The sequence below is a fragment of the Sturnira hondurensis genome, unplaced genomic scaffold, assembly GCF_014824575.4.
Source record: "Sturnira hondurensis isolate 20B ecotype Veracruz unplaced genomic scaffold, ASM1482457v3 Scaffold0004136, whole genome shotgun sequence".
Lineage (NCBI taxonomy): Eukaryota > Metazoa > Chordata > Mammalia > Chiroptera > Phyllostomidae > Sturnira > Sturnira hondurensis.
Window position 1 is genome coordinate 31,398,989 of NW_028076767.1, and position 142,132 is coordinate 31,541,120.

Genomic DNA, 142,132 nt, shown 5'->3' on the forward strand with positions numbered 1-142,132 from the left:
CAAGGTTACACAGCAAAGAAGTGGCCCAGCCTGTATGTGAGTCTGGGCCTGGCTAAGGCGATTCCTCCGCTTTTAGGGAACCTTTTCAGGTGAGATCCCCAGAAGGGTCTGGACCAGAGATGGCCGCCCTGGTAGCTGTCCAGGACTCAGACCCTTTCAGAGCCCCCAACCACGCCGTCCCGCCTGGCCTTCGCCTCAGGTCCCAACTGGTACAGGGGCTAATGGCCCTGCCTTTTCCAAGCCGTTGTGAGGATTCCCTCCTTCCCCTCTCCCTCCCTCCATCTTTCCTAACACAGATTTCGATGCTTCCTGACATTGTACAGACATCACCGTTTATGAAACCCCTCCTCCTCTTCTGGAGGTTATTTTTGCTCCATTGTGCTAAAGAGAAAACCCAGGGGCACAGAGAGATGAAATGACTCACCCAAGGCAGCGACATGATCAGAATTCGAGACCAGACATGTGTACCTCAAAGTGGCCCCTGTCGGGGTCCCCGTAGGAACCCAAAGAGCCACCCAGTTGAGTCACTTGATTCGAGTTTAATAAAGGGGTTATTTCCAAGGGGGTGGAGAGGGTTTAGCGACCCACAAAGGAGAAGGCTGTCCCTCGGGGCTGCTGCGAGCGCAGCTACTATCAGCCACAAGGGTGAGAAGAGGGAGAAGCTACTGGCATCAGGAGACCGAGAGAGAGCCCCCGAGAGCAGCTGTGACCTTCAGCGGGGGACACAGCTGGTCTGAGATGATCCTGCCGAGGAGAAGCTGGGAATAAACACCCCAACGTCTCCCTCCGCCTTCCTGCATGCTCCCCGGGGGCCAGGCCCACCTGGAGGCCAGCGGACGAGGGGGGTCCTTGACAGGATCCCTGAAGGCCAGCCTCCCAGGACAGAGTGGGGAGAAAGGTAGGAAGAGGACGTGGGACGAAAACCACACGCTCTCCAGGCAAAGTGAACGCTCTTTCCCTTTTATCAGCCTCCTCTCGCCCAGCGCGGCAGGCTCTGTAGCCTCTGCCAGCAAGGCCCCTAACGAGGATGCAAGCCATTCTGGGTAGGTCATGGTGCAGAACCAAACAAGCCCAATTCTCAAGATTTCAAACCGGGTAAGAAGCTCACGGCCTGCAGCCTTGCCACTTGGTTTTGGAACACAGCCACAAGCGTTCGTGTCTGCCTTGTCCATGGCTTCTCCCCTGTTACAGCGGCAGGGCCGAGTGGCTATGGCAAGCCCACGATATTCATTATTGGCCAAGAAAGTTTGCCAACCCCTGGCTTAAGAAAACACAAAGGTTTGTTTTTCGGCCGTGTTACACAGCCATCTCCAGTTGGCGGGGTCCCTGCTCGGCAGCATCCTCAGTCAGTCGCCCACCTGGTGAGCCCACCCGTCTCCAGGTCTTTGTCTAAAGCACGTCCTACGGCCAGCCTAACTTCAAGGGGGCAGGAAAGTACAACCCTCCCAGGCGCCCTACACGGTGAGAACCAGAAGTAGGCGGTGGGCAGCATCCCTGACCACCGCCTGTGAGCGCAGCCAGCGGTGGTGAGAGGCGAAGGAGTGAGGCTGCCATGGTTCCCGGCAAACCTCGCCCGACTTCCCACTGGGCGCAGGGCTAGGCCCAGCAGGATCCAGTCCAGGTGGAGAAACTGGAGAGATCAGGCACCCCAGCCTTGCCCCCCTTTTTTATAGCGCCTATGGAAACAGGGGCAGAAAGGTCTTGACCCCAGAGAGTCCCTGGGACCTTGTGTGAGGACTCAGCCTTGAATTGTGTGTGTGTGTGTGTGTGTGTGTGTGTGTGCAGGGATGGGGTGGTGATAGCTTCCCAGGAGCTTCCTTCTCTCCCTGTCACAGACCAGAAGCTGGCCCAGAACCTAAGGGATCATGGCTCTGCTGCTGGCTTTACGACCAATCACCTTCCAGCTGCATGGATGGGACACTGTCCCTCTGAGCCTCCATTTTCCAGTGTATGACAGTCTCCTCGCCGTGTGATTCTCAGGATGCGTCCTGGGACCAGCAGCACCAGCACTGCAGGGAACTGATTAGAAACGTGAATTCTCAGGCTCCGCCCCCATCCAGTGAATGGAAACTCTGGCCTGAGGCCCAGCATTGCTGCTTTTAACCGGTCTCTCAGGTGAGTCTACCATTCTTTCAAGTGTGAGAACCGCTGATAACAAATGAAACTTAAACCATGGAGATGTGTAAAGCCCCAGCACACACCTGCTTCTCCTGCAGCCTTCTCCATCTCCGTAAACGACAACTTCATTCTTGCTCAAGCCAAAAAGCCTGGAGTCATCCCGGGTCAGGGCTCCGCTTCCGAACTCTGCGTTCTAAAATGTCCTGGAAGGTGCCCCGTCCTCACCACCCCCTCCCCTCCCGAGGCCCAGCCTCCATCCTGGGGCAGATGCTTCCATCTGCAACAGCTTCCCAGTCCGCCTTCCTGCCCTCGCTCCCCATGGCAGCTCCTCACCCCAGCAGCCGAGAGGATTCTCTTAAAAATGAAATCAGATTATTCCACTCCCCTGCTCAGAACCTCCGATGGTTCCCATCTCACTCTGAAGAAAATCCTGCAGGGCCCTGCTAGGCCAGGCTCCCACTGACTCTCCACCTCCTCCCGCCAACACGCCCCCCTCGCTCCCCCTGCTCCAGCCACATCCACCTGCCCCCTGTTCCTCCAGCATGCCAGGCACGTGCCCTGCCCAGATCGGGGCTCCAGCTGTTTCCTCTGCCCCAGCCCTTCTCAGGATATCCTGGCTCCTGCCCTCACCTCCTGTAGATAGCATTCAAATGTGTCCCCTCCACCTGCTTTGTTTTTCTCAGTAGCACTTACCGCCACCTGACATATATCTTCATTGTTTCTCTGTTTATCATCTGTCTCCCCACTCGGACCTGAGGGCCCTGAGGCTGGGGACTGCCTGCTTTGTGTACCTGATGCCTGGAAGATTGCCTGGCACTTGGTAGAATCTCAATGAATTTTGTCGAGTGATTAAAGAAAGAATTAAAAAAAAAACCCAACCAGTAAGTAAATGCTGGTTTCCCTCCCTGCCACTTCTGTCAATGACTTCGCCAGTGCAGGGCCCTGGCTACAGCCGGCACAAGGCCAGCCCCCACCCTGGGCACTCGCAAGAGTTAGCGCACACAGGGACTCCTTGGGATTAAGGACTGGGCCCCTGGGTGCAGCTCTGGGATCAGCAGGACTGCATTCAGCCCCTGTTTAGCTCTGTGACCTTGGGTGAATGGCATCACCTCTCTGATCTCCGATTTCTCACCTCTAAATTGGGGGTGATGATAATAACATGCACCCCGTACCTTACAGGGCTGCTGCAAGGGGAGGCAAGGTGTGCGTGAAGGGCACGGCACTAGCGCCTACTAAGCACTCGATAAATAGGGATTACCATTATGACCGTTCTGACCGTTTGGGCTCTCTTCTGCCCAAATACCCAATGATCTGGAGTATTAGGGCAGCAGGCAGGATTATCTCCCATCCAAGTACTAACCAGGCCCGACCCTGCTTAGCTTCCGAGATCAGACGAGATCGGGCGCGTTCAGGGTGGTATGGCTGTAGACAAGGCAGGATTATCAAGAGAATTAACGGGGCTTCTTGGAAAGGAGACCTGGATTTCAATGCCAGCAGCTGCCATCTTGCTACGGGACTTTGTGCAAGTCATTGGCCCTCTCTGGGCTTCCACTTCTCCATCCGAGCGGTGGGGGAGGGGGTGTTGAGGGAGGCAGTCTCCACCGTCCTCGCAGCAGACTCCCATGTCTGTCCAGAGAGCCAAGCCCACGCTCCCCCAACACCCCCTGCAGCCCACACCACGCAGTCCTGGGGCCAAGGGGGCCGGCTCGGCTGCATGCTGCCTCCTCCCACTGTCATCCGAGGCTCCGCAGGGAGGGTCGAGAGGATCCCCGAGCGGGGCGTGACGCGGTTCTAGGTTGGATCTGACAGCGCGGAGCCCAGGCCAACCTGGAGTTCTTCCTCTGGGAGCTGCGTGCCTTGAAGGTGGGGCACTCAATCTCTGGTGCCTTGGTGTCCTTCTCTGTAAAGTGGGAATAANGGGGCCGGCTCGGCTGCATGCTGCCTCCTCCCACTGTCCTCCGAGGCTCCGCAGGGAGGGTCCAGAGGAGCCCCGAGCGGGGCGTGACGCGGTTCTAGGTTGGATCTGACAGCGCGGAGCCCAGGCCAACCTGGAGTTCTTCCTCTGGGAGCTGCGTGCCTTGAAGGTGGGGCACTCAATCTCTGGTGCCTTGGTGTCCTTCTCTGTAAAGTGGGAATAATTATAACTGCTGAGGATGAAAGCTATGAGCGAAATGTTTAGACAATGCTTGGCATAAAATAACCTCTATTATTACTATTAGCTGTTATTGTTACTGGCAGTCACAGAGAGTCTTTGGACCAGGCACCATGCTTAGAATTTTCTAACTTTGATTCAATTCTCACAAAATCCCATGACATTTTGTCTCCATTTTAGAGGTGAACGAGTTTGGCTCAGAGATGTAAGCCACTTGCCCAAGGTCTCTCAAGTTCAGTCCTGTCCTCTTGCCACACTGTTCCCCTCCGCTCTTTGTCTCACTGTTGGGGAAACTGAGGCTCAGAGAGCTGGATCCCAGGCTCGAATCCCGATGGGTCTTTCACAGGTGTCCTCCCGGATCCAGGCAACGTGGAGCCTGGGGGCAGTGCTCCCTCACTCCCGATCAGAGAAGGACACTGAGGCTCGGGACAAAAAGGCACTCTCCCAGGGCACTCCCGTGGGGCAGAAAAGGGACCTGCACCTGGCTGCCCACCGGACGGATGGTGAGGTCTGTGCAGGTAGAGACCCTAGCACCACCCGGGAAAGCGGGCCCTTGCTTCAGCCCTGTTCCTTCTCCCCCTCCTCTGCTGCTTTATGACCTGTTTTATGAGCATGGCCTGGCGGCTTCTGTGTTTCCATGGGAACCAGCCAGCGCGAGCTCCTGGCAGCTTGATCTGGGATTGGCAATTCTGAGTCAGGAGCCAATCCTGAGGGGCAGTGGGGGGGTCCAAGTGTTGGGATCTATGGGTCCCTGGGGAGGCATGGTGCCCACCTACCCCTCTGCTCTACTTCATCTCCCAGGCACTGAGGAGCTCAGTGCCCTCGCAGCGGCGAGCTCCCAGGGCTGCTGGAGCCTGGAGAGGCTGGAGCTGACTGGGAACTAAGACGGGTCACCCAGTGGGGGCTCGGAAAGCCAACAGAGAAGGAGGGGTGGACTGATACACTCAGACACTCAGGAACCATAGAGATGCAAGAACGGATCCGAAGGGCCTCACAATGGTCTACGGAGACGTACAGGTGCACACAGAGAAACAAAGGCATGCGCACAGTAGCTCAGGGAAAATATACACTCACAGAAATCCAGAGGGACGCCTGGGTGCCTGGAGACACCCAGAGGACACCCAGACTCATGCAGACGCAGGAAGGGACATACAGATGTATGCTCCCCACCAGCTGTGTGACCCAGGCACGGGGAGGACCCAGCCAGGGTCCTCTCCGAGACCCAACCTCTCTGAGACCCAGCGCATCATCTGTTAGAGAGGCATCTCAACGTCCAGCTTGTGAAGACAGAAGGGGGTGAAGGGAAATGCCTGTAAGTGCTTAGAGGCCCTCGTTCATCCACTCAGTAATACGTATTGAGAACCTCTGAGCTGCGAGAAGCGAGCCAGTGGGGACCTACTCTCAGGAAGCTCACAGTCTCGTCCTGGAGATAATATACAAACGCATAAACAAAGCAAGTCGAAATTGTGAGACCTGCCACAAAGTCTAGAAAACAAAATAACAGTGACTTGTAGAGAATCAGTAGTCAGGGAAGGCTTCTCAGAGGAGGCACTGTTAGCCTGCAATGGGCCTGATGAAGCTCACCATGGAAAGGTGTTCCAGGCAGGAACAGTGAGTGCAAAGGCCCTGAGGTCGGAGAGGGGCTCCATGTGTCCAAGGAGCACCAAGAAGATCAGTGTGGCTATAGCAAAAGGAGAGGGGTCAGCGAGGAAGTCAAGGCTAACTGGGGTCCAGATCAGCGGGGCCCTGTAGGCCACATTGTGGACTGTGGGTTTCACGACACAGGAGATGGGGCCCACTATAGAGTTTGCCTCGGGGGATGACCTGGTCAGAATTGCACTTGAATAAGCTCACTTTGGCCACTGGTAGGAGACTGCCTGGGTGGGGGGGCGGGACCACAGATGGGGAGGGCAGGCCGGGCACTGTGGCAGCATCCTGGGGAGGAGCGACTGAAGCCTGGGGTAATGTGGTGGCAATGGTGGTGGGGAGAGATGGCCCATGAATGGGCGCATCCAACGCACTTCTGTTCCTGCACCGTGCCAGGCGCCGTCCTGGGCTCTGAAAATATGGCAGCAAGCGGGACAGGCAGAAAGCCCTGTCCCCATACAGGGGTGTCCACCCTGTGGCCCCCAGGCGGATGCAGCCCAGGATGGCTGTGCATGCAGCCCAACACAAAATCATAAATTTACTTAAAACATTATGAGACTTTTTTTGTGATTATGTGTCATAACATATGCAATGTGTGGCCAAGACAACTCTTCTCTTTCCAGTGTGGCGCAGAGACACCAAAAGGTTGGACACCCCCTGAAGATGAAAGAGGAAGACAAATGAGTAAATAAATTACAGTGGAATAGTCAGTGCGTGATGAGTGGCCATGAGGGCTATGGAGAAAAACGAAGCTGGGGAGGTGGGTGGGGAGAGGTCGGGGCAGGGGGTGGGGGGCGGACAAGGTGGTTTACAGTTTTAAATGTCAAGGAAAGACTTCTCAGACAGGTTGACATTTGAGCAAAGATCTTAAGGAGATGTAGGAGTGAAATTGAGGGCAGAGAGTTGCAGGGAGCAGAAATAGCAAGTGCAAAGGCCCTGAGGCAGGATCATACCCTTATGTTTGAGGAAAACAAGGAGGTCCCTGAGACTGCGGGGAAGTAACATGTGGAGGCAGATCACATGAGGAAGGTAGCGAAGGAAGAGAAAGGCGGTGGCGAATGGTGACAGGAGATCAGGGGACCTGGACACCTACAGGACGAAGGGAAGCCAGTGGTGGGATGAGGGTGGGGCAAGAGCTCAGGTCAATCTTGGCCCCAGTCTCCATTTGCCCAAAGCGCCCTGGCCCAAGGGAACAGAATCTCTTCCTTTTATCCTCCAAACCTTCATCGGTCAAAAAGTGGAAGAAACTGCGGGGAGGATGTCCCCAGGAATGGAAGGCCACAGAAATTGTGCCCTTCCCCCTACCCTGGCCCAGCTCAGTAGGGCCTCTCACAGTGGCTCTGCCGGAACTCCCTCAGCCATCAGGATGGGAAGGGGTTCGTGGGGGAAGGGGTGGCAGCCGGAGCGTCAGAGTCAGGAGGCCTGTGTGAGCCCGCCTCTAGTGCTTTCTTACAATCTGGCTTGGGCAGGTCACCCCTGGCCCACTTGCTGGTGGCCTGACCATATCCCCCTCCCCGGGATACCAGGATGGAGTGGCAGTGTGTACATTCAGCACCTGACCCGTAGCTCAGGGAATGCCTGTGGCCCTCATTCAGCTCCCCCAGCAGATATCTTAAGGTGGACTGGTCTCATGGGGTCTGGGAAGGCACAGAATGGGATGCACAGCCAGCAGTGGCTGGTGTCCGGGCTCCTAATCCTGACTAGAGACACCCCAGCCTTGACGCAGGCAGCAGGCGGTCCCCAGAGTGAGCCCCCTAAGCTGCCAGTGAGCAGAATGGATTTCCCGGGCGGCAGGTGGTTAATTAGAGAGCTGCCTCCCATCGCTCGCCAGGTCCCCGGATGCCCTGGGTTGGATTTCAGGCTCCTTGGTAGTCTCTTGGCACAGCCAGGCAGTGCTTCTCTGGCTGTGAGCTCCCCAGCTGCCCAACCCTGCCTGGCAAGAGCAGGAGACAGGAGAGGGGCTCAGGGCTGTGGTCCATACCCTCCTCAGCCTCCATCTTCCCCATGTCATCCCCATTCGTAAGCCCCAAGGCAGACCCTGGATTCAAGGCAGCTGGCTGAGATGCCCTCCCTCTCGGCCTCATTCCTGTCTGTCCAAAGGGGACATCCACCTTGCCGCACCTGACTCCCAGAGCTGGGATGAGGGGGGTTAAAGAGTGGAGGCTAAATGCCCTGAATCATTCAAGAGACAGGCGGGCCACAGTGTAAGTGAGGTAGAGTGCCATGTGGCCGCCTGCCGAGGGACCCCCTCCCCAGGCAGCCCCGGGACAGGTCAGAGGACGACCCTGGGATCAGCCATCCTTCTGGGTATGAATCCCAAAGAACCAGAAGCAGGATCTCAAACAGATAGTCATACGCAGTGCCCACAGCAGCATTATTTACAAACAGCCAAGAGGTGGAAGCCCCTTAGTGTCCACCGATGGACGAACAGATTTAAAAAAGTGATCCATACATACCAGGGAATTATTATTCAGCCTGAAAAAGAAAGGACATTCTGACACAGATGATACTGGAGGCCATTATGCTAAGTGAAATAAGCAAGTCACAAAAAGACAAATACTGTATGGTTCCACTTGCCTGACATATTCGGCGTTGTCGAATCCATAGTGACAGGAAGTAGAATGGGGGTTGCCAGGGGCTGGGGAGAGGAGAGCGAGGAGTTACTGTTTCATGAGTACAGAGCTTCAGGTTTTCAAGATGAAAGAGTTCTGGGAATGGATGGCAGGGATGGTTGCACAATAATGCGAATGGATTTGATGCCACTGACCTTATACTTAAAAATGGTTAAAATGATAGATTTTATGTTATGAATATTTCACCACCATAAAAAAAAATGGCATGCACACAATACCCACTAGATCGAGCAACATCTTCCGGTGGCTCACAGCAGCCCTCACGGCCCTGCAACGCCCCCACCCCGCCTCTCTGGCCAGCTACCCCTCCCCTCACTCACTCCACTCCCGCCCCACCGGCTTCCTTGCTCTTTTTCTGACCCACTGATTTCATGTCAGCCTTAGGGCCTTTGCACCCGCTGTCCCTTCTGCCAGGAAGGCTCTGCCCCAGATTTCTACAAGGTTTATTCCTCCTCATCCTCCAGTTCTTGGGTCAAATGTTGCCTCGGTAGAAGCACCCCCTGAGCAACTGGAATAGCAACCCGAGCCCCACCCCTCTCGTTCTTTACCCCCTTACCTGAATGTATGTCTCCTTACAGCGTGTGTCCTCACCCGAAATAACACTGACACTTACCTGCTGTCCACTTCACTGGAATGTCAACTCCAGGTGGGAGAACCTCAGCTCTGCACTCCCTACAACAACGCCTGGCACGTACACCGCTTGCTAAACAGTTGTTGCCTGAATGGAGGAGGGTCCCATTCATGCGCAGTGTCTGTTGATGACGGGCACGTTTCGTTCTGCCTGTGCACATGGAACATACAGGAAAGGCCTGGAAACACGCCCGCCAGGCACACAGCAGTGACCCACCGGCAGCGTGGGCAGGAGGAGCCGAGGGCAGTGGCTGGCAAGGGAACTCCCAGGGTTTGCGTCACACGTCAGGCACTGTGTGCGACTTCCAGCGCAGAGTGTAGTCGTGTGGGATCTGCAGAGCCCAAAGCAACTCCGGGGTAGCGATGCCATGTCCCTGTAGTGAGGGTCCCATGGGATGTGCTCACCCAACCTTCCCCACAGCCCCTCCGGAGGGGACTGTGACTACCACCCCTGTGTCGCTATGAAGCTGACTCTCTACTCCCAGAGAGTAACTGACTTCCTGCTCCCTGCCAAGTACAGCTCTGGGCTTGGGGCACCACAGAGAAGCAACTACCCCAGCTCCACGGAGCTTCCTTCCACCTTAGGGGAGATTAGGAAACAGGTAAATGGGACTTGTCTGTGGGGGAAGAACCCCGGGTCGGTGTAACAGAGAGGTGAGACTGGCACAGGGAGAGGGGGAGGCGAGCGGAGGAGGGATGGCAACTGAAGTAGGGAGGCAAGAACAGCTCCAGCTGGGAGGGTGACATTTCAGCAAGGATCCGAAGGAGGTGAGGCAGGTAGAGAGCCTGTGGATCCAGACAGGCTGAGGAACAGGCAAAGCCCCTGAGGCGTGTGGGAGCACCAGCCAGGAGACCCCTGAGGCCCGGGGCAGGCTCTACGGGGAGGGAGGCTCAGAAAGGTGAAGCCACTTGCTCCGAAGGAGGAGGGCAGCCGAGCACTACCTTGGGCCTGTGCAGTTGTCAGACCTGTTTACCACAAAGGGCTTGAAGCTGTCCCCTGGGGAGGAAAGCCTATGGTTTGAGCACGGGTCAGGTGCCAGACAAATGCAACAAGTATATTTCAAAATCGCACGGGTGAATCCCCCAGCATCCTGGGACTGCCGCTGCGAAAGAGAGAGAGGAGGAGCCTGGGAGAAGTCAGCCTTTCCACAAGAACCCCCCGTGATTGCTGCTTTCCATTGGTGTGTGTTAACGGGGTGGGGGTGAGGACCCAGGCACACGAGCACACAGCCCTGTGCTCCCAGCCCTGAGGCGTGTCCGCCTGAGTGCATGTGCTCCCCTGTGGCTGTGTGGAGTCCTGGGTTAGGCAGTGGTTCCCTTAGGCTTCCAGCTTGGGGGAAATGTGTGTGCGCCCTTGCCTTGCCCTTGGGAGTATTCCTGCACCCAGGACAGGTTCCCTGATCATCCGGGGGCAAGTGTCTGTGTCCACACTCTTAACTTTGACAGTGTGTCATTGTGTATATGTGCCGTGGATGTGTTCCATGGCTAAGAGCTCGGCTCCTGCAGCATGCCTCACTGGGCCGGGATCCAGGTTTTGCCACCCAGCTGGTATGACCTTGGGCAAGGGACCTGACCCCTTTCTGCCCGACTTTCCCCATCCGTACAATGAGGATAATAATAAGGCCTACCTTGTAGGGTTGCTGTGAGAAGCAAGTAAATTCATACATGTGAAGTGTTGGAATGAATGTGCCTGGCCACGTTGTAAGCAACGTGTGAGCTGTGACTGTGTTAGCACTCTGTCTGCATGTCTGTCTGTGTGTCTGTCTGTAAAGGCAAATCAGTCTCAGCCCTGCATTTGCAGGGCTCGGCCTCCTCTCTGGCAGATGAGAACTAACATGCTGACGGGGGTGGGGGCGGGGAAGGGCTGGCAGGAAGGGGCTCCCACCACGGCCTGGCCAGCTGGACTTTTCACAGCCCAGTGACTCTGACCCTCGGAGCAGCCAAGCGGCCAGACCGGCAGGCAAGTGAGTGACCCCTCCCCTGGGCCCCCCGGGGCCTGTGCTGGAGCGGTCTCCAGCCCTGGCCACAGTGACTGGGTTCACGTGGCTGATGCCCCTCGAACTGGGGGGAATCTCCGAAAGCAGAGTCAGGTCTGAACCACCTGTGTCCCACACCACAGCATTGACTCTTAGTGACAGCTGACACTTCCGGGGGGCCGGTGGGTGAAGTGTCAGGCCCTGGTCAGCACTCATACAAGGTCTAACTCCATGAATCCTCACATTGGTTTTCTGAAGCAAGTCCTCCCATTATTCCCACTTTGCAGGTGGGGAAACTGAGGCACAGACTATGGATGGCTTACTTAAGTCACACAGCTGGTCAGTGGGGAGACCAGAATTCTAACCTGGTTGTCTGGCTCCAGAAGCTGCAATCTCATTCCGTGCCTCCTTCACTGAGTTAAACATACTGAGTTAAATTGACCGAATCAGTGTATGTTAGACGAGTGAATCAATGGACAAGAGACCGAAGAACAAGCTTCGAGGTGGAAAAAGGAGGCTGAGGAAAAAATGACGCGTGATTCTGGCAGAGCGGGGGACCAGCTTGGTGCCCTGTGGGGGAGCCCTGGGGAGGGGAGAGGAAGGTGGAGGGGGCCAGATGGTGGGGGTCTGCAGGGCCACGCAGAGGGGCTTGCATCCGAGCTGACTCCACTCTTCAGAGACCTGGCCCCACGGAGGTGCCATGGGGACAGGCCACCTGGATCCCTCTTTGTGGATAAATTGGTGAGCTGAGCCCTGGTCTCTGGGACAGCTCATGGCTGCAGGTGGATTCGCAGGTCTGGTTAAAACAGAAGTTCTGCAGCCAGTCCAGGGTTGAGGCCATGGTGCCCTGGGGGCAAGTCACCTCCTGTCATTGAGCCTCCCGTTTCTCATCCACATCTACCTGTGGGAGAGACAGGCCTCATTAGTTTAATGCACCACACGTATTACTTAACTAGTGACCATCTGCTCTCAGACAAGGAATTTAAAAGAACTGAAATAAATCCATGGAAGGACACAGTGGAAAAGGTGGACACCATGCGTAAACAGATAGGGAGTTGAGGAAGAGAAAAGGAGACTATTTAAAACAAAGAACGAAAAAGGACTGACTGGAAATGCTAGAACTGTCCTGCAGAAGAAAAATAAGATATCAGAGGGAAAGAATTCTTTTGATGAGATTCTGAGCGGACTGGCCCCAAGAGAGGGCAGCGAGCTTGGTGAAGAACTCTTCCAAACTGAAAAGAGAGAATGAGAATAAAAATTCCCGGCACAGGCTTCCTAGATTTGTGAAGGTGGTTGAAGCCCGGTGCCAGACACACGATGCTCAATGGCATCATCGCGCCTTTCACATTTAACAAATATGTATCAGGCTCCTGATACGCGCCCGACAGGGTTCCCGGCACTGAGCCGGGTGTCCCTGGGTGCTGCGGGCTGAGGGCAGAGGCCTTCAGCGACACCAGCATAAAAAGCACTCGTGAATCCAGATACTGGCTGGGGTTCAGCAAAATCTCTCTAGAGTCTTAAATTTATATTTTCACCAGGGATCAAAACAGCAAAGGTCCTTGCCCTGAAGGAGCACACGCCTAAGGGGAAAGTCAGGCGAATAAATAAGTAAAACATAGAGTATGTTAGGTGGTAACATGTCCTTTTGAAAAACAGCACCGGAGAGAGTCAGGAAAAGTAGAGGTGACAGATACAATTGGAGATAGGGAGGCCTCCGTCAGAAGGTGAGATTTCGGCAGGGACCTAAAGGAGGCACCGCAGGGAATGATGTGATGATCCAGGAGCATATTCTAGGGAAAACGAACAGCTGGAGTAGAGGTCCTGGGGTCTGTCTGGGTGCCCACAGCCAGTTAGTGGGAAATCTAGAAGGCCGGGTCTGGAGAGACGCATTCGCACAAAACTACCCCAGAAGACAGGCAGCACCACTCAGGACCAGCGCCCTGAGTCACCGCCTCCCCCCCGACCAGCTGGGACTCTCTGGCTACACTGGGCTTCCTGGAATTGACTTCGGACCGAACTCCAATGATCACTTGTGCCCGATTTATTTGACGTTAGGCCTCCTTCATGAGGAAACTCACAGACCATTTGAGGGAAACTTTGGGGAACTGAAACTTTCACCCTCTCTCGACTTTTCTCCCATCTCTGGACACATTAATGTAGGTTCCATCTCAGGCCCAAAGCCAACCTTTAGAGCACAGGGGTGAGGCTTGACAGTACTTCCCAGTGATGTCCCCTGTCCCATGATAAAATGATTCTGGGGATAAGATGTTCTGGAAATGAAGCTTCACATTATACATATCAGCATATAAAAGAATTCACCCAAGAAAAAAAATCATCAAACTTCACGTAATCCAGTTCTTCAAATTTATTTAACCACGCAATCATTTGTTCACAGCACCTATTTGCATCTCTGCCTGTTACAGTCAATCAAGCTAGTTTGTAACAGGTTAGCTTTGGGGACTGAAAGTCTGGCAGTCATGAGCGCCTCAGATCGAGTTAGAGCAAGGCTTCAGCTCTATGGGGAATTCCCCCCGGAATTTTATTTCTTCCTCTGGGTATTTGTCAGTTTCATTCTCAGTCTGGCTACTTTCCTGGCAACAAAGTAGCTGCAGTAGTTTTGGCCATCACATCTGAGTGCCCACTGCACAGAGAAAGAGGAACCTTCTCTTCTCCATTGTGGACTGGATGCCCTGGCCTTATTTTTACTATTTCTTCATCCCTGAGCCAATCGCTGGGCAAGAGGAATGGGCATTGGCCAATGACAACCCATTCTGGGCATGAAAATTGTAGCATCTTCCACAAGGCTTATGGTAATATCCTCCTTAGTAACACTCATTCTACCTACCAGGACCCCATTTTTCTCTGCTAAGAAAACCTTGATTTGTTCCCATGGCACTGGTCATCCACTGATCTCTAGGAGGCTCAGCCCTGCCTGAGTTGTGGGGGGTAAACCTCAATTGGTCCAAACATCATATAACCCAACTCCTCCTCACTAACTATTGGCTCAAAAATGGCTGTATGTTGATTCTGGCAAATGAGATGCAAGCAAAAATCTGCCGGGTGGGGCTTCTAGGGAAACTTTTGCCTTTCTGATTTAAAAAACAAACCTAGCTGGCATGATGTTTTGCCTACTTACCATTCTTTTGTATTTAAGCCTAGAATAAAGACTTGATACCTGGAGGCGTGGCAGCCATCTTGGGACCAAGAGGCAACAATTGTCAAAAACAGGCCATTGGGCCAGAAACCACAGAGCAGAAAGGTGGAGCCCGAGGTCCAGACAGCATGGTTGGGCAGCCACCCGTACCCTGGACCGCTGTGTTAAGTAAAAAATTAGAAATTCATATTCGTTTAAGTCAAAGGCATTCCTAACATAAAACCAACAAATGCAACTTTTTTTATTTTTTCTTTTTCTGTAAACTAGGAGCATAGAGACAGCCTTGGAAGCACAGCTCAAGTTTCACTGAATTCCACATTCTTTCTTAAACACAACTTGCCTCAGGCAATGTCTGTGCACAAGCAGATCAGCGCAGCCTTTGCATCCAGTCCAGCGGTGGGTTGAGTGTTCCCTCTGTCGAGTGAGGAGCCAGGAGACCCAGAGCAGCAGGCCACGGAAGACAGCCACTGCCTCACCTGCACCATTGCAGGGTGTCCCTGGGTGCTGCGGGCTGAGGCAGAGGCCTTCAGCGACACCAGCCTAAAAAGCACTCTTGAATCCAGATATTGGCTGGGGTTCAGCAAAATCTATCTAGAGCCTTAAATTTATATTTTCCCTTTTCATCCCAGTCACTTCACTTTTGGAATACCTCCTGAAAAATAATCGCCCCCCCCGCCCCCTCCCCAAAAGAAACTGGACAAATCTAAATGCCCTCCAACAGGGGAATGATTAAGAAACTATTTGATGAAATATTACATGGACATAACAATTGATGTTTACATAGTTTGTAGTAGCAAAGGGGGATATTCAAAATACTTGCTGATGAGAAAGCCAGCTGCAACGTTTTATATATGTATGGTATGATCTCAATGATATAAAACCCGCAAAAACCAGGAGAGAAATACACTAAAATGTTAACAGTGATTGTGCCTGTTTGGGGTTGTCATGGGCATTTGGGGGGGTAAATTTTTCCTGCTGTTCTATATTTTTCCATTTTGCCTATATGTTCTGCTTTTGCAAGCAGAAAGAACAAAATTGACTTTTCTTTTTAAAGCTTTCAGGACCCTCCACTGTGTGAGATCATTGCTGTCCTCTCCCCTCCAGTAAAGCAGATAATCAAGGGCTTCCTGGAGCAACTGACCCCCTTCAGCGTGGAGCCAAAAGCAAAACAGCTTCCAAACCTGGCATGTTTGATTAATAGCTTGAAATTCTTTCAACAGGCAGGAGTGGTGGGGAAAGGGGAAGATCAACACCCTATTTTTAAATGGTGACGTGAGCTCACAGGAACTAAAGGCAAGAAGAGGTACTTCCCATTCCAGGCCTTATGCAAATCTATGCAAATGAATCACGCTCTGTGGCTAAGCGAGAATTCTGGGTCTGAGCTCCCACCTGGGTTCCTACCTGGATCCCTGGGTCTCACGGAGCTGAGCTGAGAAAGGAGGCAGGAGAGGAAGGAGTAGGAATGGCCATCAGTCACTGAGTACCTACTAAGTGTCCAGCTTGCAAAGCAGTTTCACCGCCTGCAGCTTTTCTGACCATCGCCACACCCACAGGTGTGGGTAAGAAGATCACCCCACTGTGTAGGTGGGTCAAATGGAGGTCAGAGGGAAAAATGACCTTCTTTAGATCACAAAGGGATGGGCCAGCTCCCAGTCTGGTGCTTGGGACCAGAGTAGACCACCCTGGAGTTCAAGGGAAGGGTGCTTCTCTCTGGTGGGCCAGTCCACGGTGAGAGCAGAGAAGAGGAGAGACAAGAGGTAAAGGCTTCTGGGGCCCGTGAAGCACAAAGGTCCAGAACCCCTGGGTGCCAGGCCAGTAGACATCCGGGTGGGGTGCACGCTCAGACGCTGGGCCTCACCTGGCGTTTGCACTCCTCATGTCCTCTGCCCAGAACAACCTCCCCGTAGTCGCCTACTGGCTCTCTAACTCCCCGGGCAGCTTTCTCTTCCAAAGTCATTTTATGAGAAGGGCCTCAGCTGACTTTTCTACCTAATAGAGCCTGAAACCTCCCAGCCCCAACATCTCTACCCACTCTGCTTGGTTTCTCCTCATAGCACTTACCACCTCTCTGACTTACTATGCAGCAAGTCCTCACTTAATGATGTTGGTAGGTTCTTGCAAACTGTGACTTGAAGCAAAATGACGTACAACGGAACCGATTTTACCCCAGGCTGATGGATAAAAACAAGAGTTAAGATCCTATAGCATATTTCTGGTCACAAAAGCATCACCAAAATTCTGAAAAGAGACTTTTAATATTAAACACTGAAATAAGTGTGAGTTGCATAGACATTTAAAAAAGATTAATAAACACAAGTCAGATGATTTTTTAAGTTTCTTAAGTATTTATTTGCAAAGCAACATAAACACTGTGTTCTTCTATGAGTGGAAGTGAGTAATAAATCGTTTTTTTTTAAAGCTACAAAGAAACCATCTTAGTTGCAATGTTAAAACTTTATTTTTTAAAATATTTTATTTATTTATTTTCAGAGAGCTGGGAGAGGGAGGGAGAAAGAGAGGGAGAGAAACATCAATGTGTGGTTGCCTCTTGCAAACCCCTAACTGGGGGCCCAGCCCACAACCCAGGCATGTGCCCTAACTGGGAATCAAACTGGCAACCCTTTGGTTCACAGGCCCATGCTCAGTCCGCTGAGCTATACCAGCCAGGACACAATGTCAAAATTTTAAATGGCAGTATTTATAATTATATTTTAGTTTTGTTTGTATTTTTTAATTTTTCTTATTTATTGTTTATGCTATTACAGCTATTCCCTATTTTTCTCCCTTTCCCCGGCTCTACCCAACCCCACACTCTCCCCTCCCTAGATTAGTCCCCAGATTGTTGTCCCTGTCCATGGGTTATGCAAGATGATAACAATTTTCCAACCCACTTTAATTCCAGGTCAGAACCTCAGGAGGCCAGAGGCTGTCCCGGCAGCTCAGGGTGCAAGGCAGGAACCCACGCTGCACAGGACAGCCTTCCACCACAGGCCCACTCGCACACACCAGAGAAGCTACAGGCTGTGAAACTGGATCTCTCATCACAGGCCAATCCCCTCACGTGCACCCTTTTGGGACGTGGGAGGAAACCCGAGTGCCCAGAGAAACCCACGCAGACACGAGGGAAACACGCAGGCTCCACACAGACAGTGGCTCCGGCTGGCAAGCAATTTTTCTTCCTCCTCAACGTTATAACAAAACAACTCTGAACACAACAGCGTCAGCCTGGGACCTTTACAGATGTATGTGCTTAAGCCACGAAAGTGTGCCCCGTGAGAGGCGGAAGTTCAGCTTTTGAGTCCACCCTGTGTCTCTAACACCAGGGACAGACCTGCTGTTCAAGACACATGTAGCAAATGAATTAAGGAGTCTCAGCTCCCCGGGGACCTAGTTACACAGCCTGGGACCGTGACCCAACAACAGTAATAACACCTCCATTAAGGGTACATTACTGTAACAACCCACATTTCTGAGCACGAATTCCACACCGACGTCCTCATTTCAGCCCCACACCCACCATCCAAGGCAGGAGATGTAATTACTCCCGTTGGATAGAGACTGAGGGTCTGACAGCTCAGGTGAAGCCTCCAGAACCAGAGGGGGGGGTGACCAGCAGAGCCAGGTCTTGAGTCAAGCGTGTGTGGTTCTAGAACGTACTTCCCCGCCCACCACATGGTGCTCTAGGTGGATCCCCCGCAGTGAGAGAGAGCAGGTGTTGCATCTGCATTATTTATGCCTGCATTCCCCGCATCTGGCAAGGCATAAACTGCCCTGCATGGGTATTAGCAAAAATAAATCCGGGGTTCTCAGAGTACGGCCCTGGACCGGCGGCGGCAGCAGCAGCATTAGGAACGTGTTGGAAATGCTCATTTCTGGGTCCCACTGAAGACCTACTGAATCACACGAAAGTGTGCCAAGAGTGTGAGAACCAAGAGGGTGAATGAGCAGACACCCCCAGACTATTGCCTCATCCGTAAAGCAGGGTGATGGCCCAGGGGAGTGATGGTGAGAGTAAAGCGAGACCCAGCCAGGGCCAGCAGGGGTTTAAGCTCTCCTTCCACAAGCCACTGGAGGAAGAAAAGTTTCAGCTCCAATTTCAGGCCTTTGATTTGAGCCTCATCTGGCCCAGTAGATGCCAGCTTGTCAGAGGGAGCTGGGAGCCAGGAGTGATGGAGCTGGAGCAGAAGGATCTATTATTAATTAGCATGTAACATTGATTAAGAACCCATAGGGCACCTCAGCTGCGAGGAGCCCGAGTGAGCCTCCATTCTTGCCTGGAGGGGAAAGTGATTAGCAACATTATGAAAGGAAATATTCATCCTGTAGCAGCCCTGGGCAAACACCTCCAGGGCTGGGAAAATTTTCTCTCCCAGGGGTCTCTCCTTCAGGAGCAGGGCAGCTGCCTTCACAGCCTGGGGCAGGCTTCTCCTGGCAGGAGGGTAGACCAGCTGCCTTCTGACCTGTCTGCAGGCATGGGGTGGATGGGCAGCCAGCACGCACTGGGTCCTCTGGCCAGGCTGAGGTGGCCAGAGATGCCCTCGGTCGGCCTTTGGAGATAGCAGTTCAAAGTGCTGGGAACTTTTCCGGTTTTTTGAGAGATAGAAGCAAACTAGATTGAATGTGTCAAGTCTCCAAATTTTTAAATATGCATAAGACGTTCTGGGTTGGCAACTTTTTTAGCTACTCAGATGCCTTTGTCACATTTAATCCTCTCAACAATCCCATCTCCATCTTCTGGTTCAGCGGTTTTCAACCGGTGTGCCGAGAGTTTCCAAAACATGCGATGCCTGTCATTTAGTCCGGGGTGTTGACTTCTTTTCCCTTCGATTGTCAAATCAAAAAAATGACAGCAGCCAACAAAACAACAGCCGTCCATTGCAAATGAATCCAAATTATACCTATTGCTTTGTCAGATCAGCAGAAAATGTAACGTGCTTTTTGGCGTGCCGCTGAATTTTAGTAATTAGTTTATGTGTGCCATGAGGTGAAAAATGTTGACAGTGGATGAAGAAACTGGGGTTCCGAGTGGTCACTTGTGCAGCGAGTCGATGGAGTAGCAGGGGTGGGAGCTTCCTGGGTCCTGGCCTTCCTCACTGGACCACCCCTGTGTCCTGCCTCTTATGTTCCCCAAGCATCCAAAAATATCCCAGAAGGTCTGCGATGATTGCCTATCCAGGCTATTCCCCTCAGACCCAGTCAGACTACACATCTGGGTGTTTGGATTTGAGCACCTGGTCACCCTACCTGTGCTGTGGCCCTAAAGGTAATTCTCTGCTCCTCCTAGAACCAAGTACCCACGAGCCAGCTTCCCCCCGGCCTGCTTCTGACCTCTGACCTTACATTTCCTGACCAATCCCTCTCACTGTGCACCTTGGAACTTGAGTCTTTTCTGCCACTGACCAGCCTTGAGCTTCAGGTAAGACCCCACTCTTCTCTGGAGCTCTGTTTCTTCTCCACCCCAAAGAGGACGGTTTGGGCCCACGAACCAAGGTCCTGACCTCATTGGTTCTGTGATCAAGCCACCGACCAAGTCATTCCTCAACTCCAGAGCAAGAAGATGGACTTGGTAGGTGATGATGATATAACATTGTTTTAATGCTACCTGTGCACCAAGCACTTGATACGGATTCTCCCATTTAATCCTCACACCAACCCTGGGAAGGAGGTGATCCTGTAAGTGCCCTTTCATAGCAGATGAAATTAAAGCTCCCCTTGGAAGTGATAGGCACACATGGAGCCGCCACTCTGATGCCCACCCCACGTCTCCTCCTGGGGCCCCCAAACATGAGGCTTAGGGGCGCCTTCTAAATTCCTCCATCTGTAAGCCAGGCCACACCAGGTCCCTGCAGGCTGAGCAGGCTGCCGTGTTTCCCAGGAAACCATCTTGAGCCCTGTGGACTTATTAAGGAGTCCACAAACTCGGAGAAGATTTTTTCACAATGGTAGAGCTGACCACAGATCCCCAGAGAGGTGGTAAGCTTCCCAGCCCTGCAGGTGTGCAAGCTCATGCCAGACAATAAAGTCAGGAGAATTTTGTAGCGGGGATTCCAACGCCAGATGGGGACACAGAAAGGATGAGCTAAATCAGTGGCTCTCTGGGAGAAAACAGCCGTGACGAGCCAGGCCACCTGGGTTCAAATCCCGTTATCTTTGCTGTGTGACCCTGGGCAAGTTAGTAAACCTTTCCTTTGCTCCACATCCTTGCCTCTACTACAGACCTAGTCACGGGACCCACCTCACGGCCTTGCTATTGGGTTATGCGGGTCGATATGTGCAAAGCATTTATCAGAGTGCCTGGCACGCGGTAAGTCTGGGAAGCCTTAGCTGTCACTTTCAACCTTTTCCTTCAACTTCAGGAGTCCTAACTTCCAAACGAAACTTCACTGGGTGCCCATGCAAAAAAGTAGATCGGAGAGAAGCTGCCACCTGAGCAGGCTGGGGGCTGGGGGCACTGTTCTGTTAGATCTGCCCCCTTCCCACCGTGGCCTCAACACCACATCACAGGTCTGTGGGGCTGACGACTGCTGGCCCTGCACCCAGGAGGCTCAGACACGCGCCCTGCCATCAGAATCCAGGCTGCTCCGGCCGCTCAGAATGATGGCATCCAGCAGCCACATTTGCCAGTTGGGGAAACCGAGACCTGGAGAGGAGTGGGGGCTTGCTGAAGGCACGAGCCAGTGAAGGAACGAGTTCCTCCGGTCACAGAGGAGCCCGGAAAGCCACCTCCTTGCTCCCTCCTCCCACGGTGTGAAGCTGGCTTCAGGCCTCAGCTGTGGCTGCTGGGAAGGCAGCAGGAGGAAGTAACATTTAGAGAAGGAAAGAGCGTGGTGGGAGCCAAGATCAAGTGTGGCAAGAGGAGAGGAGCTGGAGGCTGGAGGCGGGGCTCGGCAGCTGAGGCCTCCCAGAGACAGAGGGGGCTCCATGCAGCACCGCCAAGCCCGGGGCAGGGGACCTGGAATCAGCAGACCTAGAAGAGCCCCCAAATTTGCCTCAATGTGCCCCCCGGGACCCTGCTACCCTCTCTAATGAGGTGCACTTGCAGGGAAGGTACGGTCACAGGCTGCCTGAGGGGTGATGTCAGAGAGGACTCTGTCTGAGTTCCATCAGGGGAGGCCTGTGGAGACCATCAGATTCCAGACCCTCGGTATACAGAGGGGAGGCCAGCCCAGAGAGCGGCAGAGGCTTATCCCAAGTTACACAGCAGGTTTGGACAGGGCTGAGACCACCCCTCAGACGTCTGGGGTCTCGTTTGTTTGTGTTTGGTTTTGGTTCTTTAAACCTCAGCTGAGGATACATGTATTGATTTTAAAGAGAGAGGAAGGAAAAGAGAGACGGAGAGGGAGAGAGAGAAATACCAATGTGAGAGAGAAACATCAATCGATGGCCTCCTGTGTGCGTCCTGACCAGGGATCGAACCTGCAGCCTAGGTATGTGCTCTGACTGGGGGTGGAACCTCAACCTTTTGGTGCCCAGGAGGATGCTCCAACCAGCTGAGCCACCCAGGGCAGAGCCTCACTGTTTTCGGTGGCATCAAAGCCTCACCTTAGTCACCACAGTTGTATTAGTAACAACAATGATTTCAGGGGGGTTTGGATGCTTGCTGTAGGGCAGGCACAGTTCTAAGTCTTCCTAAAACAACCCAATGGGCAAGGACCATGATCCCCATTCTACAGGTGAGGGCACTGAGGCATATCAAGGTTCCAGAAGCAGCTTGGGGTCACATGGCTGGTGCGTGGTGGAGTGGGATTGCACAGCTCCCACCGTGATTACAAGTCTGCCAGGGGAAGAGGACCTTCGTTCCGGAAGCTCACGCGTTAGAGGGACTTCAGGGTTACAGGAACCAGAGTAGAGCTGTTGAAACCACGTGCGGGCAGCTGCTTTCCGTATGGCCAATAGTTCCTGTCACACTAGCCAAAAAATAAATAAATATGTAAATAATTTTCCCAGCTTCCTTTTTGGTTAGGAGTAGAACAAGACACTGATCTGGCCAATGAGATCTAGGTAAAAATCCCAGAAACATCATTCTCCACAATTAAAAAGCCCTTTTCATTGTACTAATCCCTTCCCCTTCTTCCTACATGAAACGTGAAACAAAGATGCAATGCCTGAGAACAAGCAGTTATTTTGGAACCATGAGGCACCTGGAATGAGGACAAAGGGCTAATTGCTAAAGATGGCAAATATATTGGCAAGCAGAACTGGGTCCCCAATAGCATCAGCGAGAGCCGTGTTGGACCTGGTGGCCTGCCTACCCTGGATTTCTTGCTGCATAAGACGGTAAGTACCAGGCAGGCTGTGCCTCAATGGGAAGATTTCTGTTATCTGCAGCTGAGTGCATTTCCACCTTTCCTAACGGTGGGAGCTAGGTGAGGCCCAAGGACTGCCTGTCCCCATGCGGGATCTCACTGTGTCCAGGGGCCACACTCCTCCCTTCCCCTCTCCCCCAATGCACCAGCATCAGACCTCTGCCTCAATCAGGGCTCAGAAAAGGCTACTGGGTAATTGCCCCTTGGGCCACATTGTCACCAGCCAATCAGACCAATCAATCTGAACCCATCTGAGAATTGTAAGGAATGAATGGTGGGGGAGTGTCTTACCCCAAACTCACCTACCATGAAAATTCCAGGTTCCAAGTATCCAACAAATTAAACGCCCAGGCGCCACATTCGGTGTGACCCACAATTACTGAACGAACCCATCATTCATGTGACTGTTAAACAAATATTTATTGAGAGCATGCCAAGTTCCAGTTGCTCACAGAGGAACAAAGCCAGCACAGTCCCTGGGGGCACGGGCAAGCCATAACCAAGCGAATGACGATTTCTCTTAGTGCCAGCCCTTGCCTTTCCAAGGCGCTTCATGGTCACATCACCTAACTCTATCCGCCTGTCACCCTGCAAAGCAGGCACCATTTTCCCATTCTACAGAAGAAACAAAGACACCAAATGGAAACTAAGAAGGGATCTCCCAAGGCAGCCAGCCGTGTCTAAGAAGCCTCGAGACTGGGTTGGTCTGGCTACATTGTCGCCCCTGAGGCATGGTATCTGTCTGCTAGAACAATCTAATCAGGCCCCTTTGCCACAGGGGTCTGTTGCTCTAGGCCCCTCAGAAACAGTCCTCAGGAACACCAGCCTCAGCCCAAAAAGAGAGTCGGGCTGGGATGCGGTTTTGCCAGCTACACAGCAGCACCCTCCTCCAGCTGTTGGCACCCGGTGGTCCTTTAATTATTCAGCCCCCCGCTGAACACACAGACCAGGGCTTCAGCCATGCTTTTTGGAGCTCCCCCGTGAGACAGCCTGGGTAATGAGTCCAGACCTGTCGAGAAGTTTGGAATCTTTCTACCCACAAAATGTTCCCTGGGCCTCCCACGCCGGCCCTGTCCCCGCAGCGGCAGATGACAATGAGCCAGGGTGCTTCGGCGATGCCAGGTGCCAGGCTGGGTGTGCAATTGCTTTCCATCCCATTCACCCCAAGGTCAACCAGACACAGAGCTAAGCAGAGTGTTAGGCAAGTTTTGAGGGTTGGGGATGGGTGGGGGAGGGGCGGTCATTTCCTCCCGGTGAGAGGCAGTGAGTCAGAGAAGGCACGGGACAGGAAGAAGGTCTCTCTTTTTAACATGGACAGGGACAAATGGACCTTGGTTTAAACCTTGGCTTTTTCACCTGCTATGCACCTGTGTCCTTGAACAAATCACTTGCTCTTTCTTGTCAAGCATCTTGAATATAAACTGGAGATTTATTCATCTCACGTGTGTGTATTGGGCCCCTAATCTGCACCAGAAACAGGGGACCCAGTGTGGAAATAATGGAGGAGTCCCTGCTCTCACAGTGGGGCTTTTAAAAAATCAGAATCAATGTATCCAAAGCATTGTGTCCTTTATGTAATAAGGGCTCGATACGTGGTTGCTATCATTGCTTTTGTTATTACAAGAGAGTTTAGGCTTTGTACCTACAATTATTTTCTATCATCCATTCTGTATTAGCATTTCTACCACAGCAGATAAGAATCCCCCCGAGACACACACGCACAAACACACATGCCGGCCATTTGGAGGGAATTTATGTCTTCCTTCAGAGTTGCCTTTGACATTCATTTCTTCTAGTCTGTGAGTTTGTCGCATTCATTACCCCCGAATCCTAACCTACCCTGACTCATCTTAACCTAGACTAGCATTCAGCAGGATCCAATAAATGGTCTTCATCTATTCACTCATTCTTTTACTCACTCACTAGACAAACACTTACTAAGTGCTAACCCCTGCCAGGACCTCCTGTGACCAAGACAGATGAAGTCCCTGCCCTCGTGGAGTTTCCATCCTAGAGGGGAAGATAGACTGAAGGTCCAAGGTATAAGGAGGGCTAGAAGAGATGGAGGCAGGAAGGTCTTTTCAGATCGGCTTCGATGAGGCAGTGACATGTGAGCAGAGACCTGGGTGAGTGGGGTGGGAAAAGGAGCCTCGTGACCTTCTGGGGAGAGAGTGTTCCAGGCAGAGGGAACAGTAGGTGCAAAACTCGGAGGCCGGGAATGTTGACGAAGGAAGGGAGCCCAGGGGGCAGCCTGTGCTGGGTCCCCAACCTGCCCCGAGGGGAAGCGAGGCAGAAGCGTAAATGTAGGCACCAGTGATTGCTGGCAACTCCCTTAGGCTCACTTAGACTCCTAGAATAGGGGCCAGAGGGGTTTTCCCGGGCCCTTACCCCTGAAGAGTTGGGAAAACAGGGACCAGAGAAGGAAGTGGGTTTCCCAAGGTCACATAGCCAGCAATGGCTGAACTGGACTGATTCCACACCTACCCCCTCCAGACTGTGTTGTCTCCACGAAACTACGCATTGTCTTTCTGGGTGTCAGATAAAGGAGTCCAGGAAGATCCCAGGAGACCCAGAGGGCCACACAGGATCAGAGACAGACTGGAGAGAGAAAAACGCCCAGTCTCCCTCCTCCCTCCGCTGCGCTTGTCCTCATGCGAGAGAACCACGGAAGGGAGAGAGCTGCTCTCATCCTGGCTCTGCAACTGGGAACCATGGTTACGGCTGCCTTTTGATTGGCAGGGGGTCCAAAACGCCTTGGAGCCACCCCTACTTCCTAGAGGTTGTTTCAGAAGCAGGGGACAAGGGCCAGGGGACAAGTTGGAGTCACCAGCAACCCTGAGCTACCACCAGTTCACCTTCCCCTCCCGAGCCAATCAACCGGGCACCCTTGCACCACCGCGAAATCCTTTTTAGAGCTCCGAATTAAAAATAAATTTGCAAGCACATAACCAGATGTTACATGGAGAAAAGATAAATAACTCAGCCTGTCAAGGAACTGCCTCATCTCAGTCAACCCTCTCTCTTTCACAAGGTTTTAATTTTTAATTTCACAGCGGTAACTATAGCAACCTGCAAAAATAATATATTCCAAAGCAAAACAACTTTCTTGGCTCTGGCCCGGCGTCTCCATGTTCCCTCCTTGCCTTCTCTCTTCCAGCTTCCCGCAGGTTTGTGCCCAGAGTTGACGAACGCTCTCAGCTTTGAACGCCCTCATTCATTAAGTAATTAATTCATTCATACACGAGTGTCTCTTGCCACCCAAATGCGCACCACTCCTAAATTCCTGGTGCAGGGTGGGACCGTGGGTTCGGAATTGTGAGGGACTTCAGGTGATTTTTTGTTGATTTGGTTCCTAAGTTTTGAACAGATAGGAGCAAGAGTTTGGCTAGCAAGGGACACCTGTATGCGTTAGAAGTCTAATTTGTCCCCGGGACAGTGCTGGGCATTGGGCTGAGAGCCAAAGAGGACTGAACCAACTTTCAATGAGTCCACAGCCCTGTGGGAAAGATGTATAAATAGATCATTATAGTAAGATAAGACGAGCCTTGTACAAAAGGGCTGAGTAATGTATGAATGAAACACAGAAGAAGGGGAGGGTTGTCAAAGCTAGAGTGGTCTAGGAAGGCTTCAGAGAGGAGGTGACTTTTGAGGTGGGTTTTGCGGAATAAGTAGAAGTTTTTTTGAATGATCAAGATAGAAAAGGACATGCCAGGCAGGAGGAACAGCAAGTGCAAAGGGAGAAACACAAGGAACAGGTCAGTAGGGCCCAGCACAGGGCGAGGGTTGTGCCTCGGTGGGGTGCTGGGGACAGGTCAGTGGAGCAGAGCCACACAGAGCCTGGAAGGCTACGCTAAGGACTCTGACAGCAAGAGAACATCAGCAAAGCCACGGAGTGGACGAGACATATTTCAAAAAGTGACTCTGAAGTGTGGGGAATGGATTGGAGGGGAGAATGGAGACACAGCCTGCGGGGAACGCAGCTGGGAGAGGCCTGAAGTGAGCGATGACAGAGGGGAAGTTTGGGTTCCCTGAGAAACAGACCATGAGCCCAGGATTCAAGCTTCTGTAGGAGGCGATCCCAAGAAGCACTGACGGGGGGGTGGGGGCGGGGTGGGAGGGGTGGGCGGGGAGCGAGACAGGGAAGGGACGGAAGCCGATGGGTGGTTATCAGGCAACCGAAGCGGAGCCCTGCTGCGGAGTCCTGGGAGCCAGCGCCCCAGAGTCGTGCCCCCTGAGGGCAAAGGAGCTGGGGGGTTAAGTGCCAATTTCTGTAGCAATTGGTGGACGGCTGCTTCCCAGAGGCCTCGGTTCCCTGGCACTTGTGACCTCATGCAGGCTTGGGAGCAGAGCGGGCTCCGCTGGCCAGAGAAGGTCTCCACGCAGACTCGTGAGCTGGCAGAGGACGCAGGGCCGCTGTGCCCTGAAATAGGAAAAAAAAGGCCACCGGGATGTGAGTGGCTGGTCAATACCATCTGCCTAGAGAAGTTCTAGAAGATAGTGCATGAACATAACAGAAGACCCTGGTATCCGGATGGACGGGCAGACTCACTGGCACGTACAGCCTCGTACAGGGGACAGGGCGATAGGACCCAAGTAAGGATGGATCCAGGCTGGCTCAGGCTGGCCAAATGGGCACTGACCAGACACTGGTGGACCCCAGCACAGCCCCCAGGGCCCCCCCCAGGGTGGGCCAGACCTTCTTTTCTAATGGGGAGTCCTGTCCTATGGCAGAGAGTTGTCCCCTCAGCTCCTGAGTCCAAGTGGAAAAGGTAAAAAAACGTGCCAAGTGGAATAATGCGTGCACGAGGGTGTGCTCACACACAGGTGTGGCCTGGAGCTATGACCTTGGGCAGGTGACTTGCCCTCCCCAGCCACAGTTTCCTCATCTGCAGTAACATGTGGTTCATAAAAGTGCCTGCTGCTGCGTGGCTTGGTGCGAGAACGTAATTAGAAGACGCACTCACCTGAAGCCTAAAAGTCACCTAGCAACTATTTTACCTGTTGTTTTCGACAGTGTTTTTTGAGCACAGTGCCTAGGCTAGGCCCCAAGGACAGAATGGTCATCAGACGCAGTTCCTGCCTCTGCCCTCGGGCCGCCCACAGCCCGTGGGCGTGCTGGAGTGCTTTCTACAGAATGCTAAAGAGAGCAGAATAGAAATTGTGCATAAAGCCTGTTTCTAATTTTGTTTAACCACACACACTCGCAAAGGCCCAAGGGATGTACACCAACATGCAATGAGAGTTAACACTAGACGGTGGAATTAAAGGTGCCTTATGTTTTAACAATTCTCTTTTGTCTTTTTTTCTTTTGAAATTTCATAGTAGTTTGTATTATTTGAAGAGCCATTTTCCGAAAAACAAAGGGAAACAAGTATACTTCTATCTCTGACTCCCTGCTTCTCACAGATTCCTCCTGTTTTCCCAGGAAGCCAAAGTTCCCTCCCCCCTGTTTGAGGGTGCTCATTGGTACTTCCCAGGGTCCCAGGGCATCGCTTCTGGGAAGGGGGTGGGGGCCCTCCATCAGAGCAGCGATCCCCAACTGACTGGTGGATCTGTGAGTGGAGAGGGGAGTTGCGTTCCCTGTGGCCACCTGGGAGCACGTGCTCTGCCCCTGGTGTCTGAGGACAGTGGTCAGGGCTGGCTCACACACCTGTCCCCAGAGAGGTGAGCCTCCCCAGTTCTGAGGGCCAGACCCAGCGGTTGCCTCTGCCTGTGTTTTCTACACAGCTTTGTCTCCACGCTGCATTTGTTCTTTATCTCTTGCCTCTTTGAGCTCCTTCTACTGTTTCTGAACTGAAGTGGGGGAGAAGAAAAATCATGTTGAAATCACAAGGTCCATACCTCCATCCCAGAAATAGACTATTAATACAGATATCAACCACTGATTTTTTCCCATTTCCCATCTCCTTTGACATTTAGAATGGTGTGACAGGCCCAGTGCTCTTGGAACATTCTGGTGAGGTCCCTGTAGCAGACGTGACAGCATTATCTGGGTCCTGTTGTGTGAAATGGCCCCTCCCCAGCACCAGGTGGGCTTCCCGAGGCTTCCATCAAGACCACCCAAACAAGAACCAAAGTACTTTCCTCGGATGGGTGTAAGGACATGCATGTGGATGTATAATTTGGAGAAAAAAAGAAGCCTTCTCTCCTGCCGGCTTGCTGGTCTTGGGATACCGGAGGCTGGGTTTGCCTGTTGGTGACCATCTTCCTCACTACACATTGAGAGCCGGTTTCCAGCATAAAGCCCGGAAGAAAGGATGACTTTGTCTTGTCCCTCTGCTCAGCCATTCCTGAATGCACCTTCCCTGATGGGAACCAACACACACCCTTTATTTTTGAGTGAGTCCAAGTTGGGTTTTCGCTCATTGGAGCCGAAGGATCCCTGGCCAGCACACAGGGGTCGCTAAGGGTCAGAAGTGGGGCCACCCCAATTCTCATCCCCCCAAGCACCCTCATCGTTTAGGAAAACTGTCTCTCCAGCCCTGACCGGTTGTGGCTCAGTCGGTTGGGTGACATCCCGCCAAGTGAAAGGTCGCTGGTTAGATTCCCGGCCAGGGCACATGTTCAGGTGGCGGGTTCAGCCCCAGTCAGGGCAAGTACAACACGCAACCAATCAGTCTTTCTCTCTCTCGTTGATGTTCTCCCCCTCTCTTCCCCTTGCTCTATAAATAAATAAATATATAAATAAAATAATGAAAATAAATAAATAAAATTTAAGAAAGCTGTCTCTCCCCTATTGAAAATATCTGGACGAATTTCTGGGTGCCAACACTACTCCCTTCCTCACTCTTATGTCACTGTCTGGATCCCCGATACCCCAGGTGAGATGGCTCCAAGTCCCTTCAAAGCCTGTGGAACCTCCCACATGGTCCTCCATGCCCCACCCTCCCTCCGCTCTGCAGGGGGATCACCAGGCCCAGAAAGTAACCCAGACCCCTGAGGATGTCGGAGCCGCTGGATGGAAGGGCCTGGATCTCTGAGTGACCGTGAGGCGTTGCTCCAAGCAGGACTGTGACTCGGTGACAAATAAACATAATTGCGCGGAGCCTCTGCGATTCGGGGTGTGTTTGCGATGGCAGTGGGCCTGCCCTGCACAGTAAGGCAGCACTTGGGAGGGCCACCCAGGAGCCACGATCCCGCAGGAATCTCAGGGCTTTTCACCGCAGTACAAGCCTATCCTGAGCTCCTCTTGCTTTAGTCTGCAATTCTGCCCTCAGTTGCCTCTTTTCTCATCCGTCCATCTTCTTCACCTGGTCCATACAGTCCCCAAGAGCCAAGTCCTTATCTGTCTTCTTCTTCTATGTGGTGTCCCTGGTGTCTAGTTTAATGCCAGGAACATAAAAGGGCTCCAAAAATATTAATTCATTGGCTTTGCAAAATGGCCAGATGGATAAAACTGTTCTGAGGCTTAAGGGAGGTTCTGACTGTGATGCTGCAGGGCACACAGTAGGTCCTCAGCAAATAGCTGCAGAATAAAAAGGAGCTAGATGAAGACACCTGAGGGCCACGATAGGATGTCAGAGGGAGGGCAGATTTCAGCCCAGACCCGTCCTACCCCAAAGCCTCCGGAATCGGTTTTCTCCGGTCCCTGGTCGGCCGCAAATGGTGGTTCCAGTTCCGGGGGGAGTGTTTCTCAAAGGGAGGCCTTCCCCAGCAGGTTTGGGTGTTTCTGGGGAAGAGGTGACGCCACCTCAGGAAATCACATTCTGAAGGCTTCTGCTGTGGAAGTGGACTCCTCACCCTGGCCTCGGTGTGGAGGTGAGCGTGGGGTGCTAGCAGGCTTCTGGGGTGAGGCTTCTCTCCCACAGTTTGAAACCTCATCGCTGGAAAGGGTAACTCCTTGCATCCAGGTCTTTTGCTGGAGACAGGCTTCAGGTATTTAGTCCAAGACTTCTAGGTTAATGTCCAAACCGCACACCTGGGCTTGGAGTGGGCGGGGAGTTGTCCAAGCAGCATGTGTAGGAGCTGGTTGCTTGAGCCAAGTCCTGGCTCCAGGTAAGTATGAAACTTTGGACTATGGTCTTCGCTCATCTGAGCCTTGGTTTTCTCATGGATAAAGTGGGGCAATAGCTCTGATTTGTGCGGCTCAGTGGGTTGGGTGCTGCCCTGCAAGGCGAAAGGTCGCTGGTTTCATTCTCAGTCAGGGGGTTGCCTGGGTTTCGGGTTTGGTCCCCTGGCGGGTGTGCACAAGGGGCAACTGACGGGTGTTTCTCTGTCACATTGATGTGTCTCTCCCTCTCTTTCTCCCTCCCTTCTCCTCTCTCTAAGAATGAATAAATAAATAAAATCTTTTTTTTTAAGTGAAAGCAGGATGGTAGCAGCAGCCAAAGTAGAAGGTTGTTGGGAAGATTAAGTGAGTTAATACAAGTGAGAGTTGTGACCGCGGGGCCTTTCTCCAGCGGGTGGCGGGCAGTGTGCTCCGTGTCCTGACTCCTGTGAGCGTGCAGACCAGTCGAAAGCTCTGATGTTCATTAGCCCTGAGACTGCATTATGCTGCATTTTACATGACTGGGTCTCTGGGACTCCGCTTACTATGTCCCTGCAGCTGGGCAGTGAGTCCTTCCTTCCTGCAGGGAAGTTGAGCAGCTATGATGCCCTTAATTTGCTGCGTGGCCTTGGGTGAGCCTGCTTCCTTCTCTGGGCCTCAATGTTCTACCAGCAAAACCGAGAAAATGGCTTGCAGAGGGATGATGATGATGATGAAATGAGATCATTGTTTATATTTGTATTCACTCAACAATTGCTTTTATTGAGCACCTGCTATGCACCAGGAACTGTGCTAGGCTCTGGGGATGTAGCAGTGAACAAAGCAGGTAAGATCCCAGACCTGGGGGAGCTGACAGCACAGGGGCAGCCACACGCTAAACAAATTAGTAAAATACAGTGTCTCCTCTCGGTTATTGGTAAGTGCTGTGAGAAAGGAACAAGTAAATCAAGAAAAAGGGATAGGGAGTAAGGGGGGTACAATTTAAAATTGGGTGGGCAGGAAAAGGCTTCCCTAAAATAGGTGAGGAGCCGCAGAGAGGTTGCGGAGAAGAGCTTTGCAGGCAGAAGGGCCACCGCAAGAGGGCCCGACAGGTTCCAGAACGCACGGCTGGAGCCACGAGAGCGAGCGAGGGGAACCTGGCTGCGTTAGGCCAGAGGAGCAGCAGGGGTCAGCGGGGCAGAGCCTCACAGGCCCCTCTAAGGACTTTGGCTTTTCTCTGCAAACATCAGAGAGCCACAGGAGCGTTCTGAGCAGAGGAGGGCATGGCCTCACTTTCATTCTCCCGACAGAGGGTAACCCAGTGACAAGATAAGACCAGCGTTGCCTCAGCTCTGCGGATGGCTCGGAGGGGCTCATGGGCCCTCAGTCCTTGATAGAGGACTGATCACGCCACCTTCCAGCTGGCACTCCCCACTCCCAGGCCCGAGGCTCTCGTCTCCATTCCCTCTGCCTGGGTTTCCATCTTGATTGTTGCCTGTCCCCTGGTCTAGTCCATACCCCACCTCCACTGGGGAGTCAGCCAGAGCCTTAAATGCCGCTTATCCCCCCCTACCTGGGCAACTAAGAAGCAGGATCAATGGACCGGCCTTGGTGCCCAAGTACCAGGTTCAAAGCCTCCCAGCTTAGAATCCCTGTGCCTCAAGTCCTTCATCTATAAAACAGGGGTAACGATAGCAGACTCACCCTCACATAGTGAGCAGAGTCCCCATGATCCAGTCATGTGAAATGCAGCACAGTGACATCACAGAGCTAACGGACATCAGAGCTCTGGCCAAGCTGCACTGTCCCGAGAGTAGAGACACAAACTCGCACCGCCCACAGCCTCCGGAGAATGGCTCAGAGGCCACGAGCTCGTTTCCTGTCCTTCCCAGACCACTTCCCAGTCAACTCAAGACCATCCACGTTTCACAACAGGTGCTGGACCAAGGTCGGCTGCCCATGCCCACCCGCCTGTGGGCAGGGGTAACAAGTCTGCACAGGAAGCATCCTGGGAGTGCGCCCGGCGTGTTCCGTGACTGCCAGCTGCTGCCGGAACACCCACCACGTGGGCAGGACCTCCTTCTTCCTCTGCTGGCCCCCAGCCTGTGAGAAGGATGCAGGTAATGACCATGTTCACGTGTTCCACCCATGGTTGGTATACAGCAAGGGCTGGATAAACGCAACAGAAAACAGGAATAGAGGTGTGTATCCTGCTAGTATCGCCCCCTGAGTGTGTGACCTGGGGTGAGTCACTCTACTTCTCTGAGCCTCTCTCTGTCCCCTCACCTGTAAAATGGAAGGACTTGTTCTTGGCAGGTGGATGGGCTGTCCCTGCACTCCCATGTCTCAGCGGGGTCCTCACTCAGACCCCTGAAGGGTACCTGCAGGGGCCCGGTGGACACAGCAGTGCCCATGGAGCCATGGCGGCATCTGGGCAGAGCTGACTTGGGTCATGAGCTGTGGTGAGTGACAGGTGGAGGGCTCCCAGCAAGACCTGGTTGGCTCTCAAGGGCCTGGGCCTGTGGCAGCAGGTGGGGCACGAGTGGAGCCGTTGCTTCTGCTCCATCAATGATTCTGTGTTCGGTAGGTTTGCCCTGGGCTCAGAGAGGGGCAGGATTCCCTCATCCCCATTTAGGGCAAAGAGAGCCCCAAGAAACCCATCATTCTTGAGGGCTTCTGTATGACCCCTGGACTCCTAAGTGCTTCCTGTCAGGTGTTACTGAGCACTCACTGGCACCAGTTATTGTTCTGTGCACATCTCGTGTTCCATCTCAGATGAGGCCCCTTGGTAACCCTTTGAGATGGGTCTTATTAGCATCTCCAATTTATAGGGGTCAGAAAAGCTCCAAACTGAGGTTCAGAAAAGCTAAGTAGCTTGCCCAGAGTCACACAGAAAGTAAGCAATGGAGACAAAATTTGGACCCAGGTCTGAGCCCCTGTTCTGTCTGCCTAGTGGGGTAGTAAAAGCAACAGGCCCCCAGGCTGCGGCTCCTGGGCCTCCAGGTCTCCAGGTGGAGGCCCGGCTCTGACCTGAGCTGTTGGGGGCTGTGCTTGGAGCTGAAGCCTGACTCCCACCTGGGTTCTCCTCTCTCCACAGCAGCTTTTCACTTAAGAGGCAGCCTAGCCTGCTGATGAGAGCCATCACCTCTCCCAAAGCTGGGCGCTAGGGCTCGAAGCCTGGCTTTGCCCGTTGTTCTCCACGCCTCAGTTTCCTCACCCAGAAAATGGGAGCATAGGACCCAAGCCATCAGGCTGCTGTGAGGAGCAAGTGAGGGGTCGTGGATGGAGGGCCAGGCAGTCATAGTCAGCCATGCGCCCTCCGGTCCTACCAGGCTGCCCCTTCTCTTAGTTCTGTGGACTTTCCCCGTGTGTCTCTTTCTGCCATTTCTCTCTCTCTTGCTCTTTGCCTTCTCTTCTGAGGCATATCTGTCTTGCTTTGAAAAGCTTCTCTTTGTCACTTTCCCCTCTTTCTTGCTCCCTTCTGGGTCCTAAATCCTGGCTCTACGTTCGTGTGCTGCACGCACTTAAGCAAAGGGCAGAGCAGCTGTCCCGACAGTGGACACCCTCAAACTCTGCTCTCTAGAATATTCTACTGGGGAGCTCACCAAATGCAGATTCCTGGCCCCACTGCAGAGACCCTGAGCCCACGGTCCAGGGGAGGGTCAGGGCAGCTGCCGTTTAACCGGCGCCCTGTCCCTACCTCCCAGGTGAAATGCATTGGCTCTTGCACTAAACTTTGAGAATCACGGCACTTCCCTCAGTTTCTGCATCTGTACAATGGGAGCAAACAGAACCCGCCTTCAAGGTTATAAAGATAAAATGAAATGATTTGTCTAGAAAACAGTGCAGGTGTCTTCATTTTTTTTCCTGTCTTGAGTTTTGTACAGTTGGTCTCTGCCTTCCGCCCCCTTTTCTCTTTCTGGTGTTTACTCATTTCTTTTTCTCACTGCTCTCCCCACCCTCCACCTGGAAGTGAACCCAACCTCAGAGTCAGAAGCAGTGAAACACAGTGGCCCTTGGGTAAGGCCTGTGGGCCCCAAGGTGGACCAAACAGCCTGTCACCTCCTCCTGGCCCCAAACCCAGCTGTCCCCGGAGTCAGAGCATCTCCCGCACCTGCAGCCCCACAGTAGCAAAGCCCAGAGAAGATGGGATCCGCTGTGCAGGAATGGCCCTGCTGCTATGGAAACCAGCGCTTAGAAACGGCTCAGAGCTGATCCATTTGGGGGAGAAGGCTGGCCTTGGGGGAGGGGGAGAGGCCAAACTCTGCACCTTAAACTTTGCCCTCCCATTACCACCCTGTGAGGCTGGGCAAGTCACTTAACCTCTCTGAGCCCTCTCTCCCTCACCAGCCTGGGAGCAGCAGCCCCCATTAGCAGTGGGTAATAACGACCGCCAATGACTGAACACCACGCTGAGGCTTTCAGGCCTGAAGACACAGCAAATTGCCATTTGCTTTCATTACTGCGAGCTCGAAATATTCTAGTGCCAGCTTGCTGTGCGACCCCGTGCCACCTGAAGGTCACCAAATGATTTCCATGATAGAATTCCCCCTTGAAGAGGCGTGGGGTCCACTCTGAGTCACCCACAAACACACAAACACACCAGCCACTGAGCTAAGCTGCCCAGACACCCCCTGACCCCACTGAGACAGCCTGCCCTGAGGTTCCTCTGTGAGGAAGGGAAGGAGAAGTGAGCAGAGGTCTGGCTGATCACTCCAGCCGCAGCTGCCACCGCAGAGCCAGCAAACAGAGAACTTCTCTGGGCTCCTCGTGCCTTCGGACCTAAATCTGGGCTCATCAGCTGGAGTTTTGAGGCCCCCAGCACCAGCCTGGAAGGCTCCCCGGAAAAGGCCTGCCCTGCCCCCTGCTCCACGACATCATCTCTCAACTTGGTCCACGTGAGGGAGTGAAAACTGCCTGCCACCCACCCTTTCAGGGGCATCAGGCAAAGGCTTTACCTTCCCAGTGCCTCAGCTTCCTCATTCACTGAGACACGATCGTCCACCCCGAGGCCCTAGCGCCCTCCCACACACCCCCCAGTGAAGGGCAAGCTGCGGTCTCGTGGCTGTCTGGCTGTGCCCTTTCCCGTCTCCTGTCTTTGCTCACGCACTTTCCTCTCCCTGGAGTCTGCACCCACACGTTCCCCAGAACTCTCTGGGATCACCCGAGCCCCACCCCTCCTCACTATTCAGTGACATTCCCCAGAGGACACTGGGACATGCCCAAGATCACCAGAGGAGTGTGTGGCTGCAGAGCCTGGGTTAGAACCCCTGCCTCGGGGGCGGGAACGCGGAGGCCAGCTGCTGCAAAGAGCATCACACAGTCGTTCAGCCAGCCGGGCGTCTGTTTGTTTGTTTTCCCAACAAGCGCTTATTACACCCCAGGCAGGCTGCGTGGTGCTGGGGACCCAGCCATGAACAAGGCCAGACGAGAACGCGAGCACACAGCCCAGAGAAGCAGACAGATGCTAAACAAGTAATTATAAGCATGATGGATGCCACAGAGGAAAAGCAGGGAGAGCCCTGGGAGGGGACAGGAGGGGCTGCCACTGTCTCCCATGTGAACAGGTTTTGTAGCAGATTTGCCCCAGGAGGTGCTCCCCCTGCCCCTTGCATCAGGAGAACCCCCTCGGGAGGCTGGTTCAGCCCGCCGGCCTGCAGACCACCAGGACACGTCCCTGGGGAAGGCTGCTCTGAGGTGTGAGGGCCACGAATTTAGAGGCCTGGGAGGGAGGGAGGGAAATGTCTTCTGATCGCCCACCATGTTCTGAGTTCTTGCCAGGCCTCCGAGGTAGAGAGAGAATTAGCCCCAGGTCTCAGGTGAGCAAGCCAAGGCTCAGAAACACCCAGGGCCTACTGAGTGCAGGGCAGGCCTCCAAATCTCCAGGGAACGTTCCCCCCAGAAGGGTCAGCTCGAAGGTGCCCGGCACACAGCCCCACTGGATGTGAAATGGAAAATGGATAGTCAGCACCCAGAGAGCCCATTGTAAGGTGCTGCCTGTGCTTCCCAACAGAGCCTCGTGGTAGCACAGCAACAAGAGGCTCTGGCATCAGAACGAAGGGTGTCCAGCCTGGTGCCTCCGTGTATCAGCTGTGTGGCCTCCAGAAAGCTGTCTAACCTCTCTGAGCTCAGTCCCCATCTATAAGACGGGGATAATAGTGGGTTGGGAGGAGCCTCATCCCTCCAGCCTTGAGGCCTCCCCTCTCCACCCCTCCCTGCCCACCACACTGGCCTCCAGGCACCCGTCCTCTCCCTGCTCAGCAGCTTTGCACAAGCTGTTCCCTCCACTGAACCCTTTTCCTCCAGACACCCACATGTCTCTCCCCCTTCTCTGCACCCTTTGCGTCTCTGCTCGGATATCACCTTTTCAGAGAGACCACTATCCCCACACAACTAGGGCCTGCACCGTCACCTGTGTCCTCTCATGCTGTTTTATTTTGCTCTCTCACACTATCTCCAGCTTGTACTGCCCCCTCCCTGCACAGAACAGAGGTTGCCCATGGCTGAGGCTTTGTTTTGTTTTCCCAACCAAGGCACTTGACGAGGGCCACTCAGGCGCACAGGCCTCTGTATCCCTGGGGCTATGCAATTCCCGGGCAGCCCGGTGGAGGCATTTGTGGGGGGCTGGTTTGCAGCATTCAGATGCCGAGGCTTAGGCAGAGTGTACATGCTGCTGCTCTGCAAACCTGCTCAGGCCTCCTCCTTGGCCCCAGCTAAGACTCTGGAGGGCGGGGCAGTGAATGGCCCTGGCCCCTCCCCTAGCGCCCAGGAACTGACAAGCAGTGGGAAACCAGACCCAGGCTTGGCAGAGGCTTGGAAGGGGCTCAGTGCCGAGGGGCAAGTCCCTGCCAACCTCTCTCCCCCAAACAGCAACTGATTGTCCCAGCAACTCCCAAGTCCCCCGAAAGACCTCCCAGTGGCTACTGTCTCACAGGGACGCCTGATCTCAAAGGGGCCAGCCGCCTGGCTGCTTCCGGCCACGACAGGGCATGGTGGTCCCAGCCTCGAAGGAGGTCCTGGGACTTCCGGGCCTGTTGGGAACTCACAGCAGGGCGCTTGGCGGAGAGCAGGCGAGGACAGATCCCAGGGGCCGCCTGTCCTCTTAGCATTTGTATGCAGGTGCTGGCCCCGAACATGAGCTGGAATCCATCACCAGAAAATAAAACACTCAGGGACAGCAGCCTCAGAAGACAAACGGCGTCAGGCTGCGGGGAGCAGCCAGCCTTGCGTGCTGAACGGTCTCTATGTCTCACTCTGGGGGCGTCTCCAAATGGGGACTTGTGCAGCGCCCCCAACAGGGAACTTAGGAGATCTCCACATCACAGAGAGGGGGAAGGGGCACAGAGAAGGGAAGCCGTTTGCCCAGGAAATGGAAGTCAGTGTTAGAACCCGGGCCCCCTGGCTGCAGAGGCAGGGCCTGGACTGCTCTGCCACAGCCCGAACCTCCCTGCTGGGGCAGCGGATGAGGGTGTGTGGGGCTGATCACTGGAATCACGTTTCCATGGCAAAGGCCTCCTTTATGGCTCCCAAGAGCGGTGAGTGCGGGTCTGGCCTCAGACCACCTGAATGTAAATGGGATGCGGAGATTTTGCAAGAAAGCTCATTTCCCAGGCCCACACTGGACAGCTGGGGCTAATCTGCCTTTTCATAAGATCCTGGTTGATTCTGATACTCAACCTGAGTTTCAGAACCACTGGCTTAGAGACAACTGTCATCTAGTCAGAAGTAGCGTTTTCTTAGGCAAACAGACCTTCAGAAGAGCTTCCTGCAACTCTTCACATGTTCACATCTGTGGGATCCGGATGTGACGAGAAGAGCTAGTGTTCTTTGAGCATTTGCTTCGTGCTCATTTTATCCTCAGAACCGCCCCACAGAGGAGTTAATAGGATTATTTGCCCATTTCACAGATGAGAAAGCTGAGGCATACAGAGATTAAGTTCTCTGTACAAGGCTGCACCGCTTGAAAGGGGCAGAAGCAGGATTTGAACCTGGCTTCCCTGAGGTGGAGATTTCATAGCCTGTCTGCCTTACTGCTGAGCTCAAATTGGGCTCTTATCTCTACCTACCCAGCCCTCCCACCCCACCCTCATCCTGGTAACCCAAAGTCTAACGGGAAAGGAAGAACAATGCACCGGTCACGAACTCCCTGGGATCATTCACAAAAGGAGGGGCATGCCTGGGCTGCGGTGGACACAAGAAAGGGACCCTGCACCCAGAAGGGGGAGCTAGTCAGGAAAGTCTCCTTGGAGGAGGCCCCTGAAGTGGGGCTCTGACAATGCAAAGGAGTTTGCCAGGCAAACACCTGGAGGCACATTCAGAGAATTGTCACGTGACAGCCACATGGGGCTGGGGGAACACTTGGTGGCTTAGAAAGGCCTTTGACATCCTGGCTTAGGAGTCAGACTGCAGGACGGCGCAGGTGCCGCTGAAAAACGAAGGACTCGGTCTTTCCATTCGGGTAGCCCAACCTGTGCCCTGGGAAGGCTGGCTTGGAGGCAGAGAGACTGGAGGCAGGAAGAGCCACCGTCTGGGGGCAGGTGCAGCTGAGCTAGGACAGCAACAGTGAGAACAGGGGCAGACAGGACCGATGGGAGGAAAGCCCAGGAGAGGCCGGATGGACTGAGGCCAGGTGGCTGTGCAGGTGAAGGCAGAGGGAGGCAGGCCAAGGGTGTGTGAAAGATCCGGAAACTACCAGGACGAAGGCCCCCAAAAGGAGGAGAGAGCAGGTGGGGGTGATGGCGAGTTTCTTCACAGGCACTTTGGCTCAGGGGGCCCGTGGAGCATGCAGAGGGGTGTCCAGGAAGAAGTCGGAGAGACTTGAAGGGAGGTCATGAGGCAGTCTGAGGACCGATGAGGTCACCTGCTAAGAGGTGAAGTGGCACGGGAAGGGTCCCCAGGTTGTAGCCTCCCAGCCTGTGCCCACACCACGTGTCCCGCCTTGACCACACCTCCCCCCTGTCTACTGTCAGGTCTTTAGACCCATTCGGTCCTCAACTGGGAGGGGCGGAGCCTCTCGTCTTGCCATCAGAGGCTCGCACAATCACTTAGGGGAAGTCCGTCCCATCCCTGAGTGACCTCAGCACCTTCTGTGGGCCCTGCACAAGCTTAAGATACTATATGTGAACTAGACCAGGTGAGTTTGGCAGTGTGGGGTCATGGGAGGAAGGCTCTCAAGGGGGCAAGCTCTGGGGCTCTCCACCGCACCCCCACACCCACCTTCCTTGGCTCCCTGCCAAGGGCACAGGGTCCCCCTCACACCAGTGTGGCTGTGAGCAAACACCACTCGTGTTTTCTCATCTTCACCCGTAAATAGAGACCCTAATATGTCGTTAATACAGCGACAGGGTCTAAAGCAGGAGTGTCAAACTCATTTTCACTGGGGGCCACACCAGCCTCGCAGTTGCCTTCAAAGGGCTGAATGTAATTTTAGGACTGTATAAATGTAACTACCCCTTAACAGTTAAATGAGAGCTCAGCACTGCCACCAGGTAGAAACAAGGTGGAGGGCCGGATTCGGCCTGCAGGCCTTGTGTTTGCCACCTGTGGAGGGATCTCGTGGACGAAGCCCTGAAGAACGGTGGAGAGTGGGTCAGGCCCTGGTGAGCACATCCAGACTTCACTGGACCCCCATTTGAGGGCCACACAGATTTCCATCCCCAAGGCTGCAGGATAGGGGTCAAAATTGAATGTAATCCTGCCAAAATTAAATATGCAAAAGGCCTGAACACAGCGGGCCTTGCTGTAAGCTGGCTGGACCAAGCATTGGCTCCCTCCTGGGCCTGAGCACCGCTGGGACTGATTGCTGGTGCAGGCGGTTGGCGGTTTGGGGGTTGGGGAGGGTGCCCTGGCCTGGTCCGGGCTGGAGAGCAGGAGAATGCCAGGTCTCGGGGAGATCTGAGCTGTAGGCTGGCACTGGCAACAAAAGGTATTTGCATCAGATAATGGGTAGTGTCTTGCTATTTCATTAACTCGTGTAGCAATGGACTGCCGCAGAGAGAAGGAAGATTTGGAAACCCACAGGGCGGCGGGGCTGAGATTGCTCAACAGCAACCAGACTGAGGGCTTCCAGGGGCCTCAGTGGCCTGGACAGGAGCTGTACAGAGGTGGAGGAGTGCAGGTGAAGCTTCACCCTAGATCCTCAGCCCCCAGCCTGAAGGCAGGAGACACAACTGGGAATGGAATCAAGCAGCACATGCCCGGCTGGCACCATACCAGCACTCACAGGAAGCACTCAGGAAGAGGAAGCCCAGAGGCCCAGGTTGGACTTGACCAGCAGGTCGAAGACGGGAAGGAGGCCAGTGTGGCTGCGGCGGAGTAGGCAGTGAGGATGGTACGACCTCAGGACAGAGAGCATCTGAGGGACCCGCCAGAGAGAGCAGAGGCAGCTGTAGGGTTTGTTTGCCTTTTAAACACCATAGCATCCCATGGAAGTTCAAAAGCAGGGGAGGAGCATGAGTTGATTTAGATTGTTCAGAGGCCTCCCAGCTGCTGGTGGGGGTGAATGGCAGGGGCCAGGTATGAGCGGGAGAACTGAGGGGGGCTAGAGCAGGGTCCCATACAGGGGGTGGTCAGTGAGGGTCATACGGGGGGAGGTAGGAAGAGGCAAATGGGCTAGAACTGGGTTTTAAAGGTGCTGTTGGCAGGACTTGAGGATGGATGGGGGGTGAGGCAAAAGGAGGAGACTCGGATTACTGGGATTACATGAGATTATATGTATGTGGATAAAGGGGTTTATTTGGTATGGCATCTTGCACATGCTCATAAATACTGCCGATAAGAGCCCAGCGTTCCAAGCCAAGGCCAGTCTTCCATCAGGATCAGCCCTGCAGGTCGTGCAGGGTGGTGTTTCTGGTCTCGGTTTCTTGGGCTGGACCAGGTGGCCCCTGTTCAGTGGGTGCAGGACAGCATGGCATTTGGCAGGGACTTGCCCAGTGGCGCTGGGCTTGTTCGGAACAGAGCAAGACCTAGAAACCAAGTCTCCTGACGCTGGAAAACCCCTCCGGGACCTGAAAAGTCTGATTTCCCAGGCGGGAGTTGCATCAGCACCTTCCCCCAGCATCCGCTGAGGAACTGGCTCTTCAGGCTGTTTCCTTCAGCGGCGCTGTGGGTCCGACCCCGTGGCCTTTGCACTTGTTCTCTTCCTGAACCTTCCCAAGACTGCTCCTCACCCTGCCGCGCCAGCAGCCCTGCAGAGGTCGGCCTGCGGGATTTCCCAGCATTGGGCAGCAGCCTGGGCAATCCTGAGGGTCAGGTCGTTGCTATTGCCTCATCCCCTTCCACAGTTGACTTGGAAGGACTCCCAGCCCCACGGCCGCCAGCACGCCCTCTGCGGCACCACAAGTGCCCATGGAAACTGGCCCTGGCTCCTGGGGGCTGAGGCACACAGGATAGATCCACCTTTCCTGCTGGGACACAGCCCAGGCGGAATCCCCCTTTCTTCCCTCTTGCCTGGTTTGGACGTGAGTCAGGCAAGGTCTCATTGACTTTTTCCTCTCTGCTCCTCCCCAGCCCACAGAGGCAAAAGCAGGCAGAGCAGCACGTGGGGTGGCAGGAGGTGGGGGTGGAGCCAGCTGGAGCCAACGCCCAACTGCCGTGTGGGTAAGGCCATCCAGGAGCCTCAAGCCCATGGGTATTCCTTCCTCCTTCCCTGAGGCTCCAGCCTTCTCCTGGCCCCAGAATCAGATAAAGTCTTTATACTTAACCCTCGTGTGGTCCCTGCCTCACTCACGGCCAAGTTCAGACAAGAGGCAATCAGGGGCTTAAGTGGCTGCCAGAAAAGGCTAGCTGCCTGGTTATTAAATATTAAGAGGCAAGAGCCTGGGAACGTATAATTGCAAATGAGACTTCGAAGCAGATGTTGGCAACAGCTTGGACCAGCGTTCACAGTTGGGACCAACAGGGGATTTCAAGTCCCCAAGCCAGACTGCTGGCAACAGCCCCGCATTTGCGGGGCACCTGCTGAGTATCAGACTCTGAACTGGATGCTGCAGGTACAAAGACGGACCACACATGTTCTCAGCCTCAGTGGGTGTTCCGGGTCTGGTAAAGAAGACAGACCAATCAAGCAGAGGTCCATGGCCTAGGGCGGCACGTTCTGGGCTGCAGGTGATCCTCGGGGTGGTGTGGGCCCCAGGGAAGCCCCTGTCAGGGAGTGGGTAGTGAAGGCTTCCCAGGGGAAATTTCAATGGACATTTATTGAGTACCTACTGTGTGCCAAACATTACTGTAGATTCTGGGAAATAAAGTATGTACTAAGTCAGAGACTTTCTCGCATGGCATTTAGTTGAGCGGGAGCTTGCATTGCGCTGACAGACAGGAGTTTGCACCACAAAGAAAAGGCAGAGGGGAGAAGCTCCTGCACAGGTCTGGAGGCATGAAACGTGAGATGTCCTGAAGGTGAGTGGCAAGTTCAGTGTGGCTGGTGGAGCGTGAGAGCTGGGGGGCGGGGCAGGAGGGATGGCAGTCTAGGCCTGAAAAGCTGCCTGGATTAAGAATTTGAGTGAGTCCTGACCAAGATCAGAGTGCAGTGGAGTGACCTCCCTCATTGAGAATCCATGGCTCCCAAGACCCCTGGGATAGAACTAGTCTGGCCTTTTAATCCATCACCCTGAGAATCTTTGAGAGGAAGAAGACACCCCTGATGGACATCCTGAGAGAGGCGGCTGCCTGGTAACCCTGGCCACCCACCCCACCCACCCTACCCACCCCACCCCAAGCTGTGATGGCCCCACAGGAGCCCCGCCCCTTGGCTCTCCTCACACCTGCAGCCTGTTATGCAAGTGGCTGAAAACATATCCTGGGGACATAGGCACCTTCATCTCAGTCTCTGCAGAAGGTAACGGGTGATTTGAGAGCCTGGACCACTCAGGATACAAGTTCTTGCCAAGGGAAGATTCCAGGTCATCCCCAGGTCAACATCCCAGCTGACTGCGCCCCCTCCACCGGCCACTGCCCTGCCCAAGCCAGCAGGGTGGACAGAATGAACTTCCAAGGCCATTCCCTGGTCACGATTCTACACAAAGAAAAGCAAGAGAAAGGGGAGGAAGAGAACAATGTTTGAAAATGCTAAGACCACAGGATTTTTGAGTCCTTGGAGATGGTTCTAGGAACCTAGAGTTGCATGGAGTTGAGATTCTAGAATTCTCTAGACCTAAAATTCTAGGATGCTAGAATTCTGTGATTCTAAGACTAGCTTGACTGGGGAATGAAAACATCGTAGCCATCACATTCTCTTACTAAAATTCATGCCTCCGGAGAGAACCCCACACCTTAACTCCAAAGCCAAGCAGGCTTGTTTTCCCCTTTCTGCCTCTAAATTGTCGTCTCAATTCTCAGTGTCTGCTCCTCTACACACCCCTCCACAAGCCCTCCTCCAAGCCTGACAGCCACACATTTGCCATCTGCATATAACCCGGTGATTAGCACAGCCAAGCAGGAGAGGAGGGGTGTGGAGCTCTTGCTGCCCGCCAGTAAGACAGCCTGAAGTCGACCAGGCTGCAAGGAGTCACCCCCAGCTCCCTGAAAGGGCTGAGCAGGGAAGGAGGCCAGTGTGCACACTCATGCACACACACACACCTGGTGAAACACACAAAGAAAGATTCCAGGCACACTCATACAAAGACACAGAGAGACACACACACCACACACGGACATCTGCAGACAGCATGTGCTCACATACATGCAAACAAACCAAACAGATACAGACAGACACATGACCCCACAGTGACACAGCCCCACACACACAGATACACAAAGACCCAGAGAAAGACATGCACCACTCACATGCACAGCACATGTGGGTATTTGTCATGCAACACACCCACACATCTATAGAGAACAAGCCACACAGAGAAACACAGTGGCACACACAGACCCTGGTGCAAACACGGGTCAACAAACCCAAGTAAGCAGGTGCGTGTTTATTACAGACACCAACACACTCCCGGGACGTCGGAGCACCCTCCAAACAAGAATTGTGGGAAAGTCACCCTCCTCATTTCCCTCTCATTCCTCTGCCACCTGCACTCATTTACGGGACATTATTGAAGGCCTACTATGCACACAGCCCGGCTTCGGGCCCTTGGGACATCCCAGAGCTGTGACACAGTGGAGTGGGGAGGAGCAGCTCAGTTCGGCCACGGCCGCACAGGGGCAGCTGGAACACCTGTAGGCAGTACATTCGGAAAGCCATGCCCTGAGTTGTATAAAAGGAATTGTCCAGAAGGGTAGTGAGCTCCCTGTTGCTCGAGGCAGTTCAGCGTAACAGAGAGGTCCACACATCAGATGGGAGAGGGGGTGCTGGGGGCACTGAAGGCCCTTAAAAGCTGGTCCAGCTCTAATATTCTCTTTCTATCAGTTCCACTGGGCTTTAAAATCATGATCTTCAGAATTTTTTAAATCATATTCCCTACCAGTAAAAACATTTTAAACATGAACCCTACTGTATGTTTATTTGTTTATTTGTAAGTGCATCATATACTTTTTGGACTAATATGTACTTCATAGCCAGAAACCAGAAACAAAAATAGAAAATCTTGAAATAATGTGATGAAAATACATAGACTGCTACCTTAAAGGACAGGGAGAATTGGAATGTGAGTGATGCAGCATTTGTTGAGTACTGCTGTGTGCCAGACTTCTGATGATTATTATTTCTTGAATTTTCAAAATAGCCCTGAAAAGAGCTGTTGTTTTTGTTTTTTGGTTTTTGTTTTTCCTTTTTACAGATAAAGCACTGAAGCACAGAGAAGCCACTCAGCCGGTAGTGGGCAGGGCTGGAATTTGGACCCAGCTGCTCTGGGATCCCAAGGCTCCACCCTGAGGCTCCTGTCTCAAAGGGAAGGGGTGGGGCTGGCAAGGGGGCGGGGAAGACCCATTCTGCTGCTGTAAGCAACAGTTGGGCAGCTGAAGTTCCAGCCCTCAGCTGAGTGGGAGGGACTGCAAAATTTGTCAGGAGCCTCAGATGACATCCCAAAGGTTTTGGGCTGAAACCAAGCAACAGATTGGATTCTCGGGCCACAGGCACAGCTGGGCAAGACACACACCTTGCTTGCTACTGAGAGTGTGGTCCATGTGGCGAATGCCAGCAGCTTTACCTGGGAGTTTGTTACAAAGTCAGAACCTCAGGCCCCACCCAGACCTGTTACACTAAGTCAGAATTTACATTTGATTATGTGAAATCCATCTGCTCTGTGATCTATGCCGTTGGGATGACTGGGAGCAAGCCAACATTGGTCATTCTGGGGCTTCTTATCTCCGTTTGCGCAGTTTCAGAGTCACAGAGGGTCCAGGAAAATGTGAGGCAGCTTCCGGGAGCAAGCCAACATTGGTCATTCTGGGGCTTTTTATCTCCGTTTGCGCAGTTTCAGAGTCACAGAGCGTCCAGGAAAATGTGAGGCAGCTTCCGGGAGCCTGTCTACACGGTCCTTCCTCTAGCTCCTGGGCCCATCTTGCTTCAAGGAAAAGCCAAAGGCCTCACTTTGGCCCTGAGGCCATGAGGGCTGTGCTGGGCTTCCTGTCCCTGCTCGCTCCACCCCACCCCCGCCTCCCCTCTCTCTCTCTGCTCGAGTCTCCCAGATGCCCCTGCTGTCTTTGAACTTGCCACCCCAGGATCTTTGCACTAGTTGTTCCTGTCACCAATATTCCCATGGCTCCCCTTCACCCTGTCTTCAGGACATACCATTCGCTGAGCAAGACCTTCCCTGCCACCTGCAAAGGAGAGAAGCACCCTGCACTGCCCCACCCCCACCACTCTCTGTCCCTCCCCCTACTTCCTTTTTCTCCGCAGCTATGGTTGTCTACAGAGCGAGCAAGTGTTTCATAATTCATGTGACTATTTTTCCAGCTCTCTCACTAGAATGTGAATGCCGCCAGCACCCAGAACAGCCCCAGCCCATAGTAGGTGCTCAATATCTGTCAACTGAATGCATGCTATGCCTACTGTCCCACCCAAGGCACTCGCTGGTGCAGCAGCGCTGTGGGGCTGTGGGGCCTGTGATGACACAGAGGACTTGGAACCTGGGTCTGCCTTCCTGGGACACCACTTGGCCTGCCCTGAGGTCATGCCCCCCACCCCCCAAGTCCCACTGAGGGAGGGACGGTACCTTCATCAGCCTTGGACCCTCCAGTTTTTCCAACATGTTCTGCCTCTCCCCCAGTCTCTCCCAAGTCTGCATGGCCATTCTTTTGGTTTTAGACTTTACCAAAATCCAAGGCAGCCTTATTATGGGCCAAAATCTCCACAGTGCCATTTACGAAGCCCAGTCACTTGCTTGAAACTGGGGAGAAGAAACTCTAGGAGGACAAGCACAGACTAACACGTTCTAATCCAGCCCATCACACTTCTGGGTGGTGGGTATTGGGGCCTCCCCGTTTTCCTCGGTCTCTTATCCATTCTAGGGATCAGTCACTGCTTTCTTGGCTGGACAGGTAACATGATCCAGTGAAAGCGCAAACTCCAAAGGTCACAGGTGTGAACCACCTCATGCCCCAGGCACTGGGGGTGAGGTGGGCAGTGCAGGGAGAAGGGTAGATTGAGGGTAAGGAGGAGAATAAGGGTTTTGGTATCAAAAGATCTGGGGTCACCCCCCTTGCTTGCCACTGTCCCAATATGTTGCCCAGGCAGTCAGTGTCCCCCTATCACGGAGCTTATGTTTGCTCCTCTGTACCAAGGAGTGGACATGAATGGCATGTCCCAGCCTGGCCCCAGCCAGGTAAGGCCAGCATCCAGCCCAGTCTTCACACAGCAGGCTGAGAGGCTCCAGAGAGGTAAGAGGCCAAAGAGTTCTGGAAACGAGCTCTGGAGGGACCTCCAATCCCTCTTTCCTCCTTGCTCCAGGGGGCGATGGCGCTGCAGAGGCCCGTCTGACCACAGTGCCCTGAGACCACAGCTCCCGCTCCTCAGAGGCTGGGAGCAGAGAAAGTGGTGTGTGTTTCTTTGGCTTTCCCTGAGAGCAAGGCCAGCGGCTGCCCAGGGACCGAAACTTCCCCTCAGGAACAGGAATGAGGCCAACTGGAGCCCGGGCCGCCCTGCCTGGGAAGGAAACCTGAGTTCAATGAGGGCAGCTATTCCTCCAGGAAACCCAGGCCAGGCTGGGCCATCAGGGCAGAGGGGCCCGCATGTTCGGTGGTGCCGCCCACACCTCGTGGACAGAGCTGCTCACTCGGGCTCCTCTTTCTACTCGTTTACTTGACTCCCTGTTCTGGGTGGGCGCTGCTCCAGATTCTAGAGAACTAGGACCTTGCATGGAGCTCACATCTGAGCAGGGGAACAGCCATAGCCCCCCAAAGTATATCGTATTTACATGCCATCAAAAAAAATAAACTGGGGCCCTGGCTGGCATAACTCAGTGGATTGAGCGCGGGCCTGCGAACCCCAGGATCGCGGTTCGATTCCCAGTCAGGGCACATGCCTGGGTTGCTGGCCAGTTCCCAGCAGGGGACTCAGGAGAGGCAACCATACATTGATACTTCTTTCCTTCTCTCCTTCCCTTCCCCTCTAAAGATAAATAAATAAAATCTTTAAAAAAATAAAATAGACTGGGGTAAGGGGATCAGAAATGATGGGACACTTTTAGATAGTGATCGGGACAAGCTTCTCCAAGGAAGGGACAGAACAAACCAGGCAGCCAGCGGGGAAGAGAGGATTCTGGGCACAGGGAGCAGCAAGTGCAAAGGCCCTGCGGAGGGTGCCTGCTGGGCACGTTCAAGGAATGGAGTGAGCCAGGGAAAGGGGGAGGCAAGGTCAGCGGGGTGGGATCACAGGGGGCTTTGTGGGCCACATTGAGAGCTTAGGCTTTTATTCTAAGAGACGAGAGGCAAGGTTATTGGGAGGTTTAGGCGGAAGGAAGGACGAGATGGAGAGTCCAGTGAGGAGGTAACTGCACCAGTCCAGGTGAGACACGGAGGCGGGTGGGGCCAGAGGGTGATACAGGTGGTAAGGAGTGGTCAGAGTTCGAGTTTATTTTGAAGGCAAAGTCAACATGATTGGCTGGCAGCACTGTGATTTGAGGGGAAGAGAGAGGACTCGAGGGCGACACCAAGGGATTCTGCCGGAGCAACTGCTTGAGTGGGACTGAGATGGAGAAGACAGGACGGAGGCAGGCTCCAACCACGCTTCTCAGCTGCTGTCTGCTGCTTCCGTCCATCTGTCTGTCTCCCCCACCCCTGTCCCCCTCACCCTTTTTATCTGTTACTTCTGCCCTCGGCCTGTGTTTGGATGAGGACTGGAGGCCTAAGCCACCCAAGATCACACAGCTAGTGACGGGTGCGGCCTGGAGTCGCTCGCACAGCTCTCAGCCACTGGGCTCTGGTGTCCCATCACCACTGGAGAGAGCTAGACTCATCTGTTCATTCATTCACCGGATCCTTCCACACCTCAGCAGGCCCGGGGGAAATCATCAAGCCAGGCGTTGGGTGGTGAGGGGGACCCGGAGAGGTGCCCGAGGCTCATGGAAGTCAGAAAGTACAGAAGCTGGGAGCAGGGGCTGAGGAATGAGGATGCCTGGATTTGAAGCCTAACTCTGCAGCTCTCAAGATGTATGCTCTTGCACAAGTCCCTTAGCCTCTCTGTCCCTCAGTTTTCTCATCTGTTAAATGGGGATAAAAAAGTATGTCCATGTAAGAGAGGGAGTGAAAAGCATGAGAAATCCACTAAAATCCTTCAGGCTCGGGACTTAATCAGCACTCCTACATTTTTTGCTACAATTAATATTGTTATTGTGCAGAATCAGCACTTGAACCCAGGTCTCCCAGTGGATGCTGAGGCAATCAGCTCTCTGTCCTTGTACCACTGCCTGGCAGGGGCCCACCACCCAGGGCTGTGGGGGGAGGCTCGGCTCTGCACAGCTGGGCTCAGCTCCTTGCAGAGCAGATCCCCGGAGCCCCAGAACAGTGTTTAGGGCCTGACAGCGTGGTCCCACCTCTGACGAGCTCTGAGAGCTTCTTGATAGCCTGACGAGTCACTTAGTGGCTGACTTCCCCAGGAAAGCATTCATTACAGCATGGCTCCCCTGGGCCCCCGCTCTGTGATCTGCCAGAGCCCCTCAGCTTCAGGGCACTGTCTGCTGTCTCTGAGCCAGTGCTGTCACCCCCTTTGCTTCACCTGGCAGGGGGAGGACAGAAAACAGAGGGAGAGACTGACCCACCCGCAGCAACCCTGGGGCTGGGCTCCTGAACCACGCCCACCAGTCTATCCAGCGGTTCTCCACGCGAGAGCCCCAGAGCACCAGCATCAGCATCACCTGGGAACCTATTAGAAAAGCAGGATTTCGGACCTTACCGCAGACCTGCTGAGCCAGTAATCCTGGGGGTGGGGCCCTAGGATCCGTGTTTAACGAATCCCTCTAGGTGGCACTGATGCCTGCTCACTTGGGGACCCCGCAGGTCTGAGTCCTGTGCAGCTATGGTGGCCAGAGAGGAAGGAAGCGAGGGAACGTGCTGTGAAGAGGTGATTATAAAGGGAGGTGCACTGAACCACAGGCTCAGACAGATCAAGCCACCTTCGAATCCAGGCTCTGCTGATGTCTTAGCGTGTGCCGTGGGGAAGGTCACTTTTTAAATTAATGCATATTTATGGAAACCTACTCTTGACTGTTGAAGGCCCTGGGGCCGCCCTGCTGGGAGCAAACAATGGCAATAGCCAGCCGTTATTCCTATATTCACTCATTTAACCCTTACAAGAAGGCTTTAGGTACGGTTCTACCAATACCCAAATCTGGACGGGCGAGGCACACAGATGGACGCAGCGGCCTGTCCCACTGCTGAGTTGAGGCTGGGCTGCGGTTTAGCCGTGGATGTGTTTTCAGAGCCGGGCGCTGGGCCTCGGGGCCACACTGAGCTGCGACTGGTTAAGGAGACGGACAAAATGCAGCAGCCACACACCCTGGCAGGCCATGGACACGCAGTGAAGACAGACTAACGTGAGGAAGGGGATACAGGGCATTGGGGTGGGGCTCTCGGGTGACTTTTCTGTGGATGCTGGACCAGGAGAACGAGGGCCAGGCCCCTTCCTGGGGCAGGTGAAACTGCCTCGTGCTGGGGCGGCACAGGGGCGGCTGCTTTAACAGGGTGGTCTGGCAAGGCCTGTCTGAGGAGGTGACCTGCCAGCTGAGGCCTCGCTCTGAAGTTTTCTTACCCGTAAAATGAATCATTAGCATCCCCTCCCAGGTGTAAGGTGCATATGTCACACAAACATGTCTAGGAAGCATAGTAGATGCTGAACAGACAGGAACTATTGTTGACCGAAGAACTGACTTCCAACCCTAACTGGCTGGGCCCCTCCCTGGCTGTGTGTCCCCAGCAACTCACTCTGTCACGTTGAAATCTGGTGTCTGCAGCTATAGAATGGCTGGCGCAAGGCCTGGAGATAACCCACAGAAAGGTCAGAGAACAGAGCAGGGCACAGTCAGGGCCCTCCCACCTCCTGCGCCCACCCGGCTTTCTCTCCAGCCGTCAGCGGCTCCTCTCCGGGGCTGTCGCTTCCCTGGTCCAGGCCGCCCAGGAGTCCTTGCTGTTTTTATTTTTATTGTTCTGGCTCCAAAGCTGAGGCCTCTCACTCCAAATGGTTCCTCTTGCCCAGAAAAATAGGTCATTGGCAGCTCCAGCCTCCTGACAGGCCCCACACAAAGGCGGCCTGGAGGGCTGACTGCTGACGCCAGCCCAGGGTTACGGGAAGTCAGGGGCAGAGCCTGTGCAGGGCGGGTGCCAGGCAGAGCCGGGTCCCTGCAGGTTCCCGCATGCCCTGGCAGAGCGGCCCTGGTCGAGTCTCTTTCTCCCTCTGGCCTTGTTCTCCAGCTCTGGGGACACACTGGCATTGCCGAGGCTGCAGTGAGACGATGCATGTAGAAGGGCCTGGCACACGCACACAGGAGCACCATCACCCCACCTGCAGGGGCAAACTCCAGATACGCTCCGCTGCGGGTGCATTCACACCTGCGCCAGTACTGCCCCCGGGACCAGGGAGACCGGGTTGTTCCCATCTCACAGATGAAGAGACTGAGGCTCTAGAAAAAGTTTTCCCTGAGTCGCGTAAGTCAAATTGGTGGAGTCCTGGTTTCAGTACCTCCGGTGCTCCCCTCCTCCTGCGCATTCCAGTGTTCTTTCCAAAAGGGAAGGGACACGATCTGACTTTTATAAAAAGGTCCCTTTGGCTGCTGAGTGAAGAATACGCGGAGGAAGGGGAGGGCAAAACTGAAAAGAGGGTTCCCAGGTGGGAGTTGGTGGAGGCCTAGACCAGAGCAGTAGCAGCCAGGGAGGTGCTAAGAAGTGCTTTGGTTCCGGATGTGCAGGGAAGGCCCAACCAGTGAGATGTGCTGCTGACAGATGGCACCGGGGAGTGACAGAGAAGAGTCAGAGCAACGCGGGCATGGAGCCGCTTCTGGCCTCCCAATGGGGATCGTTCAGGTAGTCACTCAAATACCACCTCCTCGGAGGCCTTCACTGACCCCCTTCCCTCTCATTGGCCCTCCTGGGCCCCTCCCCTGTGTTATTTCCCCTTAGAGCTTTATCCCCCATCTGGCAGACCACACAGTTAACTTGTTATGGGAATTAACCAGAATGTCAGTTCCTTGGGGCGGGAGTTTTTGTCTGTGTTTTCCCATCTGTGGCATTCCCAGTGCCTAGCACAGAGCCCAGCACCCAGTAGATGTGTGATTAGCACGGCTGAGTGCACGGAGGAATTGGACAGGTAAGAGGCAATTCCGTTTTAATCCAGGGCAGCCCAGAAGGCCTCCTGTGGGGGCAGCTGACTCACCTCAATTATCTGCCATAACCTCACTGTGAGACCTCGAATAAATTGTCCGCCAGCCTCAGGATACCCGGCTGCCCACTGGGCTCAGTGACCCCCCCAGCCCTGATGCTTGGCCAGGGGTGACTTTTCTATGGACGCTGGATCAAGAGGACAAGGCCTAGGCCTCCTCCTGGGGCAGATGAAATGACACCACCCTAGTGTTGGAAGCCTTGCCGGGAGCCTTTGCTGGAGGTGCTGTATATAAATAGCAGGTGGTTCAATTATTATCCTTCCCTAATCCGCAGTTTCCTAATCCAGGCCAGGTGTGTGTGTGTGTGTGTGTGTGTGTGTGTGTGTCTGGGGAATGGTGACTGGTGAGACCTCTCTCTGGAAGCTCAGGGCCAGGAGCTGCCTCATCTCTGAACTTCATCAGTGGCCCCTGCCCCCATTCCCACCCCAGAAGGATTCCAGTGATGGATTTTCCCAGGAGTCTCAGCTGGTCACCTCCATGGTCTCTACCAGATGTGTCCTGAAGAGGCAGAGACTCCCGACCTCCCACTTCTGCTACTAGGAGGACCCCAGAACAGCCTTTTCCCAGGCACCCTCGTTCCATGTCCACTACCTGTAGCCCACTCTCCACCTGCAGCCAGATTGGCCTCTTAAACACATGGCCCAGACCACAGGCTCTCCCCCTAAACCCCAGTGATTTCCTATCTGCAGAATGAATGCATTTTTCACTAAGGCCTGCAAGGCCACCAGCTAGACCACCCTTCCCCATCCTCCACTCATTGCCCTCCGGCCAAACTGGCCCCAGGGCCTTTATCTGTGCTGTCTTCTCTTTCTAGAACAGCAAATCCCCAAACCCCCAGCTTGCTGCCCCTTCTTGTGATTCAGCCCCCAGCTTCTGGGGAAGGCCTTACTCTTATCTAAATGAGCACATCCTTCTCATTTTCTGAGCTCAATCTTCTGTTGTTCACTAATTATTTCTACTTTTCTACGTATCTGTCTCTCCCATAGAATGTAAATGCCTCATAGACCGGGACATTGCATGGGACCCTACTGTTTCTCTCATACCCACAGAAAAAAATACCCTTGCACTTCAAATACTGCCCAGAACCCTCTGGGCTCCCAAAGACTGTTGTCAAATGCTTTACTTACTGATCAGATGCTATGTAGCACTTGGGACATATTGGGCACCCTTTAAAGTGTTGTACAAATATTAATTCATCCAATCCTCACACTAGCCTTTTTAGGTTGACACCCAAGTTGGCCTCATTTCAGGTGAGAAAGCTGAAGCACAGAGAGGGTACAGTATTTTCCCAAATCTTCACAGCTCATAAGAGGTAGCTGGCAGGATTTCAACCTGGGGGAGTCTAGTTCATGCTCTTAAAACTCTATTCTATCCCTGGCTGGTGTAGCTCAGTGGATTGAGCGCGGGCCTGTGAACCAGACAATCGAGGTTCAATTCCCAGTCAGGGCACATGCCTGGGTTGCAGGTCAGTTCTCTGCAGGGGCCAGTTCCCAGCAGGGGATGCACGAGAAGCAACCATACATTGATGGTTCTCTTCCTCTCTCCTTCCCTTCCCCTCTAAAGATAAATAAATGAATGTTTTTTTAAAAAAAACCTCTATTCTGCCTATCTCCCTCTTAGCACAAGACCAGGTACGGGACGGGGAGGCTGAGACGGGAATGGGGGTTGTCACTGCAAAGGTCTTTACTTAGCCTGGGAATCAGGAACTCAAACTCGGTTTCTGCCCATGGCCTTAGACAAGTCCACTTCCTTTCTGGTCAGGACTGTCTTTTGTCGCTTCATTCAATACCATTTACCGAAACAGCCTTGCCTCGCAAAGTTGGTCATTGCTTTTTTCCAAGCCCCAAACCCTCCAATTAGCAGCGGGGCTTGGACTCCTTTCCCTCTCACGGTCCAGAGCCGCCTCAGCCAGGTGACCAGCACTCCCACTTCCTATCACTGACCTGACTGCTCCAGGGAAACACAGCTTAACTCCAAGGAAAGAGGAAAAGAAGGAGGGGGAGTGAGAGGGTGAGGGGGTCTGGGGAGGGGACAGAAAGACAGAGACACGGAGAGATACTGAGGCTCTGCCCTCTCCATCTCCAGGCCACTTGCCTCTGTTCCCCTTTTGCCCTCCTGTTCTTGTTGCCAGTCATTTCCTGGAGCCCACGACTTCAAGTCGCCTCTCTCCTCTATCCCCTGAATCTGCCACCCCTGACAGGTAGGCACCTGGCAGAGAGAGCCCACCTCCCCAGGGGAGTGGGGACCCTTCCCCTCCATTTCTCTGGCCACAGCCTCCCTCCTCGCTTTCTCCGCCCTGCGCCTCTTTTCCAGGCGGCACTGAAGTCCTTCCTACACACACGCTATTTTTGTACCATCACTCTCTCTTTCCTCCCCCCTTTCCCTTACATCCACTTACTTCCTCCTTCTCCTTCACCTAGGCCCAGCTCTGAAAGAATCGGAGACCCTCTGGCCCAAGCCCACCTCCTCCAGGGGCCTTCCGCTTTGGGGCACAGGGGCAGGGCCACTGGGGGAGGGGCAAAGCAGACACCCTCGTGCCCCCTCCACACCCCCACTCCTTCGCCGCCTCCAGCCTCTCGCCAGAGGGAAGCGGGCACTGGCCCCGGCGGGAGTCTGGAGGTAGGGGCTGTCGGCCGCAACTTCCCCAGTCCACCTTAAGAGGACGGTGCAGCCAGCTCGCGGCGCCGACCTTAGAAAAACAAGTTTGCGCAAAGTGGAGCCGGGGGCCCGGCCGTGGGCAGCCCCGGCGGTGCTTCCACGCAGCCTTTCAGCCCTCGCTGGCGACGCAGGTCCGAGCCGGACTAGCAGTGGGAGGGGAACTGGAGAGGGGGCAGTTCGGGGCGGGTGACAGCCGCGCGGGCTTCTGAACTGGCACATTGTTGGAGGCGGAGGCTGGTCTAGTCCCGAGCCCGAGCCAGGTTCGCCGGCGGCAGGGGCTGGCGGGCCGCCTCCCGGGGCTGCTGCCGGGGACCCGGGCGGGGGTGGGCGCCGCGGCGCAGGCGAGGGGCGACGCCGGCCTCCCAGCCGGGCGCACGACACCGGCGCACGTACCCCCCCACCCGGGGCGCGCTGCAGGCGGGCGCTCGCCGAGAGGGTGCCGCCGCGGCCGGAGCCCCGGGGCCCCCGCGCGGGCAGGAGGAAGGAGGGGGACCGGGAGAAGGGAGCGGGGCCGCGGCCGGGCGGGCGGGGACCACGGCCGGGACTGCGGCCCGGAGCTGGGCGAGCCGAGGGCGCCGCGAGGAGTCCGGGCGGGGCAGGTGGGTAGCGGCGGGGGCGGCTGGTCGAGCTGCCCTGGACCCTGGCTCGAGAGCCTCCTCTCTCCCGCGCTGCCTGTCTCTATCTGCGCGCCGCCTCGCTCACTCCTCTCTCTCTCTCTCTCTCTCTCTCCCCCCCCCCGTCTCCCCCCTCCCCCGACTCTTCTCTCGCATTCTCCCTCTCCCTCGCCTCCCTGGGTCTCTGGCTCTCTGCCTGGCTACCTCGGCTCGGGTCTGTTTCCCTCTCCTGTCGCCTCTTTCTGGCCACCCCGAGCTTGCTTTCTCCCGCGCTCGGGGTCTGTCAGTCTCTCGATCTCTCCCGTGGGGTGGTGGTGGGGTGGCCCCGAAAATCGCGGCGGTGAGGGCGGCCCCTAAGCAGCTTCAGGCGCCCATTCCGGGGAGGGAGGGGGAAGCCCGGCCGCGAGGGGAGGGGGGCGGGGAGGGAGAGGACGAGGGGGGCTTAGTCATTTCCCCGCTCCAGCCCGCGCCCGCCCGAGCGCGCACTCACGGCCGCTCTCCTCCTCGCTCCGCAGCCGCGGCCCATGGAGCTCGCCGGCCGGGACCCCGGCCGCCTCGGGCCGCTGCTCTTCCTGTGGCTGATCGCTGCGTCCTGCACCTGGGCAGGTAAGCACCCCTCCACCCGTCCCCCACCGCTCCTTCCCCCCCAACTGTGGGCTCAGGCCTCTCAGACCGTCCCTGGGAGCCACCCGGCTGTCAACACTAATAAGGGTAGAGATGCCTGTAACCAGGGTTACAGATTCGAAAACTGAGGCCAGGAGAGGGCCAGCCACTTGTCCAAGGTCACACAGCCAAGGATGGAACCCAGTGTCCCCCCATTCTGACTGTGTGCCACTGTGCTGGGCACTGGGACATACCCAGATGAGTTGCTTCACCTGGCCCCTGCCCATCTGGGAGGGGGAGACAGGCCGTCAGCAGCCCTGGCTTCCTTAAGAGCTTGTCTCTCAGAACTGAGGCTTTCCACAGGTTTGCTTTCAGGGTCTGAGGGAAGGGGGTAGGGGCAGAGGTCTTCCAGGTATTGAATTGCCTGGGATGGGACAGAAACAGGCTCTTGCAATTAGGAAAGGGTGAGCATTCCCTCCGGTGGGCCGAGTGAGTCAGTGTTAGTGTGTGTGTGTGTATCCGGGAGAAAGAAGAAGGCCGTTGTAACCCAGGGGTGAGCTGCTGCGACCAACAGATCCTGATATGACAACACGGTGGATTGTCCCTGTGGTTACCAAAGCCTCTCCCTGATAGCCCTCCTCCTTGCTGCTCACCCCCCACACCACACATCTTCCTGCCTTCCCCAGGCTGCCAGGCAGCTCCCTGCCGTTCAGGGGTCCGTGGGGCTATTACCTGTGGCTCTGAGCCTGTCTTGTTGTTGGCCTACATCAAACACCTGGCTGCCTCCCGCAGGCAGGCTCTGAAGGCTGGCATGTGTTCACCAAGGGGTGAGGTCACCATTCAGGAGTTCTGCTTCTTAAAGAGGTTTTGCAAAACCACCCGTCTCCTGGGAGAGTGAGGGGAACAAGAAATGGCATTAAAGAGTACGCTGGGGGAGAAGAAATGGGGATCTTGATTTTTGGCTTCTTGAAGCTGTTTTGGCTTCTTGAAGCTGTGCTGTTGGCAGAGGGGGTCTCTGCACCTCCCTCCCTTGAGGAAAGAGGCAAAGATGAGCTCAGTATCCGCCTCCCCCCTTTTGCATTTGCCTGGAGACTGGTAACCATCTGAAAGCAGTGAGGAAGGGAGGACTGGCACAGAGTGGGTGGAGGGAGCAGTGGGGGTAAACAGCTGCTCCTCTCTGCCCTGCAGTCTCCCCTGGACCCTGGGATCCACGTAGGCATCCCCACCTCCACCCCAGGGTCTTTCGATTACAGTTGGGTCCTTGCTGGGCGGAAGGAAGCATTGGTATATTTCATATCCCTGGTGAGTGGCATCTCTGATCTGCTCCTTCCTGCCTGAGCCAGCCGTGCACACCCTGCAAAGTCCCAGTCCCTGCCCTGCCGTCCTTCCTGGCCTGGAAATGCACGAGCATCTCTCACGCGTGTTTCATGTTCCTAAAGCAGAGAACTGGGCCCAAGTTAATTGCTAAATGTCTGCTCCAGACCCTTCTCCGACTAGGACCCTGTGGCTCAGTTTCTGGCAAATGAGTGGTAACACAGCCGCAGCTGGTTAACAAGTGTTTAGGTGGCCAGCCTGTCTTTCCCAGGGCACTGGCTGGGAACACCACCACCCTTCCTTCTTGTGAGAGAATCTCTCCCTTTCGTCTATAAAAACAATCTATAAAATGGTAAAGATTAGGCCATAAAACTTCCGTTCCAATCCATCCAGCATCAACAGCCTGAAAAAGTGGGAGCAGCAGAGGGGCCAAGATTAACTTTGAAATAAATAAATCTTAGGGGGTGAGAATAAATTTCTTGGCTGAGGGTGGTGAGGAAGGGATGGCACGTCACTCTCCCAGCTGAGGCCCCAACAGCCTTCACTCCGTGCTCTGCGGGATCCTGGTCACACTCAGGGTGCTGGCCCAAAATTCACCTGGTTTGGTTGAAGGGTAGGGAGGGCTTCAGGCCCCTTCCTCAGTTGATCTAAGAGTGAAATATGACAAAACGGAATGGAGGGGCAGGACAGAAGGACAGAAAGGTAGAAGGAGGCAGCTGCACAATTTTCTAAGAAAATGGATTTGTTTGGGTAAGAAACTCAAATGTCAGGTTTAGGAAGGCGGCTCTGCATTGAATGACTGATAGTGTCTCAGGCCCAACTGTCCGCCTGAGGGGGGTCACATGGTCACTGTTTGGGGGGCGCTGGTCTCAGGAGTCCTGGTGTTTGGGGGAGGCAGGGGAAGGAGTTTCTAAAGATTGCTTTCAGCGTAAATGCTGCCACAGGAAAATTCTAAAAAGATGCCAACGAAGTCACCAACCTGTGTTCTCGGAGCCAATGTGAATCTCGTTTCTTAAAACGGCATCACTGAGGGGGATTCTGAGACTGGCAGAAGGACAGGGGACGGAGACGTGGGGACGCCTGGGCAGACTGATGCTAGAGCAGGCGCCACACATGACACAGAGCCTGCTAGCTCCTGTCTTGGTCTTCCCGGGGCCTTGGGACGTCACCTGCTTGGCTGACTTCAAATGAGCTTCCATTTACTCCTTGCTCTGGTCTGGAGAAGGCCAGGCCAAGTTGGGGTTCCCACTTGGGGGGACAGCTGGGCCCTCTGCTGAAGCTCTGGCCTTTTGATAGAGGGTGGCATGCTGATGCCTCCTCTGTACTTTCCTAAGTGGTGAAGCTAATCTCACTTCCTCTTTCACAAGAAGAGAAGTGTGGAAAGGGGCTCTAGCCCTCTTGGGCTCAGGCTACTGGCATGTCTTAAAGGCACGTGGGCTTTGGGTACTTCTGCCCATTAATCATTCCTTTCCAACCCCGTGGAGACTCAGGGTGTGATTCACTCCTCCACTTGCCGTCTACGCAGCGCGTGTGAAGTCCTGATGTGAACCATGTGTTGAGAGAAGTGAGGAGGCCCAAGGTTCTTTGCGTGGTAACTGCATCCCAGACTGTTTGCTGACGGCCTATCTGCATATTCTCATCCATCAGCAAACAAAGGCTGAGTTGGCTGTTATCACCATTGTGCAGATAAGGCAAGTAGAGCCCCAAACTGGAGAAGTAACGTGTCCAAGACAGGGAGACTGGATTTTGAATCCCGGCCTCCTGGCTGTACCGTCTGAGGGAACACGTCCTCGCTGGTATAATCAGTGGCACTTCGTCCAAGCTGGAGGGAGCCAGAGGGACCCCCTCTAGGCTTCGGGGGAAGTTTGTAGAAAGGTTCCTCCTAGAGCAGAAGTTTTTAACTGAGTCACAGTCGCTTCTCTGGAAATACACCGGCGACGGCAACACTGACAGCCCCTTGGCCCTCACGAATGAATGACAGCCTAGGGGAGCGATGTGACTCCCGTCAGAGCCCCCCATCTGGACTGCCGGGCTCTGGGGCCCCCAGCGCTGGAATATTCCTGCTTGCATCCCTGCCTGGTGCCCTTTGCAACAGATGGAGAGGGGGTGTGTGAGAGGAAGGCAGTCTAAAAGTGTTGTGACGATCCCACACTCGCTCGCTCGCTCGCTGCCTCCGATGGCTCCGTGTGACAGGTTATTTTTTTTATTTGTAGTCTTGGACCGACGGAAGGTTCCCCCCAGCCCCTTCTTGTTAAATGTGCTCAGATTTCTGGCCTGCCAACACAGCTCAGCTCTCTCAACACTGTCCAATGGGTCCACATTTCTTCTAAAAAAGAAACTGTCCCAGGGCCTTCTTCCGTGACAGGCCTTGTTTCTCAGCCACCTGTCGTCCAAAGAGCCGACCCATTGGAGATGCTGCTAGGTAACGAGGCGTCATCTCTCCCGCAGGCCAGAGCTTCCTGGCCACTCAGGCACCTCAGCACCTGCAAGACCTTGAGAAATCCCACAGTTGTGGAATCCCCATTCAGACCCTGTTTACTTCCGTGTTCCCCAAACTTATGAACGAGAGACGTTTGGTTTGTGTAACACCCATTTCCCTGGCCTAACCCAGTTTGGGGGATGCTTTTCTGCAAATCCATGCCTTCAGCTAAACTCAAATATGTGCCTCTGCTTACACGGTTCCTGCCATCAGAGATGCCCTTCCCCACACCTCCTTGTCCCCTTGCGTCCAAAGCCTACTCCTCTCACCTAGCTCAGTTTGTGCTGCCCCGTGCTCCGAGGGGTCTCTTCCTGCTCTGAGCTCTCCCCCCCAGATTTCATCTGTCTGTCTGAGGCTTCGCGTTGCTTTCCCTTCTTCTCTCATGCTGTGCGTACAGGTTTAACTCTAGCGTAGCGCCTGGTGGCACGGTGGTCCTGCAACCGTAGCGATCATTACTTTAGCCCCTCCCTGTGGGGACACAGCTAGCCTAGGGCTGAGTCACAGGCTTGGAACCAGACCCCTGGGGGTAAGTCCAGCAAAACTACCTGCTTGGACAACGTACTGAACTCTGCATCTTGCTTTCTTTATCTGTGGAACAAAAATGACACGAACAACTCTGTTCAAGGAGTAAGTTACTCACTGGGTGGGGAATGCTAGAAGCCGTGCCTGGCGTGTTGTGAGTGCTCAGCCCATACTGGCCAGTGTCGTAATCGTCAGTTTTGTTTTACTTGGATTTTCTCATCCGTAAAAGCAGGACATGCTCTTGAAAAGCACCCAGCACAGCTCCTGGTGTAGAGTGGGTGCTGGTAAGGGAGTGAATGTCTTTTCTGCCCAAGGTTTTTTCCTGTGGCTTTTATGCCAGCGGGGGATGGACACGTTGAGCAGAAACCCGAGCTGGGTGATTTAATTGTCTGTTGGTAGGACTGAGCGCTGTGGGCACAGCTTGCCTCTAGGTGTCTCTGTCTCTATCCACAGGTCTGGCATGGTAGGTTCCCAGCCTGGGAAGCCGTAGGGGGCCTGAGAGAGCTGTCAGTCCTCTCATCCAGCACCTCACTGTGCTGCGAGAACACTGCAGCGGGGAGGGGAAGGGACTGGCGGGCTCACGCAGCAGAGCTGTGGCAACGCGTGGCTGGGATGCCAGGCCAAGCCCCCTGCCGTTCAGGCCAAGGGTTTTTTAAACTGGGGGGTGCTAAAAGTTTCCATCGTTAAAGCCGGAGACCTGACCGCCTTCCATGGGGAAGCACAAGTAACAACAATGGGAGCCATCTTTTCAGGCCACTTACTGGGCCCAGCACTTGGTGTGTATGACCCCAGTGGTACTCACAGCTACCCCGGGTAGTGTGCCCGCAGTGGCCATCAGATCTATGTGACCAATGTGGAAATGAGCCTCAGAGAGGTGGTGCGACTTGCCTAAGGCCACACAGCAAGTGGCAGAGTCAGGGTGAGGACCCAGATCAGCCCATGTGGGTAACTGGACATCACTTACTTGGTGTGACAGGTGGGGGAACTGAGCCCAGGGGTGCCAGCCTCGTGCTTTCATGGCACGGTGAAATATTTCTGTCAATCAGTGTATCCTCCCAGAGGTGGCAGATGTTCCCAAGATGTGTTTCCGTCCCGTGCTGGAGAAGGAAGCATCTATTTTCACAGCTGAAGCTGCCTTCCTGTTCACTTGGGCGTTCCTGGGCAGGTCTTCTGTCGGAGCCCTGCGCAGGGTGGATCTTCCTTGCCAGGTATCCTGCCAGGCCTTTGGCCTGGAGAGATGCAAAACAGCCGAGGTGGAAGTCGGAAAGGATACAGAATAGATCTCTGTGTCTGAGATTTCCCGGCGCATCCATTTGGGGGCGCAGGGGGTTAGATGCCTGCAGATTAGCAGTAGGAGCTGAAGGCAATCAGGTGGCCGAGCAGGATCAGGAGGGAGAGTGGAGGCAGGGAGTGAGCCTGAGCTTCCAGCCAGAGAGGGTGGGTGCGGACGGACACCAGGGCCTCTCTGTGGTGCTGTTCTCCAAGGGCACGTGCCCTCCAAAAAGGGAAGCCCATGGTAGCCTTGGGCTACCGAGATGAGCCTTGAGTCCATGTTTTCCTTTCTCTTTTTATCTTAGAAAATTTCTAATATACGCAAATGAGGAGGAATGGTGGAGGGACCCCAGCTCCAACACTGATCTGCCATTGTGTTCACCCACCCTCACCTTGCTGAGGGTCGGGGCTGGGGGAGTATCACAAAGCTAAAGCCGGCTCCAAGTTTACGCTTAACCACCTTGGTGTCCTTGTTATGGTTACCTTAATTATAAATACTCATTCAACACCTTTTTCTGAGCATCTGCTACGTTCCAGGATTGGCTCTAGGTGCTGGGGGTACAACTGTGGACCAGACAGGCACAAACGCCTGCTCTTACGGAGCTGACGTTCTAACGGGGGATTGAAAATAGACCCAAGTAAACATTACGTCAGGTGAAGACAAGTGCCGTGAAGGCAACTAAAGCAGGATGCGGGCCTGGAAGGCTGAGTGGGGACAGAGGCAGAGGGAGCAGCCGTGGGAATATCAGGGGAAGAGCGTTCCACACTGAAGGAATAGCAGGTGCAAAGGTCCTAAGGCTGGAATGAGCTTGCTCTGTTCCAGGAAGAGAAAGGAGGCAGTGAGGCCGAAGAGAAGGGAAAGAGGTGGGGGAGTTAGGAGAGGTCAGGGCCAGACCAGGTAGAATCTGATTGATTACGGACCTGACATTCAAGTTGGGTCATATGATAGGAGAATTACTCCATAGACTATCTCATTTAATCCTCACCACAATTCTGTAAAATGGGAACTATTAGTGTATCCACTGGGCAGATGAAGAAACTGAGACTCAGAGAGGCGAAGTGACTTGCCCAAGGTCACACAGCCTATAAATGCAGAGCCAGGCTGTGAGCCCAGGCCCCTAAACACCACAGCATCATCATTCCTTCTCTCCTTCCCCTCTGGCCCCTCAGACTCTTCACTCGTAGGAACTGAGTGATTCAAATCCTTGTTTCTGCTCCAAACTTCTCAGTGGTTCCCACTCCCCTTAGAATAAAATCAAACTCCTTGCTCATGAGACATGGCATTTTCTGGATCACACCTACCTCTCCAGCCTCACCCTGTACCTGACTGCCCTTCCTCATGGGTTGCAGCCACAGTGGCCTTTCTGGTCTTCGCGTGCACCAACTGCTTTCCTACCTCTGGGCCTTTGCACCTGCTGTTCTCTCCTACCGGAACGCCTTCCCTGGCCTTTGCTTCCTGCAGTCTCTCCTCCTCAGAGATGCCCTTCCCAACCACCCCAGTCAAAAAGAGGTTCCCTTTATTCACCATCATGGCACCAAAGTTGTTTCCTGGCACTCTTAGCCATTTCTATATTGTTGCATTACTTGAGGCCCGTCTTCCTCAATAGGATATAAAACGCATGAGAGTAGGGACTGTGTTTTTTTCACTGATGGGCCTCCTGGGACCTTAGTGAAAAGGTCCTCCTGGGTGGTTAACACATTGGCTGAATGAAGAGACTACGTGGGTACCAAGATCTTTGTTGTTGTTTTCTTAAATCCTCACCCAAGGATGTGTTTATTGATTTTTAGAGAGAGAGAAAAGGAGAGAAAGAGACAGGGCAGGGCGGGGGAGAGAAAGGAAAAGAAAGAGAGCAAGAAAGACATTGATGTGAGAGAGAAGTATCAATTTGTTGTCTCCCTTATGTACCCCTACTGGGGATCGAACCTACAACGTAGGTATGTGCCCTGACCAGGGATTGAACCTGCAACCTTTTGGTGTATGGGACGACACTCCAACCAACTGAGCCACCTGGCCAGAGAAAGATCCCCATTTTAAGGAGGAAGCTCAGAGCCACAAGTCACAGAGACAGTTACCCTGGTCCAAATGCAGAGTGTTACCCTAACTACCTTGTCCCTCCGCAGCCAGGGCCGAGGGCACACCACAACTCCCTGCCCACTGCGCTGACACAGGGTCCCTAAAATATCAGGAAGCACAAAAACATCGGTGTTAGCTGGGGTGGGAGACTTGAAGAAGCCCCAGCATTTGTATACAAAATTCTGGCTGCCCCTGTGTGGACACCACAGCGAAAAGAGCAGGCAGCCCATGACGTGTGACACAGGCAGTGCCGCACTCGGCCGGGGTTTGTCTTGGCGGGCCCATTTGGGGTCTGGTTCCCCCGAGGGTCCTTCATTGCATGAAGCCAGCTGGTGCTGTGGGTAAAGACACAGGTGGAGTTAGATCGTGACCTTGGTCAAATGGCCATGCTGACCTGAGCCTCAGTCCTGGCCTCTATGAAATGGACATAGTGACTGTCCTGTCTTGCTGAGCCCTGGTGGAGGTTATGTGAGGCCTTTCGTGCTCCTGGTAATGCCAGAGTTCGATGCCGGTTAGCCACCATTGCTGGTACTGTTACTGCTGTGTGATCGTCATTTCATGGTTGGGGCTTGAAAGATCGAGTGGAGCCCCCACTCTGCCACTTACCGGCCAGGAGGCCCGAAACCACTATGCTGGGCCTCAGTTTCCCCTTCTGCGGAGCAGAGGCTCAGCTTGGCCTCTCTCCTGCAGGCTCCTTCCTCCCCGGATGCTCCTGCGTGCATACAGGTCTGCCGTTCGTCTCGATGACCCTAACAGGGCGGGTGGTGAAGCAGGCAGACGCTTTGGGTCACACACCCGACTATGAATCCAGTATGTGCTGCTTACTGGCTGTGTGCTCTGGAGCAAGTGTTTTGCCCACTCTGAAACTGAGCCTCAGTTTCCCCATCTATGAAACACAACTACGATTTCCTCTCATATGGGGCTGCGGAGGGTTAAGGGAATTAAGAGCCGTGGAAAGTGCTTTCGCGAGCTGCAAAAAGCGCTATAAAAGGCATCAGTGAATAGTGTCAGCTTGGGGAAAAATCTCGTCCGGAGACTGTCTGCCACAGGCAGCAGAGTGTGCTGAAACCTTGGCAAATGCCATTTAGCAAATGCGTGTTGCTTTTAAGGGGGCCTTTATCTTGGCCGGGAAATGTGTGCGCGTCCTTGGCAGCCTGAGAACCCAAAAGCCTGAGCCAGAGGGGACCCCCCGTCACCAGGAGAAGCTATTGTACATGAGCTCCGATGGCAGACAGCCCTGCCCCTGCCCCTTCCCCTCCCCTGCTTCTGGGGTCTCAGCTTCCTCGCCTGCAGGAAGGGGGTGGTGACGACAGTATTTGCCTCACCAGGCTGTTATGACAGTTAAATGAGGGCTTCCCACTATCTGGCCTCACTCACCCCCTGCATCCTCAAGGGCATGGCCGGGCAGCCCCAGCCTGTCCTAGATGGAGGAGCCCTCGGGAAAGACGCTGCCTGGGTTCTCAGCTTCACCAGGCCTTGTTTCTCCCTCTGCAAAGTGGGGATGTGGGAAGAAGGTGCTTAGGTTGTCTGGGTGCTGAGTGCAGTGAATGGGGGTGTTAGGGTTCCTGCCTGCTGGCCAAACCTCACCTGTCCCCCTAGGCCTGGTAGGTACAAAGGGCACTTCCAGCTCACACTTAGTGGTAGTTGTTTCCTCCTGCTTTGCAAACAGGGCCACACTGAAAGCAGTTCTTTGTCACCTCCGGGTCTTGTCTACACCCAGCAAACCCTCACCAGGGCCTTTGGCCCCCACTGCTTCCCCCCTCCCCGCGAACAGCCTGCTCTCACGTCCTGTTCTGAGTGGTCCTGTGCATGCGTTGGGGCAGAACTGGTTTTCCCCCAGGGTGGATCTACAGTAAAGGCTGTGACCATGTGTCGTCCCCTTCACCCCGAAATATCCAGGGTGTGGGAACAGCTGCTTGGCATTGAGTGCCTCTTCTGTGTCAGGCACAGTGCCGAGGTCCTCATCTTCATTTCATCCTAAATGACCCTGGTGTTACTGCTAACACCTGGTGACACCCTGGTGTCAGGGTGTTACTGACCCTGGTGTTAGTATCTTCATCACCATCATCATCATCCCCATTCTACAGGTGGGAAAGCAGCAGTCCAGAGGGGTTCGACATGCCCTGAGGTCTTTTAAATGGCAGTGTTGGAATCCAAACCAAAACATACGTTCAGCCAATGCCTGGCACTGGTATAAACCTGGAGGGCACTGCAGGGAGCAAAACGAAATCCTTAATTCTCAGAGGGCTCATGGGTAAGTCTAGAGTGGGCAGATGGACCCTAAAGAGATGAACAAATATGTAATATGTCGGGTGGTGGGTGACAGGAGAAAAATAAAGCCGAGCAAGGGGCACTGAGAGGGTAGTGTTTTATGTAGGTGGCCAGGGAGGGCCTCTCAGGTCTGAAGGAGGTGAGGGAGCCAGGGTGTAGGTAGATCAGAGTGCAGGGAAATGGCAGTGGCCAGTGCAAAGGCCCTGAGGTGAGGGGGGACCAGGCATGCCTGCGAGCAAGGCTGAGGGTCCTGGGTGCTGCCGGAAGGATTCTGGGTCTCCCTCTGAGTGCAGTGGGGCCCTCGGGAGGGTTCGGGGCAGTTACCCGGCGTAGGGCTCAGAGGCTGTTCTGGCTGCTGGGGGGTATATGTTGGAGAGAGGTGGGGTGGAGATGGGGAGGCCAGTTTAGAAACTGAAACAAGGACCCAGGTGAGGGATGGTGGTGTGGGAGAGATGGTAAGAAGAGAACAGAGCCCTGGTCAGTGTGGCTCAGTGGTTGGAATGTTGTCTATAAGTGAAAGGCTGCAAGATCGATTCCCGGTCAGGGTACATACCTAGGTTGCAGGTTCATCCTCAGTCTGGGTGCAGGTGCGTGTGACCCCCAGTCCCAGCACCTATGGTCCCTGGTGCAGGTGTGGATCTCTGGTCTGGGTGCATACAGAGGCAACCGATCACTGCTTCTCTCCCATCGATGCTTCTCTCTCCCTCCCTCTCTCTCTAAAAAAGCAAACAAAAATGTCCTCAGGTGAGGATTTTAAAAAAGGGAGAGATCAGGGTCTGGCCAACTCTTAGAAGTTGAGCTGGCAGGATCTGCCGACAGATGGGACATGCGGGAGAGAGGGGAGCTGAGAAATACACAGCTCTGTCCTGCTCTTCTGACCGCTGCCCTCTCACCTGGGGCAGAGGTGGTGGTGTCCCCGAGTTCACAGGTGAGGAAGTGGAGGCCTAGGGAAAAGTGGCATTGCCAAGTCGCCCCACCAGAAATGCAACGTGCTGGCCTCTGGTCCTAGAGGCTGAGCTTTAGACTGTGTTGGCCCCTTAAGAGTTTACCTGCTTCATGGAGGGCCTCCCGGGGTCTACCTTTCCCTGCAGGCATATGGCGCAGTGTGCAGCTCCCCGAGTGCCTGGAGTGAGGGTGGAGGGGAGAGCACCCTGAGCCTGCTGGGCCTGCCCCCACTTTATTTGCAATGCCACACGTGCCCCCCCCTTTGTGGGTTCCAGTGCAGGTGGTATCTTCTACAACACCTGGGTTATCTCCGCACGATGGGTTTACACAGTTTTAGCAGCAGGCTGCTCCCAGTGCTGGCCTGTTGTTCAGGTGGCAGCTGAAGCCAACTTTAGGGTGTCAGGTTATCCCAGCCCCAGGCTGGCTCACAGCCAACAAGCAGGTCCCAAGGACTCTGCCCTGGTCCCTGGATTGTCCAGGGCCCTTTTCTCCCCTCTGTACCTGTCCTAATGTGGTTTCTCCCTCCTGGAACACCATCCTCTCTCCTTAGCCTCTGTCAGCCTCAAGACCTAGCTCATAGACCACCACCTCCAAGAAGTCATCCCAGATAACACCCCTCTTCCAAGACCCCATCCCCAATCCTCTTCTTGCTCACTGATCAGCCTGTACATAGTTGTTGCCCATGCCCAGGACTCTGCCCCACCCAGCTCTTACCTAGCTGCGGCGTGTGGCATCTAGGACAGGGACTGGCAGCAGAGTGGGCTTTGAGAGGGCATGAATGAATCAGTGTGAGTCCAGAGAAAAACCGATGCCTAGCTACAGCTGTTGGAGCCCTGAGTTCCCTTGGGAACTGCTGATTCACGCAATCACCACCCAGGCAGCCCCTCCGTGAATCAGCCCAGGGACCATCTGTCCCCTGCCCAGAGTCATGAGGTCCAGCAGGATGGCTCCAGGCTGGCCTGTCACTGCTGTGCCCTGTGGCCACACATAGTGAGCAGGTGTCAGTAAAAGTTCAAGCCTCCTCTCAAGGCAGGAGCCTGTGCCAGGTGCGTGCACGGCCGTGCCCACCAGATGGATTTGAGGGAAGCGTCCCGCCTACCCTCCTCCTCTCTACACCCTGGGCACGTGAACAACAACAGTGCATACTGGCAGTGGGCCCACCCTGCTGGCGTCCCTGCCCCCCAGCACTGTGTCAGCACACTCCCTCTCACATCACACTCACGTGCACACCGCTCCCGCCACACACAGGCCTCTCAGCACACACACCCTCCACACACACACTCGTGTACACATCCCACTCACGTGCCTGTCTCTCCTGTGCTCTCCTCTCTGCAGGTGCATCCGCATGCACTGCCACACTCACACCTTCTCAGACATCTGTTCACACCTTCTTAGACACACCTGCTCATGCTCACACACACCCGGGCCACCCTGGATTCAGATACTTATGCACACAGTTCACACCCCTGGTGCCCCTGTTTGCTGACCCGCATTCAGACATGCTGTGAGCTGCACTGTCGCACGTTTCTGCACATGCATCATCTTGTGCACACGCTCACCTGTGTGCACACCCCAGGCTCCACCCATGCATACCAGTGTGAGTGCTTGCACTCGGCCCCCTCAGGCGTGTGTACACACTCCCTCAGCTGCTCTCATTCCTGTGTGCATGCTCTCATCCACACGCCTGCCCCTCACACTCACACTCACACCACACACTCACACACAGCCATCAGATCAGAACCAGAAGACGCCAAAGGTGGCCCCTGAGGCAGTGCTGTGGCGGAAACCCCCCTGCCCCCAGGATGGCCAGTGATGCTCCTGAGTGTAGTCAGGGAAGGGGATGTCAGCTCCCCCTGCCGTGTGGGCCGGGGGGTGTCATTCAGGCCATCTTGGGGTGCTGAGCCCCAGGCATGGCCAGAGCTCCAGCCATACCCCACACCCGGCCCCGGGCTCCTTGTTTGTGGAAACCTGGTGGGCGGCCTCCACCCAGTCGCTGAGGCCCCTGCTTCTGGCGGCGATGGGCAGGCTCCCGCGCAAGTGGCAGTGAATGCTGCTCTGGGCAGCGCTGGCTCTTGGGAAATGTATGTTTCAGCTTTGTCCTCTGTGCCCCAGTGAGGTGGGCTCGTACAGGAATCTCACCCAGGGACCACCGTGGCCCTGTTTTCTCTCCAGCAAGTTTAGGGTCTAAGTTGATTTGTTTTTCCCATTAGAAAAGCATCCATGCTTATTTTTCGCTCGTAGTAAAAATTGTTTTCATTTTTTTCTTAATCTCGAAAGCCACACATGAACACAGAAAACATATACGTATCTCCAAGCCTGATGGTCTGTTCTCAGGCGCCATCTCACCTCGTCTCTCACACCTCCTCGGCCGGGCTGTGGAAGGCGAAGGAGACTGGGTCAGGGGAGCCGCAGGTCACTGGGATGGCGTTGGAGATGCCAGCGGGAGTCGCTTGTCTGGAGGGTTGGGGTTCATCCCAAATGTAATCACTTGATCTATTTCTTTAACGTCTGTCTTCTCTGCTCGTGAGCAAGCTCCACGAGGCCAAGGACAGAGCCGCCCCCGCAGCCCTTTGCTCAACTCAGGGCCTGGCGCTCAACAGACTCCAGTAATTCATCACCGGCCACCTCTGGGCTGCAGGTGCCCCAGCCCATGGACACCGGCTGCCTCTAACAGCAAATACATGGGGTGGCACCCCCCACCGTGCTGACTTCTTTCATCAGAAAACTTCCTCACCGGTTTTATTCATTATTTTTTTAAAAAGCAGTAAATGTTCACTGCAAGAGAGACAGAGAGAGAAGCTTTGATATATTATTTATTGTAGAGTAAAAAGAAAATGTGCCCCTCCCCGCCCGGTCCTATTTCCCAGACATAACACCCCTCAGCATGATGGGGTCCGTCACTCTGGACAGTCCATCGGTCAGTCAGCCTGCATGTGTTTACTGAGCATCCGCTTGGTGCCACGCACTGGGTCAGGGGCCGAGGAAACAGCAGTGAACAGACAGACAGACTTCTTGGAAGGGAGGGTCACTCAAACAATAAACACGCACAGAGTGGGCAAAAGTAGTTTACAGTTGTGCGGGCGGAAAATGATACAATAATTAATGAATAATAATGCAACAAACAAACTCTGTTCCACGGACTCACAACTGTAAACCTACTTTGGCCATACCCTGTATACAACGTATGTACTATTTATACTGATTCTTCTCATTACAAACTGGGGTACTGTAAATATTCTGTAATATTCATTCAGTTTAGAAAATCTGAAAACTCCCCCAAATAGAAGGGGGAAAAAAGAAAAACCCATCAGCTTTGGAGTCATGATCCAAAGAGGCTTGTGTGTTATAGGTTCGTCTGATACCTTGTAGCTGCTCATTGATACGCTGCTTTGTTTTGCTTTATGAAGTCACGAGCCCACTGGAAGCATAGTTTTTCTTTCTTTTTATCACACGAGTAATGCAAACAGAAAACATAAAAGCAAAATCTCTTGTAAATCTACCACTCACAGTTAATCACTGCTGATCTTTAACATCATATATCTTTTCTGTTAAAACTGGAAGTCTGGGATCACACTGAAAATGTCGCTCAGCAAATAATTGTGAATCCCCAGCATGTCTCTGTCGGTCCCTGCGGTCCCAAGCTGTCGTTTTCGGGGCCACAGACTTGGTCCTCGTGTGGGTTCAGCATCATGGCGTCAGCTGGTCTCCTTTTCTTGGACATCAGGCTATTTCCAGTTTTTCACTTTTTATCAGAACAAATGAATGAAGCAGAATGTCCATACATAGCCTTCGTTATCTGAGTATAATTTTACATTGTTTTGATTCATTCATATTTTAACTATATCAAAATGTTGAACTCAGTTGTCTTTGATGGTATTCTATGAGATCATTATTTGGGGTTTTTTTTGTTATTTTGTTTTTATACTTTTTCTCTCTAAATGCTTTGCAGCGAACAGGTTTTATTTGCGTAGTCTCAACATCATTTAAAATTATGCCATGCAGAAATGTTACCAGGTTACCACAGTTTTCATGATGATCACCTTTCATGGCCTGTAATTCCACCTAGAGTACATGCCACGATTCACCCAACCATTCCGTATCATCAACCATTGGGTTTTTCCCCAAGTTTTTCAAGATCATTATTCAGGAACCCCACTCCAGAGAGCTCTCACCCCTTCGGTACATCCTGCCAAACTGCTTTCCCGAAAGCGTGCTCCAGTTTCCACTCCCACCAGCAGCCCGCCCAGCCGCCCTCCTCTCCCAGAGGTGCATGGTTCAGGCCCCTGGACGGTCGCTCCCAGGAGGGCAGGAGAGAGCAGCAAGTGGTCTTGCCAGTGACGCCAGCATGATGACCCCGGGCCCAGAACCGCAGGAGTGAGTCTTAACAAGCCTGGTGCCCAGAACAGAACCTGCAGAGAAAAAGAAAAAGCAAGCAAGCAGGAAAAGAATTCTCTGCCACAAAAAAACACACACAGGCACAGATTAAAATAATATTTGGCACTTATGTTGCACTGTTAAAATTCTTCAAACGCTTTATAAACACTAGCTAATTAATTAAGCCGCCTAAATCTGGCTGTGGTTGGTGGAGAGAACTTAAAGGCGGGTGGGGGCAGCCCTGCACAGCTCCAGATTTTACTCCCGCCTGCCCGGGTGTGACTGCAGGCCTTGGCACGCCACAGGAATAGCCCTGCTCACGTGTGCACACGCCTGGTTCTGCAGCCTCCTCGCCTGCTCACACCACTCCCCTCACAACCGCTGACTCACAGCCTGCGAGGTGTTATTGATAAAGATAATAATAACTGCCACGCATTACAGACATTGTCTGTGGGCCAGACGCAGTCCCAGGCCCCAGGCTTGCCAGTTGCTGCTCTGTTAACAGACGAGGAAAGAAGGTCGGGGAGGGGGGTTGCCCAGGAGCAAATAAAAGCCCTCCTTCCCTCGTGCATTCATGGATGCGTTCAACATGTTGTTACTGAGGGCCTGGTGTGCCGGACGCCTGCAGACGGGGTTGGAGAGAGACCTCATGGATCCTGCATCTTGTGTGGGGGACATGACCATTCAGGGAAAATCAAGCATACAAATAATGTATCTGTGATCATAGTGGGAACAGAAACTAACGTTTAACCAGCCCCTCAGTGCAGCACCTATGTCCAACTGTGTCATGGTCCAAATGACTGTCATGGGGGCGGGGGTGGCAGATGGCCTCTGTATGGAAGGTGGAGTGGAGACCCAGGGAGGACAGGTGCCAAACGGGCTAAGGGGCAACCCTGCTCCCCCCAGGCCCACTGGGCCAGCCTTTGCTGCCTCCAGGCGGCATTTCCAGTTCGCCCAGTCTCCAGCTGGAATGCAGACCCACGGGGAAAGTTCCTGACTGGATGCTGTTGGCATTGCTGGTGCTGGCCCAGATGTCTCAGGGTCACTGCCAGCTTCTGTTGGCCTCCTCTGTGCGCCTGTCACACACCTGGCCGCCAGCTGCACCCCAAGCCCCTGTGTGCTGTGGACTCTTGTTTCTTCCCTGCAACTTAGAGGCCTGGCTGCCCTCAGGCTACCAGTCTGAGTTACTTGCTCACCTACCATGAGAACGGGACAATCCCTGTCCTGGGAATCGGGGCTGGGACTATAGGCCGGGGGATGAGAGGTCTGACCTGAGGCCCTGCGCTTGCCTCTGGGAGGGGAGATGGAGTCCGTGGGCCTCCCCTCCCTCGGACGCCCTGCCCTGCCAGTGCGGTGGTGCCAGGCCACTGGCTGGCGGGCAAATGCACAAGGTCTCCCTCCTGCTCAGACCATCAGCCGCAGCCCTGTCTGACGTGCAAGGCAGTGGTGGCCTAGTCAGGACAGGACGGCATCACATTGCTGGTGAGGGAGCTCCCAGAGACCAGATGGCCTTTCTCCACCTGTAACGGGCTGCCACCAGTCCGTGTCTCCATCCTTCCATCTTTCTTCTTCTGTCCTCTCCCTACTGTGTCCCTTATTCTCTCTCCCTCTGCCTATCTTTGGAGAAAGAGANCAGCCAGAGCCGGAGCGGGCTGCTCAGACCATCAGCTGCAGCCCTGTCTGACGTGCAAGGCAGTGGTGGCCTAGTCAGGACAGGACGGCATCACATTGCTGGTGAGGGAGCTCCCAGAGACCAGATGGCCTTTCTCCACCTGTAACGGGCTGCCACCAGTCCGTGTCTCCATCCTTCCATCTTTCTTCTTCTGTCCTCTCCCTACTGTGTCCCTCATTCTCTCTCCCTCTGCCTATCTTTGGAGAAAGAGAGAGAACTCTCCCTCCCTTCCCAAGGTCTTTATGATCCATCCCCACCCCCCACCTTCTTCAGAATCGGGTCCCTGGCTGTGACTAGCTCTGAGCGCCTGCAGGGCATCTCACAGCACCTTCGCCCGCCTGTCCCTCTTCCTGGCTGTGTCCTCCCCTCCCCCATCTCCTGTGCCCAGAGTCTGTCTCACGTGCCCAGTTCTCTCCAGTTTGGGGCGCAGGCCTCTCCCTATCACTGACCTCCAGGACTCCTTCCAGCTGCCCAGTCTAGGAGCCCTTGAGGCCTGACCAGGTCCCTCTCCTGTGTGTCCCCAGCACCCAGCAGCCAGCATGGCCTGGCCTGCAGGAGCATCACGTGAGCGAGAGTCGGTGGAAGTGGAGTTTCAGAAACAGGCCCGCCCTCATTTACTCGTTGTATAATGATGGCACCCAGCGTGGTGCTCGGTGACTTAAAACAGAGGACTAGGGGGTGTCCACACGTCTTGTGGATAAGGAAACTGAGACCCCCCCAAACCAATGGAGAAACTAGGTTACATGTACGTAAAAGGTGAGCCGGGTTTCAAACCAGGTCAGGTGGCTTCAAAGACCAGATGTTTCCTTTGGACACTGTCCTGACCCAGGCTTGTTGGTTGGTCCTGGGCCAGGACACATCAAAATGGGGTCCTCTCTGTTTGACAGATGAGGACACTGAGGCTGAGAAGACAGTGAAGGGACCTGCCCACCTCAGGGCGGCACTCACATTCACGTGGTACCTGACAGTATCAAGTGCACTCAGCAGAGTCCCCACCGGATTCTCTCAGTGGCCCCAGTGATGGCCAAGGTCGCACAGTAGTCAGCCCTGTGGCAAAACCCAAGTCCTCCTGCTTCACTGCTCCACAGCCTGCAGGAGCCCCAGCTGCTGGGTCTGGCTTCCTGGGCCAGGTCCAAAACAAACGCTAAACCCACTGGAGCGCCCCTCACACCCACGCAGCCGCCCCCCACCTCTGAGCCTCTGCCCGTTTTCTGTGCCCCTTTCGTCCTGTTGAGTTCAGATTTGAATTCAGAGCCCAGCTCAGACATGACTCTCCCAGAGCGGGCTCGGAAGCTCAGACCCACTCTCTGCCCCATCACTTAACCTCTCTGTGCCTCGGTTCCACCTTTCATAATAGACCCTCACATTACAAGTTCACTGTGAAGGTTACATGTATGGTACATGCCATGGGCTGAGCTCGAGGCCCACTGTTTTTACTAAATATTGACAAAATCTACATGATCACAAATGGATGGGGGAAAAAAAAAACCCTGTTCTGTGTTTCCCTCCAGGAGGCGCAGGTGAGGAGCTGCAGGTGATTCAGCCTGAGAAGTCAGTGGCAGTGGCAGCAGGAGAGACGGCCACTCTGAACTGCACCCTGACCTCCATTCTCCCCGTGGGGCCCGTCATGTGGTTCAGGGGGACAGGGCCAGGCCGGGAGTTAATCTACAGTCAAAAAGGAGACCACTCTTCCCGAGTAACAAGTGTTACAGATGCCACAAAGAAAAACAACACGGACTTTTCCATCCGCATCAGCAACATCACCCCAGCAGACGCCGGTACCTACTACTGTGTGAAGTTCCGCAGAGGGACCCCTGACACGGAGCTCAAGTCTGGAGCAGGCACTCGGCTCACTGTGAGTGGTGAGTACACTGTGGGACCCTCTGTCCCTGGTGTGTGACAAGTCCATGAGAACGACTCTGTTCTTTGAGCAACAACTAGGAATCAGGTGTGGCGGTGGGTGCTTATAGTCGGGGTCTGATTTCACCCCTTCTGCAGATCAGGGAAGTTGAGGCTCAGGGCCCACGGCTGATAAATGGCGGGAAAAGTCTGGAGCCCTCATTTGCGTGGCTCCCCAGCCCTTGCCTTCTCCAAAACCGTCCAACCCTTTGTCTAGGGATGAGGGAGCTGAAGGTCTGAGGGACTTGCCCGTCCTGAGATCAGGCCTCACCCCTGCCCCCTGAGAGCCCCCCCTCAGTGTGGCCGAGCCCCCTCACTCACACTCACTGACACCCCCTGGGAGCCGGGCTCCACTCTGGGTGCTGTGGGAGCTGCAGGGGACTGAGCAGGCAGAGCTCTTCCCCACGGAGCTCTGTTCCCCTCCCTGCAGTTGGGAGAGATCCATGCAGGGCAGGGAGGGGGCGTGTTCCTTTGTTTCCTCCTCAGAAGCATCCCATGAGAAGACCTTCCTAAGGGGCACAGACTCCTGTCCACTCTGCCAGCCCTGCTGGGAGGAGGTGCCAGAGGTTGGGCGCTCACTGTGGGTCTGTCTGATAAACCCCCTTTATTTCAGGGGCCTGGTCACACTGTCACTTAGGCTGTGAGCAGAGTTTTCTCACACTGTCCTTCTCCCTGGGTAGCAGTCCCCATGAGGGTGCCTTCAGGGTCACACCACTGAGGCAGCAAAAATGTCCATCTAGGATTTTCTGCCAGAGACCCAGGATCCTGAATCCTGGAATGTCAGCCCACATCAGCCCTTAGACCATCCAGCCCAACCCCACCTCCCCGATGCACAGATGGGAACTTGAGGCCAACAGGTGGCAGGGGCCTTGCCCACAGTCTGTGGCCAGTGACTGAAGNTGGTTCAGGGGGACAGGGCCAGGCCGGGAGTTAATCTACAGTCAAAAAGGAGAACACTCTCCCCGAGTAACAAATGTTACAGACGCCACAAAGAAAAACAACACGGACTTTTCCATCCGCATCAGCAACATCACCCCAGCAGACGCCGGTACCTACTACTGTGTGAAGTTCCGCAGAGGGAACCCTGACACGGAGCTCAAGTCTGGAGCAGGCACTCGGCTCACTGTGAGTGGTGAGTACACTGTGGGACCCTCTGTCCCTGGTGTGTGACAACAAGTCCATGAGAACGACTCTGTTCTTTGAGCAACAACTAGGAATCAGGTGTGGCGGTGGGTGCTTATAGTCGGGGTCTGATTTCACCCCTTCTGCAGATCAGGGAAGTTGAGGCTCAGGGCCCATGGCTGATAAATGGCGGGAAAAGTCTGGAGCCCTCATTTGCGTGGCTCCCCAGCCCTTGCCTTCTCCAATACCATCCAACCCTTTGTCTAGGGATGAGGGAGCTGAAGGTCTGAGGGACTTGCCCGTCCCGAGATCAGACCTCACCCTTGCCCCCTGAGAGCCCTCCCCTCAGTGTGGCCGACCCCCCTCACTGACACTCACTGACACCCGCTGGGAGCCGGGCTCCGCTCTGGGTGCTGTGGGAGCTGCAGGGGCCTGAGCAGGCAGAGCTCGTCCCCACGGAGCTCCGTTCTCCTCCCTGCAGTTGGGAGAGATCCATGCAGGGCAGGGAGGGGGGCGTGTTCCTTTGTTTCCTCCTCAGAAGCATCCCAGGAGAAGACATTCCTAAGGGGCACAGACTCCTGTCCACTCTGCCAGCCCTGCTGGGAGGAGGTGCCAGAGGTTGGGCGCTCACTGTGGGTCTGTCTGATAAACCCCCTTTATTTCAGGGGCCTGGTCACACTGTCACTTAGGCTGTGAGCAGAGTTTTCTCACACTGTCCTTCTCCCTGGGTAGCAGTCCCCATGAGGGTGCCTTCAGGGTCACACCACTGAGGCAGCAAAAATGTCCATCTAGGATTTTCTGCCAGAGACCCAGGATCCTGAATCCTGGAATGTCAGCCCACATCAGCCCTTAGACCATCCAGCCCAACCCCACCTCCCCGATGCACAGATGGGAACTTGAGGCCAACAGGTGGCAGGGGCCTTGCCCACAGTCTGTGGCCAGTGACTGAAAGAATCATCCCACAGCCCTAGCTGATTCCAGGCCAGCTACTTCTCGCCCCAATTTTGGACGCTCTTTCTATCAAAGAGCCTGGTACATGTAAACACTCGATAAAAGCTCATTAAAACAAACCATGAAACATGGAGCCGGCGTTTCTCCTTTCCATCAGTTTCCCAAAGGTTCAGATGCCCCTCATAATCAGACTCTGAAGCCCAAGATGATTGAAATCCTCTCACAACCCTCAGCCCCATCCCCCCCAATCAAGCATCCACATCAGCACCTAGAGCTGCCCCTTCTTCAACTGCTGCCTCACCCTCCAGCGTATGGAGACAGCATCGTTCACTGACAGTGTGTTGTGGATATAAGTTGGTCCCAACCTCTGGCTACTAGAACAGCGATGCAGGGAGATAACCTTGTCTTTGTGTCATTTGCTCAAGAAGGAGATGCCCCCTGGAAGTGGCATTGCTGGGTCAGAGGGTATGTGCATTTTAATTGCCAAATTCCCTCCTAGACATGGTAGCAATGGAGTCTCCCCATGACCCCTGGACATGGGCAGAGAATGTGACTTTACCTGAATTTCCAGGTATTACAAAAGTTTCCCCGTGGCATGTCCCTTGTCTGGGCCATCACGGGTAGTAAGTGGCTCCATCTGAGATCTGCTGTCTCCTGGCAGGTGCTCGTTCCACTTCCCCGAGCTGCCTGCCCAGAGGACGCCCTGGGAGAGAAAGCAGGGAGGCGGGAGGGGGCAGGACCCATGTCTTCATCTTGGCACTTACCTTAGAACCAGTGCGGTGAGGGAGGGGCCTCTGTTGCCCCTTTGACCGGTGAGGACACTGAGGCTCAGAGAAGGGACCTGACTTCAGCAGGATGAGGAGACAGGACTTGAACCCCGAGCACCCTGACTCACAGCCCCTGCTCTCTGCAGTACACACTGTGCTTGTCAACGTGCAGAAAGCTCCAGCCCTCTCTTTAACATCTTGTGGTGTTCTGTTCTTCAGCATTCGGCATTAAAAAGGAAGTCCTGTGTGGGGACGTGGAAATAGTTTCACAACCCAGATGAGACCGTTGTTCATATGTCCTGTGATGTGCTGACCCTGCTCCTAATGACATGGCTCAGCATACAAAATGGTTCCGGAGGCTTTCCCCCTCTGTTGTGCCGTTTGTCCTTCACTGAGCACCTGCAGGAGTAGCCTGGGGACAGAGGCCTGGATAGAGGACCACTGGGGGTCACTGCACCCCCAGTGACACCATGCATAGCAATCCAGGACCTGCAGACTGAGGATGAGGAGGGGGAAACATTTTCTAAAGGGCACTGGGCCCCAGGAGAGCAAGAGTTCATATCCTAGACCCAGTTGTCTGGAGCCCACGTCTTCTGTTTATTGGTACAGGGTCCCCAGGCCTGGGCACTCAGAGGTGACTGACTCCTCCCTGTAATTGCTTGAAGTCAAGAATCTCAGAGGGAACAGAAGAGGGGGTCAGTGTCAGGCTCCTGCAGGCGGGATGCCTGCCCTATAGATGGACATGAAGCTTGGGGGTCACAGAAGTTTCTGGGACACAGTGCAGGGGAGAAGACAGTCCCTCACCTATTTCCTCACCAGTATAATGGTGATAACCGCGGACGCTAGGAGAGTGGGGAGATCTGAGCACAGAGCACCACCTGCAGAAGTGAGTGGTCCCACCAGCCTTGGCGGGATGCTATGAACATCCAGTGAGCCTTGTGGTCCTGGGCAAGTCTCAGTGTCCCTGGAGTCCTCAGTTTCCCTGTCTGTGCAGGGGTGGTAATCCCAGCTCCCACTCAGGGGTCTGTGAGGCCAGGAGGGGATGTCTAGAAAGCCCCTGATGGGTGGGTCAGGGTGTCACTGAGCGTCAGTGCCCAGTGGGTGAGCGCCTGTGCTGAGCCCCCTGCCTGGGCCCACACCCCAGCTCTGCCACTTCCTGGCCTGTGACCTCTGACACATCGCTCCCCACACTGTGCCTGGTGTCCTCACCTGTCAGTGACAGCACCGACCTCACAGAGCAGCTCCAAGGACTGAGTGAGTGACCACATGCGAAGTGATCCGAGTGCTGCCTGACACATAGTAAATATTCAATGACTGTGGGCTATGACAGCTTGAGGCCATAGGACCTCGGATGGGCCACTTTCCTTTCCAGGCTTCAATATAGTGGGGTTGGAGGTGGGGTTCAGTGCCTTTCAACCTTGACTGCTCACTGGCATCACCTGACTCTATCCTGGGAATCAATTTAATTGCTCAGGTGTGGGCCTGGCAGCTGAATTTTTTTAACTACCCAGAGGCTGCTAGTGCAGAGTCAGGGTGGCGAGGCCTGAGCTAGACGTTCTCTGAGGTCAGAGGAAACCTTGTATTCTTTCCCCTGACAGAGGTGGCTCCCCCTGCTGCTGGGCTGTGAGACAACACCTTTGGGTGGTATGGGTGCTTCAGAATCTCCTGTGCCAAAGACAGCTCCACAGAGGCCCAAGAAAATGAGCCCGAGTGGAGGGGCAGGGACACCCTCCCATGGAGCAGGCCAGGGCTGAGAGTGGCACCCTGCTCTCTCCAGCCTTGAGGATGCACAGCCGGACACCCTGTCCATCTGAGCTCCATGGCTGGGAACGGCTTCCATCTTTAAGCACCTGTGTGTCCGAACAGGCTCTGAAATCCCACGAATACTCACTGTGCAGCCCCAGAGCCCTTCCTGCCCCAACACACCAGCATGTCACTGCTGAAATCTGCTCTCCTTTTTCAAAATGCTTCTGGCTTCTGCAAAGAGCTGATCTGTAGGGAAACTCCTCAGATCTCCTGTGTATTTTGAAAGTTCATCAAACTTGTTTCCTGAAGGGATCATTTTTGTTTAAGGGAGAGAACCATAATTTGGCGTTTCTCTGCTTTCTTCATCTGGGTTTTGCATGGCTGCTGTGGGGAGCATGACTGGAGACTTTTCTTGGTGTTTCCACTATGCTTCCCCCGCCTTCTTACTGCCTAAAGAACAGGTGATTTCAGAACTAGAAAGACAGGTCTTATGCTAACAGTCATAAGTGTTATTTATTAAGCAGCTACTATATGCTGGTCTCTGTGTTTTACATTCATCCTCACTCTCCTCAGCAGGGTGGTGTTTTGATCCACTTCAGACCCTGGGGCTCAAGAACAAAGAACGCAGAGTCTATAATTAACACAAATGCAGTGAGGTGAACTCTGCCCTTTGCTCCCAGTGTGCCCTTGGCCACCCCAGTTCCCCTCTCGGCCTCCTCCCATTAGTGAGTCCACCAGGGCCCGCCTGCAGGGCAGTGGGAGGGTGAGCAGCTGAGGGGCACAGAGGCCTCAGCCCATCCTCAGGAGCCCAAGAGGCTCCTGATCAATGGTAACTGATCCCAGCATCCGTCCCCATAGTGACATTCTGGGCCAGTGTCCATCCCCCCAGGGACATACAGGCTGCTGGTGTTTTTATGACTTGACTTATCCAAGTGCCACCCGCTTACTTATGTCCTCAAAATGTTTGATGAGGTTTAGGAAGCAAGTTAGATATTTATAGATGCAAACACTTGTTAATATTTGCTGTGTGCCTGCTGTTAGAGATGGTATTGGGTAATACTAAGAATTTCAAGACACCCTGCAGAATCTTTCTACAGGAGGATACCACTCTCACTTTGGGTTCTGTGATGTGTGGCTGCTTTCAGGACACACAGAGTCCTGCCTGCTTTGTAGGCCTGTGTCTGTGTCTCTTCTAATTTACTAACAATTAAGAAAATGAGTTAGAGTAGAGCAGGTTGTGGGGTTGGGTCAAAAAGGGGAAGGGATTAAGCAAAAAAAAAATCCCCCCAAAACCTCATAGACACACACACAGTGTGGTGAGGAGCAGAGGGAAAGGGGAGGGGGAGGGAGGAGGGACACGTGGTGATGGAAGGAGCCTTTACTAAAGGTGCTGAACACACAATACAATGTACAGATGATGTATTATAGAATTGCACACCTGACACCTATAGAATTTTACTAACCAATGTCACCCAATAAATAAATTAAATAAAATTATTTATTTATATTTGGCTTTCTCAGCACTCAGTGAACTTTATTTTCAACCCCAAACTGAGAAGACCCCAAATTCAGAAAAACATCCCATCATCCCCTCCCTTTGAAATTCGGGGATTGGCTCAGATTTGTTCTCACTGGGATTATGTGTGGACAGGACGAAAACCATGGAGTAAACTCATAAATACCTGAAGGGAGAGTTCTGGATGTAACTAAGTCTACGTTCAAAATGTGTTTGTGTCTGTTTATTTTTGTGAAGCAGCTTCTGTTTTACTCAAAGCAAAACAGCTTCCATCACCTGATTTAACCCTCCCTGCAGCCTGGGGAGGCGAAGTGCCTGCCGTCCCCTCTCACAGACGGCAGGGATGTGCCCCAGCCCCACCTCTCCTTGGCTGGTAGCCCTGTTCCACTTCATGGGGTCCCGGTCCCCACAGCTTCCCCCACATTTACTCTGTGAACAGCATCTGCGAGGTGGGGGAGGTGTCAGGGAGGCCAGACAGGAGAGTTCATAGGAAGAGGGCGAGCTCTTGGAACTGTTGTTCCCGAGCCCAGACGGGTGGGAGGTCACCTGGGGACGAAGGAAGGTGCACTTTGAACTCGGGCCTGGAGCTGTCCGTTGCCCTGCCCCTCACTCAGAGTTCATCTCTGGGGACCCGAGTGTCCTGCTCTGTAAGATGAGGATGATGACATGCCCTCCCAGCATTGTTAGAGAATGACAAATAATATATGAGAAGGTCTTGACAGTGTCACATGCTTGTCATTGGTGGTGATGGTCACAATCATGTTTATTTTTCATTGTGCTCCTTTTAAAGCCCCACCCTCTCCCCCCGTGGTGTCAGCCCCCGCGGAGAGGGCCATACCTGGGCAGACAGTGAGCTTCACCTGCGAGTCCCACGGCTTCTCCCCCAGGAGCATCAACCTGAAATGGTTCAAAGATGGGAATGAGCTCCCAGCCTCCCAGACCACCGTGAACCCAGAGGGACACAGCCCTTCCTACAGCATCAACAGCACAGCCTCGGTGCGGCTGGCCCGGGGGGATGTCCGCTCCCAGCTCATCTGCCAGGTGGAACATGTCACCCTGAAGGGGGGCCCTCCTCTTCGTGGGACTGTCAGCCTGTCTGAGATCATCCGAGGTAGATGCCCTCACACCCAGCCCGGGCCCACACCTGGCTCCTACCCTCCAAGCCTGTGCCTCCCCCTGCCATTTGCTCCAACTTAATTTCCCTGGAATCTAATTCCTGACAGTCCTTCCCATCACCAGCACCTGGAGGTGCCTGTCACTCACCACTGTTTAATGGCAGTGACCAGGGGAACGCCTACCACTCTACTTGGTAGTTTCATCTGCTTTACCAAGAGCAACTCCAATAATGGCACCTACCGTAAACCAGGCCACAATGCGCTTGGTGGTTTCATTTATTTTGCTCCAGTGATTATGTTCTGACTGCATGCCAGGGCTGTGCTTGGTGATTTCACTCCTATTACCCTGATAGCACCTCCCAGTTCTGGAGCACCTACTGTGTGCAGGGTGCTGTGCTTAGTGATTTCTTTCACATGCAAAGCAAGCCCTGTGTTCTGAGCACCTGCTGCCTAGTTAGCACTGTCCTGAATGCCCCCTTGCTGTGGTGGGGGAGCGACGTTATGGGGATCCTCTGTGATCTGTGTGTCCATGAGGTCAGAGCCTCTGCCCTGTGCTGTTTCAGTTCCGCCCACCTTGGAGGTTAGACACGCCGTGTCAGAGAACCAGGTGAACGTCACCTGCCAGGTGAAGAACTTCTACCCCCAGCGCCTACAGCTGATCTGGCTGAAGAACGGAAACATGTCCCGAATAGAAACACCCTTAACTGGAGTAGAGAACAAGGATGGGACCTTCACCTCGGGGAGCTGGATCCTGGTGAACTCATCTGCCCGCGGGGAGACCCTGGTGCTCACCTGTCTGGTGCAGCATGACGGGCAGCCGGCCGTCAGCAGGAACCTCACCCTGGAGGCCCCCACTAACCCGAAGGACCAGAGCACAGATGGACCCTTTGGTGAGGCCTCCACTCCAACTGACCAGCTCTGTTTAAATTTTATCATTTTTGATGTTATAAGTATTCATTCATGCTTACTATAGAACAATCTAGAAGTCTATAAAGAGAAAGTAGAATTTTGAAGTGAGCTCCCCTCCCGCAAACCCCGGTCAGCACTGGTAGGAATTTGGTACATGTCTTCATGGATCTTTTGACATCAGTGTACGTTAAGGAAAGAGGGTGGGACAGAGGGAGCCCATCCTGTTCCCTGCTCTCCTGCTGTCTTCCCCCAGCAGTCACTGAGCTCATGGAGTTCACCTCCACCTTGGCCCCGCCCCGCCCCCCTTGCTCTCTCACCTCCCTGGTCTCCCTGGCTGCCCTTGTGAACCTGCCCTGCAGGGAGTGGGCGGGGCTTCAGGGTGTGTGTGGGGTTTTCCCAGGTATAATCCCCGGCTACGATCAGTGTCTTTGTACGTATTCTGTCGCGTGTGCAGCTGTCTCTGCAGGACAGTTTTCCAAAGCGTGTTTCTAGGACAAAGTGCATGCTCGTGGAGGTGATGGTGAAGGGCCTCTTGTGGGGAAGCACAGGGTATCAGGGTGTCACTTTCTCAGCTCCCTCCAGTGTGCTGTCATGTGCCTCTCTTTCTTCAAATGGCAGTGCCCGGTTGGCATTTTGGTGCCACTGTGGAAGGTTCTGTCACCTGTTGTGAGCATGGCTATGCCTTCTCCATAGAAGACCCTTTGAGTGGATTATGGATTAGGACAAAGGCCATTTCTTTCCTCCATGCAGCCTTCAAGGGAACAGNGCTCCCCTCCCGCAAACCCCGGTCAGCACTGGTAGGAGTTTGGTACATGTCTTCATGGATCTTTTGACATCAGTGTACGTTAAGGAAAGAGGGTGGGACAGAGGGAGCCCATCCTGTTCCCTGCCCTCCTGCTGTCTTCCCCCAGCAGTCACTGAGCTCAGGGAGCTCACCCTCCACCTTGGCCCCGCCCCCCCCCCCCCCTTGCTCTCTCACCTCCCTGGTCTCCCTGGCTGCCCTAGTGAACCGGCCCCCGCAGGGAGTGGGCGGGGCTTCAGGGTGTGTGTGGGGTTTTCCCAGGTATAATCCCCAGCTGCGATCAGTGTCTTTGTACGTATTCTGTCGCGTGTGCAGCTGTCTCTGCAGGACAGTTTTCCAAAGCGTGTTTCTAGGACAAAGTGCATGCTCATGGAGGTGATGGTGAAGGGCCTCTTGTGGGGAAGCACAGGGTGTCAGGGTGTCACTTTCTCAGCCCCCTCCAGTGTGCTGTCATGTGCCTCTCTTTCTTCAAATGGCAGTGCCCGGTTGGCATTTTGGTGCCACTGTGGAAGGTTCTGTCACCTGTTGTGAACATGGCTATGCCTTCTCGATCGCAGACCCTTTGAGTGGATTATGGATTAGGACAAAGGCCATTTCTTTCCTCCATGCAGCCCTCAAGGGAACAGGGAGTTCTAAAGGAATTCTGTGACCCTGTCAAGGTGTCCCTTTGATGTCACTGAGGCCTGGCTTTCATAGGGCGAGCACTGAACTAGGACACAGGATGTGCGGATGAACCTCTGGCTCTGTCACAGACCTGCTGGTGACCGTGGACAAGTCAGTGCCTCTCTGAGGGGCCCTCTGCTTACACATGGCTGCGCTGAAGGAGAGGAGCTCTGTGACCCTAACTATGAGTCTCAGCTGCTGGGAACCATGGCAACGTGGCTTCAGGCCCTGGCACACGGCCTGGCACACAGTAGGCATTCAGGAAGTAATACTTTCAGAAAGGATGAGATTGTTGGCTGTTTGGTCAGTCACTGAGTTATCCCCAGAGCTATCCGATGTAGTGAAGGTTATTTTCGGCCTCAGGGACCCAGGAGGAAACCTGAGTGTGGAGGTCTAAGTGACTTACTCAAGGCCACACAACAAGGGACGCTGATCTAAGCCCACGTGTCTGCAGCTCGGCCCGGCCTCAATGGCCTGCTGTGCTCCAGGGTGGGGGTCCCCTCCGTGGGCCATGCACCCAGCTAAGGCCTTGCCTTGGTTTCAAGAGTCCTGGGGTCAGAGCCCCTTCACCCAGGTCCGGGGGCTCGAGTCCGTGGACAGAGGTCTCCAGAGCCCACTAGTCACCTGCATGTCTGCCCCTCCTCACTGTCCCCGTTGTGACTCTGAGTTCCGGAAGGACCCGTGTCACCACGTGGCCACCCTGGTTCACTCAGATGAGGGAACGCGTGTCTCTGTCCCTCAGGAGTGCTGTCCGTGCCCACGTCCTGCAGCCCGGTCTCCACTCTGGCTTCAGCACCAGACAGTTTCCCTCCTGGCGCCTCGGCGTGGTTCATGTGCTGCCACGGTTCACCCTCGTGGGGACCTGTGTGCAGAACCGTGAATGTGCCCAGGGGGCTCAGAACATCCGAGAAGACCCAGCCAGGTGTTCTTAGTTAATGATGCCCACCTAGTGGTAAACAGAGGCACTGGGTAGTGACTTTCTTTGTTTGTAATTTGCATATGTAAAGTCTCTATTCTGTCCTGTCCATAGACAAAGGCCCCAACTTGAATAATATCTTCATCGTGGTGGGCGTGGTGTGTGCCTTGCTGGTGGCCCTGCTGATCGCTGCCCTCTACCTCCTGCGAATCCGACAGAAGAAAGGTGAGTGGATTCCCTGCTTCCTCCCCCAAAGTTTGCCCCAGGCTGTCCTTGCCAGGGGCAGAGGCCACAGGGGTGCTTCGGGCTCCACATAGCTCAGGCCGGAAGGCTGTCCAGTCACTGGCAGTCATGAGAAAGGAGCCCAGAGGCGGCAGTGCCCTGGCTGGTGGGACAGCTACACCAGGTTGCAACCTGGGTGGTCCCTCTGGAGCTTCCCCCCATGGGAGCAAGATGGCCACCTCCGCCTCAGGCCTCACCTCTGCTGTCGAGGTGGGAAACAGGGAGCTTCCAGGGCAGCAAGAGAAGGTCCCAGGGAGAAATAATATTCCCAGGAACTCCTGCAAACTTTTGCTGTCCACTTTTTTACCTGTCCAGGCTTCATGCCCCGCCCCCAGGCAGGATGCTGGAAGGGGGCAAGGGTGCTCCCGCCGCCCACCTGCATGGCTGTTGGAAGGATGCAGTGGGCGACTAAATGGCAAAGGTTAGGACAGGAGCTGGCCAACAGCGAGTGATCGGCAAATGTTAGCTCCTGTCGTCAGCATTGTATGTGAGGTGGGGAACATGAGCTGCCTCCCTGGAAAACTCCCCTGACAGTGGCAGGAGGTCACAAGTTCAAGTCCAGGACATCGTGCCCTGTGTGTGTGCACGTGTGTGGTGTGTAGTTGTGTAGTTCTCACTGTGGCGAAGCCTCTGACTTTGGAGTCAGACAAACCAGTGTTGTTATAGGTACTGAACAATTGATTTGGCCCCCACAAGCCTCAGTTTCCTCGCCTGTAAAATGGTGCAGCAGTACGTGTGTTGAAGGGTAGTTACAAAACCAGTGGAGCTCATGGGAAATAACAGCTCTGATGCATTCTCACGCCTCAGAAAATGCAAGTTTTCTTTCTTACTTTCGAAGGAAACAATTTTAAGCCAGTGTGTCTGAAACTTATTTGACTACAAGTGATAGAAATACATTTCATGTGTCAACCCGACACATACACACCCCAGGAGATAAAATTAGAACTCTGATATTTTCCTTTTTGTCATCTTCTATACTAAGTTCTCTTAAAAATGCTGGCAGTGAACTACCACGTGCCACAGCCTGCAGAGTGTGAGGTGCTGTCCTTAGCTGCCTGTCTGTGCCAGCCCCCAGGCTGGGCTGGAGGGGGCATGCGGTACATCAGCCCCACATCTCCTCTGCACCCCGCTCCCCCAGGGTGCCCCTCCCTCCTGAGCTGGCTGGAAGGATGCTGGCCGGGCCTCTAGCCACCCGTCCAGGAGGGCTAGAGTCAGGCCCTGGGTCTCTGGAAGCTGGAAGAACTTTTGCAAGTGATCTACCCAGTATTTCCCTGAAGTTCCTGGAGAGCCCCACACAGAGGGGACTCCTCGCCCACCAAGGGTGACAAGCCAGCCCATTGGATGGAGTGTTCACAGTGGCTGTTAGTGAAATCCTGCCCCTTGTCTGTGGCCTCATCCCTGGATACCATGTCACTCCCCACATATGTGAGCTCATTCCTAGGGGCTTAGCCACCAGTGGCCAGGTGTTCCAGGGGAGGTGTGGGGCCTTGGAGAGCTGCAGACATGGGTGTGGACCACCCAGCACCCCCAGGGGTGGGTCTATATGTGTGCAGAGCCCCAGTCTCAAACATGGGCTCCAGGGACAGTGGCAGACAGCACTCACTCAGCCCCTCTGACGTGTCAGGCACTGTTCTCCCTGCAGCCTTCTGTATTAGTAACCCCATTTGACAGGTGAGCAAACTGAGGCAGAGGAAAGTTGCAGTCATGAGAAAGGAGCCCAGAGGCGGCAGTGCCCTGGCTGGTGGCTCAGGGCCTCATACTTGATACATGGTGGGGTCAGGGTTCAAATCTTGGCAGTGGGTCTTCAGGCACTTCCACCTTCATGACATGCCCTCTTCTCTCTCCTTGGTCCCTGGAAGGGCCCACCCATCTCTCTACCTCAATGCACTGAAATATCTTCATTTTAGTTCTACCAGTTCCCAGCTGTGTGGACGGTAAGGAGTCACCCAATGTCTTTAGTGCGGAATGGGGGTGATCAGTCTTTGAACCCCCTGACATATCTCGCGTCCCAGCACTTTGCCACCCTCATTCTCCATTGAGATGTTAGATGCTGAGCTATGGACCTTCCCAACTGGTTACCTGCTCACCTAGAAATCCACACACCTGCCCAGCACCAAGCATTAGCCTAGCGGCGAGGAGTTCTGCACCGTGGCAGCCTCCAACCTGCTCACATGAGGTGCAGAGCACATCTGAGTGTGCGTATTGCTTTTTAATTACAATTTTGCAGTGAAATTCGAGTCAAGTGGTGGCAGAACCCCAGCGGCTTCTCTGCGGGATGCCCCATATCACAGGTTTAAAAATCTCTGCACCAGATGGATCCCTTCTTTGTGCCCAAGATCCTTTTTGGGAAAGTGGTGACATGAAAATAAATGGGTGTCCAGCCCAGTCCTGTGAGTGAGAGGACTGAAATCCAGGCTCAGAGGGGAAAAATGACCCGCCTGGGGTCACACAGCGAGCTAGGGGGTGGCAGCAGTGGGACTCACGCCTGCTCCCCAGGTCACACACACACACACAGTCACACACACACACACACACACACACACACACACACACACACACACCCGCACTAGAGTCTGTCCTCCAGCACAGAAAGGCCATGACTGGGCCCCAGACTGACACAGGGCCTCAGGGGAGGAGTGTGCGGACACCCAAGACCAGAGCTAGGGCAGGGCTGGGGCCCCTCCCAGGCTGAAGGCTGCTTGGGGATCTGACCCTTGGCAACTCCCAGAGGTGAGAAAGCAGGAAGGGCCAGGTTTCAACAATTCCTACCAATGTCACTGGAGGCAAACCTTTGCCCACCCGACCCCTGCAAAGTTGCATAAGAAAAGTGAATGTCCAGGGTAAGTAACTGGCTTTTGTTTCTTTTCTCTTTCAGCTAAGGGCTCCACTTCTTCTACAAGGTAAGTGCCTCCCGGGCTGGGCTGCTTTTGCCATTGTTATTTAGCCGTTAGACAGCCCCAGAGCTGAAAAGCGGAATCCACCGTGAGCGTGACCCCCACACCTGGGCCAGATGACCTTTCTGTGGCTTCCCTTTGTGAGCGCCTCATGCCAGGCCCGTTTTTAATTACTGTCTCCGATGAGGGGATTTGAGGGGATTTCCGTGCCCAGAAGCACCGAGTTCTTGCCCGCTGTCCACAGACAGCGAGACTCATGAAATCCTGTCCGGATGGTGGCAGAAGCCTCCTGCACACACGGCCCTTAGATCCAAGTTGTACACTTTGCCCTTCCTTCATTCATTAAATATTTGCTGAGTGCCTTGGCATGGGTGGCCCTGGGGACGCCGGGTGGGGAGGACAGAAAGCATCTGTGCCCTCCTGAAGCTCGTGCCCTGGTCAGAGGCTAAAGCAATGACATTATGTCACAGATGGTGCCTTGGTCTGTTGCTTCATATTTTCAGTGATTTTTACTGAGTCCCTATTGTGTGCCAGCTCTGTTCTGGGTGCCGGGGATACAGCAGTGACAGAAAGCAGCCCGGACCTCAGTGGGATTCAGACACCCGTGGGAGAAGCAGCAGCGAGGGTGGAGGCAACCTGATGCCTCCCGTCGCGTCAGGTGGTGACGGACCAGAGCAAAGGGGTGGAGATTCATGGCGGGGCCTCCGGAGCATGAGCAGGCTGGGGAGCTAGGCGGCCGTGAAGCAGAGGGAGGTGCAGGCAGGAGAGCAGGCGTGGCCGAGGCCCCCAGTGAGATGGGCCAGGAGGCCTGTGTGGCTTCCACAGAAGGGCCGAGAGGAAGGCCAGGAGGTGCCTGTCCCCGGGCTCTTCGCTGAAGCCCGTGCCGCCGGATGTGTACTCATCAAGACGTGTCGGCTTTTGAGAGGCCCCCGATGTTCAGCTCAGCAGAATAGAAGCAGCACCCCGCAACCTACTACAGAGATGCACCTGCTTGGAAATATGTGAACATCTGTAAAGCAGTAAATAAAAACCACAAACAGCTTCATGTTGGTTTAGGTCAGGTTTTGCCACCAGTGGATTTTGCAGATTTTCGACCTTTTGCAGCCTTTGTGGGTCTCGGAATTACAGAGCAGGATCTGAGGGTCTGCAGCGGCGGCCAGTGGTCTAGGGTCTGTAGCCGCCAGGACCTCAGGCTTTACTCCCAGGGGGATGAGGAGCCATGGGAGGGAGACGATCTGACTTTTGTTTTAGAAGTGTCACCCTGAGTGTCGTGTGGGGACCCGGCTACAGGGGGTGAGGGTGGACGCAGAGAGGCCAGGGAGGCGGTGTCGGCAGTGGTCTGAGCAGGTGATGGTGGCCTCAGCCTGGGTGGTGGGATGGGCTGAGAAATGGTCAGATTCTGGATCTTTTTTGGAGGTGTAGCTAAGAGAACTAGCTGATGGATTGGATGCAGAGTCCAGGAAAATGCCAGGGGAGGGCGGGGGAGCAGTGCTGTGTGTGCACACCAAGCACACCCTTTTGCAAGTGGAAGACTTGGCTTCCATCCTTTGTCTAAAAACCTTCGGCAGCTCTCATGGCCCTCGAGATAGTCCAGATGTCCTACTGAGGCCCTCAACCCCTTGCGGTCTGGCTCCTGCTGACACGGTGTCACTCCTGGCCGCTCAGTGTTCACGTCCTGTGGCTCAGCCACCCTGTGCTCCTGTCACTTCCTCCCTCATTCCTCCCTCCCCTCCTAGTCCCAAGCGCTGGCCTCTCTCTGAGACGTGCTCCCTCACTCCTGCTCACTCACCACCCAGGGTCTCCACAACTCCAGGGGCCAGCAGTCACAGTGGGCTCTGTGAACAGCGCCCCCTGGAGTTGTGCAACACGGAAGCTAGAGTGGGCACCCCTCCTCTCACCTGGTTACCTCCTGCTCCTCCTCTGGGCTCCTCTGGGCATTATCTCCTCCAGGATCGGGGAGCCCCTCATGTGAACTCTCCTGGTGCCCCCCTGCTTCACATCCTGGTGTGTTCCCTGCACTTATCCCCAGATCGGAGCCCACCCCTCCTGAGGGCAGGATCATGCCCCTCACGTTCACTGCTAAGAGCTCCTGAACGTGGCACTGGGCGTGAAATGCAGTAGGTGCCCCGTGAAGGGTTGTTAAATGAACGAGTGAATGAACGAACGAAGGCCATCCCAAACCACCGCACAATATCCCCCTCCTCCTCCTCTGAACCCCTGAAACCCCCTCTCAGTGGCCTCACGGCCCCAGATGTGAAAGTATCTCTCTTTTTTGTTTCATTTTTATTATTGTCATTAGTTTTGATTTGCCCTATCTCCCCAATTAGACAATTAAGTTCTGGAAGAAAAGGGCAGTGTCAATAATAATAATGATGATAACAGCATCGGCAGCTAACATTTATTGAGTGCTCACTGGTCCCAGGAACCCATCCATGCCTTTGCCTATATAAGCCCGAAGGTGATTTTAATTATCGCAAAAACCCTATGATTTACTATTATCCTAATTTAATTGAGCATTGGTTCTCAGGCTGGAGTGCACAGCAGAATCCTCTGGAGGGCTCGTTAAAACAGATATCCAGGCCCCACCCCCGGAGTTTCTGATGCAGAATTTGTATCTCTAACAAGTTCTCAGGTGGTGCTCACGCCACTGTTCCTGAGCCAGATGTGGAGACCCCCATTCCAGGTTTCTGTTGCCCCTGTGTGTGGTTGCGGAAACTGAGGCTCAGAGGAGTCTGGTTTCCCCGTGTCCCACAGTCAGTGAGTGCGGGCGCTTGACTCCCTCCCGGTCTCTCTGACACTGAGGCTGACGCTCTTTATCTGCGCCCTGCCTCCCGCCGCCTATTTCTCCTTCCCCAGAGAAGCTAGCCATTTTCCGCCTGTTTTGTATTTTTCCAGTGTGAGCCTACACAGGGAGCCGGCCGATCGCTTGCTCCCTTTCATCTCTCTAAACCAAAGTGATAGCTCGCAAGCGGTAATGGTGGTTTCCCATGTAGCGGCCGCTTCCGCTGGGCTGGCTGGGATCAGACGCTTTTTAGAGGAGGTTGGCATGGGTAGCACTGAGCACCGCAGGGACAGTGCCAAGGGGGATACCGCCGCTTTGAGCTCAAAGGGCCCTGCAGGGTGCAGAGCTGGTGCAGGAATTGGCTGTGTGCAACTCCCTAGGTTAGGCATGCACACGCAGAACACTGTCTGCCATCTCCCCCAGCTCAGACGGCAGCGGAACGTTCCTGCTCCCTCAATTGGGCACTGGGGTGCATTTGGCCGGCCGTTTCCTCACTTGTCAGACATTCTCTGCATTTATCCTCGGAATATTTAGGGCTTCCCCGATACTTTCATTTATTCATTTGACGGAGCCCAGCTCAGTGCCAGGCCTTGAGCTGGGGGATTGCAAAAGGGAGCAGAAAAAGATGCTAGCCCTGATCTCATGGCACTTCTGATCCAATGGGAGAGACGGTCATTCGTTCATTCATTCATTCATCCCTCAAATATTTACAGCTTGCTGATGAGGTGCCAGCCCATAACAAGGTGTCAGGGCTCCAGTGAAATAGACAGGCCTAGTCCTTGCCCCCATGGAGACCACGGTCCACTGGGAGGCAGGTGACCACATGAGCCAGGAGGTTAATACACAGTGTGATGCGGGTGTCAACAAAATCAAGTAAAGCTGGGCACAGAGCTGAGCAGGAGGTGGGGCATGGTGGGTGATCAGGGAAGGCTTCCCTAAGGAGGTGACCTTTAGAAGATAGCTGAAGGACGAGAAGACACCAGTCACAGGGATAGCTGGGGCAATAGTGACCAGTGGACCAGGCAGAGGGAACAGCCAGTGCCAAGGCCTCGAGGCAGGAGCAGGTGGGAGTGTTCATGAATGTGGAGGAAGCCAGGGCAGCTGGAGTGCAGTGAGCCAGAGGGGGAGAGGTGGGAGACTAGGGGCAGGCCATGTGGCCCTCTCCCCTCAGGATACGTAGACGACTTCACTGTGTGGGGAAGGGGCCAAGTGTTTTGAGAGGCGAAATGATATGACATCACTCATGCGTTTTTCACGTGGAGAACGGTATGCAGAGGGGTGGGAAGAGAAGCCAGAACACAGGGAGCAGGCTCCTCAGGAATCTGGGGAGCTGGGACAGTGGAGGTGACGGGGTGGTTGGGTTCCATGTGTATTTGGGGCGGAGTCAACGAGCCTTGTGGTGGATTGGACGTGGGTTGTGAAGGAGGAGAGAGGAGACTCGGGTGGCGCCCACTTCTTTAGCCCGAGCACAGGGATGAGTAATCAGGACAGGAGAGACCAGAGAAGAGACAGGCACGAAACGAGGGCTAGTTCCAATCCGAGACGTCGCTCTGAAACGAAGGAACCCAGTGTTCCGAGGAAGGAGGTGGGGTTCAGTGAAGGCTTCCTGGAGAAAGGGCTTTTTGAAACAGGCTCTGGGCAAAGAGGAGTGAACTAGATGAAGAGGCAAGTGTGCAAAGGCCCTGGGGTGGTCGGGCTGACATTCCTCCCAAGGCGCTCTTGAGCACTCACTGAGCACCCAGATGGGAAGGAAGCAAGGTGGGCAGACAGACAGACCCACGAACCAGATGGGAAAACATATACAGAGCTTTGAAATGGTCCCAGAAGTTCAGCCCAGTGAGCCCATCCCTGCCAGAGAGGCCTCCCCGAGGACATGACGCCTAGTTGAGTCTCGAATGGCACACAGGTTAACCAAGAGAAAGAGTCGTCAATAGGGTCACTCAGGCTGTTGTTGATGCATAAAGTGTGTCACATGAAGTAGTCCCCTCGAGATAGTCAGTGGGTGGAGTCCTGGCCGGTGTGGCTCAGTTGGTTGGAGCATCGCCCTGTAAACCAAAAGGTCGTGGGTTTGATTCCCAGATTCCTAGATGTGTCAGGGTACACACTTAGGTTGTGGGTTCAGCCCCCAGTTGAGGTGCGTGCAAGAAGCAACCGATCAATGTTTCTCACATCAATGTTTCTCTGCCTTTCTTTCTCTCTCCCTTCCCCACTAAGCATGTCCTCAGGTGAGGATTGAAAAAGAAAGAAAGAAAAAGAAATATTTGATGAGTGGATAAGTGGGGAAATGAGGACAGGGCATGAATGGTCTGGGGGTGTGGGCGGTCAGTAGGGGCCAGACCACATGGGGCTTATGAGCAGGATGCTGAGTTGGACTTGAACCTGAGGCACTGGGAGCCCCAGAAGGATTGGAAGCAGGTGGGATGTGGATAGATCTGCGTGATCCTCGTTCCAGATGGTGTCCCTGCTCCTAGAGGGTCGTTCCTGCGGCCACGTCGGGCCCATCGTGCCCCAGAACTGCCTTCTGAGCCGGGCACTCATGCCAAACCCATTCAAATGGATTTGAATAGGAATCCGCTGCCAAGCCCATTGCTCACTTCTGGCATTATCCAGCTAACGTCCCCAGAGTTGCAGCAAATTTCTCTAAAGGATTTGTACAGTCCTTGCAGAACCAGAGGCTCTGCTTTGCTCACCACCTTGATTACGACCCTGCAGTGAACCCGGCCATGGCCTTCAATTACAGAATCTAGTGCATGAATGGCTGCTTTGATTAACCAGGACACTTGCTCCTTCCCTCTTCTTTTTTTAATGAAAACACCTGGATGTGTACACTGTGGAACAGTTGGAGAGCACAGGAAACGAAAAGGAAGGAAAAATACCACCCAAAGATCACTGCTGTTAGCATTTTACTGTTTCCTTTCAGCGTTGTCCACACATTTTTCATAATTGAGATCACTCCACTGAGAGCTTTGTTTTTTCACTTATCTTTGAATGTAATCACTTGTCATAAAAAAGGAACCTCTTCATAAACCTTGTAAACCTTTATCTACCAGTCTATCCCAATTTCCTTAACCGCTCCCAACTGGCAGAGCTGTGAGATAGAGACCACCCTCCCACCCCACCATGCACCAGCCCCTCTGTGCATGAAGCTCTTTCTCTATTTTGAATCCCGCCCCCTCAATGCAATTGTGAGTCTCAAGATGAGGACTCCTTCCAGCTCTTGACTTGGCTGACCCAGCTGCTTCCCGGAAGGGCCCTGCCGCTTTGCCTCTCCCGCCAGCAATGCACAAAAGTGTCAGTTTCACCGTATCTTTCCTGGAACCAAATATTGGAATTTCTAAAGATCCCTGCCGATCGAGTGGCTAAAAAATTTGGCAGTCTGTTGCTTAAAATTCCCTTATTGTGAGACGGGCCCATTTGTCCGGACATTTGCTGAGCGGTGGTTATTTCTGTGGTGAAACGCTCATCCTCGTCCTCCACCCAAATAGGAAGTGGGACCTCCGTGTTATTCTTATCAATTTACATGAGCACTTGAGACAGGCAGGGTATTTTTATCTCTTTCCTTTTTAGGCTGCACGAGCCCGAGAAGAACGCCAGAGAAACAACCCAGGTACAGTCCTCGGCGAGGTGCCCTTCCTGGGAAACTTGGTGTGATTTTCTTACACCAGCTGGAGTTGCAGATTCTGTTCTAAATTAAGACTCCTTTCCCAGGGTGGGAGGGTGCGGAGGGTGGAGGATCTTTACATCCCTCGTTTTCCCCTTGTTCTCTGCACATTCTCTCCCTCTTCTCCAGCCCAGGAAGTCTGTCTCCACCTCCTTGACTCATTGCCATCCATCGCACAACTCCAGGGGGCGCCCTTCACAGTGTTTTATGTAAATGGAGTCAGGCTGCCGCCTTTCTTCCTGTGGATGGTGTGCTCCTGCCTGCATGTGTGTGGCCAGGCCTGTCCCTCCACCAGCAGCACCCTGCCCAGCTCCCCCCTCCCCCCTCCTGGGGCCCCTTCTGCAGAGTGACACACCGAACTGCCAGTCCCTCTCTCTGACAGAGAGACCTTGTGTCTTTAATTACCTTCTTCGAGGACATGCTCCCTCCAGCTGGCAACATCTCCGCGCCATTGCTGAGGAGATTTCACAGGCCGGGTGGCTGGCTCGTTTCCGAGAAGCCTCGCCTCGCTCCGCACCGGCTGACGCTGTCAGGCCTCGGAGGCAGAGGGCTCCCCTGCGTCTTGTAACAAGACAGGCGCTGCCCCGGACCTGGAACGAACGAATGCCAGCTGTCCTTGACATTTCCCTGGCTGTTGTCATCGTTTTACAGATCATCTGTTGAAGGGAATCCGGGCTGGTGAAAGACATGATGGTTGTAGGCCCAAATGCCATGCTCTGTTCTCCTGACCCAGCGCAGCCCCCCAGTGGCCCCAGTGCAGCCCCCTAGGGGCCCTGGGAGTAAGACCAGGGGGTAATTAAAACAGCAAGGCCACTTCCAGTCCTGGGAGAGAGGGGCCTTCGCCCCAGTCATTTTACCTCTGGAACCTCCTGGAGGAAGAATGGCGGTAAAAAGAACCGATCGCTGAACCCTGTACGAAATTCAGTCAGCGAAGACTTGCTGAGCACCTCCTCTGTGCCAGGCCCTGGGCAATCAGCAGGGCAGTGGCAACCCAGCTTGTGAGGCGCTGGCAGCCCCTTGTCGGGGCTCCTGGGGCCAGGTGCCAGCCCTCCTCACCAGGAGGGCGTTTGATGCTGGCGGTGCAGGTTTCCTAGAGAGAAGTGCAAGTGTGCAGGGCAGTGGGCAGAGCGGCCGTGTGGTCAGACCACAGCTGCAGCAGCCAGCAGACTTTGGTTCTTCTCCAGCGGGGTGACTTGACCAGATTGTTTAACTCCCTGGGTCTCAGCCCCGTCCCCTGTGAACTGGGGTACGTTGTCCTTCCTGAGCAGGGGCGGGTGATCGGGCCTCCGTAAGGGGCCCCAGGCAGCAGCATGGTGCCTGCAGCCGTGGGGACTAGAGATCTGGGGCACCAACCAGGACTTACCCTATCAGCAGCTCCTCCCCACCCCTGAGGCCTAGGTGCCAGGCACAGAAGAAGCCGTTTATCACTCCTAATGGGGAATTTTAAGGCACAGTTGCGGTGAAAAGATTAGCTCACGGGAGATGAGTGTTGGGGCTTGCGGGTGGCTCAAGACTGCACCGCTTAGTGAACTCACATGCCCTTGTGGTGCGTGCCAGGCTCCTTCCCGAGGGCTTCCCCTGAGGATATCGCCCGAGCCTCACAGCGGCCCTGATAATACATATGATGATTATTCCCACTTTACAGATGGGGAAACTGAGGCCCGGGAAGGTGGAGTGAAGTGCCCAAAGCCTCTCAGCTAGAGAGAGCAGACGCAGGATCTAAACTCCAGGCACCTTTCCCATCCTCCTAGCCAGTCTCACTGTCCCACACCTTTATTCTCTGTCCCCCATTTCCCGACCTCACCATGTGAGTGAGGCTGAAGTTGTTGCCATCCATTCATTCATTCATTCGTTCATTCAACACCAATCTGGCTGCTTCTGTGTCAGCCTTGGTCTCTGCATCATAACAAATGTCTAGTGAGCACTTGTTGAATAAATGGCTAAATGAATGAATGTCCCCGTCCACTGAGGGGTCAGCATTTACCCCAGACCCCCAGGCAGACACAGTCCTACGTGGTGGGTGCTGTGAGGGAGAAGTGTGGGCTGGGGAGCACAGAGGAGGATCCTGGACCCAGGGTCTCGGGATGAAGCAGTGCTTGTCCCCAAACATCCAGGCTGGGTGAATTTGTTACTAGGAGAGGGAGGGGGCAGGCACCACACTGAAGCAGGAGTATTGATTGACAAGGCAGGACAGAACCGTGGGAGGAGGTAACACTGAGTCAGCACTGGGAGGTGACCACAGTGGCCTTCAAGAAGACCTTCAGGCTGTGGGAGGAGAGAGGTGGGTTGGAAGGGCAAGGCTGGAGCAGGTAACCTCGCCAGAGAAGAGCCAGGTGTGAATTATGGCTGAGTCAGGTGGAAGCCACGAGGAAACAAGCACCCAGACTTGGTACTGATGCGGGGTGGGAGGCGGGGCCTCCGACTGACCTTCTCTCCATCCCATTCAGATCCAGGACAACAATGACATCACATATGCAGACCTGAACCTGCCCAAGAGAAAGAAGTCGGCCCCCCGGGCTGCCGAGTCCAACAACCACACGGAGTACGCCAGCATCCAGGCCGTCCGGCAGCCCACGCCCGAGGACACCCTCACCTACGCGGACCTGGACATGGTCCACCTCAACCGGGTCCCCAAGCAGTCTGCCCCCAAGCCCGAGCCGTCCCACTCAGAGTATGCCAGCGTCCAGGTCCAGAGGAAGTGAACAGGGCCTCGGTCATCTCTGGCTTGGTGCCCGTGAGCCTGCCTGTCCCAGTGGGGCAGCAGCCCAGTCCCCAGAGGGCTGTGGTGACACAGGTCTTGGGACCCGAGGGTGAAGCTGGCTCTTGTCTCCCCAACTCGCTTGGCTCCCCAGGGTGGCCACGGCCCTCCACATTGCCACACACAGAGGCTGATGCTGCCAGACTGGCCGGGGGACCCGCCTGAGAACTAGCCAGAGCAGCCAGGCGTCCCAGCACTCACACACTCCTCTCCATCCACCATCGGTCTTGGTCATGGTCTTAGTGAGACTCTTGACAGCCGCCTTGATGCTCTGCAGCCTGTTCTTCCAAGGTGAGGAGGAAAATCTCACCTGCTCCTCCTGTCTCCACCGCCACCACCACCGCCACCATCCAACCGGGACTTTGGGAAGAGTTCTGTTGCGATTAAACCGTCCCATTCATGGAGAAACTAGGAGAAAAGAAACCTCTGGGACCACATGCTGAGACTCCGTGAGGTTGCTGCCAGCCATCCTGGCCTCCCGTGTCCCTGGACTGACAAGTCACAAGCCCTGGGGAGGAGAGGACCCTCCAAGGAGTCCTCCACCGCCACCAAGGACTGAGTCACAGGACTTTCCTCCTCCTGCCCTCTGAGGCTCCTGGAGGACCTGGCACCCTGACGGTAACACTCCACCCGGACCTGCCTCTCCTTCCTAGACCTGAGCTTGCTTCCTCCAGCTAGCACTAACTCAGCAACATCTCGCTGTGGACGCCTGTAAATTATTGATACATGTGAAACGTGCAATCTTGAAACTGAGGTGTTAGAAAATTTGATCCGTGGTGTTTTGTTTTGTTTTTCTCTTAAAACAACGGCAGCATTATCTTGGCTCCTTGTCATGTGTTGAGTACACGGTTGGGTCTCGTGCCGTCCAAGGTGTACCCGTCGGTTTCCTGGAGGGAGTTTCCTACAGCAGCAAGTGTCTTTCCTCCGTGTCCCAGAGCCCAGAGGATGGGAAAGAAGGCTCTGGTTTGGCTGCTCCATGGAGATGCGTGGCCTTCTTTTCAGGACTCAATTGGCCACGTTGTCAGCGGAGCCAAGTGGCTGGTACTCGGGCTTTCCTGCCCCGAGCGTGGTAAGTCTGAGCCTGCCGGTGCAGCTCCAGGCTGCCGCCTTCACCTTGCAGTCTTGTCGAGACCTGACGCCTCAGTCTGTTCACCTGAAAAGAGGGGAGAGGAGAGACGCCTCCCTCCCCTCCCCACCATGCCTCATACGCACTTTAGGGCCATGCAGGGTAGGAAGCTGTGCCTGGCTTTTTTCCCCACTCTGTTAGCGACCTTCCCCCACTCCCACTCTCTGAGCTCAGAAGCGAGTGATCTTCCATTTCTGCTCTCAAACCCTATTGGGATCAAACTGGAATAAATCCAAGACAGACAGGTGGCCTGGGCAGCCGTGAAGCCAGGACTGGCCCACCTTTCTGTCCCTCTGTCTCAGGAGGTTGGGCAGAGGCTGTGACCCATTGTCCTCTGACCCCTACCTTCCATTTCAGTGTAGGAGCCCGGCTGGGCCCCGGGCAAGCCAGTGTGGCACGCCGTGTACTCGGTCTTCATGCGCAACCGATCTTAGAGCCAAGCTGCTAACCGTCACTGCCCGTCCCCGCCCAGGTTCAGACGCTCAGTGCCCAGGGGGTAGCTGGCTCAGGCCACCAGAGCAGGTGAGAAACTGAGCCGTCCCGCCCGTCAGCATGTCCTGCAGGTGGAACTCGGCGTGCTCAGCGCAGACCTGGCTCTGCAGAGGACAATGATTCGATGTTTTACTTGATGGCTTCCAGGAAGGAGCCGAGCCAAAGGGCCATGTGGGCAGCTTTGGCCCGACTAGCTGGAGTTTCTCCGTGGCATCTGGGAGCAGCATCCCAGCCACCTGGCTCAGGCTGTTTCCAAATTCCAGAAGGTTGGCTTGTAAACCTTTGCTTCCCTCTCTTCTGCCCAGAGAGAATGCGTGCGCGTGCGCGCACACACACACACACACACTCACACAGAATCTTAAAGGAATGTTTTCTTGGTGCCATTTTAATTTAATGTAATTCTGAATTTTGGAAGCGGAGTGAGGGGATGAGGCCACGGAAGCCGCGTGGTTGGAGCTCCAGACTGGCAGCCTGGAGACTCTCCTACCTTGTGTATCGAACCCCAGGAAAAGGAAGAGGTCAGAACAACAGGGCGGAAGGAGCGTGGTTTTGAGAGTTTATTTTAAGACTGCTGGGAAGGAAACAGGCCCCATTTTGTATATAGTTGCAACTTAAACTTTTTGGCTTGCAAAATATTTTTGTAATAAAGATTTCTGGGTAACAACGACCCCTTTGGGTGTGGAGTGTCCTTGTCTCTCTGAGTGTGTCCCCCTGTCCCCGGGAGAGAGGGTCACAGGTGGCCCTAGGGTTTGGCAGTGAGCATGGCATTTAGTCCTCAATCTTGGGCTTGAAATAGACACACAGACCGTGTTTCCCTGGCCCAGAGGGGGGTCAGTGCGAGCTGGTGCCCGAGACACCTGCCTAAGCAAATTCCAACAGACAGCTGAGTTCGGATCGGCTCTGCCACCCGTGGCTGCAGGAATCCAAACGACTCAACTCTGAGATGACTCAGGCCCGTCCATTGTCAGCACCGTGAAGACAGTAGCACCCTAGTCGGGGTCCTTGTGGGGGTTCAAGGGGTCATGGGCCCTTTGCTAGGATATTCGGTCCTTCCCTAAGCACTGGGTCTCCCCCACCACCAACCATTGCACATCGGCGTCTGGTCTCCCCTCACCACCCGTGGGATCTTGGACAAGCAGAACCTCACTTTCCTTCTCTCCCGACTGCAGAAACCCAATACTGGTCCTGCCACATCCTTGCCAGATGATTCATGCCAAGTGCTAGTCCAGGTGCTCAATAAATGTCAGCTTCCTTTCCTTCCCTCCGTTAGTGTATTCATAATATTAATGGCAGTTATATTTGCCACTGACGGTATGTTGGCACTTTTTATTAAGTCTTACGAACCTCACAACTCGAGGTAGGTGATATTATTGACCTCACTTATAAACAAGACACAGAGAGGTCATGGAACTTATACAGGGTCACACAGCTAATGAGTAGTGTTACTGGGACTTCACCACCCGCTGCCTGACTTCAGCGCCCCACCTCTAACCTCTGAGCTAATATCGACACATCAGGTGTCATTATGGACTCTGCAACACAGTAAGTGATATGCCGAGGGCTTTACAGTTTAATAACTGTTAAATGAGTTAATACTCATTTAACAGCCCCCCCCCACCACCATGTGTGGTGGGGGTAATATCTTGCCCATATTTTACAGATGAATAGACTGATGCACAAAGAAGTTAAGTCATTTCCCAAAGTCCCATAGCAGAGCCCGGGACAGAGCCGGGGGAGTCCGGTTCTTCCCCACCACATTGTACCACTTTATTTAATTCTCATCCCTGTCGGCAGTGCTCGTGTCCATTTTGCAGAGAAGGAAAACTGAGGCTCAGAACACGCACATGACTTGCCCAGTCTCACCCAAGGAACCTTTAGTTGACCAGGGATTGACCACTTGTAGCTGCCGGAATTCAAACCACTCGACTCTCTGAGACGACTCAGGCCCCACCCCCACGCAGGGCGCGCCCTGCGGCTCCTCCAGAAGAAAACCAGGACCATCCCTGAGCCCTTGGCCTGGTTCCTGTGAGCAGGGACCACCTGAGGCAAAGAACCTCCTACAGGGCTCAGAGGTCACGAGCCTCACAGGCCGGGACCTTGGCTGTGAAGGAGAACTCAGCTCTCTGTGAAACCTGTGTGCTGCGCGCCGGATGAGGTGTTCCCGGCAGGCATCCAAGGCTGAGTGGGCGGAAAAAATGCCTTCTGTTTTCTGGGAAGGTGGGGGTGAAGAACTAACTGTGTGTCCAGGCAAGGAGATTCGGGGGTGAGCTTCCTGCAGCACCTGGGCCTGGCTTCTCCGTGGCTCAGATCTCCAGGGCTGCAGGTTGGCAGCTAAATGAACATTTACAGGAGCCGTGACCCTCGTCCAGGTCGCCAGCACACTCACCAGGCACGCGGCATTTATCCCACACCTCCTCCGGGTTCCTCATTGTGCCGAGGGGAGCGGTAGGGACCCCCCAGAAGACCCAGACGCCCCTGCCCACGTTACCTGATAATCGGGAAAATCTGTCCTTCCTCAAGATTCTAGCGCCCAGCTGTGAAAGCCTCTGCGCCTTCTGGCATATTCCCACCAGGCCCATTGGGATCAAGTTTGTTTATTTTATTTAATTTTTATATAAGCACCTACTGTGTATCGACAGTCTCTTCAGTTCTGTGCAAATATTACCTTACTGAATATCAATTCACGACATCTTCTCCACAAACCTGTGAGGGAGACACTGTGATTACTCCCAGTTTCATAGAGACATTAGAGCACAGGAGATTATGTATTGTGTTCGAGGGCCGCCATCCAGGGAGGGGTGCAGCTGTGGGTGTGGGTGGGCGCTGGATGGGCAGGTGGGGGTTGCTGGAGAGACAGGGAGGTCTTCAGACAGTGTTGGGATGCTGTGAGATCTACAAGGAGGCAGGAAACACCACATTGTTTCACCCCCAAAGACAACAACCTCCCCATCAAGGTCGTCCCGGTCACCTGCCTGAGCATCAGACCCAGTACCCTTGGGCCTCCCCAGGGCTTGGCCTGCCAGGACTGGGTCCCCACTGCACCCATCCTTAACCACAGCCAGGTGCTCGACCAGGGTCCAGATTCGTTTTCCGAATGCAAGACCCAGTGGTGAAATTGTAAATGCTTTTGAAACACAGGTGCCCCAGACCTCCAAACCCAGGCCAAACCTTGGTGACGGGGATCAGAGAGAGGCTGTGCTTGGAGGATTCTGTGATGGGAGGAGCCCGAGGGCCCTGTGGACAAAGGGCGGCCCTGCATCTCCCTCCAAGTGGTGGGGGTTGCAGATGTAAAAATCCATCAGCGACGGCTCAACTGTCTGCAATTCCCTGTGTGTATGTTATACCTCAAAGTTTTAAGGAGACTAGTGCCCTGTCCCCCTTGGGACTCCACTCCCCAACTCTGATGCCTGCCCCCACCTGACAGTTTCTCCCAGATGGTGTCAACACTTTGTCTCCCGTCCCCAAGCCCCACCCAGGGCCTGGCTCCCATGAGGGCGTCAGGGAGAGCTGCTGACTTCTCTTGAAAGATAGCATCCAGTGACCAAAATAGCACATGAAACCGCAAAAGAAAAAGTGCCAAATTGGGCATGAAGACCAAGGCGAGCTGCAAGAATAAACCATTTATCTGTCATCTCTTCATCTACTGAAACGCCCTCCATTACTCTCCCCACCCACCGGATTCCCGCCCCCCCTTTCCCCAGGGTCATAGGGACAGCTGCACACACAGTCCTCACCCTGCGACCTTGGGCAAACAGCCTCACCACGGAGCCTTGGTTCGGTCACCCGAGGAATGGGACAGTAGAAGTCTGCACCTCAGGGACTTCTAATAAGGTTAAGTGGAGTCTAGGTCTAAGACCCTTTGCAATAGGGTGGTGCAGACAGCAGCCAACTCACACCCCCCCCCACACACCACATACATTCACACATACATACATGCGTTCACACCCCCACACTCACTCACACATTCATACCCCCATACTTGCATACATTCACATACAATAAAATACATAATCACTCACACATCCATGCCCACACAAACACACACACTCTCACAATCACATCTGTCCACACTCACACACTCACACACCACACACATCCACACATTCACACACACACCCCACAAGGTCAGGTTCTCAGAGGAGCTCGACAACAGGGGGCCTCCTGTCCTGGCTGGAATAATTGCATCAGGTCCCTCCCTCCCTCGTTAGGCTGGGCTCTTCCCAATGCCGGACACTCCAACATGCAGTGTGGTGTTCAGGGTCCTCTTCCTTCACCCCACCTGACCTTTTCACGGGTACTTCCTGCTCTTCCCCAGCCCAGACTGGACTCTCTGGCCAGGCTAGTCTTCTGTCCCATCAAACACTGGTGGACACCCTTGTAACTGCCCTGGCCCCACAGTGAGTCACCCCATGATGACCTAATGCCTCCCCAACCAGACTGTGATATTCCCAACAACACAACTTCATTTTCTACCATTAGGATCCAGGCCCCAGAAAGGGGTTGGGGAACTGAAGGCCACCATGTGCCAGACAGCATCCTGGGCGCCTGAATTCTTTATTTCACTGAACCTGCACACCCTTTGGGTGAATGATGGATGCCATGGTGTCCATTTCACAGATAAAAAAAATTAGGGCTCCGAACAGTAAAGAGGTAAGCTCAAGATCACTCATTCAGCCAATAATGATTTCTCCAGAGGCTACTGCGAACCTGACCCTGTGTAAAAATCCTGAGGCCACAATGTTGACACAGGATGAGCCACATCCTTGTGAGCTCAGGGTCTGTGAGGGAGCTGGAGCATCTGGTAGTCCCGATTCGTGCGTGAGTGCTGCTGGGACAAGGGGGCGTCAGCGTGTGGTTTCAGGAAGCTATAAACCGTGATACATACAACTACAGAATGAGCGCATTAATGAGCCAGCCAGCAGGAGGGGACAGCTGAATCCAAGAGTAAATGGGTATTTACAGACTTCCAAAAGAGGAATATAGAGTAAGGTTTTTAGGTTGCATATAAAACTGGTTAATGTTCTACAAGACAAGAAAAATCATACCTTTGGAGTTATCTTGTCTCCCGGACAAAAATCTACAAATTAGCATATAACTTTACAAAACCTGGGCCCTAATCAAATAGCAAAGTCAGACTCAGATAGATGTGTGCCCCATAGAATTAACTAACCTTGCCATGGGCCTTTACATTTTTTTTTATCCTCACCAGAGGACACTTGCACTGCTTTTGGAGAAAGAGGAAGGGAGAGAGAGAAACCTGGATGCCCGAGAGAAGCATCGGCTGGTTGCCTCCTGTGGGTGCCCAGACTGGGGACTGAACCCACAACCTAGACCTGGGCCCTGACTGGGAATCGAACCTGCAAACTTTCAGTTACAGAGCGTTGCTCCCACCAACTGAGCCACATTGGCCAGGGCTTTAGTGGGCCTTTTCACACAGGCCTCACTCAGCCTACATTGGACAGAAAAGGCTTCCTGAAAAGGAAATCCCTGAGCCGAGACCTGAAGGACATATATGAGTGAGCCAGACAAAGAGGCTATGGAGGAGGTGGTGTCTGGCAGAAGCAAGCCTTCCCCATGGGGCTGGCCCCTGCCAAACTCTGCAGCCCTGCATTGTACTGCCACTCCCATCACTCCCTGCAACAGCAGCGTCCCCGAAGTTCCTGGGATGAACCATGTGGCCTTGGCATATGCTGAGCCCTCTGCTTAGAACACTTGTTGGGTTTTTCCTCCTTGTCCTCCAGTCCAGAGACTGGGCCGGTGCCTTTGTTTGACACCATCATAAACAACCCTGCCCAGAACTTTTTTGTTCCCTTCATCACTGGTTGCAACATTGACCTTGTGATTACTTGACTAGCATCCTTCACCTCCACTGCCTGGGAGCTGCCTCGGGGTTAAGGAAGGTGCTGTCTTTGCTCCCTGACTCCTGTGCCCAGAACATGAAGGCATCCAACAAATATTGGCTGGCTTGATGGGAGGAGGAATGAAGGGATGGGAGGATGGAGGGTGAGAGGATGAATGAATGGGAAGACAGATGGCTAGACGGGAAGGAGGGAGAGAGGGTGAGTGGCTGGATGGGTAGATGCATGGGAGAGTGCATATATGAATGGGAAAGAAGGAAGGAAGGAAGGAAGGAAGGAAGGAAGGAAGGAAGGAAGGAAGGAAGGAAGATGAAGAGAATATAAAAAAGCCTAGAAGCTGGAGACCACGTGACATCTTGAGAGAACTGAAGGCTCCCTAGCAGGCAGGTCCGGAGTGGGATTCGAACCCCAGGCCACCCGACCGCTCCCACAGACTCGTTCTGCCTCTTGTCAGGGTCCTGGGTTCAGAGCAGTCCCTGTTACAAAGATTGATGCATGCTCCCCGATGGGCACAGAGCCGGTGACCCTTATCCCCAGAGCCTTGGATTCCTCATCTGGGGAAACTGGGGCCGCATGTGGCACACAGGACCAGAGATCGTGAGGACCTTTTCCTACCCTGAAACTGCACAACGCTGGCGCTGCTAGGGAACGTCCCAGCTTCGAGAGCTGGCGGGGCTTGGCTGCTAGGCGGCTTGTCCTTCCTGGCTCCACTTCAAGGACAACAGGCCAAGCCCTCAGGGTGGAAGGTGCTGTTCCCAGCCACCCGGGCCTCGGGTCCCCGCAGGCTGCTGCAGGCAGGGTCAGCTGGTGCAGCAGCCGGCCGCGGGGATGTGGGCCACGGACCTGCCTCCAGAACGAGGCCGAGTGAGAGCTGAATGGCGAGGAGGCTGTGGCGACAGCGGCGGTCAGCTCCGTGCAGTCCGGCTCCCTGGTGCCAGTAGACAGACCCTGTGCACATGCAGATGCACACATTACTGCTAATAGTATACGCGGGTTGCAAAGGCGCTCGGGTGTCCAGGCCGGGAGCTGCCGTTACTGCAGGACCTTTCGCTGAAAAATATTTCTTGGAGCAATTAAATCTTCAGCTGTCTTCTTGCAGGCAGCGCCAGCTTGCATTTTAATTATCTTTAAAAGAGGGAAGTAGGGAAAAGGACACAAGGAGGAGAATTCTTTTAAAAAATAGTCTGCTTTATAAACACGGCCATGATCTCGGGCTGTGCATCTACTCAGAAAGTCTCTCCCCCACCAAGACCAGGACCCTTGGGGCCCCAGGCTCCCTGGAACGTTGGAAGGGGCCTCTCTGGGGGGTTGGGGGAGTGGGGCATGCTTGGTGAGGGCTGGGGGGTTCCACGGGGAAATCCCTGTGGTGGTGATTATTCGGGCTCCTGTTTGTTGGTTGCTACGCTTTACCAGGTGGAAATTGTTAACCTGATTTTACAGATAAGGAAACTGAAACTGAGAAAACAATGGTCATAATATGAGCTACAGAAACAATGAGAAATAAACTACCCATACCCACAACAATGTGGATGAATCTCCGAAATACGTTATGCTGTTCAAAAGCAGCCAAATGCTCCAGAGTACACCCTGTATGTTTCCCTTTCTATAAGGTTCTAGAACCAGCAAACTGGGTCCATCAGGACAGAAAGCAGAGAAGTGGGCAGGGGGCAAACAAGGAAGGGATTGACTGACTGACGAGCAGAGGGGACTTCCGGGGAGACGGCAATGTCCTTCACCTTGACTGAGGCTACGTGGGTGTGTAGATCTATCAAAACTCCCCAAACGGTATTCTTAAAAAGAGTATATTTCATTGTTTGAAAGTCAGACCTTAACAAAGTTGATTTAATCATAATCTGAAACTACTAATGAGTTAATATTTATCTAGACCTTCTTCTGGCCCCGTCCGTCAGTGCCTTCCACACAGTAAGCTGTTCGTTTATCCTTCACGCCCAGCTGTAACGTAGGCACTATGGGAAACTGAGGCACAGAGACCTTAAGAAACTTCCCCAAAGTGATAAGGATAGTAGGTGGCAGGGCCTGGGTTCAAATTCAGACAGGCTGACTCTGGAGCCTTAGAGCTTTGAAAGCAAAGGTCAAAGTTACCCAGCCCATTAGTCCTAGAGGCAGAATTAAGTCCTGGGGCCTTTCCACATGACCCAACTGGCAGAAGGGGACACTTCATTCAAGATCTATTTCCCCAGCATCTACTGTAGGTCATCCTGTGGACACATGGGAGCAACGGAAATCCCAGGTCCTTGGAGGTGGGGTGGGGGCCGAGGCAGGGTGCAGCACAGGGGAACGGGTGAGGCAGGGATCGCCAAATAATCACAAAATTTGAATGTGAACTCGCAGTCGGTGATCAGTGCTCAGAAGGGGAGGTTACTGGGAACCCAAACACAAACCCCACACTGGAAGTTTGCCCAAGGCCACACCCTCCGGTGCAAACAGCGCTGCCCAGGCACGCAAGAGATTCCTGAGCCGCTTGCTCCTAATTCAATTTCCCTTCCAAGCTGCCAGTTCTGCTGATGCAGGACAAGTTTTAAAATCTTGTCTTTCAGGAGATGCAGGCAGAAGGCCTTTGAAATGGTGCCTATGCTGTTTTTAGCACCTTCCGCTTACAGCTCAGCTATCTCCAAAGAATGTCCCCGGTGCATTCCTGGGGCTGGGCCACCCAGGGAGTCACATTCCAGCTCAGTGGGAGCTGCATGCCCAGTGACAGCTGGCAGTGCCTGGGCCCCAAGGAAAGGCCTTTGCCTTGAGCCAAGCACCCAGGGCCCCCCCGGGGAGATGGCCTGGGCCCCAGGAAATGGAACAGCGTTTTGGGGCCGCATGGGTGAGGCCAGCTCCCAGATGCACACAGCCTTTGCGGACAGGTGCCTTGTGTTGAGAGTTTGAGTTGGGCCTTTGGGTCCAGTAGCCGATTTATTCCTTCCAGGAAGCTCCGCACAAGCCCCTTGTTCCCAGGGTTGCACAGGGAAGGGAGGCACCTTGCCCTAGACCACACCGTGAGAGCAGAGTCCGTGGCATCGGCCCTCCCCCCTGACATCCGGGGCCTCCCAAGTCTCACCGCAGCCCCACCTCCGCCCACTGAGGCCATCACTCGTCACCACGCAGCAAACACATTTTGGTAAGTCAGACTCTCTGGATTTGTGTCCTGGCTCCCCTACTTTCCAGCTGTGTACCTTGGGCAGCCTTTTGACCTCTCCGTGTCAGCATTCCCCTCTGCGGAGCAGTTCCCGCAACCGCCCCTCGCCCAAAGCCTTGCTGTGCAGACCAGAGGGAATGAGACAATAAATGTAAGAGCGTTTACAACAGGGCCCGGATGACCGTGAGCGCACAAAAACCAGCAGCTATTCTCAGTGTATAAGCTTAGTTTTTATATAAACGGGGTCATATCCACCTATTTCATGTTTGGGGCACCTTTCCAAATAACACACACAGTCTACTTCACTCATTTAAACAGCTTCCTGGAACTCTTATATGCATCGCTCCTCCATCCATTCATTTGCCGCAGGAGTGTGTGCAGTGGCAGCTCCCACGCACCAGCAAGGACACACGACCCACGGAGCCCTTGCCTCCGCTCTAGCGCGCAGATAAACAACAGGATCATTTCACGTGCTGAGTGCTGGGAAGACAATGAGACGGTGCGAAGTGACGGAGAGAGGCTAGGGGGCGAGAGAGAAAGCGATTTAGATGCAGTGTTCTAATTCCCCCGAGGAGATGGCATTTGTACTGCCACAGGCAGAAGGAGAAGGGGGAAAGAGGGGGAAGAATCTGGGCTGGACTATTCCAGGCAGAGAGGGAAGAGCAAGGGCAAAGGCCACAAGGCTGGACAGAGCTCAGTGTGTTTGACTAGAGGCAAGAGAATGAGCATTTTTAAGATGAGCGTGGAGAGGACAGCTGGGGCCCAGCGAGGCAGGGCCGTGGTGAGAGCTTGGCTTTTACCCCGAGAGCAGTAGGAAGCTACTGGAGCAGGGCAGAGGCCTGATCTAACCTGAATTGTCACGGACCACTCCGGCTGCTGGGCAGGAGCCTGTGGGAGGGCCACTAGTGGAAGAATGAGGGAGGGCCTATGTTCCCCACTGATGAAGGTTTGGGCCGTTGCTATTTTTTCCCTCCTTGCAAGCAATTTTGCAATAAACATCATTGCACAGAAATTCCTAGAAAGGGCACGGTCAGATGCAACACACAAGCATTCTGTTTCATCATGTCCAGATTGCCACAGCGCCTTCCATTTCACTGCCATGGTGCAGGCAGGAGTGCCAGTTTCCACGCTGAACTTTCTCCGCCTGCTTTGCCCCCGGGAACACTCCCCCAACTTCCCCCAGCCTCACACACCCACCAGTCTTGAATGCATTCGTACTTCTTGTTGCAACCTGGAGTTACACGTTGTTAACAAGAAAATCTCAGAATCAGGCTAAGTGGCTAAAAAACTGCTCAGGGGGTGCCTGTTCCAGGGGGAGTCGGAGAGAGGCTCCCAGCACCCCGAAGAGGGCCAATTTACCCCTATTCTTCCAACCACGATGAAGTTGCTTTTTCTCCCCTTCCTGTTCAGCTGTGAAAACAAGGCACGGCGCTGAGACAGCAGTGAAAACAGGCCCCGAGTTTACAAATGATCAAAGACCAGGAATGAAGAGAGCCACTATTCTCTGAGTCCTCTGCTCCCCACCTATCCCCTGCCACACCTGGCCTCGTCAGCGCCCCCTGGTGGCCACCACCCACCTGCATAACTTCCATGCCACTCCACTGGACCGCTGCACTTCCCTTTTCATGAATGGCCTTTTCAAAGCAAGCATTTCCTTTTAATCAGCAGCCACAGCATATGCAGCAGCGTTGAGGCGTCATTTTACAATTTTCTCATCACTTAGGGCTTATTTGTGTTGTTTGGGGGGAAGGAAAAGGTTTACTGAGATTTATAACTAGCATACGTGCAGAGTCTGATTTTAATCTTGGTGTTTGGCAATGCTTTGAAGAAGGTTTATGCTGTGTCTCCCAGACTGACCTGGCGAGTTACTTAATTGGGAGAGGATTTTGCAACATACTGTTTCTTAATATTTTATCTTTTAAGACAAGTGACTTTCCCCCGCATAGCTAAATAGGTAGATAGCAAACTCTTTGAAATAAGCCGTCATTATTACTCATTAGTTGCTGATGAGGTAGCAGCTGTCAGATCGGACCCACTGTCTCATTTTATCTCCTCAGTAACCCTTAAGGGAGATCTGCGTTTTGTAGAAATTTTACAAGGGAAGAAACTGAGCAATCAAGAGTTAAATCACCCAAGGTTGCAGGGCTCCTGGGGGCATAACTGGGATGCACACGAGGGCTCTCTCTCTTTGGCATCGTGTTCTGGGCCAGCCGCAGGGCCTTGACTTGTCTCAACCTCACCACGCCGGAAGTGTGTGTCCCAGAATTCCCAGAGTGTGGCTCTGGACTGACACTGGCCATGTGCAACATTTAGCTCGTTTTCCAAGGCACAATTAAGAAGCCACCCTTATTTTATGCTCTGAAGGTCAGTGCATGGCACCAGGCAGAGAGGCCACTCACGCGTGTCTGCGGCTGGCCTGCTGGCCATCTCATCGGCATGAGGGCGATGCTGAGACTCAGAGCTCCCACCGGATACTCCTCAGCATCTCTGAGTCCTGGGCCGGGTGCCCACACAACTTCCCAGAAAGGGCTCCTCGCCCCTCTGCAGGTCGTCATTTCAGCATCAAGGTCAGGGACCGGCTAATGCAGTTTCCAGTTTGTCCTCGCTCTCGCCCACAGATAGATGCTCTTCTTTCCGAGTGCTGGTCCAGCTGACCCACAGAAACTTCCAGCTCACGCTAAACGCAGGGGCGACAGCCTGCACATACATCTCCGCCTGCTCCAGCTGCCTGAGGTCACTGCTCTATGATGGATCGCTCCTTCTGGATCACCCAAGAAGGTTCTGCTTCTCTGTTGGGACTATAACCGAGTCGCAGGCATTTCTGTGGTAGGTATTTAGACAGACATGATCAGAGGTAGGACAATGGCCAGGTACAGAAGGTCACCGGGGTGGACGGGCAGAGCTGGGAAAACAAGGACCTGACCCCAGGGTAGCATTTCCTCCCGTCGCCCACCCGTCGCTGGTCACGTGGTTAAGCCCTGACTTGTCCTCCCTGAAGATAATATCGAGGCCTCAGTTCCAGGCTCAGAAAAGCAGCAAAACCAGACAAACAACAGCAGGGCTGCCTCTAATGACCCCCAACCCTGGCACTGACAAATCAGTGAAGACCATGGCCCTGAAAGGACACACCTGGAAAGCTGAGAATGTTCTGCTGGAACCCTCCCCTGTGGGTTTCCCACCTGCAACAGAGAGAGAAAAATCCTCAGGGCGCAGGAAGCACTGTCCCTCTGGGTGCACACCCATGCCATTCCCTTCCCCCTCTTCTTACTCTACATCTCCTAAACAATGAGAATGTTCATGAGATGTCACCCTGATGGCTATGGTTTGGCTGGTTGGTCATCCTCCTGCAAAACCCAAGGTTGCTGGTTCGATTCCCAGCCAGGGCACATGCTTGTGTTGTGGGTTCAGTCCCCAGTCAGGACACATCTGAGGGGCATCTGATCGATGTTTTTCTCTCACATCAATATTTTTCTCCCTCTCTTTCTCCCTCCCTTCTCCTCTTTCTAAAACAATAAGTAAAATCTTTAAGAAAAAAAAAAAGAAAGAATCCCCATGAGTCTTTCAGGCAGCAGAGCAGCGGGCGGCAGCAGTTGGTCCCAGGCTCACCCCCTGCACCGGTCTCCAAGGCCCCTTTTCTCCCACTGGCCAGTGAGCCAAAGCCTACTCCCTCCCGTTGCTTCTAGGCTATGCCCACCCTGATTTCACTGTCCTGAGTGTGCTTTGCTGCGGCCAATACATTCTCGCTTTACTGCATTTTGTCTCTTGGCTAAAATCTTTCCTTCAAGAAGACAAGAACCGAGATCTCCTTGTAAGCCAGTAATATCTTGAATTTTATTTAGAAACTGGCCAGCTCTCCTCCACCTAAATTTGACACATACAGGACATTCGATTAAATTTGAATTTCAGACAAATAACGAACACTTTTTGAATGTAAGCATATCTCATGCAATATTTGGGGCATATTTATACTAAAAACTTATTTTTCATTTATCCAAAATTCAAATGTAACTGGGCATAGGTGCCCGGTATTTTATCTGGCCGCCCTATCTTAACGCCCCCAAATGATGCCCTTCCAGGGAGAACCGCATAACTGAGCCTCTTCTAGTTACCAGCCCTGAGAAGCTGGGAAGTCCCCAAGGAGCCCCGAGTCCACGCCCCGATCATCACCACCCCCAGGATGAAGTCCCGGTTCTCTCGTGAGATGTGTAAGAGCCCAGCCTGCCACCCACCCCGCCACTTGCCCTGCTCACAGGACCCCCTAGAGAGACTCCCTGTTCTCCCAATCTCTCCTCGCCTGCAGGACTTTGCCTTCCCTCTTCCCCTTGCCTGGAATGCCTCTCCCTCCCTTGAATGCCCTTTAAACCCCCATCCACCCCTTTATACCCTTATCACCACCTCTTCCCGGAAGCCTTTCCTGACCCCTACAGGCAGAGAGGTGTCTGCCTTCACTTCTTTGGCCCTTTGGGCTTCCTTCACACTTAGTTGACACTGGAAATCAGAGCTTATACACGTTTAATATGCTCTGAGGACAAAAGAGAAAAGATGGATAATTGAATAAGACACCAGCGGTTCAGTGGGCACACGCATCTGTTCAGCAGATACGAGCTACTGGTGGTCATCTGTTTTTCCCTTTCTCCTGGCCCGGGACCTCACCAAGCACTCCTGTTTTTCACTTATGGCACCATTTACATACAACAAATACATCAGAGTGTAATATAATGTGATATACATAATATATATCTGGGTCTCAGCTCCCCTAGGGCCTCTTATCCTACACCCACTTGATAAGTTTAGGCTTTATAGATCAATGTGTTTTTGTTGTTTTTAAAGATGTTATTTATTTATTTTTAGTGAGGGGGAAGGGAGGGAGAAAGAAAGAAAGGGAGAGAAACATCAATGCCTGGTTGCCTCTTGCATACCCGCAACTGGCCTGCAACCCAGGCATATGCCCCGGCCAGGAACCGAACCAGTAAACTTTTGGTACATAGGCCAGTGCTCAGTCCACTGAGCCACACCAGCCAGGGCAATGTTTTGTTTTTTTAAAAGCAGCAGTATAGCCCTGGCTGGTGTGGCTCAGCGGATTCAGTGTTGGCCTGTGAACCAAAGGGTCGCCAGTTTGCTTCCCACTCAGAGAGGGCACATGCCTGGGTTGCAGGTTATCCAGGTCCCCAGGAGGGGGCACGTGAGAGGCAACCACACATTGATATTTTTCTCCCTCCCTTCCCCTCTCTCTATAAATTAAGGAGAAAAAAAGTAGTGGTATATTGGTCAAGAATGAGGGGTTTGGCAGATCAGACTCACCTAAACTCAGATTCCAGGTCTACCACTTACTAGTTGTATAAACTTGAGCAAGGTGCCAATACCTCGGTGCCTTGGGCTCCTCATCTGTAGAATGGCTGTGAGAAGAGTATCCTCTTCACAAGGTTGCTGAGAGGATAAAATAAGTTTACAACCTATGAAGCACTTGTAGTGAGCTTGCGGCGGTCCTCACACCCACAGCATCCTCACACCCACAGCGTCACCCCAGGCCCACGGGCTCCGGGAGAGGAAGAGCGGCCTGGGCCAGGGCTGCAGGGAAACTGCCTCTGCTGGACTCACCCACAGGCGACACCTGTGGCTCTCCAGCCCTGTGCCTCCTGGACACGTCAAGTGTGATTTTTACTGTACTTGGTTTTTACTCTCCAAGCCTGCTCTACTGAGCAGTGCCCTCAGAAGAATATAACCAGCGCAGAGCCCAGGGCTAAGGTCCCATTCTGCTGTTGCCAGTTGTGTGACCTTGAGCAAGTCACTCCAGCCTTGCCCATTTCACCTTTCAGGTGGAGCAGGTGATGCCCACCCCGCAGGGGGTTGGCGCCTGTGCTATGACACGAGCTACCTGACTGCTCTTACCGTTTTACTATTCATGCAGCTCTTTTCACGCCGTTGCATTTTTTAGTGTATGTGTGGTTCTCCCCACAGCCTGGGAACCCTTGAGGATGGGCATTAGTTCCCATTAGTTCAGATTTCAAGGTCAAGTCTGTGCTCAGAATCAAGGGGGCATCCACAGAGGTGGGAAGAAAGAGGGAAGGGATAAAGGAAGGAAGGGAGGGAAGGAGGGAGGGAGGGAGGGCTGTCCCCTTTCTTTTTTGGACCCCAGCTTGTCTGACAAGGGTCTGATCAGAGGAATGGATCAACAGCCCCTGTTCACTCTCATATCTCTTTCTGAAATCACAACTTAGGTTTATAGCTGTCTAATTTATTATTACATGGTGCAGTGCAGGGTAATTATATGCTGTGGTATAATTTGTTATAACTTGGGCTGAGGCCTATAACTGTATAATTTATTATTATACAGTACAGTGCTGAATAATACGAAGAGTATATAATTTATTTCAGGCTTAGGAGCTTAACCTGTAATCCAAATGCAGCACGTAGACTGTGCAGATGAGTTAATGTTTCTACGGAAACCTCCACTTAGAGATTTCTTCGTTTCTAACTTCTTTCCTTGGCTTCTAAAAGCACCTCCTGGCTGCGAGTTGCCAAGTTCCTAGTCCTTCCTGTTTTGTGCAAGGCTGAGATCTCAGGTAGCCCTGGACCCCTGGACCAGACTGAGCAGGACTGACATCGGGTCACAGAGAAGGGGGGCCTGGAGCTGTCATCCTGCCCAGTGACCCTCTGGAGGCCACAGCTTGACTGGGAGGATTGTCAGCTGCAGGGGCAGGACCACCATCGAAACTGTTTCTGGGGTCCCCAGCAGGACACCTGGCTTTGGGGGTCTCAGCGCGTGTAACTGATGATTCTCCTGTTCTGTTCTCAGTCCGGAGAACACGTGGTCAAGCCGGAAAAGGTCCCCACGGAGCCTGCATCCTGGGAGTCCAGAGCTTACATCTCTTATGTCCCTTGTTTTTCCAAGGGTGGTCCCTGGACTAGGCTTCACCTGGTTGCTGGTTGGAAACCCAGAATCTCAGCCATCCTTCCCTGCTGAATCAGAGTCTGCATTGGAACAAGACCAAACCCCACGCCCCTCGGCCGGTGACTCACACACTGGAGAAGCGCTGCCTGAGCCTCTACATGACTTAGGAAAACTGTTTCCCTCTGTAGAGCTCCCCACCCCGCAAGCATATGCCCACTCGCTGAGCGTTAACGCGGAGCTCCTTCTCCCTGGAGACTTTTTTCTCTTTTTTAAGAACATCTCCCCCCCCCCCCCCCCGCCATGATCACAAATGTTCACTGTGTCACTTTTGGAAATGACCAAAATAAATTCACAAAGAAGAAAAGTGCAATCTCCCAGAATTCTACCGTCCAGAGATGATGCTGTTAATATTTTAGCTACTGATTCATCAGACATTTTCAATACATGCATATATATTTTCTAAACAAAATGTCAAGAGCAAGTGGAATGGTGCAGAGTGGCGCTTCTCCAAATCCCGCGTGCATCCCCCTTGCTCAAACACGCGTGGCTGGCCCCACCCCAGAGCTCCCAGTCTGGAGGCCAGGGGGCTGGCCGAGGGACCCCTGGTTACCTGGAGCTGCTGGTCCAGGGGCCACATTTTGAGAATTGCTGATGTGGCTGTTGAGGTTCCGACGGGGATTTAGCAGCGGAGGCTGGAATCCTGACGCTACCACCTGCCACCCTCCTGCAGGGCAGTGTCTCCGGTCTCCAGCTCCTGCATCGGCAAGGATCTGCCTCATGAGATGGTTGTGGGGCCCCAATGAGTCCATTAATTAAGCAGAACACATAGGCAGTATTGAGTTCGAGTGAATTCACATAGTTTTATTATTGATTTTTCTTAAACCACTGTTTACAAACATTTTTCAACTCCTTGCTCTCCTGCGCATCTGTTTTAGAGGCTGCAGGCTGTCTTCCAAACAGACGCGGGCACCAGGCCCTCCATCTTTGCCTGATGCAATGTAAACAGTGCCGCAGCGCGCGTTCTGATGGATAAGCCACGGCGCACCTGTGCGATTATCTCCTTAGGATAGAATGTTCTAGATGCGAAATTGCTGAGTCGAACAACAGGAACATATTCAAGGCTCCTGGTAAGCTTTGCCAAACGGCCTCCCGGAAGGACTGGACCGAGTGAGGACGCCACCTGCGGCACTCCGAGCTCCTCTTCCTTAGCTTTTCCTCAATCCCCGTGTTGTTTTTCCACATTATGCTAATGTTTTATTTCATTTGAATTTCTGACAGGACTACTGAAGTTGAGTATCCCCCTTCCAATATTTTAGGATTAGGAAAAATATTTTTAATCCCTCCAAGGTTGTGTTTACATGAAACCAGCCCGCCCTTTTCCCCTCCAGTGAACCGACTCTAACTCGGCATCGCTCCGCGCTCCTCGCCCGGTGGTAGCGGAGGCGTCCTCTCACCGGCAACAGCTGCCTGATGAAAATCCCACCTGTGCCGCTGGTAACACACCTCCCACTTAATAGACAGCTGTGGATGAGAGCAGGCGTGAAACATTAAAAGGGCAGACAGATGGTGAAAAGTCATTCGTTCAACACGAATTCTGCCATCCTCTCCCTGGGGTCAGGCCCTCTGCTAAACACGGAGGGATGGGAATGAGAAGTCAGGGAATCTCAGAGTCTGGGGGTGGGGAAGACGCACACAATAAACACACACAAAGCCCAGAAAAGGGCTGCGCCACAGCTGAGGACAACGCGGTAGGAACCCACGTAAGGAATGGCACTGGCCTTGAAGTCAGAGACGACCTGGGTTCAAACCCTGTCCCTTCCAGCTCCTAACTTTGGGCAGCTTGCCTAGCCTCTCTGAGTCTTCATTTCTGCGCTTGTAAAATGTAAAGAATGCTCATTTTGAGGCTTAAACAATTTTAAATAACAAGTGAAAAATATCTGGAAAGAGGTAGGGTATAAGTCTCAAAATGGCAAGCCAAGTGCCCCAAACAGACTTACAGAAGTCTGTCATACTCGGTCCATCTAGTGTTTTTGGAAAAAAAATTAAAGAGGAATTAGGGTAGTTTTTAGACTGTCCTAATTGCTCAATAGAAACATCTGCCGGTAGATTGGTCCCTTGAGAAAAGATTTAGGCTCATTCATTGACTTTCCTTCCAGCCAAGATGGAGTGAAAGGGAATAAGTTTATCCTCCGACCAGAAACAAAAACCTGGGCAGAATGTATGAGACAACAATTTTCAAGAATCAGACATCACACAACAAAGGCGTCGATCCCTGAGAGAGAGAGAACCAGAGGAGGCCTAGGATTGCTAAAGCTCACTTTCCGGAGAGCGTCTCCAGACCTCGGTGCAGCAGGGGAACGGAGGAGGAGCCCAGGGGTCTCCCTGCATTGAGCTCCGAGGTGCCGCTGGGAGGTCACGTCGGCTGGAGTTCACAGGGCAGAGTGTCACTGCGGAGCAAGCTGCACAGAAAGAGAGAAGAAAGGGAGCCAGAGCGCACGCTCAGGGGGAGCTGTAGATTGCCTCTGGAGCCTTCCTCTGAGCACTGATGAGCAAGCACATCTCTATTAGCCAGGATTCTCCGGAGAATCAGAACCAACTGGGAGAAAAGATTTCCACAGTAGTCTTCCCTTATCTGCAGTTTCACGTTCCATGGTTTCAGTTACCAGTGGTCAACCACAGTCTGAAAATACTAAATGGCAATTTCAGAAATAATCAATTCATCAGCTTTAAATTGCATGCTGTTCTGGGCAGCGTGATGAAATCTCGTAGAGCCCCGCTCCTTCCGCGGGGGCATAAATCATCCCTTTGTCCAGCTGCATACCCTACCTGCGGGGTAGTCACTAAGTAGCTGTCTCGGCTATCAGATCGACTGTCGCGGTGCTGTAGTGCGTGTGTTCAAGTCGCCCTTCTTCCACCGAATATTTAATGATGGCTCTGAAATGTCGGTGTAGCGACGCTGGCGATTCAATCCTCCAAAGAGAAGCTGTGAAGTGTATGTATTGTAGAAAAAAACATTGTGTGTATGGGGTTCAGAGAGAGGAAGATGGCAGCGAGGTAGGAGGGGGCAGATTCCACTTCCCTCTACACACGGGAGAAACACCTAGTCGATTTACGGAAGAGCAGGGCAAACAGCCAACAGCACCCCAACATATATGAAGACGGGAGACCAAAAATTGTAGCGGACATTGAAAAGCCCGATGAGTAGGCGGCAGCTGTGAACACCAGGACACCTGCCGGAAGAGGAAACCTACCAACAAAGGAACCACTGACAGATAACAACAGAAGAAGGTGAAGGAGGGAGTGGAAGCCACACTAACCTCAATCCAGGATCTAGCTAGAAATACAACCAACCAGTGAAGAAACTACCCAGAAAAAAAAACAACAACTGAAAAAAGCAAGAGAGAATCCTCAAAACCTTGTACACACGGAAGAACCAGCTTCAACACAACCTGCCTGCACCAGCACAACAAATTACAACAGGTGGTGGACAGAGGGACCACCAGTTAACCAGCTGGTGGGAAGGACCCACCAGAGAAAGACCCCAAAACAATCAAGACACAAAGACAAACACAGAGCCAACTTAAATGACAGCCCAAGACCAGTGAGTTCGGGAGATCAAGGAGACTGCACCACTGAATTTCATAAGTGTTCTACCATAGAAGTTCACACCATAAACCCAGGGAGTCAGAACAGATCAATTTAAGAAGCTGAGGCTAACAACAAGAGACTCACGAACAATGGGAAGACAAAGAAACAACTCCCAATGAAAGGAAAGGAGGAAGCCTCAGAAAGGATGCTAGATGAAATAGAGTCAACTCAACGATCAGATATGGAGTTCAAAGCAAAGGTTATCAGGAAGCTCCATGAGCTCACAGTGAATTACCAGAAACTACAGGGAAACTACAATGAACTCACTGCAGATTATATGGGGTTTAGTATATCTGTGGTTTGAGGTATCCACTGGGGGTCTTGGCGCGTACCCTTCCGCAGATAAGCGGGGGCTACTCATGCTGGCTAAGAAGTCCCAAGATCTGCCATCTGCAAGCTGGAGAAATAGGGAAGCTGGTGCGGTGATTCTGTCTTGAGTTGAAAGGCCTGAGAACCAGGGGAACTGACAGTGTAAGTCCAAGTCCAAAAAGCCTGAGAACCAGGAGTGCTGATGTCTGATGTCCAAAGACAGGAGAACACGGATGTCTGAGCTCAGGCAAAGAGCAAGTTCACCCTTCCTGCACCTCATCCTGCTAGTCAGGCCGTCGAGGGATTGGATGAGACCCACCCAGATTGGTGAGGCTGACCTTCTCCACTCAGTCAAATGCTAATCTCTTCCAAAACCGCTCTCACAGACACATTCAGAAATAGTGTTTTACCAGGTCTCTGGGCATCCCTTAACCCAGCAAGGTAGATACATAAAATTAACCATCTGCTCTGGTCAGGTAGCTCAGTTGGTTGGAGTGTCATCCCAATATACCAAGGTTGCAGGTTCGATCCCCGGTCAGGACACATACAAGACTCAACCAATGAATGCATAAATAAGTGGAACAACAACAAATCAATGTTTCTCTCTCTTTCGCTCTCTTTTTCACTCCCTTCCTCTCTCCCTTTCAAATCAATAAACTAAACAATAAATTTATAGAGATGTAAATAAATTTAAAGTTAACCATCACAATATGTGTGAACACTGCTTCCAGAGCGCATGGAATTGTGGGTCGGAGGGTTTAAAATAAAACATGGGAGGAGATTGGCTCTCTCTTCTTTCTCAAGGACACCTGGATGATCCTGCCGCAGTTGCCAGCATTTCCCAAAGGACAGTATTTTGGGTGCGAAGGAACTTGGGGTGCAGCCCAGGATCAGGCTGGCCTGGCAGGGGGTGGCAGGGTTACTCCTCTTTGGGTGTTCTAGAGGGGATGGGTCCCGAGGCAGAAGTCTGGGGTTCTTCTAAAATTGTGAAGCTTTTGTATCTTATGTTGTTTTAGTTTGTAAACGAATCCTATAGAAATAAGATCATTAAAAACTAACAGGGGTAATAATGATAGGGGAACTCAGGAGTTAAAGATTGTAGCCTTAATTAATAGGCTTAAGTGATTAAACCTATAACTAAAGAGTCAAAGAGTTTAGCCTTAAGTGACTAATGCATGAGGAAAACTGGTATTTCAAAATTGTGTAGCTTTTGAATAAAGACTCCTCTCCTTTATCATCAAAACTTTGCCTCCAGAATTTTGCCTAGGGTGTGGTGGCAGGCAGCAGGCCCCCACTTGCTGATCAGGGAAAATGTATTGCTGGCCCTTCTAGCTGAAAGCAAACTGCTTCTGGTGGGCCACATAAGCATGGATGAATAAAAAGGCATCTTCCAGACCGGGTACCAGGGGTGTTCGTTTGCTCAAGGAATGAACCCACAGTTGGTACAGAAGCTGCGATTAGAGTCATCTCCTTGGTTAAGCCTATGACCATCCACTGTTGTTCTCCAAGAGTCGCCAGTCTTTTGCACAGGTCAGATAGGAGAACTGAAAGGGGTGTGTTGGGAATCACCACTCCTGCATTTTCAGGTGCTTGGTGGTGGCACTGATCACTGCAGTCTCACCTGGGATGTGGTTTTGCTTTCCAGTCACCATTTTCCTAAGCAGGGGTGGTTCCAATGGCATCTACTTGGCCTTTCCCACCATGATACCCCTCACTCCAGAGGTCGGGGAACCAACGTGGGATTCAGCAAGCTGTTAAGTCATCCATTCAATGACACATTCTAGGCTGGGGAAGTAGCCACAGGGTGGATCTGGGGACCCACAGTGAGGTGGATCTGACCTAAAACTCCACGGACCACCTGACCCCCGTAAGCTCCTACTCTGAGTGGCGGGCCACAGAGACATTTGGGTCTCCTGGAATTAATGTTCAGAGCAAGTGCCCAGTAGTCCCCAGAAACTCCGCTTATTTCTTTTCCTCTTGTGTACAGTTACCTTGGTAAAAGGCCATAAAGGCTTGGATTAACAGCATACATTTTCAGATGTGTACTGAGATGCCTCCTCAAGGGGCCCTGGGCCTCCTTTCACTCATGAGATCCTGAGCCTATAAACTAGCTCGAGTCCGGTAATTAACTGAGGGACCATAAGTCTGTTGTTAGGACTCAGGTTTCACTTTTGTTCACTTGACCCAGCACTCTTCTGCTTGCACAGATCAGGTAAGAGTTCAGTAGGTTTCCCGTCTATTTCATACCTTCAGACACCATCATTAACTCACCCACACCTTAGGTCCACGGGAGGAGTCACACTGCTCTGATTGCTGCTTTGACTCTGCTGTCCACCGTGGCGACCTTGCCCACCTTGTCCTTGGGGGTTCTGTGTAGCCACGTGGCTCCTACCACCCTGGGATCCAACAACTTCCATTGCATTTAGGTTTCCACAGTCCCCACTGTGCGGTCTGGTCTACAGAGATGAGTGTTTATGGAGCTCCCCAAGCATGCTGGGACTCCGCTCACAAAGGTCTTTCTCAAAGTAGGCATTAGCAAAGGTGTGTCTTCTGGACCCTCCCAGGGCTTGAAGATCTTAAATGACAAATCTGCTCTAACATTTGAACCTCCCTACACCTCTGAATCCTTCCTCTACACCTGGGGTGTCAAACTCATTTTCACCGGGGGCCACATCAACCTTGAGGTTGCCTTCAAAGGGCCTCATGTAATTTCAGGACTGTATAAATGTAACTACTCCTTAACAGTTCAGCAAGAGCTCAGTACTGCTGCTGGGTAGAAACAAGGTTCCAGGCCGGATAAAACTAGGTGGAGGGCCTGATTCGGCCCACAGGCCTTGTGTTTGCCACCTGTGTTCTACACGGAACTACTAGAGTTTGAGCGTTTCCAGCGCACTCACCAGGATCCATCTTTTGGTCCTTGCTCCGGCCAATCACGCCACTATTATTAGAGACCTTCCCGGCTGACTTCCTGAGCTACAACAGTAGATGCAGAATCTCTGTCTGGTGAGCCCATGTCAATACACTCGTCATGACCCAACTTTATGTGCCTCCCACCACTACCCCAAACCCTCAGCATCACTCCCACACACGTTGCTGGGATTTCTGGCTGTCTACTTCAGAAAACTCAAGTAGTTCTCTAGGAGTGTAGCCCACCTTGTACCTCAAGTTTACGGACCTGCTGGGATTTCAGTCTAGTTAAAGCTCTAAAAGCAACTAAGGGTGATGTGGGTGGCTCCTGGGGAGAATCAGCTGTTGTGTGAAGTCACAGTGCTCAGGAGAGGCCCGTGAGGCAATGCTGGGTTGATCCCTGTTCTGAAGGTGAAAAAGTAGATACCCCTGGGGTTGGGGAAGCCACTTTTTCTGGGAGAGGAGACAGGCAGTTCTCCTGGGGGTGGGAAAACCCCTTCCACTGGCAAAGTAGAATCATCAGAATTTAGGGGTTCAGTGACCCCAGCTCCAGCAATCTTTCCACACATCCACATCCCAACATACAGAATCCCATTCTTTTGCAATCAGTGCCTTCACTTCCACAGCAGACACCTGTGAGGCTGAGGGTCCAACCCGCGCCCTGCAATTCAGCCCACGGCAGAAGGACGTCCTGCCTTTGATTTTCCGCAGTTTCGGGCCTGCGGCTACAGGAGACAAGGCTTTCCTTCAGGGCTCTTAGGTCAACTGCGCCGAGCTTGAGCTGGGAGTTGGAATCCCTGAGCTCATCCTTTTCCTCCGCCACTTTGTTCAGTGACACTGGGCGCAAGCGACCAATTTCATTATATTCCTTAATTTTCTAAAAAGGGTTTCAACTATCATGCACAGTCACCCACCTCCTCGCTTTTTATTGATTCAGTTGGAAGGAATAGTCATGCAAATATTTTGGGTATCACTATAAACTGTGCATGCCATGGACCATCCGAGTTCTCTACCACTGGATATGGGGTCATTAGCACCTGTAAATCTAACCATATTGGAGAACCTATTCCACAAATTCTGTTCCTCTCGAATCACTCTTTTTTGGCCCTTGGTATTGAATTATTGGGGTGACCCTGGTTAACGGAATTGTACAGGTTCCAGGTACCCAGTTCCACAGCACATCATCTGTATAGCACCACTCTTGGTATGAAAATCTGCATTAGTCAGGGTTCTCCAGAGAAGCTGACTTTAATTATAATTAAGTAATTGACTCATCAGGGAAGCACATATAAAGGTTGGTTACCTGGAGCTCTGAGTCCTCACGGCTGTATTAGACAGCGAGGGGAGAGAAACCGAGATACGTAAGAGGGTTTGAGATGAATCGGGGAGTGACAGCCCCTTAGAGCTCAGCCCACAAACAGCACACTCTCAACCTGCTACACAATAGCCCTAGGAACTTGTTCAGGCTCTCCAGATCTCCAAAGAAAACTAAAATCAACAGGGGAAACCCTGCCTTCTAGGCCAGAAACTCCCAGCCCCCAACCCCTAGTAATACTTCTGCAGACATGCAATTAATAGGAGGCCTGTGCTTGCAAGTACCTGCAGAAATGGGAACATTTAACTGGAGGCGTTATCAACTTAAAATGCCCAAAATGTAGCTCTTTTGATGCCCAAGTCAATTTTTGCATGCAAAACTAGAAAAAGTCAGCTCTGAAACTAAAACTGAATGAATAGAAAGCTTGCTTGATTGAAAATTAGAGGCTTCTAGGAGAAGAAACACAGGTAAATTGCACTCAGAATAGAAAACCAGGAAGGCCGGTCTCAGGCAGAGGTTGCATACATTTCTTGGACAACAACAAAATTAAGGAATCTACCCAAAGATGTCCCCAACCCTCTCCAGAACAGGTTTCCAGGAGGAAAACAACAGAATTGCAAAATGGGGTCTGCTGGGAAGCTCCTATAGAGGAGTCTGATTTATCATAGAGGACCAGGTCCCCTTAAGAAGGGTTATAGAAAACTGAAAGAGGACTTAGAAAGAGAAAAGAAACAGAAGCAAGATCATAAAAAGGTGAGATATCCAAGTTCTTGGAAACATCAAAGTCGGGGAAAAACGTTACTTGCCCAAATACTAAATAAAGGCCAGAATTACAGGATGGGTTTTGCTACCCATAACTCCGTAGAGGTGATAGACACCCCTTGTACAGATAGATTTAAGGGTAAGAACTTCAGTAAGGCTAATTAAGGCCAGAAGCCATCAGAATCGCCCATGTGGAGTTAAGTGAACCCAACGAGCAATGCCTGGTCACCACTGGCCGCTGGTAAAACTCCACACCTGGGCATACGGTATTGCCACTTCAGGAAGGTCTCTGCCCCTGTGTGGGAGAGGTGACATAGTGGGCCTCAGGACACTGATGCTGGCGGTGGTACAAGACCGGGGGAGGGGGTTGCATGGTAAGATAAGTTTATTCTGGGAACCTGGGCACAAAGCAGGGGACACTTCCCTCAAGCCCACTATAGGCTGGGACAAATGGGGGCACCTGTGTTCTCCCATACTCTCCTCTATTCTCTTCCAGATGGGAAACAGCTCCCTTAGGTGAGTTTAGAGACAAAGGAGTCTCTAGAAAATTTTCTTACCCCGAAGACAATAGGCAATGCAATCTCCATCCACCATGCCTCAGAAGATCCTCTGTTTGGGTGCACACTTGCCAGCTGGCAGAAATTTAACTCTGCAGTCCTCAAGGAAAGGGCTTATAGATAACCGACTTATTAAACCAAAGTCTGCCTTTGAAATACAAATGCCTGGCATCCGAAAACGCTTATTTGGACCATCTTTTAAAATGTAAACTTCTGCCCTGCCTGGTGTAGCTCAGTGGATTGAGCGCCAGCTACAAACCAAAGGGTCGCCAGTTCGATTCCCAGCAGAGCACATGCCTGGGTTGTAGGCCAGGTCCAGGTCCCCGGTGGTGGCCACATGAGAGGCAATGACACATTGATATTTCTCTCCCTCTCTTTCTCCCTCCCTTCCCCTCTTTCTAAAAATAAATAAATCTTTTAAAAATATATAAATTTCTGGGAGGTAAATCTTATCAAGAGAGGAAAACCTTAGCCTTCTGAGCAAATCAACTCAACCTATTTCAAACGTTCAAACTTTTTAGATCAGTGAGTTTTATTGCTGTATCATGAAAGTATCTCTCTCAAAAGTATGTGTGTCTGCCAGTAAAGGAGCCTATGTTTGCAGAAGTTACAAAGTGTTTTTGCTTACTTTTTCATTCTCACTATAAATTAAGGTTTTTGAGAGTCAAGAATGCTATTTGAGTTGGAAAGACATTGTAGGGTTTAATAATAGGAGGTGGAAAGTATGGAAATACTTGTTGAAGGAAAAGAAAGTGAGTTGTTCCAAAGCTGGTTATTTCTGAATGAGCAAGGTTTATGAAAGCTGCAGGAAGTTTCCTAGAAGGTGGCGAAGGTTGTAGAAGGTTTGTGGAGAGCAATCTTGAGAAGAAATTATATAGATAAGCTGAATAATAAATGTAATGAAGTAAGTGAGTTCAAAGGTCAAAAGTACTCTCCTTTACAGAGTTGGAGTTTGGTTCTTTTCCACTTTGCTAAAAGGACAAGAATTTTCCTCTTGCTTTCCCAATATAAGGAGACCTATTTTTTAAAGCGGTTTGGTAAACTATGTATTTTTCTCGCTACCGGATCCCTTGAAAATTCGGAAACTCTTAATGAGAGTGTATTATTATTTTCATGGCAATATGTTTGCATGAATCCAAGAGGAATCTCATTTCTTTACAATGAGACACATAAAGCCAGTTTCCAATTGCGGTTTCATTAGCCAAGACTTTGACCAGAACGTCATGCCTGAGGAAGACATGCCTGGACTCGAGATGTCTCCAGAAGCCCTTGGGAACTGGGATTGACTTTCAAAGTTGATGAAAGCCCCTTGGAAAATGGTCTTGTACCTTGCTTATTTACATGGTTTATGACAGTCTTTACAGGTAAGGAATAAAAGTTACTTTCCTGGGAGATGGCGAAGAAAGAACCTCAAAATATTTGGGGGATCTTAAGAACGAGAGGAATCAACCCAAATGTATAGATACCGCAGGCAAAGCCTGATGGCAACTGTGTGCCTTGGCTTCTACATCCTGAGGGACTAATGAAAGCTAAATGTGAAGATGCCTTGTGAGCTTCCAGCAAAGAAGATCTGAAAGAGACTATATGATCAATTGTTATTCTTGTTGTGTTTGTGCAAATAATCAGACCACATTGAAAATGGACTTCAAGTAGTCTCTTTGATGAAAATGAGGGTGATTTTAGGAGTCAAAATTGTGTTTTAATGGAAATCACAGTACACAGTTGTGAATATTAGACTTTAGCTCCATTAAAAGCTTAGTTTTCACCAATAAATTGAACTAAATCCTAAGTTTTTCTAGTTTTCTTAAATATTTGGTGCTAGCTCTTCAAACTAATGTTTATTTTCTTCCCATCCATTGACTTGAAATCATTGAGGACTGAAATCTTTTCTTCCATCGGACCATTCATCATAATTCTTGTCATTCTAGCCTTTGCCCCAATAACACTAAGATTTATAACATAGTTTGTCTCCACCAGGTTAAAAGCCCTACTCATACTCAGGTAATACTGCCTCTAGACACCATCACTGCCTCCTTTTGTGACCAGGCCTCATTGCCCCTCTGACAGAGAGCAAGGATTTCTTGGCTCTGAAGGAAGAAGTCACCTCTCTTCAGCAAGAAGCAGCTACAGAAGAGATCTGGTGCCCCTTTTTCTTCCTAAAAGAGTTCCGAGCCAAGACCCTTGAGGAGGAGATGTGGTAGGCAGTTAGACAGGAGCAGAGCAAGAACGAAGGACCAGGTACAGAAGGTCACCAAGACCGATAGCCCCAGGTACCTAGCAACAGGCAAAACTGAGAAAACAAGGACCTTGCCCCCAGGGTCACTTTTCCTCCCCTACCATATCTCTGGCCCTACAGTTGGACCCCCTGAGCTTTTCTATCACTGGTCATGCAGTTAATACCTCCTAACCTCTTCTTCCTAAAGATAACAACTAGACCTCAGTTGCATTTCAGCTCTAGGCCCCCAAAGGCAGCTAAATCCAGACAAATGATGCTGGGGCTGTCTCGGGACCAACTGCATTGACTAATAACCCCTGGCCCCGGTGCTGACCAATCAGTGGGGACCACAACCGTGAAAGGGCACACCTGAAAAACTGATGAGTATTCTGATGAAACCCCCCTTAGACCTCTCTTAAGATTCCCACCTTCTAGAGAGAAATAAAAACCCTCAGGACTTGCCTTGGCTAGTGTGGCTCAGTGGACTGATTGCCAGCCTACAAAACCAAAAGCCCCAGTCAGGGCACATGCATGGGTTGCAGAGCAGGCTCCCAGTAGGGGGAGTGTGAGAGGCAACCACACACTGATGTTTCTCTCCCTCTCTTTCCACCTCCTTCCCCCACTTTTAAAAACAAACAAACAAACAAACAAACACCTCAGGGCAAAGGACCTAACACCATTCCCTTACCATTCCCTTCCTCCTCTTCTTCCCCCATGAGCATGCATCTCCTAAACTCTAAGGGACCCTAACAGACTTGCAACCAGGGAAGCAATAGGCAGAGGCAACTCATCCTGGGCTGACCCCCCTGAACCTGTCTCCAAGGCCCTCTTTTCTCTGACTTCCCAGTGAGCCAAAGCCTAGGCTCTCCTGTTGTTTCTTCTATGCCAAGTGCTTCCTTATTTCACTGTCCTGAGCATGTCCTGAGAATGTATTGCTGCATCTAATACATTCTTGCTTTACTGCTCTTTGTCTCTTGACTGAAATCTTTCCTTCAAGAAGAGAAGACCCAATATCTCATCATCTTGCTGACAACAGTTAAAACTGAGTCTTATCTAAGTTAATTTTCAGAGTTAGCATGAGGCCTGAAAAGATGGATAGGTGATGGAGGTGTAGATGAATGGAGGGACGGATGCATGGAGGAATGAGGACGCATGAAGAAAAGCATGCACATGCGTGAATGTCTGGGTTATCGAAGAGATGAATAAATGAGTGAATGATGGAGTAAGAAAAAGAACAAATAATGAACGAGTAAATAAATAACCATCAGTGAATGAGTGGATGAGTTAATAAATGAGAAAATAAGCCATCGAGAGAATGAAGGAATAAGTAAGTAAACCCTTTGTGTGAATAAAATTAAGAACAAGCAGATGGGTGAATGAGTTGATGAACAAAAGTGGTGAGTGAAGGAACGCCACGGGGAATGTGGGCCACCCAAGCAATCGGAGCTGTGTTTGTCTGGTGCATAGCAGGTACTGAATCGACATCCGTGGACTAAATGCATAACCAAATGGATGTTGCTAGACCAGCTGACTCAGTGCTGAGGCAAACAGTGGAGTTGACCTTAGGAGACATGGATTCATATCCAAGCCCTTCACTTTTCAACGATGTGACTTTGAGTTTATCCTTTCTTTTCCCCTGAGCACCCGTTTCCCGTCTATACAACTGGATGACTGCCTTTATTTTCAGGGTTCTTCTAAAGATGCAATAGTAAGAGCTATGTGGCTGTAATAGAGGCTCCAAAAATGTTAACTCACTCTGGCCTTCCCACTCCCCCCGCCCTCCCCCCCGCCCGTACTGCTTGAAATACCTCTGGGGTATATGCTTTTTAATATTACAAAGCCCCTGCCATGGGTCCCTTCTCCCAGAAGCACACATTGCCATTTACACATCTAAGCATTTGAATGTAAGCCAAAGCACCCCAGGGATTCTGGTCTGTCCTCATGAAATGCTCTTTTTCTAAGGCATTTCCATCTTAGTTGAGAGCCCTCAGCCTTTATGGTTTATTATTGGTGCTTTTGTCCACATCATAATTATTTAACATTTCTCCCAGAGCTTCTGGCAAGGCAAGGGGAAAGAGCAAGTTGGGCCTGTCTATCTTCATTTTAAATTTTGAGTGGAGAAAAGTGCTTTGTTTCTGGCTTAGGGTTAAATTCCTGAAAGCCAATTGCCCAAGCTCCCAGGCACCAGTGCAGAGGAGAGCTAGGGCAAGCCTTCCTTCCTTTGCTCTGTGGTGGGGAAATTGCTTAATCACTTGTAGCCACAGAGAAAAGTCAGCGCTGAAGAACAGGCGGTTTTCATAGGAAGTACAGGGAAGAGTTCTCATTGTAATGCTAATGACTTTCCATTTATATTAAACAGGTGACCCAGCTCCCGATTTAAATCCTCATTTCCTTTTTGTCTCCCAGAGTGAGAACCACACATCCTCAGGATGGTGGAAAAACCTCCCTCAACATGTATTGCTCTGTCTCGCCACTAGGGGGCGCTCCCAGATCAGACACAGGTAACTGCCAGCCTCCTGCCCCGCTGCTGCCACCTCCTGTAGATGCAGCATCTTTGGAGACCTACCCAGAAGAGCTGGACCAGGAAGCTCCTGCTCCCTTATTATCCCGGTGACGACCAGGTGCAGACCTGAAGGCTGGAGCAAGGTCATTACAGGGGAACAGAATGTTTTTGAGACTGGATCACTACAGAAGAGACTGGGCCTGTGGGGAGGCAATGGAACTAACTTGAGGACCTACCGTGTGCTGGGGCTTTACACAACTCAAGTCCTTCATGCCACAAACACCAATGGCCATGGTGAGGGCTTCTCAGTATGAGGAGGAAGCTGAGGTGCGACGAGGAAACTGGACCCTCCAATGAGTTTCACTGGCGACCAACAAAGCTTTCCATGTTGCTGAGCAAGAAAGTGGTCTCAGCTGCGGACTAGCTTCAGCCTGATCCCAGGTGAGCCGTGGAGAGTGAATGGCACCCACGTGAGGTGAGGCACTGGTACTTTGCAGCCTAGGGCCTAGGGAGGGGGAGGGTAGACTCACGGGGAAGAGGGCGGTGTCCTGGAGAAGAGAACAGCCTAGACTCAGAGCCATGGGGAAGGGGTGCACCAGCCAGAGACAGGTACTGCTCACAGCTCCCCACCACTGGCTACAAAAGCCAGTGATGATTGTTCCAGATGATGAGAATGATGATGTCCAGGATTCATGCGTCCCTTCCTAGGCACAGAGTGCAGGGACAGCTCAGGGAGAAGGCCCCTCTTCCACAACTTCTCTGAGGGCTTCAGTGTCAGCCTTGACTCTCTCATGAACGGGTCCCAAGACCTTGCCTCTCTCCCAAGGAAGGTCCTCAGTGAAGACCAGTGTGTAACCTGGGGAGGCTGAGACAATGGGGTGTGGTGGTGCGGATCTTTCCAGTGGCTCCTGCAGCTGCAGAGGCCCCCTGAGCACATACTCCTGTGCCCAACCCACACGCAGGTCTTCTCGATGGTTTTTCTCCTGCCCTAACCCATCCAGTCAGGTGTCAGGTCCTGCCCATCTCCTGCCCAGGCTGGCATCACCGTGTGGCCAGGGCAAAGCAGGGACAGTGGGGTCACCCCCAAATCCCAGCTTAACTCGAGCCAGCTTGGGAACATCAGTGTCAGGGAGATGTTTTCTATACAGAAAAATTTTCTTGTAAGTGCTTTTTATTTCATTAATATTCAATGTATTACCATTGCTTTTTAAAATACCCTAGTCATTCTTAGGACTGCAAGTTCAATTTATAAACCATTATTGCATTTCTACACAGTCATTTTCAAGGGGCCTTTGATCAGTGGTCAGCCCACTCATACACAGACGATCCATCCCATTTGCAAACTTGGTTAATTAAATTATCTCCAACATTTTACACAGGGCTCACTAATGTAATACATTCAATTTCCTTTTTCAAACACATCCATTGCCTGACCCAACAAGCAAAACTTTCCAAAGTACTTAAACCGCTTTGGAAAATCTAATTTAAAAACTTACACACACAGTGAGTCTCAAGATCTCTTATCCATTCTGGTATCATTTATAAGTTTAGTATAAGATGATTTGTATGCTTCTTGACAGAAGAATCACAAGTCTAAAATCAATTACACATTTTAAATTGGAGTCACAAGGCTAATTTGTTCGTACTCTGGTATGCCAAAAAAAATTTCTTCAATGTTATAACTACTTTAAATTCTAAATAGACAATGTATGGGTTTGACTTCTAAACCTTTTCAGAGTTACAGGCATTTACCTAATGAGGGGACATTTCTCCATGCTCAGTGGACTGGCGTGACTCCCTTCAGTACGTTGTGCCCTCCAAGGGGCAAAGATTTCATACTGTGACAGAAACTTCTGGGTCCCAACATTCATGCTCACCTTCCTCCCTAGAACTAGGACCTCAGACTCTGAATGAGCATTTGGCCACCTGAAATAGGACATTATTACCCAGCCTCCCTTGCAGCTAAGCATGGCCATGTGAGTGAGATCTGTCCAGTGAGTTAGAAGCACAAGTGTTTTGTGGCGACGTCTAGACACCTTTCTGAAATACAGCTAGTGTGTGTGTCCTTCCCCGACCCTTCTTTTTTGTCTGTTGCTCTACTTTGGTGTGATGGTTGGCGCCTAGCTGTTCTTTTGGACCAGGAGAAAGGGCTCCTACTTTAGGGATAGTGAATTGGCGAGCTGGGAGGATCCTGGGATTCTGAGGACTTCGTGGAATAAAGCATCTATTTCACCCTGAGACAGATTTTTGGGAAAGACCCTTCCATCCCAGTGTGTCCTGGCAATGGGACTCTGCCCCTTTCCCAGCCCTGAATCAGGACTGGTCCTGTGACTCGCTTTGCTCAGCCATACTCAGCAGAATCCACAGCGGTGACTTCTGAGGCTAGGCCACCAGGGGCCACGCGGCTCCCACACTAGTGCTCTTGGAGTGCTGAGCTGACAACTCTGTGCGGAAGTCAGGGTAGCCTGGCAGGGGATGAGGGTCCCAGGCGGGAACACTGGTTGCCAGGCATGAGAATGAGGCCAAGCGGGGCCTCCCAGCCAGGTGACGCTCCAGCTGCCTGCCTCTGCCGGAGGGAGCCCAGGGGAGCCCAACAGAGGGGCCCCACCAGCACATGGAAGAGGAGAGAAAACTGTCATTGTTTTCAGCCACTACATTTTTGGGCAGTTGGTTTACACAGCCAAAGCTAAATAAGACACAGCCCTATGCTGCCCACCTCTGACTTTTTCACGAGAGAGAAACTCATGTTGTTTAAGCCGCTGTCATTGTGGGTCTTGGGGAAACCGAGTCCCGATGCTCCTGCGGACCAGAGATTCTGGCTGGGACGTCATAACTCAGTGTCTGGAGTGGTTCTCTCTTGTGCTTATGAACATCTGAGCCCTTTAAAAATTCGTTGCCGTGACAACAAGGGACTCCATTTCCTCTTAAGAGGTTGGTCTCCTGAGCAATTAGATTCTGGCCATACTCATTACCTAATTCTTCTGTCTGATCTGAAAGTATACCCCCCACCCACGCACTCCGTGCCCTGCCCATCAGCTGCCTCGAGGTCAAAGCTGACTTCCTTTGCTAATCTTCTTAAGGCGTAATTGAATTCTGAAGCTGTTTCTAGTCCTTGCCGTCTGCTCAGGCTGCGACTCAGATAGACATTCGGAGGCTTCCTTTCCGTCCTGTCTCTCTCCTTTGCGGTGCCCGGTGCTACCAGAGCCCTGAGGTTGAGTTAGGCAGAGACAGAGAGCTTTCCCCTGCTCTGGGCTTGTCTTCCGATCTGCAAGTGGAGACTGTTCTGACCTCGTGGGGCTGCAAGTAGCATCTGCAAACACGCTGTGGTTCTCAGCCCCTTAACTCCCTGCTTCAAGGCCCCAGATGACTTCCCAGAGCCTTGGCAATAAAGGCTCAGTTGCTCTCCGGGGCCGGGAGGCTGCCTTGCCCTCCATCTGCTGCACTCAACACCAGCCTCCTGCGGTCCAAGCCCTGCGGTGAGAAGGAGCGCAGTGGCAGGGAATGGCCCTCCTCCGTTTGTTCCCATCGCAGGGCCTCTGCCCTTGGGGGCGGGGGAAGGGGGTGCTCTCGCTCAGCTCCCCCATGGCTCCTGCTCCACCCTCCAGGTCTTATTTTAAAAGTCGTTTTTCCTGAGCATGTTGTCAAAAGAACCAGCCGATCCCCTCTTAGCCCCATCCATCAAAAGTAATAAAAATAACTTTGAGACGGAAATTATAACTTCAATACACAGGAAAGCCCTTCATTAAAAACTCATACCCACACAAAGACCGAACAAGGATGTTTATAGCAGCTTTGTTCATAATTGCCAAAATTTGGAAGCAACCAAGATGTTCTTCAGTAGAGGAGTGGATAAATAAACTGTGGGACACCCAGATAATGGAATACTGTTTAGTGCTAAGAAGAAGTGAGCCATCAAGCCATGAAAACGTGTAGGAGAAGCTTGAGTGCACATTACCAAGTGAAAGAAGCCAACTTGAAAAGACTACACACAGTCTGATCCCCAAGGTGCAACATTCTGGAAACGACTCAACTGTGGGGACCCTGGAAGAGCAGGGGGTGCCACAGGTTAGGGGGGGGAGTGGAGGGTGAGGAGAGGGAGTACAGGGGCTTTTTAGGTGAGAAAAACCACGATTCTAGACGATACTGTAATTGGAATACACGTCATTACACATCGTAAAAACCCATAGGAAATTCGGCACGAAGAATGAACCAGGGGTAAAGCACCAATACCGGCTCACAGCGTAACCCGCGCACCACCCTAATGCACCGTGTTGAATGGCAGGAAAACTGAATGTACAGGGGAAAGGGAGGGGCACGTGGAACTCTGTACTTTAATTTTAATGTAACCCTAACATTTAAAAAGTCTATGAATTTTAAAATGAAAAATTCTTTGTTGCTTTACTTATTTTTATTGTCTCTTTCTATTACCACTTATCTCCCTTCTATAAAACTAAAGTTCAGACAGCATTTGATTGGTATAAAGTTTAAAATGGGATTTTATTGATCACTGTTTCATCCTCCACTGCAGGAATGCCAGGTGAACAGGAGACCAGCCTCGAGCCCCCAAAACGAATGAATGACTTAGCCAGTTGATGGAGAGCCCAGGGCTGGCACAGGGTAGCATACATGACATGAAAATGGGGGATAACCACGGCACTCACGCTTAAAACCCTTGGAGTGAATTCTGAACCCATTTCCAGGCAGAGAGCCACGGACTGATGTTCAGAGCCCTCAGTGATGCTGCTGGGCCCAAAGCCTGATTCTGGCGAAGGGGAAGCCTCCGCTGGTGCTGGTGTCTGTCACATCCCTGCGAATGCACGCAACACACTCTCTCCTGGGTCGAGCAGGATTGAGCTCAGAGCTGGTCCCTCCTAACAGCGTTCCTCCAATTCATCCTTACGCCACCCCTATTCATAGAATACAATACTGGCTCTCCGCTCACGGTAGTAACATTGAGTTTCCATCTTTAATCGACTCGTTCTCAGAAGTTACGGGGTTTTTTTTTAGAAGTGGAAATGTAAAAAAATATTGGGACAGGGTGGTGGCAGTGGTGAGCGGCTGTGGCAGCTGGCGGGAGGTGTCTGACACTCGAGAAACACAACGGGGTGAGTTCGAACAGTGATATGTTCGATATGTCTAAGGCATATCACTGTTGGGGAGCACTGCTGTGACTGCACCATTCGTTTACGCGGACTGGTGGACATAGATTCATCACAGGGTTACTTACAACTGCAGTCGCAACGGTATTTGCAATCATGTAAGCAACTCAAATGCTTGTCCCATAGGAGGGTAGGAGGGTTGGCTAGATCATTTGTCATCCAAAAAACTCTTTCAGCAGTGGAAGAGGTGCAGTTAATCATGACATCAGAGCTAAGGCACAATCTGGGGAATATTCCAGGCAAATGGGGAGGTTCTGTCTCTCCACCCGGCAGGAAGCGCTTGAGTAAAGTATGGTATATCCAGTTTGTAAACTGATGATTATATAGATTTATAAATGACACATAAAAAATGTGTGGAAAGCACATAAGACATACAACGTTACGTGAGAAAAGCATATAATCCAATGTTCAGAAACAAGCAGGGAGGAGCCACATTGAAACATTCATCTCAGCTAGTTCTGAGAGAGGGAATCAAGGTAATAGTAGCCTTCTTTGCTGGGGGGTTATGTATAACTATTTATGCCTCTCCCTGTTCTACCAAACCCTGCTTCAATACATCTGATCATGTCCCTTCGTTGCTTGAAATCCTCCACGTGCTTCCCCTGTTCTTGAAACAAAGCCCCCTCCCGCCCCCATCACACACTGCCTACTGGTCTTGTGTGGCCACGCCCCCTCTCCATGTGCCCGCCCACCCCAGCTTTCCTTCCATCTCTGGGCCTCCGCCCCATGCTCATCCTTCCACTGAAAACGCTCCCTGAACTCACCCCCACTCACGGCCGCTGCCTCTCGCTCCTCTTCCCATCTCAGCTTCAGAGTCACCTCTGGAAGCTTTCCCAGCACCTTTGGCCGGGACCATGTTCTCCACACCTCCCCAGAGAGACTCTCCATTCATTTTTCCTAGCGATTTGTTCTGCGAGGTTTTCCCTGCTGACATGTAAAGTCCTCGAGGACACAGGCGGGACTTGTTCCGAGCCCCGCTGGGCCTTGACCCAGAGTAAGGGCTCAGTCCACATGTGGTATCTGAGCGCCCACTGTGGGTTCATCTCACCAGAGCCTGCTGGATGCTTTTCTGAGTTTTCAAATGTTCCTTAATGGGCAAGAGACACTGTTGCAATCTGTAAAATCAATAAGGTAATTGAATAGCAATATTCCCTAGTGCATTAACATACAGTCTAGCAAAAGTTTGACTTCTACACTTCCAGTGATTCGTCTTTTATGTAAAGCAAGCCTCAGCTCTCCCCCAAAGCTCCAAGCTCAAAGCTACATTTTTTAAGGCTTAGGAGGGGCGGGGGCAGAAGTCGGGTGCCGCCAGCGGGCTGCTGCGGACTGACTTCCCAGGGCAACTCGCCCATCCTGGCGGTGTCCTGAGAGCTCCCTCTGCCTGACTGTGGCCCCAAAGCCCGTTGCCACCCGTTAAGGGGAGAATATGGTGCCTAGGGCCTTGTCCTGTGTGGGTCCCGCTCCCTGCCTCTTTGGAGGGTGCCGTTGGCTGACAGGGCCCCAGAATGGCCCCACGTGCTCTCTGCAGTCTGCTCTGCACACAGCAGCCAGCCTGACCCATTTAAACCCACATCAGATAATGTCCCCCCTGCTCGTAATGCCCCCCAGGGCTCCCTTCTCACTCACAGCAAGGTCAACAATATGACATTGTCCAAGTCAGGGCACTTTGGGAATTGAAGGGGCTCTACTCGACCCACAGGGCAACCACAGAAGCCAGGACAGTGGTGAGTCCCTGGGGCCTTGTGTGATCTGGTCCCCACTGGCTTCTGCGGCTTGTTCCCTACCTTCCCCCCTCACCCACCCCCTCGGGGTCCTTACTCTTCTTTATGTGACCATGCGGCCTCCCCTGGACCCTGGCGCTTGCTGTCCCCCTGCCTGGAATGCTGTCCCCTCTCCACCAGACACCCACAATGGCCCCACGTCCTGCACATTTCTAGTCAAATGTGGCCCCCGCAGAGGGGCTTTCCTGGCCTCTGTGAATGGGTAACGCCTCCCGCCTGCCCTCACTCATGCCCCGCCCCGCCCTTTCGTCTTCCTTCGCAGCACTCGCTCCCCCTGAAACACTGACCCGTTTGTCCACTTACGGACAACTGACACCTCCCCCCCACCCGCCACTCCCCCCCCCACCGCTGTTCCAAAAGTGGGCCCTGTGCGTAGGCACTCTGCTTATAGCCCATTGCGGAGTCCCCTGCCCGCAGGTGGAGGGGGCAGCTGGGCTCTCTATACCGACAGGGACCTGAACCCCACTGACACTCTCAACAACCAGCGCCTCGGCTCTGAGAACTTCCCCATCCCTGCCGTGCAGGCCTCTGGGGCTTCAGGACCCAACACTGTGGACAGGCCTGTGCTGACCAGCCTAAGGCTCTGCCGGGCCTCAGAGTGCATTCATTCACGCCTGGAGAGGCCTCCCAGGATGGCGGGGTGGGGGTGGGGGTGGGGGCTTTACCTCAGACCAGCCAGCTCCATTTCCAGGGGCCTGCCCGGAGAAGCCTGGACCCACGGAGCCTTCTTCGGGCCTCCTGCTCTCTGGCCAGAGCCCCCTTAGCCCTCCCGCAGTGTCCGCCTGCCCCATTTCTCCTCTGCGTCGTCGCTGCAGTGGCCTGGTTCCCAGGATCCCATCCAGACTCCTCAGGGGGTCGTGCTTGTCTCATCCAGCCCTACCTGCTACCCCTTCATTCGGCCCACACGTCCGTGTATCAGGTCTGCAGCCTCCGCAGCCCCCGCCCACACGGCACCTGCAGCCCGCAAGCCCCAGTGCACGCAAGCCAAGCCCAGTGTCCCCTGCCTACACCCGTCTCACAGCGCTGCGGTGGCAGTGGAGCGCGCAGCGCGGTTTCCTTGTGCCGCCACCTCTCCCCTTCTGTCCTGCCTGCCTGGCTCCTGCCTGGCTCCTACTCGGTGCCAATTGGCAACGGGCCAATTGGTTCCGCAGGGAGCATCCCTCCTGCCTCTGACCTCCCTCCCCCATCCCCAGCCCCCCTCACCCACACCCCCGTCCTTAGGGCCTAGGCACCCAGGAGGGAAGAGGGGAGGAGTAGACACCCGACTGGCTTGTGCCAAGGGTTACTGCCCTCCAGCCGCCCCTCCAGCGTTCCTCCAAACCACACCCCTGCCCTTGCGCACACCGTGCTCACTCCCCTGTGAGGTGTCAGTCCTCCCTCCGCCCACCTATTCCGATCTCCCCTGAGCCGGGCCACGGTGGGCCGGAAGTAAGGACAAGGAACCCTGTGTGGCTGTGGGCAAGCCAGTGACCCTGTTTGAAACCCACTTCCCCCAACTGTGCAGTAGGGCCGGCCAGTCGTCCTCCACTGCCGTCCCCCGGGGCTGTCGAAAGGCTGTGAGGGGCAAGGCGCTGGGAGGCGGTGCCCTATTTACCACCATCCCAGACCCAGCAGCCCTGCTGTTCTGCCTTCCTCTGACCCCCGAAGCCCTCGCCTGTATTTTGGTGTAATGAAACAAGGTCTCATTATGTAAAAAATAAAAAAGTAATTCTTAAAAAAAAAAGCGATCAGATGAATTTGTGAGGGAAGGGCCTTAGCACTGATTACCCGGCAGCTCTGTGCCAGACGCTGCCCTGGGTCTCCTCCTATGACCTTCCCCCCCCCCACCAGGGTGGGTTCCTCAGCCCATTTCCAGAGAAGGACCATGAGGGTAACGCGCTTCATCACGCATTGACTCAGGATCTGACGCAGAGCAGGGTTATGTGCCAGCTCTGAAAGGACAAAGGCCCTTATGATGTTACCCGCATAGTGACACGGAAAACCAGGTCCTGAAGAATTCAAAGTGTACCTCCCACGGCCAGTGAGCAGACACGGGACCTCACTCGGGTCCCCAGCGCCCCGGACTCTCTGTCCCAGGCTCCTTCTCAAGTCCAAACGCCACGAGGACCTTACCAGTGACGGGAAAGCACCCTGCCTTTCCCCAGCGCCGGGGCCAGTGCCTTAGGAGACCCGCTACTGTAATGGGGGGTTAAGAGTGAGACCGGTGGGCATCTTCATATGGCAAATGTCACGTCAAAGGAGGCCAAGGATGAGGGGAGCTCTGGGAACAAGTATAACGGGGCTTGGACAGAGTTAGACAAAGACGAGACAAATAGGGAGGGAGTGCAACTTATGTGCACATTTACGTATTTGAGGAGCAATTACAAACCTTTGTTCTACACCTCCACAGCTATAAAAAGAGGAGACGTGAATCAAGAATGCAGAAATGACGTCTACCAGGGTACCATGGTTCCCACCACTGTCTCGAGGGTTTTTGTTGTCTTTGCTCTGCGGCCTTTAATTAGCAGACGAGCCCCAGAGCAGGGCGAGTTCTTGAGAAGGGCTTGGAGTCCGGGATGGGAGGAGGGGTGATCAGATCCCAGGGATCATTATGATTGTCACGATCATTATGACGAGACTTTTCCTTGCCGGCAGTNATTACCCAGCAGCTCTGTGCCAGACGCTGCCCTGGGTCTCCTCCTATGACCCTCCCCCCCCCACCAGGGTGGGTTCCTTAGCCCATTTCCAGAGAAGGACCATGAGGGTCACGCGCTTCATCACGCATTGACTCAGGATCTGACGCAGAGCAGGGTTATGTGCCAGCTCTGAAAGGACAAAGGCCCTTATGATGTTACCCGCATAGTGACACAGAAAACCGGGTCCTGAAGAATTCAAAGTGTACCTCCCACGGCCAGTGAGCAGACACGGGACCTCACTCAGGTCCCCAGTGCCCCGGACTCTCTGTCCCAGGCTCCTTCTCAAGTCCAAACGCCACGAGGACCTTACCAGTGACGGGAAAGCACCCTGCCTTTCCCCAGCGCCCGGGCAGGTGCCTTAGGAGACCCGCTACTGTAATGGGGGGTTAAGAGTGAGACCGGTGGGCATCTTCATATGGCAAATGTCACGTCAAAGGAGGCCAAGGATGAGGGGAGCTCTGGGAACAAGTATAACGGGGCTTGGACAGAGTTAGACAAAGACGAGACAAATAGGGAGGGAGTGCAACTTATGTGCACATTTACGTATTTGAGGAGCAATTACAAACCTTTGTTCTACACCTCCACAGCTATAAAAAGAGGAGACGTGAATCAAGAATGCAGAAATGACGTCTACCAGGGTACCATGGTTCCCACCACTGTCTCGAGGGTTTTTGTTGTCTTTGCTCTGCGGCCTTTAATTAGCAGACGAGCCCCAGAGCAGGGCGAGTTCTTGAGAAGGGCTTGGAGTCCGGGATGGGAGGAGGGGTGATCAGATCCCAGGGATCATTATGATTGTCACGATCATTATGACGAGACTTTTCCTTGCCGGCAGTGGTGTGCGGCGTTGTCGTGGAAACCGCGTGCTTATTAGTAACACACTCTGTTAAGGTGACTGGGATGCCGGCCTCCCTTAGCAGCTGGCTCCCTGGTCACTCCCTGGTCGCCGCGCAGCGGCCTTGAGGCTCTCATTCCAGTTCTCCCTCTGGCCTGCTCTCCATCTCCACAAAGAGCCCGTGAAACATAACCCCCCACCCCAGGGGCGCTGGAAACGTTCCAGGCGGATCTGACTGGTGGTCCTAGGGGTGCGGAGCAGGTAAGAATCCACTGAGCCTCAGGCTTAAGGTTAAATACACTCCACAGCACTTACATTATAGTCAATAATTTTTTTAAAAATGTCATCCTTTTCTTATCACCTGGAGAATTATGTCCTTTTCACAGGTGTGCACCTCACTCAGGGGGCATCTGGAACACCAGAGTCAGGGGCAGCACCATCTAGAGTGGGCAGCGCCTTGTGCCACGCACCTCTGGGTGCCCGTGCATCCTAGACTTTGTATTACCAACTCCTCACCGCTGTCTTGGGGACTCAGTGCTTTTCTCCCCATTTGACAGATTGGAAACTGAGGCTCAGTGAAGTACTGTGGCTTGTCCAGAGTCCCCCATGGAGGGGCAGTCTGAGCCCAGGTCTCTGCGACCCCTAGCCGTGCCCTTTCCACCACATGTGGGCACACTTCCCTGACTGAGTGAAATTCGTCCAGAAAAGGAATTCCAGGACCATAGCATTGTTGAATCCATACCATACGGGGAAAATTAAAAAAATAATAATAAAGGAACGCTTCTCATTTACAAAAAGAGGTCATGAAAGAGTGGTGACAGAGTAATGGGTCTCATTCCAAACTGCTCAATACTTTAAAAACAAATCATTTGCCTACACTGAAAAAAATGCAAATGCAGATTTCTGCAGTCTGTTAAAAATCAGACCCGGCTACTCGGGGCCCACATTCCCACAGTATACACCTTCCAGTTCGCCCCACTCTCCACGCAGCCCCTTCACTCCCTGGGGAGGGGGGGAGGCGGGTAACCACCTACTGATTGGCAGCCTGGCACCCTTTCATCCTCCTCCTGGGAACCATGCTCCAGTCCTATTGAGAAGCACCCCCTTTCCCACTCCTAGTCCAGCCACTTTGAGTTGGGTTGAATCCATCCCTGGCTCCAATGTTAACATTGTGTTAATCTACCCAAAGTGATTGGCATTAGCTCAGGTGTGGACATGACCCCATCAGAGCCAGTGAAGGTGTAACAAAACTTTGATTGGAATTTGCTGGACTTGAACCTGCAGGGTGAAGCCTGAAGCTGCTTTGAGACATCTTACAAACATGTGGAGTCTTAGAACAAATCCAACATAGAGAAGAAAAGAGCCTAGTAATGAAGAGGTCCTGGTGTCCTTATTCAACCCCTTGATCAAGCTCTACCTGAAGCTGATATTTATATTCTTTATTTATGTGAACCAATAAATTATTGGATCTTTTGTGTGTTTGTTAGGAACCATTTGTTTGCAAGTAACAGAAAAGTCTTCCCCAGAGAAGCCCCTGGGCCAGCAGACAGTGGGAACAAGACCCGATGAGCAAAAGTGACAGAAATCTAAATTTCAACCCAACAAAGGTGAAACTTTTCAACACTGAATCATTAAGAAGTAGCAATATGTTATGAAATCCAAGCCAATGAAAGCGTTCAGACAGGTTAAAATTTATTTTCAATGTGTCAGTTTTGGCATGGTGTAGGTGGATAGAGAAGTTAACCCCACCTTAGGTTCCTTCCAGCTTGATGACCCTGTAAATATCGAGAATGGAATACTCCTTAGGAAGGATTTCTTGAGCACCCTGAGAAGGTCCTTCCCCTACCCGTTATCCATTATTAATAAATCCCAATTGTTCCTTTCATAACAATTACAATTTTAACTTGTATTTTCAATTAAAAATTTTAATTTTAGACTTATAATTTTGTTTATTTCTTTTCCCCCCCCCCAGACTGTAAGTTCTATAAGAGCGGAGACCTGGTCCCTTTTCATTTCCTGAATTTCCAGCACTGAG

The 142,132-nt window shown here is 53.1% G+C and overlaps 1 protein-coding gene across 6 annotated transcripts; it reads left to right on the forward strand.

The window, feature by feature from the left end:
• Positions 1-52,175: 52,175 nt before the first annotated feature.
• LOC118985606 (tyrosine-protein phosphatase non-receptor type substrate 1-like) lies at positions 52,176-100,203 on the forward strand. 6 transcript variants are annotated; one of them, XM_037044296.1, is made up of 9 exons: positions 52,176-52,267; positions 56,128-56,218; positions 74,650-75,000; positions 81,930-82,250; positions 82,818-83,144; positions 85,659-85,769; positions 88,702-88,726; positions 95,070-95,109; positions 97,611-100,203. In XM_037044296.1, exons 2-9 carry the CDS (start codon positions 56,137-56,139, stop codon positions 97,863-97,865), a joined length of 1,512 nt encoding a protein of 503 aa, XP_036900191.1. In that variant the 5' UTR covers positions 52,176-52,267; positions 56,128-56,136; the 3' UTR covers positions 97,866-100,203. The 6 variants fall into 6 exon arrangements, with proteins under 6 accessions (XP_036900191.1, XP_036900192.1, XP_036900189.1 ...); XM_037044297.1 differs by lacking the exon at positions 52,176-52,267 and adding an exon at positions 54,190-54,252; XM_037044294.1 differs by lacking the exon at positions 52,176-52,267 and adding an exon at positions 54,391-54,540.
• Positions 100,204-142,132: the final 41,929 nt, after the last annotated feature.

Excerpts from the sequence above, each read along its gene's own strand:
- LOC118985606 (XM_037044296.1), top strand. The coding sequence starts at position 56,137 with ATGGAGCTCGCCGGCCGGGACCCCGGCCGCCTCGGGCCGCTGCTCTTC. Across the intron at positions 85,770-88,701 it reads GCGAATCCGACAGAAGAAAG|CTAAGGGCTCCACTTCTTCT; the intron begins GTGAGTGGATTC and ends TTTCTCTTTCAG. Across the intron at positions 88,727-95,069 it reads GGCTCCACTTCTTCTACAAG|GCTGCACGAGCCCGAGAAGA; the intron begins GTAAGTGCCTCC and ends TTTCCTTTTTAG.